At 39.5% G+C, this 144,179-nt stretch overlaps 4 protein-coding genes and 1 pseudogene across 4 annotated transcripts in view; all 5 read left to right on the top strand.

Annotated features, from left to right (window-relative positions):
* PLA2G4F (phospholipase A2 group IVF) overlaps nt 1-8,770 on the top strand; it is a 23,560-nt gene extending 14,790 nt beyond the window's left edge. The window contains exons 12-20 of the mRNA XM_066321248.1: nt 487-623; nt 1,710-1,932; nt 2,476-2,590; nt 3,786-3,923; nt 4,421-4,528; nt 5,401-5,595; nt 5,930-6,096; nt 7,007-7,193; nt 7,838-8,770. Of these exons, the coding sequence (XP_066177345.1) occupies nt 487-623; nt 1,710-1,932; nt 2,476-2,590; nt 3,786-3,923; nt 4,421-4,528; nt 5,401-5,595; nt 5,930-6,096; nt 7,007-7,193; nt 7,838-8,067 (1,500 nt within the window). The 3' untranslated portion in view covers nt 8,068-8,770. The remainder of the gene's footprint in view (nt 1-486; nt 624-1,709; nt 1,933-2,475; nt 2,591-3,785; nt 3,924-4,420; nt 4,529-5,400; nt 5,596-5,929; nt 6,097-7,006; nt 7,194-7,837) is intronic.
* Nucleotides 8,771-19,458: 10,688 nt separating this feature from the next.
* LOC136362585 (cytosolic phospholipase A2 epsilon-like) lies at nt 19,459-40,942 on the top strand. Its single transcript, XM_066321256.1, has 21 exons — nt 19,459-19,485; nt 19,778-19,861; nt 21,767-21,839; nt 22,631-22,767; nt 23,575-23,706; nt 26,628-26,668; nt 27,098-27,140; nt 27,479-27,542; nt 28,789-28,955; nt 29,098-29,190; nt 29,551-29,588; nt 30,754-30,889; nt 32,303-32,439; nt 33,432-33,654; nt 34,298-34,412; nt 35,394-35,531; nt 35,995-36,102; nt 36,542-36,733; nt 37,270-37,436; nt 38,239-38,419; nt 39,547-40,942. Exons 1-21 carry the CDS (start codon nt 19,459-19,461, stop codon nt 39,783-39,785), a joined length of 2,535 nt encoding a protein of 844 aa, XP_066177353.1. The 3' UTR covers nt 39,786-40,942.
* A 5,264-nt stretch (nt 40,943-46,206) lies between these two features.
* LOC136363092 (cytosolic phospholipase A2 epsilon-like) lies at nt 46,207-78,972 on the top strand. The gene is made up of 21 exons (XM_066322181.1): nt 46,207-46,233; nt 46,670-46,705; nt 52,744-52,816; nt 56,461-56,597; nt 57,260-57,391; nt 57,991-58,031; nt 64,266-64,308; nt 64,764-64,827; nt 66,200-66,342; nt 66,505-66,594; nt 67,343-67,380; nt 68,956-69,091; nt 70,974-71,110; nt 72,273-72,495; nt 73,415-73,529; nt 74,319-74,456; nt 74,717-74,824; nt 75,645-75,836; nt 76,301-76,470; nt 77,496-77,682; nt 78,545-78,972. The coding sequence occupies exons 1-21, from the start codon at nt 46,207-46,209 to the stop codon at nt 78,751-78,753; spliced, it is 2,439 nt and encodes an 812-aa protein (XP_066178278.1). The 3' UTR covers nt 78,754-78,972.
* Nucleotides 78,973-82,004: 3,032 nt separating this feature from the next.
* LOC136362586 (cytosolic phospholipase A2 epsilon-like) lies at nt 82,005-106,251 on the top strand. Its single transcript, XM_066321257.1, has 20 exons — nt 82,005-82,031; nt 83,919-83,991; nt 91,482-91,618; nt 91,919-92,050; nt 92,399-92,439; nt 93,198-93,240; nt 93,823-93,886; nt 95,146-95,306; nt 95,516-95,608; nt 96,232-96,269; nt 96,937-97,093; nt 97,546-97,682; nt 98,128-98,350; nt 99,515-99,629; nt 100,333-100,470; nt 101,259-101,366; nt 102,484-102,675; nt 103,151-103,317; nt 104,732-104,915; nt 105,741-106,251. Exons 1-20 carry the CDS (start codon nt 82,005-82,007, stop codon nt 105,977-105,979), a joined length of 2,469 nt encoding a protein of 822 aa, XP_066177354.1. The 3' UTR covers nt 105,980-106,251.
* Nucleotides 106,252-110,722: 4,471 nt separating this feature from the next.
* Nucleotides 110,723-143,930, top strand: LOC136362588 (cytosolic phospholipase A2 epsilon-like; annotated as a pseudogene).
* Nucleotides 143,931-144,179: the final 249 nt, after the last annotated feature.

Genomic DNA, 144,179 nt, shown 5'->3' with positions numbered 1-144,179 from the left:
CAATGTTCTTTACTGGAACACTTGTATCTTAGGCTTTGGACTTGGAATTGCCATGAAAAATTTTGTTTCAGAATGTTTAAAATTAAACTCACACCGCAGGAGTAGGTTCTTAATTGCTTATTTGAGGAAACTTACATCTACATATCCTGATACCTTGCTCAGTAGTATTTGACTGCTGTTACAAGAATAATTACCTCTTATATGTGTATTGTATGAAAGTAAATGTGTGATAATATACGTAACAATTTCAGTAAGTGACTGTCCCTAAAATGACTGTGCTATGCTTTATTGCAAGCAATATATTTCAATTACAAAATAGAGAAAGATGTTCAGCTTGAAATCAAACCCAAAATTACTTGTAATGTAGATGGAAATAGAGGTTTATATTTGTATTTTTTATTCAAATGAGACTGAAATGGGATTAGTTCTGTAATTTATTGGCAATCAGAAGCCCATGGTTGTGACTCCTGAGTTTGCTGTCTGCAGGTTCCAGTCGTGGCAGTACTGGGCTCTGGAGGTGGGATGAGAGCTCTGACATCGTTCTATGGCAGCCTGGCTGGGCTGCAGCAGCTGGGCCTTCTGGATGCTGCCATATACCTCTGTGGGATTTCTGGCTCTACGTGGTAAGCTACATACAGTTTTGATTCAGAAACTCAGAGGTGAAATGGTAGTGTTGATGCAAAAAAAGGCTAAAATTACATATTTAGGCATCTGTAGGCAGACAGCATATCAAATATTTTACCAGTTTTCATCTGTGAGTTCTGTTGGGGATCCTGAACAGTCTAAGAGATCCAGTATCATGTCCAACCCATACAGCTACTGGCTAAGATGAATCTGCTGCTTGTGCAAGTCTGACCGATGCATATTAGAGTGTATTGTATGAACGAAACTGCTGTGTAGTACCTCAGAGCACTGACTTAAAAACCTTCCTCATTCCCCTACTCTTGCCAAGAAGATAACTGAGGTGATGCAAGTCACTGGAAACATGTCCATGCAGGCCACCACGTCATCACCTTCCAGAATGGCATAGAGGCTGAAGAGAGGCATAGCACTGTCTTGCCCTGTGGTGGACTGCAGCAGTGTGCTGAAATATTAGCCATGGTTAGAATGTTTCAGTCACTAGGTTCTTGGAGTTTCTGGTGAAGTCATCCATTGTTTTTGTGAAACAGTTTCATAGAGGAGTTGTGCAACCTGACAGTGTAATCCTTCTTCCAGGCTTTGTGTATTAAATTAACTCCTCTGTACCTACTTTTCCTGCCCCTTTTGATTCAGAGACACTTCCAAACAAATGTAGGCATCTGTTAGTACAGATGGTCCAAACCAGCTTCTCTATTCAGACCTGTCTTCTGGTGAAGGTCATGGCATCTATTGCTGGTTGCTGCATCCTTGCCATCAGCCAGCGTATCATGGTTGTTTTGTTCTGGAGTTAACTTGCGTTAGTGGACTGGTTCATGGGTGCTAGCATAGGATGCTTGGAACATCTTTGGAAGGCAGGCTAGCAATGAGGATGAAAACGTCCTATAGTGTCATAGTTTTCAGTGTGTCAGGGTTTTCAGCACAACTTAGAGTTCAGAGATCTTCTATTTGTGGATTCTTCACTCTTCTGTTAGCTAGGCTTCTCAACTGCTGCAGCACTAATTATAACCAGCTAAACCTATTGTTTACACAAGCGTCTTTATTACTGATTACATTAATAAAAGCATTTTCAGGTGTTTATCAACACTGTATCAAGACCCTGACTGGTCACAGAAGGACCTTCAAGATGCAATCAGAAGAGCTCAGGGTACTGTGTCCAGCAGCAAAGCAGGGGCATTTTCCCCAGAACGGCTGAAATACTACTTCCAGGAGCTGAATACAATGGAGATCACTGGACGGAAGGTTTCCTTTACAGATTTGTGGGGCCTTATTGTGGAATATTTCCTGCAACAGAAGGTAAAAGAATCCATGTTTGGATGTGTACTGCTGTTAATCTTTCAAGTGGGAACTCTACCAACCCGTGTGTTTAGAGTCAAGAAACCAATTGCTCTCCACCTTTGTATAGGTGGTGCTGTGAAATAAACATACTATCTTCTTCAGTGAAGAATTTTTAATTCACATGGATCAGTGTTACAGAAAAATGCAGTGTTTATTTGGAATGACTGATATTGAAAGAATAGCTTTTGTACTGGGCAGGTTAAACCTGACCAAATGATGTTGGTTTTGCATAATGGAGTTACTGTGCAGTATTTTCTGTGTAATTGAGATTGAAAATCATAGGGATAGCTAGTTTATTAATGACATTAGACATTATAAATATACAGCTGCAGAAATATTTTGGATAAATCTAACCATATACCTGGACAGTGAAGAGGAAAAGGGATTTTGAATTAGTAGTGTTGTTAATCAGAAATGCTAAGCAACAGCTACCAGTTATCAAACCATGGGTACAGAATTTACCTGACTTATGTGGGTTCCTCTTTCCTTATGTGTGACCAGGAAGATCCATCAAAGCTCTCTGATCAGCAAGAAGCAGTGAAATGGGCCCAGAACCCTTATCCTATCTATGCAGCTGTCAATGTGAGACCCAATATGAGCAGTGGTGACTTTGCAGGTATGAACATGGAAATTTATTTTTGTTTGCTGAAGTCCATAAATTTATTTCATCTGTCGAGTTTCTTGGGTAGTGAGCAGCTGCTAACAGGAAATATGGCACATGAAGCAGTTGGTAGTGCAAGAGACAATAGGAAATTGATTGACAAAGTATTATAATCCTAGTAGCAAATGTCTTCATTGTGGCTAAAATGAAGAAATGAGTTTCAGAACTGTTGGCCACTCCACACGTTTTGACAGAAGTTGCCTGAAATTTTCAGGAGCTGAGAAGATTCCTTTAATACATGTGTCTGTATCTGAATCAAAGAATTAGAGTCCCTGGTGATAAGGAAACCACTTTCTTCTACAGTCTCAGATTAAAAAAAATTATGTAGGATTCATGTAAAACGATGGATTTGGCACCTTGTAATATGCATCATCAAAATTGTATGTTTTAGTGGCCTCAGTTCTTACAGTAAAAACATAAAGATCAGTCCTTCATTGAAACTTTAAATATGATGCAACAAGTTGGGATAGATGAGTGAGACAGGAATGCAAACTCTTGTGTCCGTCTCTGTACCACTAGGGGACTTGTCTATTTTATTCTGGGGGAATGTGGGTGTATTGCAGTGAATTCAATTTGATCCAACCTGGCAGAGTTCAGGAAGCATTTGGATAATGCTTGCAGATGCATGCTGTGTTTTGTTGGGTTGATCTGTGCGGGCCTAGGAGTTTGACTGGGTGACCATTTTTTTTCAAGTCTTTGTGGAAGTCTTTCAAGCACTTTGAAAGTGCTTGAATGGGGCACTTTCATAAGCAGATAATGAAGTCTGATGCAGTGGGTCAATCGAGTTTTCAAGCCAGTACTGTAGTAGTTTCTGGGAGATGGTTTGTGGTGCAAAGAAAAGCTGAGAAAAATAATGTAGCTTCCATTTTGGATGGAAAAGGGAGCTGTCAAAATGGATTAAAGTAAAATAGGCAGGTTATTTGGGTAGTAACAAAATCAAGATGGAGCAAGATGGAACAAAGGCCTTCACAAGAGTTTTTGTTAATCATATGTACATAGAAGCTAGAGAAGAGGGGCAGAGAAATCCATAGTGATTGTGAGAAGTGGGAGGAGGGTCCCTTCTCTCTCCCTTGTGTGAACAGATATCAGATAAATATTTTCACTCATGTTTACTCTGAGATGAGTAAATATCCTGTTGGCTTGTTCTTAGAATGGTGTGAGTTCACTCCCTATGAAGTTGGATTTCGCAAATACGGAGCTTTTGTTAGAACAGAGGATTTTGACAGTGAATTCTTCATGGGACGGCTTGTCCAGAAACATCCAGAGCCCAGGATTTGTTTTCTGCAAGGTATGGTCTTCTGATAATGATTGAATTATCACATGAGGAGATGGACATGAACTTTGCTGCTTTGAGGATTTACAAAACTCAAGTCCATGCCTTTTTTCCCTTCCAAAAGAACTTGAAGAAGTGAAATATGTCAAATCTTTCTCCAGATCAAATCTTTCTCCAGAGCTTTAGGTCCATAGTTGGTTCATAGTGTTACAGTCTGATGTCCTGAGTCTCCAAGATGGCTCTATTACAGCTGCCTGTTGAAAATGCCTACTCTTGGTCTTCTTGTTCTCTTACTGTCTTTTCCATGCTTTTCTCTTGGAAAATTTTCTGCATTATATTGTAACATTGTAATTTGTCACATGATTAACCCCAGGTTTTTCACTCAAACTTTTAGAATAGTAGGGATCAAGTGACAGCCCTGTCCCATGAAAAATGTCAGGTGAATTAGAGGCCTTTTGGTTACGCTGTGAAAAACTTTGCGAGTGTTAAATTCTTCCACATCTCTCCTGCAGGAATGTGGGGCAGTGCCTTTGCTGCAAGCTTGGATGATGTCTGCCTGAAGGTGGTTGGTATAGGACTGAGCTTTCTAGATTCTTTCAAAGATGTTATCAAAGTCGTAGGTAAGAACATACATAAAAATAGTTGAATTTTTCAAAAGATGGCTGATTTTGTAGTGATCACAAATAATATGATGCAAAAATGTGCTGAATGTAGTTTTCAAGATTAGCACAAAGGGTGGATTGGGGCGGATCTCTTTTATTCTGTGTTACTCCCTTTGATCACTCCTACAGTGAAGAGAGAAATTGCTTCTTTAGTACACTTCCTCTTCTTTTTTTAAAAAAATCTCTATCTGACGTTGACTATGAATTTGGGCTTTTCCTGGGAGCTGTCTTAAACACATATTAAAGTGCAGCATCATAATCCTAAGGAGAGGAAGAATAGAAGCTGGATTGCTAAGCAGGAGATGGAAAAAGAGGCTTTTAGTTTCCCCCATGGTCTGCTTTTTGTAATATTTCATAAGCTGGTTGTATGCTTATTAATCTCCATTGTTGATTACAGTGAAGAGTAAGTGTTTCGGAGGCTGGGACTTGTACATGTGCATAGTTATGGCCTTATAGTTAATATTGGAAGAGGAGATTTTTTTCCTCTCCCTTTCCAGCTGTTTCCCCAGCACACCCCACCCCTTTTCTTTTGTGTAGTTATAAATGCTACTGTGTGCAGTTGACTGGTTGTCTTATGTGGCAAAAGTGGTTGTCACTTGGTAACAAGGGTTTCTTTGTGTGGGTTTGAAATTAATGTGGGCAATGTTTTATGAGTAATGCTTTTCCCATTAAACCATGCTAGTAAATCACCCAGTTATGTAGTATTAATGTCATTTAAATTTCATTACAATTCCCTTATTAGAGGACAAATTCAGCCTTCGGACAACTGGTTAAATATTGTAGAAAAAAGTATTTTGTGTATGCTCTGCATCCTTGTGTGACTTCTGCAGATGACTGCCGAAGATTCCATTTCCGAGACCCAGCACGACTGAAGACTCGCCTGGTTATCCCTGGGGGCCCCTTGTTACAAACTGTTCAGGATTTCTTCAAGTCCCGGGTCACATATGGGGAAACCTTCAACTTCATGAAAGGATTGTATCTTCACAAAGATTATGTTAACATCAAGAAATTTGTGACTTGGGGAGGTAAAGGAGTTTATGTGTATCTGACTATAACAAAGTATTAACACACAGTATAATATCCCAATGTCATGGAAGACAAGTGAGCTTGACTTTGTTCTGTTGAAGCCAGGGAATATATCCCTTCTTACGCCATGGCAAAAATTTTGATCCACTGTATTTGTTCTGTCATATAAGGCAAACTCATCATCAGACTGTATAGGTCTGTCTCAGATGAAGGTGCATGTTGGAATGTCCTTTTTCTTCTTATAACACTGATATGAGCTTTGTTTGTTTCTTCTGCCAAAATAATGTGTAATGAATCAATATAGTTACTTGTGTTGCTTGGAGTGTCTTACAGGTACTCATGTGGATGCCTTTCCCAACCAACTGACTCCCATGGAAGAGAGCTTGTATTTAGTGGATGGTGGCTTTTCCATCAACTCTCCCTTTCCTTTGGTACTTCAGCCAGAGAGGGATGTGGATGTTATCTTGTCATTCAATTTTTCCTGGGAAGCTCCATTTGAGGTGCGAGATGTAGCTGAGCATTATTATATGAACATAAAAGCACAGAATCATATTCAGTGGCAGCAGATCTATTGAAGCTGAATACAAACACTAATGCACAAATGAATGAAAATAAATGCTTATATCTTTCATATCACAGAATGGTTTGGGTTGGAAGGGACATTAAAGATGTCTCATTTCAACCATTCTGCCATGGGCAGGGACACCTTCTGCTAGAGCAGTTTGCTTAAAGCCCTGTCCACTAGCCTTGAACACTTCCAGGGATGGGAAGTCCACAACTTCTTTGGGCACTGAGCCAGTGTCTCACCACCTTCACAGTGAAGAATATCTCCCTAATACCTGATCTAAACCTACCCTCCTTCAGCTTAAGGCCATTTCCTCCTTGTGCTATCACTACATGCCCTTGTGAAAAGTCACTCTCCAGCTTCTGTAAGCCTCTAGTACAGGAAGGCATTGTAAGGTCTCCCTTGTGCCTTCTCTTCTCCAGGCTGAACAGCCCCACCTCTCTCAGCCTGTCTTCCTGTGAAAAGAGATTTCAAATATGTTTTTGCTATGCTTTTTCCTGTGAAGGTCGTGAGAAAATAGAGAGTTGACAATTCTAAGAAGATTCAAAAATTTTCAGAAGCCTAAACAGATTGTTATTTTCTGTACATACAAGTGTTCATTATTAAGTGCAGAAAAGTCAAGGTGAATAGATTTAGAATAGCAAAGCATAAAAAATTTCAGCTGCAATGTGTTGGTGTTTGTGCAGTTCTGCTCTTCTACCAGCCAGAGAAATTGTTTCTGCTGATTTGAAGCTGAGTTTGTCACTTTTTTAGTTCAAGTCTCTTTCCCTTTGGGAATTGTAGTTAGATGCTCTTAGAAATGTTGCTTGTGTTCTATTGCAATTATCTCTTTTCTCTGAAAACAGGTTTTAGAGCTGACTCAGAAATACTGTGAAGAGCGGGAAATTCCTTTTCCAAAAATCAAATTCAGTGAGGAAGATGAAAAGAAGCCAAAAGAGTGTTACATGTTTGTGGATGATAACAATCCAAAGGCTCCAATTGTAATCCATTTCCCACTGGTTAATGACACCTTCCAGAAATACAAAGCTCCAGGTAAGCAAGCTGCATCTTAGAGCACTCTTCTAACAATTCTTTGGGTGTGCTGATGGGGAAGATTCAGTGAGGTCAATGTTTCTGTTTTCATTCTTTTTAATATTACTCTGTAACTGTTAAATTGTTACTTACATTTAAGACAGAGTCAGTTTCTACTAGTTTTTTGAAGGGTACGATGAGAGAAGAGGCTCACAACCCAGCCAAAAGTGTTTGTAGTAAACTACTTGAATGTTCATCTTTTAAGACTGGTATTTAAATTTAAGGGGCAAGGTACTCTTGGGGCCAGTTGAGCTTGAGGTTTGTCTTTCATTTTAGTGTAGAGCAGCGCTTCCAGGGAGAATTGAGCTTTATATTCCTCATTTTGAGCATAATAATCAAAGATGAGCATAACAATTTATCACAATGAAAATGTATTTTGGTACTGTATTTTGGAGCCTAGTGAAAATAGAAAAAAGAAAATATTTTGCCCCTTCAGCTTCCAAACATTTTGGAAGGAGCTGATACCTCTGGGGAGGAGCTTTGGGAAAAGGTTAAGTTTCAACAGAATGGTCTCTGATATCCTCCTAGCAGAATTCAACTAAAATGATTCTACCACAGCAGAGGGGTATTTGTGATTTTTTTTTTTTTTTCCTTTCTTGGTGCAGGAGTTGAGCGTGAGTCAGAAGAGGAGAAATCCTTTGGTGACTTTATCATTGAGTCAAAGGATTCCCCTTATCGTACACTAAACTTCACCTTTGAGCCATATGATTTCAGCAGGTTAGTGGAAGTGAATCGCTACAATGTTCTGAACAACAAGGACACTCTCCTCAAAACCCTAAACTTGGCTCTGCAAAGGAGGAAGCTGAAGAAAATCATCACCAAGTCAAATACATGAGCAGTTTGCAAGGCTGAGGATACAGGGAGGCTGCAGTGTACACGGAGCCGTGAGGCTCAAGACAGAATACTGGAAGTGAATGGCTGGAAACTGTCTTCTTTGGGAGGGAGTAGCACACTTGACACTGGAAACTCATTCCAAGTTATGTGCTCAGATGAGCACTCAAGGGATGTGCAGCACAACATGGATTTTGCTTCCTCGTGTGAGGAGGAGTGAGGAATTACCTAGCTCAGTGTCTCAAATCACGGTGGCTGGTTCCAGATGATTCTGTACGGCTGTCTGAACCATTCAAGCATCTGGGGAATGATCTTCTGGACTACTGAGAGATGCACCTCTTTTTATCAGAAGTGTGTTTGTGTTTGAGGACACAGATTCCTTCTGTACTTTTATTGCTTGCTTTTGAACCTCCTTTCATGAACTTCTACAATTTACATCATGTTAAAAAGAGCTCCACAGATAAAAACTACACACTGAGAAAGAAAATGTCTCATTTTGCTTTCAACTTGTTACTGGCTGATGCCCATGTATTTCAAGACTAAACAGTCATTACCTGCTTCTCATTTTGCCATTCATGGTTTGAATTTCCTTTCTACCCTTCTCAAGGTTTTTGATGGCTTTTAGTCTCCTGGAAATTCTATACAGAGTATCTTATTTTGGTAAACAATTTTTTTTCAAGGAAATAAATATTTTTTATATTTAACAATAAAAAACACATTCAAATGGGATTTTGTTTCTACTTCCTATAGTTTGATCAGCATGAGATGATGCAACTATGATGAAAATGCCGTAAGTCTCATCTTCCTGTGTAAGAAGAAGGAAGGCTCCTCTGAAGGGTTTGAGTTAGATAATTTTTCCTTAGACTTCAGCTTGAATTCACTCAGACTTTGGTTCAAGTAACTTTTGTGTCTCTGTATTTTAGAAACATCAGTAGACAAGGTAGGCACACCTTATGAATGTGGATGAATAAAATCATGTCAGATGCTGCTGTGCTGTGGGATGGCATTCACCTCACTTTGTGTGAAGCCCAGAGAAAAGTACTGAAATATGCAGTTGGAAAATATGTGATGCAGAACAGTGGCAAGTGAGGCCTGTTACTTTTAAGGCTTTTGCATTGAGCTGAATGTACTGATTCTGTATTTAAAACTGAGAACAGGAGGTTTGTCTTATGAAATGATGCAAGGGCTTGTAGATGGGTATGATTCTTAATACGGGTTTTTTATATCTTTCTCTTTTAATAAATACTAGTTTTGCTCACATGCTTTATTCACAATTTTTCTTATGTAGACTTGTCAGAGACAACAAGGTTGATAGCTTGCTGGTAAAAATCAGGGGCTGAGCTAAGAAAGAAAACCTTGTATTTACTGTTTACTACAGACCACATAATTAAGGGGAGGATGAGCAAGATAATACCAGTTACTTCCTAAAGAATCTTAAAAATGTGGCAAACCCATTTCAACTGAGAAATTGAAAGTGACCAAGGTCAAGAACAGTGGTTTTTCCTATCATAGTAAGAGTTGAAAGTTATGCTGGTGTATTCAGCTGACTCAAGCTGGAATCACAATCACCTTGCTTTAACTGTCCCTAGAGCAGGATAATTTAAAAAAGAGTTGGTATAAACTTCTTGGTTTTAAGTTGGACTAAGTGAATTACCCAGGTACTTCAGCCTCTGATCTGACCAACTGTGATTACCTTGGAAAAAGAGCACACTGCCTGCATCTGCAAGACCATCTACTCACATCAACAGGTATTACAGGTAAATTAATCTTCCTTTTGTGGGGTTGCTAGATTGCCACAGACAAGGATGATTTTACATTCACAATAATACAGGTTTCTTTTCCTCTGCAGATGATGCCCATGTTCTATGTAGCTGATAAGCTCTAGCTCAATCTTCTTTTCAAAGCTAAGTGCTTAGCAACTAAGATTTTGTAAGTTCAGTTGTTGATGCTATTGTATAAAGAAACAATTCTTATATTTTTAGAAGAAAATACTTTGAAAGATTTTTATAACAATTCCTGTTGTGGATTTTTGAATCCTGAAGTAGTGAAGGAACAACATAAAATAGCTAATGGGATATCATACTCTAGTAAGAAAACAGTGACTTCCTATAAAAATATCTCATATTTTGTCTGCCCGTGGAGTTTCCAAGGCAAGCTGCTCTGTGGCAGCAGATGTTCTGACAGCATCTCCAGTCACTTCCCTAACACAGGTCTTATTGTTTCTGTGGTGATTCTTAGAGGAATCAAACTTAAAATGCAAGTGCCATAATGCTGTGAAGGTAAATGGTGTGCTTCTTTGTTAGGTTGCTCAGGGCAGCAGCAGGTAAATAGGAATCCAGGGCAAAGAGGGAGCAGAATCTTGTGATGGGGTAGCAGAAAGGGCAAACCACTGGTGGCCTGCTGCTGAGTGTGTTTAAGCCAGTTCTGTGGAGCCGAAGTCTTAAAGGTCTCAGTGTCCTAGAAAAAGCGCTGCCTGGGAAAACGAAGGAGCATAGAACAAAAGGTGGTGATGTTTTCATAGGGATGTTGTACCTTGGAATAAAATTGTTGAAGAATTTTTTCCATTTTTCCACTATCTCCAAATTTGTTCATAGCCAAGCAATGTTGTTACGTTGGACTTAACTTTTTTCTAGGTCAGTGCACAATCTTTAGAGTCTGTCAACTCCAGTAGATGAAAAATTTTTCTGGAGCCCCACCTGAATATATCAAACTGGGACAGAAGTATTGCCAGCTCTGTTGCTTTTGATGTGGCAAATATTGCACCAGGTTAGACTTTTAATCACACGTTTGTGTTCAGTCGCCAGCTGAGGCACTTTAAACATCTCTTAAGGAAGAAAAACAAATACAGGAAGCAGAGTTTAATCAGAACTTGATATTGATATGGCTTGGATTTAAAGTAATGAGATCTAGAGGTGTTTGGAGGTTGAAACATTTCCAGTGGGAAAACGGGAAAATACTGTTGAACAAAGTTCTGATAGGGTTTTATGCAGAACAGTTTTATGTTGGCATGTCACTCGTATTTGAGGAAAAATAACTCAGAGCAGATGCATGGATGAAGGAGTATGTATGGAAAAGGGAAAACCTGCCTTTGAGAGGACACTGGATGACTGTAGGTTAGTTTGTCTGTCACAGCAACCGTTCAAAATGGACCTGTCTGTTCTACATGAAAGCAAGCTAGAGAAGTGAGATAAAGCTAGAAGGCAAATGGTGGTGTGAGAACAAATATATTAAGGAATAAACTGAGGCTGAACATAGAAAGAATGTTTCAGAGTTTGTGAAATCTATGAAAACCTTGAGAATGGTTAGGCTAACTTAGTGGTGGACATGTAAAGTAGAAGTTGACAGAATAAAAATTATTTATACAAAGGTGTGCCAGTATTTTTAAGGAGTGTTCTCTTGTTCTGCATCTTTGTGATCAGGGCTCAATAACGGGGGGGGAAAAGAAATGCTGGTATCTCCCTAGGCTCCATATAAGCAATGGGAGCTTGTATTGTTTCCTCCTTAGAATAAAACCTACTGCAAGGAGCTGGAGTACAGTCTGTGGACTGACACACATACCTGAGTGCTTTTTCATACCTGTCACATTTTACTCCCTGTCAGGGAGTAGTGCCCTCTTACATGACACTGTAATGACTTTCCATCCACTCCTCAACAAGGCATCACCTGCTGCATTTATAATCTTCAAATATCCTAAGACAAAATCTTGAGCTAGAGTAGACTGCTGCATTTAGCAGGCTTGCTGTAAAATGGTGTTTAATGTAAGATTATTTCCTCTAAATGTATCTGATAGAGGGACTTTTCAATTTCAGGGCAAAATGTATCAGTTAGAATTGGAGTTAGTAATAAGGGAGACATATGGGAACATATTCTGTTACAAACTATAAGCTTTGTAAATTATTATCATTACTATATAATTATGTATAATATAAATTATATAGATAAACTATTAATAATTAGTTATTCTTAATGTACCCGATCTTTCCTTCTGTAGTTTTGTGACTTTGTAATCATGCTGCTGGTTTTTGACTTGCACTTTTTTATCCATGGTTGCAGTGAAGCTCAACAGCGCATCCAAGGGGTGGATTTTTTGGCTGTAGTTCTTTTTTTGTTTTCTGAACTCGTTATTGCGTTGCTGACCATCGCAGTTAAGTCAGCTGAGAGTTGTATAATGTCTCACAATCCAGAATTTATGTTGAAAATCCCACAGAGATTATGATTCATGCCTTAATGTGCTTTCAGCCCAAGGGTGTTGGTGTAAATATCAGGCTGAGTTTACCATAGGGGTAAACACAAAGAGCTGTAAAGCTTGACTATCTAGGTGTGGTAAAAAAATGCTGCTCAGTAAATTATGGACAAAAATTCAAATTATTTTTCTCTTTAAAAAAAAAATCCCACAATATCTTAAAGGTAATTAAATTTTACATGAGACCTTCAGCTATAAAGCAAACAAATCCTTCATAACCCCACTGGGGGAAAATATCTTTATAAAATTCTAATTATGGTTACTGTCTCTGCCCAATTTGACCATCACAAGCATTTCCTTCCGCTTTATAACAAGTAGAAATTAAAGAAGCTTTTGCAGTACATCTGTGAAGTTAAACAGGCTCTATACCTTTGCAAATATTTTTTTTGTCTTTGCTGCTAAAGATTCTTATTGGAAAGCTCTAAATCTAAACTGCAGTGTAACCACTGCACAACAGTAGCAGTGCCATGCCCTTGTCAGAATTAGAAGACTCATCGCAGGCACATCCATCATTTAAATGTAGGGTGTGGGGATATTTTTCCTTCAGCATTCCACCACAGTGCCAGTCACCAGTGTGGTAGAGCAATGGAAGTTCCATGCTGTTAAGATTATTTCCCAACTCACTTTGTTTTTTTTAATTAAGTGAGTGTGTTCCTTCTTTTTTTTTTTTTTTTTTTTTTTTTTTTTTTTTTTTTTTTTGTTTGTTTGTTTGTTTGGTGTGTGTTTGGCTTTTTCCTGTTAGAAAATTGTGGCAGTTGAAAAGCAGAGCTGGACCTGAGAAGCTTGACAGAGATCAGAGTGGATGGGGCTGTATTTTTCAAGTGCTTTGCTAGCAGTAGTTAGCCCCTGTTTCGTAATGAGGTGTGCTGGAAAATGGCATCTGGACAGCTATGTTCATTAGTCCATTGTGAAACATCGCAAGTTTAAGCAAGTTTTATCTGTGAATTTCGCCTTGGGCTTTACTGTGGAACCATTACTGGAATCTGCATAATGATGCATATGATATTTTAAGGGTAATATTACACCAGAGGTTAATTTATAATGTATCAACAGAGTTAAAGTGATATATCAGGAAAAAAAGAGCATGAAAAAAGTCAGAAAAACATGTATTCTGGTTCAACCCAGGCCATTCTATGTTTTTATGATACTTGGGGTTGCATGTGGAGGTCATTGTAGAGTTCACAGTATGCACCAGGAAATGAAAGTCAGCTCCATTCAATGTACACCTATGTAACTCTCTAAAGAGAGTTTTCTCTCTTTTTACTGTTTTCTATCTGAGTCTCATGGGGTATTTGTAATTTGGTCAGGCATTGAGGGCAAAATCCCCTACCTCTCTTAACTCTCAGAGAATCGGAGAATTGGCTGCTAATTGAAGTGTAACTGTTGTAGAGGTATAATTGTTGTAGAGGTATGATTGTGTCAGTATTCCAAAAACCTCATTTTGTGAACTCTGTTTTCTTTAGGAAAACTATTAGGATTATTTTGAAAAAATAAATTTCCAAGGAACTGTAATCTCTCGCGCTTTTTTTTTAGGCATCAAGATTTAGGAGGTCTTATTTCCCATGCATGTGTATCCTACTCTAATATTTTTTCAACCTGTGGCTAACCAAAACAGAATTTGACTTATTTATCAAAGAAATATCCTTAGCAGTCTGTAAAAACAGACAGCTGTATAGACAAGTGAGGTTTTTATTGGTGCCCCTCTTACTGATAGTGGCACAGATCCGAGGAGACCACCATGGTCTTTGCACCATTCTGAAATACTGGTAAATTCACTGAGTATCAATTTTTTTTCAGCCCAATGAAATTGCTTCATTAATTATTTAAGTAGTTCAGTAGGATCTCTGAGGCCCATGGAAATCCTTGTTTCTGTGTGGTCCTTCTCTTCCTACAGTCATCCCTCAGGGGGCAGTGGCACACTGTCATGGGGAGTTCTGCACCTGGGTACCTCCACCTGATCTTCACCCTCCACCCCACCCTGGAGATGCTGCTTTTTGTTTGGAGGTCTGAAATGCCTGCTTGCCCAGAGCATCTCATCCAGATGCTCCTCCTCTGACAAACACAGTCTGTAGTCTCCATCAGTTCTGTAAAGCTGAGGTGTTTGGGGATCAAAAAGGTAGAGGTTTGCACCTCTTAAGAATTATTTAAGAGAAAGGTAAAATTAATGAGATGTTACACTATGACTTCATTAAGCAAACTCTATTTGATTTGGGGCTGAAGTGTGGTAATCCTTTAGCAAATAAGGAAAACACACTTCTGTAATTGGATGAGCTCATTAGTTTAATGCATCCCTATAAATTACATCAAAAAGGTAAAATGTCATTATCCGTGATGATCCCATAGGAACTTAGGAATATATTAAAGTTATTGTTGAGCAGAATCATGGGAAAGACTCTGGTATTTTGAACATTCTCTCTTTTGGTTTATTGTAAGATGAACTGTAGAACTACAGTTTACCTGAATATCTGATTTTTTTCTTTAACTCTCACTTTTGTGGTACCTATTCCACTGTGGTAGAATTTCAATTGGTCAAAGCCTCTTTTTTACTCTAAGGAGTTATTCTAGGGTGGGGTAAAGGGATGGTGATGGAGATGGGTGTTCATGGCTCCCTGTATCTAGAGGGCTGAGATATCTCAATTTCCTTGCACAAGGATCAGAACAAACCAACCTTCTGAATACTCGGCTCATGAGTGCCTGCTTTCCTGACTGGCAACTGGACTTGCTCCCTGACCAAGTGATAACACTGCAAGACAACTCTGCCTTACTGATGCTATATATTTCATCAACAATCGTCACCCACTACTCTTGAAGGAGATAAGCATGAGAATCTTCTTGTTCTTTTGATGACTCCTTGAGCACAACTCGAGAGGTTATTGTTTTTAAAATATCTTTCCACTAAGCATTCATTTTATAAAGGACTGCCTGTAACAGTCACAAGCAGAGGTGCTGTCAAGACTGATGCCAGTTATGCAACCACTTTGACATCTGAAGGTTTGCTAACAGGAATGTTTCCTTCTCCCTTTTGTAGGAGCAGAGCACAGTTCTGAAGGTGTGGGCAGAAGGAGTGGTCCTTCTCACTGACAGCTGCTCTTTGTCTAGGGAAATGAATATGATGCATTGTAAAGATTATTTTGACAATCTACTTCTTATGAGTTTTGAGGCTTTTTGCATGGCTTTGGAATGGAAGAAATATGCCAATAACTGAAACCAGTACTGTAAAACGTGAATCTTCTTGAGTGAAGAGTTATCTTCATTCTGACCTAAAGCAGAAGGTCTAAATGTTCCAAGTCCTAGCTCCCTCTGCTCGAGACCATGACCAACCATATTGAAGTATTGGGCCTACCTGAGTATTACTGCAAGATTCAGTCTTGCTTGCAAGCTGTCTAAAGACCATGTAGAATCATAGAACAATTGAGGCTGGAAAAGACCTTTAAGATCATGTAGTCCAACTGTTAGCATAATGCATACAAGTCTATCACTAAACCATGTCCTTAAGTGTCACATCTACCTGTCGTAAATACCTCCCACCTGTTCCAGTGCTTGACAACTATTTCAGTGAAAGTTGTTCCTAATATCTAATCTAAAGCTGCCCTGGAACAAGTTGAGGCCATTTCCACTTGTTCTGTTGTCTGTTACTTGGGAGAAGAGTCCAACGCCCACTTGGCTACAACCTCCTCTTAGGCAGGCTACACTCTCCTCTTGTAGAGAGTGATAAGGTCTCCCCTGAGCCTCCTTTTCTCCAGGCTAAACAACCACAGCTCCCTCAGCTGCTCCCCATCTGACTTGTGCTCCAGACCCTTCACTACCTCTGTTGCCATTCTCTGGACCTGCTCCAGAAACCTAATGTCTTTTTTGTAGTGAGGGGGTCTTCCAAAGACAAGTCCACCTCTTGGACACTACCAGAGAATCTTTCAGCCTGTTTCTTTTCACTAACTAGTGACCGTGACTCAGCTGCAATTACAGACCCATGCACTATGCTTACCTCTATGTTCCCATATCTTTGTGGGAAAAGCCCACAGCTGTAATTAAAAAAGAGTAGTAACAGTGAGTGCCACTAAAGAAAAAACACTGGAGATTTCTTGAGATCTTGTCCTTTTTTTTTGTTTTAGGAGCATGGTAAATTGCATTGCCTGGAGGCTATTAACCCATGCACACAATCTCATGCTTGACTGGTGGTGTAGAGCCAACTTTAGAAGCTTTAATATGGGACCACCTTGTTTTCTATGAGTCAGTGATAGAGGTGATATCTTCTGGTCTGAGATAAAGATGAAAGTGTATTCTAGGAGCTGTGACTAGATATTCCTTCAGTGGTGATTGGGGTCACCCCAGTAGCATCATTTGAGGGGAAGGCTCTTGAGTAATTCAGTGCTTGGGAGTTGTCTCCTGAGCAGTAACATAAAGCAGCTTGGTCATTTGCTGTTGTCACTTGTGTCAACTGACCTCCGATTTGTGTTGATGTACTTACAGAAAAACCTGAGAAACTTGATGCAATTTTTGTTTTGTAAATAAGGCCTAAATTTGCAAGGTGAATGTGAGTATATTTTTATAGTCGTACTGAATGATGGATTAGAACAAAACTTTAACAGGATATGTACAATTGTGCAACTTCTGTGCAGCAGACAATATAAAGTCAAACAGCTTATTTGTTATCATCTTGCAAGAAAGCTTTTTCCTGTGGAATTTTCTGTATTATCAAAGCAGGAAATGCAGCTTAATGCCCTTGTTCTTCATTTTACCCAAATGCTTTATAATGAAAAGTGCATGAAGATTTAACTTCTTCAAGATTTCATTTGCTGTCACTTCTGATTTTGTCAGAATCTAAGTAAAAAAGAATTATTATGAAGTTTTGGGATGGCTCATTTGTGTCATGTAAATTACGTCTGATATCTAGAGAGGGTGCCCAACCGCTTTGCTTTAGGAGGTTATGAAGAATAAAGCACAAATATTATTAGAAATGTGGTTGGACCCTGTGGCTGCATTGGTGTATCAGAGCTCAGATCAAGAGGTCTCTGTATCTTTATCATGGCACCTTTCTCTCAGAAGCTACTGGTCTTGGGAGGATTGTGAGCCAGACTCTGAAGGCTATTTCCCCCTTTTCTTTATATTAGACATTAAATATTTGATGTTGAATATCTGTAGAAACCATGTGAGAATTTGGAGAAATGATTATTAGTCTCTATTTTCTGTGAGAGGAAAGTGAGACTGTGTCAAAACTGGTCTGAGATCATGGTGGCAAATGGGCATCTCCAGCTCTTGCAGCTGCCTCTCAAGAGGCTGCAACGCCTATTCTGGTTCTGCTGCAAGCTCTTTGCTCCTCTGCCACCCCAGGCAGCCTGCTGCAGGCTGTGTGACCCATTCCAAGGGCTTGTGTGACTCCAGACCTCATGTCACCTCAGCCAGTTCTGCTGCGGCTGCTGGAATTGTAATGGGATTGGTGAAATACCACTTTGTCTTCTGGCCTGTGGCTTCCTGACTGACTCACCTGCACCGTGGTTTGTGAGGCACAGTGTCAAGTTATCAGCTCATTTACTATTATTGCTGGGCTACATCTGCTTTTGGTTGGGTTATTTATTTGGGGTCTTTTTTCTCATTATGTGTAGAGTAAGCAGGGGCAGTGTAATGACACAGCAGCTTCAGCAGTTAATATTGCTAAATTTGCTGTATGAAATCCACAAAAGGCCCAAATGTGGACATTCTGGAAAGGGTGCAAGTTGAGTGGGGGGAGCATGACATGTTACCCAAGTGGACTGCTAACTTTTGTCCCTCAAGAGCGAGGAGAATCCACTGTCATAAAACTGAGACACAAAATGACTTCAGAGCCCAAGCTGAGTGATGGAATGGTCATTGGGTTCAGCCTCTTGTAACCCTGTGAGCTGAATCTTGTTTCAGTTTAGAGCATTACTGCAAAAATGTTATTATATAAACAAAGTGAAATAATTCTCTATTGTAATACCTGTTCCACAGTAAAACAAAACAACATAACGAAAAAACTTTAGGTGGGAAGACACCTGTTTTTTTTTGCAAAAGTGGCAGTACAGCCTAAAGCAGAAACATTCATGCATTGAATGCTTGAATCTATTGAAAGGCAAGACTAATTATAATAATTTGAAACTTTATCTAAGGTAGGTCTCATCTAAGGTAGTTCTTTATAGGACAGTTTGAATACTCAAATACTTTCATTAGAATGGTTGAAAAATCAGATTTTTATTTTTTCCTAAGAGGTCCTGTTGCTTTTAAAGAGGATTTTCATTCTGACTTAGAAATTTGAGAGTTCTAAGTAATAAAGAGTTTAAAAAAACTTATTTCAACAGAAATTTCTTACTATTGGGTAACACCTATTTTTAATGATTTTAATAAAGTTTAATGCAATAGATGGCTTCTGTGCTATTTTTTTAATAGTACTAGGTCCTTTTTTTGTGTGTGTTGAGTGCTGTTACAGAAAAATAATGGGAAATTATAATAAAATTATAAAGAAATAATACTTGACCATTTTTACAGGGATGTTAAAAAACTGCCAAAAAATTGGTGTGTAGTTAGTTCTGTTAAAGTTTATGAGGTTCTAACGCATTTAATTGAAAGCAGCACTTTAGCAAAAAATGCTTGAATAGCAAAGGCTCCTGCTGGCTCTGCTAACCTGTTAACATCCTCTATGCAACCAAATAAGAGAGAAGCAAAGCTGCAAGGTGTTTTCTTTAATTATTTGCCAAGGCCTGTGGAATCCAGCCTCCACTTCATGACTGTGATTTGTAGTGAACTTGGTGAAAATCCTTGCTGTTGTGCATCTGACTGGAGAAGCTGGTGGGGGCTGGAACTGCTCCAGAAGATCCCTTGGTGTCTAGTTATTCAGACCTTATGGTGGTGGACTCTGGGATTAGCCTGTGATAAAATGCTTGACCCATCTCCTTTTTTCTCTAAATCACTGTGGTGTTAAAGAAAAAAAAAAAAAGAAAAGGCAAGTCTTCATGTGGCACTGAACAAGTGCATCATTTGTGCTTTTGAAATCAGTGAGAGGTGGGGCCATGAGTCAATCTATACAACTCTTCTTCCTGGCCACAGCTGGTTGGAAGATACTGTGGTCCAGGAGCACCTACCAGCTGGGAGGCACACCAACTGGAGCCTTATAGTGGTGCCTTTTATGAAACAAAGATACAGATGGGATCATCAGCCTATTCACCTTTGGTAAGAGAAAATCAGTGGTGGGGCAGAAGAATCTGTTTGGCTATCTTGGTTGAGATTCATCAAAAGCAAATGTTTGGGGAATTTTGATCCTTAAATATCAAACGTGTCTACAGTGGGCAGATTTATTAGTAAAAGCAGTTGGTAGATGGTCCTGGTGAGATGCATATATCCCATCATGAAGAGAAATGGGAGAGATGCTAGGGTCTCCTGCCACAGTGAATCTGAGTAGATACTGAAAATTACTGACTGCTGGGTTTTAACACTGGCCTCTCTTTTGGCTCTTTGTTCCCAGGATCGGTTCATCCGGGCAAACCCGCACAGGAAGATTGGAATCAGGAGAAGGAATCCTGAAAGACCATATGGTGCTGAAAATGAGGTACTATAGAGAAGGCAGTTTCTGGATGGCAAAGAGAGAGCTGCAGGGCATAAAGGATGGCCTTGTTACCTGTAGTTTTCTCTCAGCCTTTCCAATCTCTCCCCAAGCTTAACTGTTTTTGTGAGAGGTGGCATTTAGTAACAGTTAGTTAAGGGAATATTTGCTTCTTTTGTGAGTGTGCTCTCTAGAGTGCTAAGCATTCACTGTGACTTAGGGTCTGGGAAGATGATGAACTTGTGGTTTAAATGCTAGGCAAGGAACTGGCAGAGCTGGATTTTAGTCTTGGTTTACTGTGGTATCATTATATGATGGTAGTCATATAACACCTCATAACACCCAAGACTTAGCCCTTAAATTGTTTTTACTTTACTTTATGGCGGCAGCTCAGCAAAAAAAAAAAATGGTTTACTCCCATGTCTGACACATTTTTGAAGACTGATTTTTATGAATATGAATTTGTTTTGGAAAAGTACGGAATATGGTACATACTAGATATGTTACAAATTATTCTGTTTTATGACTAATAGTTGGTTGAATAGATATTTAATAACTTGAAAAATGAAAAAAAAAAAGTTTTTCTGCCCCTGAGTTTTCTCAACTGGTTCCCTGGCTGTATTCAGTACAAAAGTATGAAGCTAATTCTTTCTTAGATCTGAGAGAGCAGTGAATTCACTAACAGCTAGAACTATGGAATAATAATTGGGTCTGTGTCAGTATATTTACTTAGCGCTTAAGCCATCTCATGAATAAGTTTTCTCCAAACTCATGGATATGGGTGGTAGTAAAGCTGAGGATGAAAAATTAATCCTCTGTATTTGGGATGAAATTTTGAGCTTTCAGTAATTTGGATCATGTACTTCTTTCATTCTCGATCTCCATAAACACTGCTGGCCAAAACTATGCTGGGCTTCTTTCAGACCTTCTGGTTTTGTTCAAACAACGCTTTCTGAGAGAAAAGTGTTGAGCTGAGAATCTTTCCAGTAGTAGGCTGTAAATAACATTTTTCTTGGTGGTTTATTGCTTTCTAGATGTTTCGTCTGCTTCTGTCAAGACACGGTGTATCAAAATAAGAGGTACACAAGGAGGTCCTAAGCAGGCACCTTCACAGAAATCATGATTCTTTGGAGATTTAAGTGCTGCTATTAGTCCAATTAATGGAGCTATTGCTTCTGCATGTAGTATTTTACTCTTGATGTTCTTCAACACTGCCTTGTTTTTCCTGTAACCAATTGTAGGGTTGTGTGTAGATGTGATAGGGAGTGGAGGGAGAACAGAAAAAATGGAGAGTTGTGGAGCCTTCAAGTTATTTCCCTATAGAACCCTACACTATGGGTTGTCAATATTGCTGTGCCTCATGGGCTTCTCCTTGGTAGATCAATCAAGTCAACCTAGGCTTGTCCTGATGAAGCCAAGACATTCTGAATCACCTCTTTGTGCTTTTGTGCCTTTTTTTTTGTGTGTGTGTGTGTGTATATGTGCATTTACATACAATTAGAGCTTTTCTTGCTTATTTGTGTTTAATTACATAATCGAACACACTGCCAATTTTACTTGGTGTTCTCAGCTTTCTATTTTCTTACATTGTTTCGAGCTTTAGTGATCCTTGCTTTCTTCAGTTCTGGTTCTTTATAAAACCCCTGGTTTATATACATGTATCTGTTCTGCTTGCTGTGCTAATGAAGTTTCATTTTGATTAATGTAGACCCTAACTATGAATGACAGGTTATCTTTACTCAATTTCAAATCACAAGAAACTATTTTTTCTCAGAAAATATCTCAAATACTTAAAATTAAGTTCACTGCATCGTGATGACAGAATGCCTTTGTGGTGTTATAGGATAACCTATCTTATTTATATCTGAGTTAATTGCTAGTAGCTAAGCTATCTTTCTCATTGTTCTGCAGCCAGAAGTGCCTCAGTTGTGCTGGCTTTCTGTAAAAATTGTAGGCATGAGAAATCTCCGCAAAGCAGATCTGTGTAAGTATCACTGATGGCATATTTATAGCTTAGCAAGAAAACTACTGTCACCTGATTTTAATGCTCTTGTACACTTGTTGCTTGGATTACAGTAATATTTGGGGGGGGGGGGGGGGGGGAGGTTGGGTGAAGAAGTTTTATGTATTTTCATTTTCATTTAAATTCAAAATAATTTAGAAAACACTTAAAACCAGAAAGGAAACAGACTAAAAAATTCTGTGTTGAAGAAGTTGTAGTCTTTCCCTTTATTAGCTGCTCTGTGGTATTTCCCTTTCTCCTAACTCTAAAAAGTGCCCCTTTTTCCAGGGTGCCCAATTCCCTTTCAAAGGGAAAAATTAGTAGTTGCTTTGGATTTTGCTGTGTTTGTGTCTTCACTGTTCTGTCGGTGTGGATGACTTGTGCATTACAAATAGATGAAAATCCCCCAGACTAAATTTTCCTTTAATTTTAAAAAGTTCCGTTTCAAGAAGTGAAGTTGTATATGAGTTTTTTTGGAAACTGGCAGATACTGGAAAATACGAGTTATAAATCGCAAGAGCCAGAGTTCTTAGCTCAGTTTTGTTGAAATAAAATACTTTGGCCCTGTTATCATATAGAATTAGTGGTTTGAAACTGACTGACTTTGATATAAATCTAAATAGAAAAGTAAACTGTAAACCCAGAATATTTTCCTTTGGGTCTAATAAAATATCTAGGGCTCCTCAGAGGTTGCTCTTTTCTTTCCCTGGCTGGGCAAATCAAATAATAACAAAGTACTGCTGTACTAATTATGCAATTTGTTGTTAACACAGGGAGCCAAACTGATTGCTATGTCAAGCTGTGGCTGCCAACAGCTTCATGTCGGGAAGCCCAGACAAGAACTGTACACAACTGCAGAAACCCTGTCTGGAATGAAACTTTCCACTTCATGATACAGAGTGAAGTAAAGGTGGGATCTGTGACAGTGAGCAGGTGCTTTCTAAAGGAGGAATCCTCACCTGCTGTGGGCAAACTGTTTTTGAAAGGCTTGAGGCTCACATGGATCTTGAACTCATTTAACCTGACTGAAAGAAGCAGTTTAAGCTCAAAAGGTTGTGGAATATCTGGAATAATCTTGAATGTTTTTTTGTGTCCCAGAACAGTTGTAAAGAAGTGTTAAAGTGTTTATAGAGTTAGCAGAAATAGTTGAGCAGTCAGAGTGAAAGTGATACAAAGTCCAAACTGGATCAGTTTCTCATAGTTTACTAGTGCTGCATCTTCTCATGCTTCTAAGGGTAAACTGAGCCCTGAGGAATTGCTATAATTCAAATCCTGATAAGAGCTTGGTAGTGTGCTTTAAGGTCCACTTTAAAGGACTAAAAATGTCATAAATCATTACTTTCTGATGAAATGCCAAAATTTCTCAAGGTAGTAATTTTGAGTCTACAAATGAGCTGAGGAATAGTGTGTGTAACCTCTGCTCTGTCTGCTGCATGTTACCATCATGTATATGTCTCTTATGTTTCCTTTTCTTTTGGAGCTCTTTTTGGTTGCCAAATCTGATGATTTAGCTGTTCTAGGGTTAGTCCCTGACTCTGCTGTCTGAGCCACATGGGCTGTGAGCAGAACTCCATGCTGTCACAGGAATCTGTCCATGTGGACACGGGGGCTGAATGCTGACCTTCTTTTTGGGCTCAGTTGTCTCAGAATGCATCATTTACATCCTTCAGTGGTCCCAGAATATGCCATTTGCATCCTTCTCTGCCTCTCTCCTCAGAACGTCCTGGAGCTGACAGTCTGTGATGAGGATACTTTTACACCAGATGACCATCTTATGACCGTTCGCTTTGATGTGGCTAAAATCCAACCTGGAGAAAAAGTTTGCCTGAATTTTGCATTGAATCCAGAGGTGAGTGGATAGAGAAAATCATACTCTTGATTAGAATTTTGTCTCAAGTTACTACCTCTATTGAACATTAAATTGGTTCTCACACACAAAGACACTGTTAAAAAGGATGTTACTGAAAAAAGTTGAGTGCTTGGGCTTTAGGAGAGGGGTCACAAACATCCCCTCTTGTGACTGGAATAAGATGCAAAATAGTTTTGTATTCCTAATTTTTTTTTTTTTTAATTAAAAAAAAATTATAAAAAATCAGCAAGAAAAAGAGTCAAAAACGAAGAAGCTAATGGTTAGGGGGGTCTTATTGCTATTGTAGGAGATTGACAGAACAGGGATGGGAACAAACCTGCCCCCCTTTCCAGGCACTTGTCCTTACCCTTTGGCCAGTAGCTCATTAAGGCTTTCTCCTCTCAGCTTCACTGGGGATTTTGGCCAGTTCTTTCAGATAATGTGCTTGCTAAATGAAGCATTCCATTCTTGTGACCATCTCTTAGGGTTTTTTCCCTCCTCTACTAAATACTTTACCAAAAAAATCTCAGCAAGTCTGCTTATACTCCTTTTTTACAGGGTTACAAATTTACTTTAGAGGGATCACCCAGCACATAAGGGGCAGGCCTTGATGAATGAGAATATTGTCAGTGTTTTATTTTTTCTTCTAAGTGAGTGTATGACCTAAGAGTTTTATTTGCTGCATGTGTCTCAAAAATATAGTGTTTGGTTATATTAAAGAGGAGATAAAGAGTATCTTATGAAACACTGAGTGGATGAAATTGCTGAGAGGAGAGGTGAAGAAATCACACTCATCTTCAAAGAGAACAGAATACGTACTCAGATTACTTTCTGCGCAATGTAACACCTCCTCTGTTTGGAGGGTGTAGTAACAACTTCAGGGCTTTTTCACACTTCTCCCAAGGGCTTCAGTTGACAGTTCCCAGGAATGGGTGCACTCCATTTTTTTGTAAACCACTGTATAAGTCAAGCTCATTGGAAAACACTCCTGCCTGTTTTTTATATTACTGTTGCTTTGGAGAGTGTTTATTCACTACTCTTTTAGAAGACCAGTCCTTACTGAAGACTGCTTACTAAACCTGTTCCAGCTGGCTACAGCCTTCCTCAGAAAAACCTCATGTGACTGAGATAATTCCAAGTGTGATTCAAGCCCTGAGTTTGCTCTGAGGCATGTGCAGAGCTGTCTTAACCCATTAGCAAAGGTGGAAGTGGTGGAGGTCAGACCAGGTGAGCTGTCTCAGGAACATCCTGGTCAAGCTGCCCTTCTTCAGCTTGTGAGGAATACAGCACATGAGGCATCACAGATTGTGGTCTGTACATGGATTTTTGGAAGACTTGGGGTTATTTTATTTTTTTGAAAGTGACTTAGTAATGTGATATAGGCTGGGCAACCTTAATAACAGGCTGTAGTGCCACCCCTGCCCATGATGGTTTCTTTCATCAACCAAGATATCCCAGGAGGGCTGAGGAGGTCAGATGGGTAATGTCAGAGCAGCAGGGTTCCTGTGCTGTGCCTCTTGCTCTCTGTGGCCTAACAAGTATTTCCATTGTATGTTCTTTTTCACCCACCAATATGTGAATGGGACTTAATAAAAATATAATTTGTTTGACTATAAAACAGCATAGGAAGGATGGGGACACAAGGGAACCACAACTGGCAGATGCCATGAGCCAGGTTCTTCTGAACCTTGTTTCTGCTGTTTTTTTGGACAAAGTTGTAACAGGCCATCAGTTAGTTTGGATACTACAGTCTGGGCACAATCAGATATTTGATACAGTCTGTCTTGTGTCTGTGTAAGGTGACTATTTTCTAAAATCTGTGCCTCAGCCTTCTATTACAAACTTGCATCCACTAATTCTCATGAAATAGAGACTTTGGGAGAAATTAGCAAGCAGAACCACCTGCTTCTGCATTACATGCCACATATGCAGCTGTCAGAAAATCCATCAGAGATGTCTCTTTACTGATATGAACTAGTAAATGCAAAATTGCTTTTCATTTTTACTGTAAAGATGATTTTGCCATGGCAGCTGCATTGTCAGATTTGGCATGTTTTTCAGTCATTTCACAACGTTCAAGTATGACGTGCAGCTGGACAGAAGTGATATTTGTCAATAAATGTTAGTTATTCTGAATATGAATTAAAAAGTGTTGCCATCACTTGTCAGAGAGATTTATTTCACTGTTAACTAGTGTTTTCCTCCCTGTGGGTGATGCAGAAGGTCTCGCTGATACACCTTTTTTTAGTGTGGTATTTCCTGGATTGGCTGTATCCCATAGAGCAGCATTTGCAGCCTACAGTAATTTAGTCTCTTTTATATTGTTGGTGTGCTACTCTCTTGCTGTTTCATTTTCATACTTTTCCTGTCTCTTTTCCTCTTGATTCACCTCTCCTGAGCTCTTTCCCTGATTCCCCTTCACAGCTTCAGTGTTCTCTCTTCTTCCCTTCACCTTGGCAGGTTTGTTTTTTTTTCGAAGTTGGTCCCTTCTCTCACCTTTTTAAAATATTTAATGACTTTACTCTGCAAATTCTTTTGTTTTAACCAAGGCATGCTCCCTATTTATTCACTATACTAGGTCCATTCATTCTGAAGTATGTTCTCCTACATCATTCACCTGGTATTCTTCCCTTCCTCAGCACTGATTGACCCATGTCTTATCCTACTAATAAACTAATAGTAGGACCTTTGCTCCCTATTCTATGATACTTAATCTTTTCTTTCTCTTGATGGGACAACTGGTTTATAAACAGTAGAGCAGTGGAGAGATGAAATCAAAATGTGGCCACCAGAAAGCTCTATCCATTCATATTATAATGTAGAGGGTGTGGGAATAGAGAGACAGTTATAAATAAATAGTCAGATATGTATCAGGAGAAAATATTTTTTCATTCATAAATTTAAAAAAGTCCTATTTTCAGAATCAGGAAGAACTAGAAGTGGAATTTCTACTGGAATACATGTAAGTAAAACCTAAATCTTGTAGAGTTTGTAATTAGAAAACTGTGTTTTAGAGACAGTGGTAATGCAGCATTTGGGAAGTGGCTCCATAAACTTGTGTTCAGATATCCATCTCAGCATCTTCCCCATTGTTGCTTTTCTCTCCTGAATTTGAGTGACAGTCTCACTTACTATTTATAGCTGAGAATGGTATTTATATTGTGATTCAGCCTAAGGAGAGATGATACTCATCAGGCGAGGGAAGAAAGAAGGAGCATCCTTGGGAAGGTATAGGGTGTGATCTGGTAAAGGCTGCAAGACAGAGGGGAAAGACAGAAGTGCTGATGGTCCTTGCCAGCTAGAAAAACTGAGCTCAGAGAGCTATTTGCTTTTGAACATTTATTGCTCAAATACCCACTTTTAAATAAACCTTTTTGGTTTTGCTTTTCAGACCAGGTGTATCTGAGAAGATCATTACTAATGGCGTACTAGTGGTAATCGTTTTGTTTTGTTTGTTAGTTTTTTGTTTTGTATGCCAATCTTACGGTAGGGCAGAACTGAAACTTGTGGTTGGAAGATGGGGAGAAAAATTTTTTGTGTTAACTGTTGTGGACTGAATTGTATTTAAATGTAATGAGAGATCCCCAGTTATTTTGGCTTCCTTAACCGCAGTACTGCTTGCAAGATTTAAACAAGATACTCAGTTTCTACAAATTCTTCATATTCACAGACCATCATGGCCAAGCATTGTGTTTCTACAGGACCCCTAGAGCTTCAGTGAGAGTCCTGAACTGTTTCTGTGACCAGTGGTTTTATTGCTTCTCTTTTCCAGTCTCGTGAAGTTTCCTGTTTGGAAGTACATGTGAATGAAACAAAAATGAAGAGCTCTTACAAAAGTGAGGTTGCTGATTTGTTTGTCACTGCTTTTTGTGCTATGGGAAATACAGCTGAATCTAGATAAATATTTGGTCTGTTTCAGTCTCTGTTTGCATCAGGGCTGCTTGGGTATTTCCTGAATTAGCTACCTGCTAATAGTGAGAATCCTCAGAAGAAGGTGTGACTGTGTAGCTTAAGGGAAACTGTGGAGGTGGCTGGGAGACTTGGAAACATCACTGCAGTGTGATGGAACTGAAATACCTTTATCTCTGTTTTCTGGTGAAAACAAAGTAAAAGAAGGGAGACACAATTCTGAGGAGGAGAAAGGCTTCAGTGAAAGGTCAGGGAATGTGAATGTTGCTAGAGGCATCCACAAATGTAACACATACTCTATGTCACTTGGTAGGGTGTCACAAATGGTTTAGGTCACTGAAATAATCACTGGCAAAGGTATCAGCAAATGTAGTTTAATATAAATTAGTGAAAGTGTGACAAAATTTGATGGCAAGGTTCACTCTATTACCACATGCATGAAGCATGCAGAGAAAATCAGATTGGAATCAATCTAGAATTATTTATGTGGAGACTGGGGATGCCAAAGGATTGACAGGGAAAAGGAAAGGGTGCCAGGAGGGAAGATCCTCACACTGAGATGTGAGTTTCAGAGTGGACCCTCTTGCCAAACTTAGCCTCAGACTTGATCATTTGTCTAAAGGGTTCAGCAGTATATAATCATCCCACAATTTAGCATTTACAAAGCAATTCAATGGGATTTACTATAAGCAAAACAATAAGTAACTTAATTATCAATGTTGGATGGTAACATTTATCCTACACCTGCTATAATGTATTCAAATCAATTCCCACATGCCTTCACACAAAGGATTATGTACAAAGGCGCCTGCTAAAAATTCCCCTCAAAGCTGGTGAAATACTCACAACAGATGGATCTGCATTTCTCAATGGATGAAGGATTGGGCCTTGAGGAGTCAGGGATGTCAACCCTGACTCTGCCATCAACTTTGGGATCAGTTCTCTGAGTATTGCAAACTTGAGAGCTGGTCAGTTCTGAGCCCCTGCAGTCCAGGGGAGCTCAAAGGGCCAGGTGCTCCACACTGGTCACAGGGGAAGGAAAACATTGTGGTCCAAATTAACCGTAGTTAAGCCTGCAGCACTAAGGCTGAATTGTCACTTGGGCACTTTTATTTGCTAATTTCAGGACTAGGCACAGTTAACATCTCCCTGTGGTTTGCTTCTTGTTCTTAGGGAGAGATTTCACGTTCACAATGAAGGGATCCTATGAAGAAACCCAGGATATTTCCATAGGTCCTCACTCCAGAGCAGGAAGCAGTGAAACCACCAGGTTCCACTACATCAAGCACAGTCAACCCAGACTGCTCATGACTCTGCCAAAGGAGCGTTTTTTCTGTTGTGTATGTTTTGCTTATGGGTGGTGATAACACCTAACCTAAATTTTGGGAGAAGAATCATACATTAACCCTTATCTGGTATTTCTGTTTCTAAGGTTTGTAAATAATATTCTCCTAATAACATTTTTCCCCCTCTTTAAATCAGTCTGGCTCAGATAGGAGGGAAATGGATGTAAGTAGTCCCCTGGCTGTGCCTCTCCATTCTCTGGACTTGAGAAAGAAAGTGACAGTGATGAGAGTGAGTATCCTTTGGCAGTATTTGGAATTCTTTCAACAAGGTAAAACTCTATATATGTCTGGTCACATATTGATTTTGTTACTGAAAATGCATTAGCAAGTTATTTGTATTCTTAGCTCTGCATACACTTAGAAATATAACTATGAACTGGGGGGGTGGAGGGCGGGGAATAGGATCTTCAGAATTTCTGGCTGCTTTAAAAGTAGTTTAAAAACAGGATGAAGATTGTGTGCTGAAGGCTTGAGACCAAAAATTTATTGTTAGACTATATATGTGAATAATTGCTAATGCCATAAAACCTGCTTTTACAAAATTTCAATTCTATTTAGAATTTATGGTGCTTTCATTCTTGATTTTCAGGGGGAATCTTATGAGGTGTCTGTGAATGAGGAAAATAGGTAAATCTTGTTCTGATTTTTAATGATTTTTTAGGCCATCTCCTCTCCTTTCATAGTATCACTGTTAGATGAAAGGAAGCTATATCTTAAAGTAACTAATTTCAAAACAGGAAATAAATGTGACTAAAATATGGGGAATGATTAATAAAATGCTTTAAAGTTTTTAAAGCTTTTAAATTGGTCAGTAAATATTTAGAAAAGCATAGGTGGTAGGTAGTTATGGGGTATAAACCATCACATTTTCCCTAATGTTGATGCTTTGTAATTTTGATACCTTAACATCCCTGTGTCTTATAACCTTTATCTACTATACATGCATATTTATGTGTACCAGATTTCTAATGTGTCTAACTCCTTTATGCATTTACAAGACCTCTACAGATCATTTTTCAATGAAAATGGACAGTAATTTATTTATTGACTGGCTTGTTGAGATTTTCTGAAGGGCAACATTACCCCCTGTTGATGAGTTAGCTCCATTGCAAGCCTTAGTTACAGGCGAATGATAAATGATAAAATCAGAGGGTTTTACTGAATAATATTCAGAGAAGAGACCGAGACGTTTTTGTGGTGTTTTTTTTTTTTTCTCCTGAAAAAAACCTCTGAAACAGGAATCCTGTGAAAATATAGGTTATAAAATAAATCATGTACATGATATTTATGTTAATGTACGGAAGGGATACATTTAAGAGACATATTCTGACTCAAATAGAACACAAATTCTTTGTAGAGATAAGCTTAACTTGGTGTTAGGGTTCTTTTAACTAAAGTATGTTAAGTTTAAATAACTACTAAGCCCCACTTTGTGCTTCAGGAAACACATGCATAGCAAGAGAATGTGAAGAGATGTCCAAATACCAGAGTTCAGTGTGAAACAGATTGAATTCTGTTTGTTTCCTTGTTTTAAATAAGCATAATATTTTATTTATTTAACTTCCTCATGATTGTGTGAAACTGTTCAGAACATAATTCTGGTCTGAAATCTCCAGAGGAAGGCACAAGTATAGGACACAGGATATACAAATACCTGCTCTCATTTGCATAGGGGGACTTTCACATGCATGGAAGTATAATCTCTTTAAACTGGTTTATTTTTGTTGGTTTTGCTGGATGTCTCCAACTGAAATGGCTGCAGGTAATGCCGTGTTCTGTGCTTTTATTCTAGTTGCAAGAATTTAGATTTGCGGTTGGGGTTTGATCTGTGCGCAGAGGAGCAGGATTTCATCTGTAAAAGGAAGAAGGTGGTTGCTGCTGCTCTGAAAAATGTTCTTCACCTAGATGAAGACCTGCAGGAGGATGAGGTATGTGGGACAGCATCTTGGGAACTTGAAGTGATATGAGCCACTTTGAGAGAAGTGGATGTGATGTACTTGCATGACTACCCATACAGCTCTTCCACATATTCTAAAATAAATAGTATAGACCTGATCGTCACTTGCACGTAAGACCATATCCGAGTTTCTGGCTGAGAGGATGAAAGAGGAACTGTCAGGAGGCCAGTCATAGCTCCTTTATTCTCTGCCAGCCTCTGTCCTTGCTCAGGGGTACCCAAAGGCTGTATTTGCTGATGTGCTGGTGTGTATAACCAAGTCTGGTGAGATTTGATTGCTTGGACTGAGACCACTTCCCCTTGGCACCTCTTCTCTGCTGCCACAAGGTTAACAGGGAAGGCTGCAACTCTCCTGCAGCCCTCCTGTACAGTGCCAGTACATTGCTACAGTAGCATCTGTGTCGTGGTTTTCGGTGTTACCTCTTGCTTGCTCTGCTCTTGGAGATCGCTGAACTCAGAGGTAGCTGGTGTGTTACTGGAGGACAATAATCTGTTGTGGGAATGTGGTGCCTGGAGCAAGAGTCTGGGAAAATGTGCCTGTGGGGTATTTCCTCCTCTGTTCAGCTCCCAGCACACCCAACCCTTTATGTTGTGTGCAGGACAGCATTTTTCAACCGAGTTAAAGTGCCCATCAACTTCAATAACAGATAGAATAGGACTTGTTATTATTAAATAAGAATAAAAGGGGTTTTGAGCCAAATTAATCAAAACCCCCTCAAACCCACATATAGATGGTAAAATACAGTGAAGGCAAGGTTAAAGGTGATAGCATCATATGTTCCTAAAACTGAGTATTTGTTGTATTGGTTTTTACTATACAGACAAGGGAGGATGGATAACAGGACTGATGCATCTCTGAAGAAAGTAAAACCAAATTACACATAGCACTGATATCAGGGAAGGTAGAGGTAATCTGGGTTGGAAATAGGATGTTAAAATAAATCTATAAAGCTGGGCACTATCTGCCTGCAGAATAGCAAATATTGTATATACACTTAGGAGAAGAAAAAAATTATGCAGGCAGATTTTGTGCTGCTCTTCTCACCTTAGTTATACTCAGAGCTTTAAAATGTATTTTGAGGGAAAGAGTTGAGGTAAAATTAATTACATTGAGAAAATCTGAAAATATATTTTCCCATACAAGAACTCTACTTAGAGCTCCTGACTTTCCAAAACATCACTGATCAGGAAAATGTTTTCAACATGCACTAAATTCCACCAAAGTTTACACAACCCAAACACACACCTAGGCACTGCCCTGAAGAGGGTGAATTAATCAAAACCTACCTGAATCAAATGCTGCTGTTTACTTTTTTCTGCACGGCCATCACTCCTGTATTTCATCTGGTGATGAGTGACTCTCCTCTCTTTGTGTGCTGAGCAGGTGCCAGTGGTGGCAGTCGTGACTGCAGCAGGGGGAGTGAGGTCCATGACAGCTATGTTGGGCAGTCTTCTGGCTCTCCAGGAGCTGGGTGTTCTGGACTGTGTGTCATATATCAGTGGTTTATCTGCCACGACATGGTAAGGAGAAGCTGGGCTTGTTTGTACTTGCTGTTTGTGTTAGCAAAGTGATAACCCGCTGAACAATTTTGCCTTGTTGATGAATTTACTCAGCTTGATGCTGGCACTTGGCTTCCTTTTGGATTTGTTTCATGGGATCACTCAGTGCTGTCCTCCTGAAAGAAACAAATCTAATGAGAATTACAGTATTTTTGTAACTACACTGAAGTGTTTACAGAAACAAAAAGAAAAGAGCACAAGCTGGGAGGGTTTGCCTGTAACTTGTCGTGTTGCACGCAACACTTCAAAAGGCTTTTGCAATATTTGTCTGGCTCAAATCTTACACCTCCAAAAACCAGACTAAAGAACAGCCCTGAGAAACACAGGGTGTCATTCATGCACTCAGTGGTGACTGCCTTACACAAACCAGGAGGGGTTGAGGGGTTAAAACATTTTGCCTCTGCACGGCTGCTCTAAAAGACAGAATTAGAACAGGTGGGATGGGGGATGAGAGGGGATGACTGGAATCTGCTTGAGCTCTGGGAGCTGGCAGCTCAGCCTGCCCTTATGTATGCAATAATGCTGACGTGACCCCCCTGTTGCATGCCCAAGGAGGGGGCTTTTGCACTTGCCAGGGCCACAGTCACTTCTGAACCCCAGCTTAACATTTCACACAGGGTCTGACCCACCTGAGGGTGGGTCTGGCCTCAGACAGAAGATGCAGCTTGGACAATCAAAGGATAAAGCAAAAGCTTGGCTTAAATTATCAGTGTTGCTTTATTACTCTTTGGATTCTGAAAAACAAACAAGCTAGGATGATTTAAAATGTATTTTTGCAGAGAAAAAAAATCATTATGCAGTGTAAATACTACCTCGGCTTTAAAATGCTCTTTGAAGTAAAAGTTGGAGGACAAGAACCTCATATAGCCTGAAACAAAACACTTATGTGTGTTATTAGCCCAATGAATTTTCATGTGCCCTGTGATGAACCACAGTACTTTTCTTTTATCCAGGACCATGTCAAAGTTATATGAAGATGCAAATTGGTCACAAAAGGATCTCAGTGGGCCAATTGATGGCATCAGGAAACACGTGACCAAGAGCAAGCTGCACTGTTTCTCTTTGGATCACATGAAATACTATGAAAATAAGCTTTGTGAGAGAAAGCAAGAGGGGCACAAGGTGGCCTTTACAGATTTATGGGGTCTCTTCATTGATTGTATGCTACATCATCAGGTATTTTATATTCTTTCTCTCCCTCTTATATCAGAGGATTTCTAACTTCCCATGTCTAAGGTTGTGCATTCAGTCAGAGAAAAGGCTCTCAAAATACCTGAAGGACATATTATTTGGCTTTTTAGAACAAAAGTAACAAAGTGACCCTAAAATGTGAGCATCTGGAGGAGATGTCTGAGCATGTAAAAATTCAAGATGTTAAGGAAACTGATTTTCCATCTTTAATTTTGGGTCAGGTGATTCAGGTGATCTTTCTAGTAACACACAGAGGGGAGAAGGCTCTGACAGAGGTAAGCTCAGGCATAGCAATGTATAGCTATAAGCTGTAGTGAAGCAAATGAGTCCAGGTTGACGAAATATCTTTCTTTCCTTAAAGCAAGTCATATCCCAGTGACTGTACAGACATGTTCCTTGCATTTTTGCCCTGTTCCCCTAGCCAAAATTCCCATAAGCACAATGCCTTGGTGAAAGCTCATGGCAGATAACATATGAACACACTTGTGCTGCCAAAAGTCTAAAGTACACAGAACAAAACCTGCTGAGGTTTAACAGATACTTCATTGATAGTTCATACTTAGATACTGCAGTAAGACCATGCATCATGTTCATCTTTTTTACAATGACTTTTGCTCTTTGTAAACAGGAAAGTACTCACAAGCTTTCAGATCAGCAACTAGCAGTAAATCAGGGGCAGAATCCACTCCCCGTATACCTGTCCCTCAACGTCAAGGATGATTTCAGCACTTTGGATTTCAAAGGTATAGTTTATCATATTACCCTCTTATAACTCTAAAGATGATTCGATGCCAAAACTTTTTACTGTAGGCTCAAGCCAGTAAATCTTTAAAATAATTTCTTTTCCCCTGTCTTCATATCTGGTTTCTGATTTGGATGAAAAACCTGCATCCTAATACTATGGAAGGGAGATGCCTCTGCTGTAGACACTGCTTGGTGGGGGCATGGAGATGCCTTTTGCTGAACCCTGGGAGCCACTACTGCTGCTCTTTGCTCTCTCATCCCCTCCTACCCCCCACAGCCCCTTCCCTGGCTCTTCTGCTGAGGCAGCACTAGTCCAGAGAGCTGCAAAGAGTGGGGAGGAGGGCAGGGAAGGGAGGAGAAAAGGAGAAGGTGGAGAGGGCTGAGAGCAGCAGTCAGCCCCCAGCAGCCAAAGAGGGTTGTGAGGAGGGGCAGTGCTCTGTGTCCTGATCAGTGATCCTGATCACTATTCCCATAGTGTTTCCAGCCCAAACTAAGCAGTAAGTCCTGCAACTGAACCTGGTCATCAGCTCCTAGGCACATTTGCAGTCCCAGTGCACCCAGCCAAGGTTTCTGTGTGGGGAGGGGGTTTGGTCAGAGTTTTTTATCCTCAAGGCAGTGATTATAAAGAGTGTTAAGAATGAATGGTAGCTGGTGTCATTGCTGACTCAGAGGAACTCAAAATGCCACATTGTGTGCAGGACCTCAGCAATGAGTGGACTTGCTGCCCCAGGTCTTGCTTCTTTGTGCAGAGATGGACCTGAATCCCAAACTGAATGGATTTTGGCAGAGGAGGTGAATTAAGCTTTAGCATTCATGTATACTGAAGGACACCTTTTAGTTTCAAAACATGGTGGTTTGAACTGTCTGTCACCACCATGGTGAAGCTGAAGGCCTTGTTCTTCCAGCTTCTGATTCTTTAAGCTGATTTTCACATGTGTTCAGGTGGCTTCAATAAACCCAGTTTGGTGTCATATTTGCAGAGTGGGTGGAGTTCACACCCTACGAGGTGGGTCTCCTGAAGTATGGGGCCTTTGTACGTTCAGAGGATTTTGGTAGTGAGTTCTTCATGGGTCGCCGGATGAAGAAGATCCCAGAATCCCACATCTGTTTCTTGGAAGGTAATTTACTATCTCAAGAAAGCATCACCTTAAGAGCTGGGTACACAGAGGTGGTCTGCAGTATTAGTACAGTATTTGTTGCGGTATTAGTACACCAGAGAATGTATCTGATGCAATTTCAATCTCAAATGAACCAGCCAAAAGTGATGAAAGAGGAAAATAATTTTTGAGACAAATGTGACTAATTTGCTGAATCTCTTGCTGAACACACACAAACTGATCATCTGAAGTATTTAAACTCACAGCCTGACTTTTATAGACGGCCAAGTTTCGAAAATGGCCTGGTTGTAAGTCAGACGTTGTGTGAAATGATGTGGCATTTGACATTTATAGGAAAATTCATAATATTTCATAACTAAAACAGAGAGTGGATACAAGTATGTTGCCATAGCTGTGCTCTAAAAATTCTAACTAGTATTAAGTATGGTGCCCCCCCCACTTTTTTTTTTTTTTTTTTTTAAAGGCGCATGGAGCAATATATTTTCCCATAGTTTTATGGATGCTGTCTACCTCTCAGGACAGTCAGAACACTTCTGGCACAGATGGACTCGGGACACTGAGCATGACATTGGTTAGTTCTTTAGATTACTTTTCTCTTGCATTTGCATTTTCTTCACACCTCTCTGAAATGTGAAACCTGACATTTAGTGAAGGGTTTGTTTTTGTGTCCTATTTCTGGCGTATGGGACACCAAGCCCTTGAGAATGAAGGAAAAGCAGGAGACCAACTGTTGTGCTGTAAATCAGGAAAAAACATTGTGTTGCTCACTGTGCAACATCCCTGGGGAGTTTTGTTAGTCACGAGAGGGTTACCAGAGCCCTGTGGGAAGGGAGAGGCCAGACAGGGAAGAAGAAGGTGATATGGTGTGACTCTGAAACCCACTGCCCAGGACACTCTGCATGGCCATGTGTGTACTCAGCCACAGATGGGAATGGGAGATATGGTGGTTTGGTTGTTATTATCAGAGAAACAGAGAAAAATGCAGACATACCCTCTTGTTCTTCCTACAGAGAACTATCCTGCTCTGGCCAAGAAGCCTCATGAACAGACAACCTACTTATCCATTCCCAAAGGTTACCTTTCCAAAACTCTTCGAGAAATGATGACCGGGCGGCCAGTGGTTTCAACTTACCATAATTTCCTCAAGGGTTTGCAGCTACATAAAAAATATTTGGAGAATGAGAGCTTTTGCATGTGGAAAGGTAATTGAAAATTATTTTAGTTATATCTTTGAAGGAAATTTGAATTAGAAGTCCTGATACTTGCTGAGAACAAATATTTGATAAATTTTATCATAAAGGTAAATTTTGATTCATATTGTTTAATTAACATTTTGGTGGAATGGGTTTTGCCAAGCCCTAGGTCGTTTACTCCTGGTCTCTTTCCTATCTTGGAGAAAGCACAGCAGGTTTGCTTGAATTCTTATCTTCCTGGGAAAAGCCATCAAAGAGTGACTTGAAGTTTCCAAGAAGTTAAATAGCCACAGATTTGCACATGTTGAAAAAGAAGAGTAATTTATCACTTTGCATGAAGCTGAGTTTCAGAACTGCTCCCTCTGACTGATCTCAGAGTTGAGCTTTAGATACTAAAATTGTGTCAAAGACAAATACTTAACTGTGGGCTTTCTGTCAGCGATGAATATGCATCAACTGTCTTTTCTTTCTCCTCTTCTAAGCTAATTTGGAAAAAAGGGGGCTTGACCCTGCAGTAAATAATAATAGAAGTTTTGGCTTTTCAGACACAGTGCTGGATTCTTCTCCCAACCAGCTGAATGAAATGAGTGACTACCTCAAACTGATAGATACAGCTTTCTTCATCAATACCAGCTGCCCACCCATTCTGAGGCCAGAGAGAAAAGTGGATGTCATTCTCCATTTAAATTACAGTGGAGGATCACAGACTCTGGTGATGAAAGCAGTGATTCTTTATCTCTATGACTCTAGCAGCTGAATTACCACCATGCCTTTCTCTCTCTCTCTTTTTTTTCCCCCTCCAGAAAAATGGTCTGGTTTTATTAAATTAAATTATCATATCAATGGTACTATTCACAACTGTGACCATAATGTCACTACCTTTATCAGGGTTGTTTTCAGTGTCTTTTTGGCATATGAACACGGACATACAGAAGATGTCCTATTCTATGTATCTGTCAATAGCTAAATAACTTCCACCATGTAATTAATATAATACATAGTTTTGAATTTTTTGGAATGAAATGTTTTGGTTTTACATTTGACTTGGTGTTGGTGTGAATTTTAGTCAGTTTTGTTTTCTTCTGCCTTTGAAGAAACCTTGAGGGGCTTATATGATTGAAATGAATGTAATTTATTTGTAAGAGGACATGAAGAACAGAGACAGATGCACTGAATGCAAATATTTAAGAACCTGTGATCTGAGAAGCCACACGAAATCCAAGTTTCCTTATCCAAATCCTCTACTGTGCTCACTAAATCACAAAAGTGACCTGAATGTCATATAAATTTCAGTAAATAGTAAATTGCTTTAAAAATATAAAATATTAGCAAATCAACCAATTTTCTGTTACCCAGGATATATCAAAATTAAGATGGCATGGTTTTTTCAGTGTGTTATTTATAAACATATGAATCAACCTCAGAGTGTCTACTGCAGCAAAATATTATTTTGGGGTTTGGTGGTCTTACTTCAAGCTCTCTTTGTGTTGCATCTCTCCTCTCTGTTGAGGCAGCCACTGGACTTATTCTCAGAGTACTGTTTGGAGCATGGCATCCCATTCCCCAGCACAGAGCTGAGCCAGGAAGACCGGGAGCACCTGAAGGAATGCTATGTGTTTGAGGGCAGCTTGGAGGCACCAATCTTGGCCTATTTTCCACTGGTGTGTGATACCTTCCAAAAATACAAAGCACCAAGTAAGTAGGCAGCAGTAATCATTTTTTGCAATTATCTTATCCAGCTGATCCATTGAATTTGTTCCTCTGCCAAAATAAGACACTGGCAAGCTTCTGAGTTTGCTAAGTAATTATATTTTCAGTCCAGGTGTGATGCATGTAATATTTGCCAGCTAATCAGGGATTGGAATGAAGAGGTTTAAAAATAAAAGCATGAGTAGCTGTACCTTGAGGGAAACCCCCTCTGGCACTTGAAACAGGTCACGTAACAGATAATAAAGAAGAAGACACAGCTACTAAGTTATATCCACTGGTAGCTTATGCTGTCACCTAACAGTCCCACGAAGAGATAAAATGTTTACTTGGTTAACAAAGCTAAAATTCTCCTATTACTTTTTTTACATGAAAAAAATTGATAATAGAAAGTGCTGAAAACATGTAATGAAGCAAAGGCTTTGCCAGGGTAACAAGCTGCTTTGATACCTGTTATTTTTGAAAAGTTGCCAGATTGTTTCCTTTAGTTCAGCGATAGAAGAAATGTTTGTTTCACTAGAAAAAAAAAGTACTTGGCAAATTCAGTTACAGTTTACAAATACTTTAACATCAACTCCAGGTTTTTTAATCGCTAATTTTAAATGGTCCAGGAAACTTTCCTCAAAAAATGAACAAAAATCCATGAATCATCTTATTGAAAAAGACCTCATACTGTTCATTATCTTATTTGTTTTTCTGCATTTGCTTATAATCTCAGCCACCTGAGAGGGAGGATTCCCAGTCCAGGGGCCCTCTGGTGTAATTTTCTACCAGCAGGTAGATAAGGAGCTATCATCTCAGAACTCAACTGAAAAGTTCAAAATAAAAAAAATCCAAATCTTAAAACCAATAAATATTCTGATGCAAAACCTTAATTTAGAGAGGAAAGCATTTTGCATGGAAATGTTTTTCTACAGGTCAAATCTGGACTGTAGCCAAGCAGCGAACTACTTGGGTTTTATTAGTGCAGCTGACACAGTTACTGTACAGCAATTAAACCTTGAATCATTTTCAAGAAACAATTCATTTTTTCTGTATCTGTTCCTGTGTGTTTTGCACTGCTTGGTAGGAGTTTTTCACCTCAATTTCTTTGCTGTGCTCTGCTCTGATTTCAGATGTGGAGCGCAGTCCCGCGGAGATGGAGCAGGGAAGAGTGGACGTGTCCAGCTGTGCTGCTCCCTATGGCACCGGCCTGCTGACATACACTGAAGAGAATTTCAACAAGCTGCTTAACCTGTGCAGCTACAACATCCTGAATAATAAACACTCAATTCTCCAGGCTTTGCGAACTGCAGTGGAACGAAAGAAGCGACTTAAAAACTATCCATCACCTAATTCAAGTAAACACTCTTAGAGTGTATTTTGAAACATCAGCAGGAGGTACACAAATGTTTTGGTATACTGGACTAATAAATATTCACCTGCTGCAAGCTCACAGATGTTTGTGATGGCAACAGAATTGTGATACCAACTCCTTTGACTTCTGCAACAGTGAGATGGTCGATGTGTAGCTGCAGCTACAGTTTTATTCCCACTGACATCCAAATAACAGACACAATTGTGTTTATTAGATTCTTATACTTGTCTTAGAAAAATGGCTTCTAAAGAAAATATATTTAACTGCTCATTCTTAGATCTTATTTTTTATTCTTGTATGCAAAAATATACATGCAGAGTAATAGGTATTGTTCAAATACTAAGTAGCCAAGAATAATCTTATTAGAACCAGGAATTTTATAGTTGGAGTCATTGAAGTATGGGGGTTTTATTAATTTCTATGGACTCAGCTCTGCTATTGAGTTGTTCTCGGAAAAAGTTACTCTTGCTTTTGATACCGAGAAATCAAATATCGAGTGAACAGTGAGCTTTGTTAATAACCTTTGATGAAAGATGAAAGAAAAGCTGTCACTTCAACTGTGGAAGATGAAAAATGGAAGGAAACTGTGCATTCAAGAGTGCAGATGACTGGAACGGTAACTCAGGAGATAACATATGTTGTTACCTCTAAGACAGTCCTTTTCTGTGCATCAGTTCGTTTAACAGGAGATAACACCAGCAGTGGCTGTCAAGGTTTGCTGCAATATGAATCAAACCAGTAAGTCTGGCTTCAAAAGAAGAAACTGCTGGCAGTAACCTTCTCATCTCCTTTTCATGGATCTAAAGTGGTCAAGTCCAACAGCTTTCCTTTTCCTCAGTTACTGATACATCTTTGTTTCACTAGCCCTCTTATGCAGAAGGCCAGTTTTTCACCGTCTTTCCTTGTCATTGGTTAGGATAATTTGATGTTATGTGTCACCATTAAGACTGCAATAGTTTTCTGTGAGTAAAGAAGAAAAGGAAGATGTCACTCTGATAGCTCAGTTATGCTCATGAGTTTATTTTTAAACAATAGTGAGATGGGGGGGTCAAAAATGTGATTATTTTCTTCTGCAAAGTATCTCTTAAGTATTTTGAAGATTTTCAAGTTTCATTAATAGAGCTCCAGGAAGAATAAATATAAGCAGTTCAGTATGTGTCTGGTGCATTCCACCCACTGGTTTTTGGTGGTTGCGACACTTGGCGCTGGGCCTTCAGCTTTACTCACCTAAGGTGTGGTGATGATGTGTGCTTTTGGAAGCTGATCTGGAAAATTAGGATGGCTTAGAATGAGCTGAGGAGGCTTAGAATGAGCTGAGGAAAGGGAGTCCATTTTCAGAAGTTTGGGCCTATTTAGCAAGCCACTGAAAAATCTTAGGTTATCTAAATGGTCCTAGCTTAGCAGCTCAATATTTTGACCTAAGTCAGACAGATGCTGGTGTTTGTGTTAGGATCTGGCTCCAGGTGTCCAACACTGCATGAGATGAATATTTTACCTGGAAGAGCCAAGCTTAATGGTCTTGCCTTGATGGCACATGAATTTTCTCCAAAATGGACTCATTTTGTTCTTGTTTGAGGAAGGAAAGGCTGCTTCTATTAAAGACCATTGAAGATATTCGCATTACAGTGATACTTCAGAATCTTGCTTGTGATGTGATGGAGAAAGGCAGAATCAAAGGACAGGGGAAGAGATATTTGAGTGGCTTGCCAGCCATTAATCAAAAATAACAGAGGAAACACATTCATTATTACTGGTGGTATTTTTTTAAGGACAGAGCTGAGGCTCAAGCTGCCTGACATATCAGCAATTCAGCACTAATGTAATTCTTCTATTTAAGATACAGGTAGGTCAGCAGCAATTTTTTTTTTTCCCCAAAAACACCTGTTTGTGACCTGTCACACAAGCTCTGCTGAATGTAATGGCATGATCCTGGAAACAATTAGTTGTGAATCTTTGCAGGCTCTGTTAGGGCTCAAACATCTCTCAGGCTGACTGCAGATGAAGTTACCCCCTTCATTAGCTGGTAATATGAGGTGACTTCCTGATATTCTGAAAATTGGTTCAGACTGAAATTTGCTCTAGATTTCCCTGTAAAGGTCCTGGGCTATGTGTCTTGCCTAATTATTGGGTAATTAGCTGACACAGGCTGGTGCTGGTATTCCTCACACCTGTGGTCTGTTGGGGCTAGGGCAGTCAAATAGCTGCTTGAAGAGTGCCTGAAGTGTTGAATGAACCTGGAAAGGTCAGGCAACCTCCGAGTGCTTCCACAAAGGTAAAGAGAGGTGCTGTTGGATGCTCAGATGTACAGAGCACAGGGAGGGGCAGAGATAAAGGATTTGAGCTACTGCTTTTTGAGATGAGGATTGCATTTGAAATTCTGTTGCAACAAATCTGAAGGTACGGTTGCATATATTAACAGATGGGCCAACACTTTAGTGATGATTTCTGAAAGGTAAAGCAGCCCAATTACTTCATGTGAGTGAGTAGGAGGAGCGAGATTTTATCTGTCCGAAACATATCAGGAGCATGTGGAGTTCTTTTAATGCAGTTTCTCAATAGTCTTTTGAAAGCAGAAGCCCTCCTTCGTATGTCATAATCAGAATAGTGTCTTAAGCAGAAATGTAATCCTCCACCCCTCAACCTAGTGTGGTCTCTCTCTCCTATGACTGAAAGAATATTTTAGAGTTTTGAAGAATATGTATTTTGAAGATGTGGTACATAGAAACATGAAAATAAAATGCCGATTAATATTAATCATATTAATGTGAATGTTCTATATATGTGGGGGGAGGGAATTTCTGTTTGGGTTTGGGTGGTTTTGTTTGATTTTTTTTTTTATACCGAAGAGTTCCTTGAAATTAGTGTTAGGCCAAAAATTACCACGCCAAAGTTAAATTTTTCTGAGTCTGAAATCCAACACCTTGGGATAGGAAAGTAACACTTGTCATCTGTGTTTACACCTTGTCTGTGGAGATTATTGAGTTCAACTCCTTTGTGTAACTAGAAGAGTTTGACTTGAGCTGCTTGCTCTTGTTTGACTGGCAGGATGAGGTCTTTGTAGATTTTGTAGCTTGTGGAAACATTATACAAAAGGAAGGAGAACATAGTGAAAGGCAATACTCAGGGAAAATCCCCTGCTACAGACCTGACACAACATTTGTTAAATGGCTTAATTTGTTAATACTGAGTAATTATTTTCTAATGTGACATCTGGCTATGATTTTTAACACCTCTAGCATGTGCGTTGAATATTTACCCCTCTTGCTATGTTCAGGCTGTGTAAATGATGACCACTCCCATTGTCACCCCAAGGGTGGTACAAGGATATTCTCTTGCAATAAGATGAAGTCCCCCATTAGTCATACATTTCTGTAGTTCTGGATTATCAGAAGGTGACAAAGTGGTGCATAAGGTAATTGTGGGGTATTGGAAGCAGCTGCTATTCCTCCCTGCAACCTCTTGCAGTTAGATATACAATTATCTTACTGTCATGCTGGGGAAACCAGTGTTTGCCAGTTTAGATCAGAATGATATATTTTCTCTACCTTGCCTTAATTAATATATAGATGCAAAATCGTGTGCATGTAAATGTGCACTTGAAAGTTCATGAAAAGCGGAAGAAAATTATATCTTCCTTTTTACGCTCCTTGTTAGGCTCAGAGCTTTAAAGAGACTTCTGTGTGTTCTGTCATTATTCACACAGTCTCTCTAATCTTCAAAAATCCAAGTAAAGAGAGTAAGTAGTATGTATATGATGATCTCTGGCAATTTAAAATTATTATTGTGGAAATGTGATTGCTAAAAAGAGGCAATATATGGCTCTTTAGACTTTGGGTAACTTCAGACATGAATTTGCTTAATGCGTGCTTTATGGTTGAAACTCTCCTAAAATTGTGGAAGAACTAATGAAAAATGCAAAAACCCCAACATGATACATGATTTTGGAAGTAGTAATCTTTTTGAAATTGTAATCCTAGGGACACATTTCTACTTCTAAAACTCCAGTGGGACAAACTGCAAATTCATTATTTTTTATTTTAAGCAGGTGGTGTAGCAGACAACAGTGAATAAGCCATCAATTTTTCTCACTGCTGACAAGTGTCACAGGTGTTGTGACCATTCAGTGCTTAGTTCTGTCATGTATTCACTGCATGAATGAGAAACTGCTGACATCCTTATTCTTGGCTGCCACAAAGATACCAGGTCTTTAAAACATAGTGTATTCCAAAGCCTTCTTGTGTGATGTGGACAGGTAGTGGTTAAGGGAGACAATGCCAACTAAAACTGGATGGTGATCATGAGCAGGAGGGGGAGAATTATTTAAGAACATGCTTTGGGTGGCAATGATGACATTATTTTGAGATGAGGAAAACAGTCTGAACATCAGGAAACCATTCAGTGGGTAAGATACACTGACTCTGGAATAATTTTATAGATTGTGAACTGCTGTCTCATGTATGGATCTTAAAAAGAGCAGGAGTAAAAGAATGTAGTGTCAGGGAGTGTTGTACTGGTTGTGAAACAGGTGGGATGGTATAAATGTGTATAGGTGTATATATCTACTGGGACAACTTGGGGAAGGTGAGCTGGATAGCCCACCCTCTTTCCTTTGAGAGAGAATATTTTGCAGATTTTTAAAAATGAAAACAGATTCCTAGTCTAAATTTTAATACTGAAACATTTCCAGGGAACATTCTTTCAGAAGCTGGAAAGAACTCGTTTTGTTAGAGTGCAAGTGATTCTCAGCTGTGACTGCTCCACCTGAATTTACTCCTAAGGATTTAACACAGATATAAAGTAATAAAGACAGAAGTTACAGGAGATATTTTTCCTTTGGGGTAGAGATGTACATGTTCATTGGAAGTATCTTTTGGTTGTTCCTTTAAGGAGCATTTCAGATGCTGTACATTCACGTTTGACATTTTCCTTTGGTTCTGAGAATGGTGTAAAGTGTGCCTATGGAGCAAGCAGCTATCCATTAAATACTTCAGATGGAAACCCCCAGAGACTACCACTGCATATTTTGAATAAGATCTTCTGAAGAGGCATCACGTGTGTTTATCACACAGACATCAACACGAAGGAAGCAATTTGTATATAACAAGAGGATTTAAATCTAGTGACGTTCCTTGGACAACACCTCCGCTCTTTCTCTGTGCAGAATTATTTTGATGCCAGCCTCCCTGGCACAGGGGAGTGCACTTAGGTGGCACCCACTGCAGATTACAAGGTTGCTTTCTTTGCCTGCATCTAGTGAGTTAAACACCAATACAAGTAAGATTGATTTAAAATAATCACTTCAATTTCATGATGCAAGACTGAGTACTTGCTGCCTCCTATCATCAGTCAGAGAAACCAGAAAGTGTTTGGCAGAGCCACAGTCTGCTCTTGTATGCTCCATAATCAACCAGCCTGCACATGTATGCTAGTTATGGGCTCCTCTAGTACACTTTACAAGGCAGTGAGTCACTGTACACCGGGAGAAGAGCAGTCAGGGAGGGTTTTGAGCCCTGTAGTTTCTCACAGTGTCTGCTGGGCTCGCTGTGAGAGCCAGCACACACAGATCCCTTTGAAGTAAGCTCTGAAGATGGGTGAACTGCTGTGGTCCCCTGGCCCACGCAGGAGAGCACAACCCTCTCTCCTGCCTCACCCTTCCACTCCCAAGTTTCACCTGCTGCTAAGAGCTCCTCCCTTCGCTCATTTGATTTAATATCAAACTGCAAAATTTCTGAACATGGATTCACTGTTTTCTATATATACAATAAATATCCAGGCAAGAATACTCAGCATGTGTTGAAGTTGCTAAATGTAGCACAGAGATGCCCAGAGTAGCTTCAGGGGGGAGCATGGGTGCTGCAGTCACTCAGTTGTGGCATTACAATTGAGTCACCTTGCTGAACTGCAGGACTTACCTACCTGAACTCTGCTGCTATGGAAAGACTGCTAGAGGTATTTGAGTGTATGGGTTGGAAAGAAGCTGCTGGCATCTCTGTCTACTACCCTGCAGCATGATGGTGGCAGTGTAGAGATACTTTGAGAGCTGTGATTTATTTAATCAGCAGCACTTTGCTTGAAGCTTAAGCTGTTGCTAAGTTTTGCAGAAATACAAAACTTTTCATTACCAGTAGTATTACAAGAGAGTAATACCTGGGCAGAAAGGGGCATCAGCATCCTCCCCAAACATCACAGTGGGTAGAAAAGGAATCGCTCTTCATTCTGCTGACTCAGTTGAGGTGCTCTAATAGGCTGCAGGAAGCAGTGAGGTGACTGCCTAATGACTGGGAATAATCAGGGGGTGGGGCAGGAGAGCCTCGTCATAAAATCCCTATTCCTCCACCCCTAACCTGCATGAGGAGTTCCTGCCAGCCGTACAACTTGGGAACTTTTCACACTGGACTTACATGCAACAGGGGCTGCAATGGGATCAAATTTAAGTACAAGTGAGGTAAGCAAAAGAAGGTGATAGCAAGTGTTGAGTGGGTAAAATCGTCTGGTATTCCAGTGAAGCTGATCACAGAGGAGAACGAGTGGTTTGTGTTGTATGGGCAATCCAGGGAAATTGAGTTTGCTGTTCCTCAGATCTTGTTGCAAGGATGACTTTCCTAGTCTAGGCTTTTGCAGAACCTCATGGCAACACCTGTGTTTTCAAGCTACATTTTAGGGCTAACAACGCTGCTTATTGTGCTTCCCTGCAGACAAAAAGGGAAATAAGAAGCTGGTAGAGAGTTGTGATGGTGGTCGGTAAAGCACCTAATGATGTGGTTAAAGAGCATAGCTCTAAATGTGTCCTTGAATGTGAGATGTTTTGACATGCCAGCCAAAAGTAAGCACTTAACATGTAGTTTAGTTTTCTTAACTTTGCCTTGTGTTGTTTTTCCTAGACTTTTACGAGCACCTCAGCACCAGCGGTGAGAACGGTAGGTAGCAATTAGCTGGCCCTTCATTAAATACTGTCCAGTGCTGACTGTAGATCACCAGAAAAAATTTTAGGAATTCAATGGCTCGGGGGAAAACTGTGTTGCGAAGTTTACTGAGTTTTGAAAAGCTGAGCTGCAGCTTCTGCTCTGTAGATGGAATATTGCCATGGCTTTCCATAAATTCTAAATAGTCTGGCCACTGTTGGTGTCTGATGCTTATGATGTTGGTGTTGCATTTTATCTGGTCTGGTTTGTACTTCAACTATATAATTTTTTAATTACTTTCTCCTTTTGTGTTTTGATTTCTTTGTCTGAAATATTCCAAATTTCTTATAGTTTATTCCTTTATAAGAAGAACTTTTATATGGGTCTTTCAGTCACTCCTAGTGCTCTGGTATTCCTTGTAGCCTTTCTTTGCTGTGTCATGATCTGTCCTAGAGCTTGCAATTCTCTGTGTAGCACAGCGATAACAGGTAAAACAGTGGAATAAATGGGGCATGTTCAGTCTCCTGATGATCTTATCAGCCGAGTAGGAGTAGTCCCCAAACTTCTCTGAAGGTGAAAAAAGAGCAAAAGGTGTTTTGTGAAGGCTGAATTGAGGGTGAATTCTTTGCACAGGCAAATTAAAAATGGCTGGGCAATTAGCAGACATTTATATTAAGAGGTATTAGCATAAAGGAAAATATATCAGATAAGCTCCTCTGAGCCAGTGAATGGGAACAATGGCATTAGCAGCAGGATGAGGCTGTCTTCTGACACTTGCAGTGGGTTTGGGGCTCTCAGTATCAGTTGCAGCTTTCTGGGGGTCTGTCTGCAAGATGGGCTTTTGCCCCTTGTTCAGTGATGTGGGAGTTTCCCAGCTTTGCATCCACATAGGGAAATCAGAGTGATACAGAGAATCTTTTGGTGGTAAATTCTGTTTGCCTTGTGAAGGTTTGCTGTTATTGGTAGTGTCTGATGCCTGTTTGTGCCTGAGAGTCACTTATTTTCCCTGTTCAAAGTGAAATACTGTGGTAAAGACTTTGTAGAATTTCTTCAGAAACTAGCTTCTAAAATGATGTTTAGGTCTCTGTGTACTGTCTTGCAACCCTAAGAGGTATACTAGAATCATGAAAATTCTTATTTTGAGTTCTAGCCTGTGTTTAGAGGATCGATCTGTTTTTTTAGCAGTAGTGCTTTTTACATTGTTAGTAGGTCCCTAGGTGTGAGACCTGTACAATTGCAGGGCTTTAGATTGTTACTTTTATCTTCAAGGTATTTAGGGTGGCAGAACTGACCTGAATACAGTACCTACAATTTAGAGCAGGACCCAGAGTCCCTTATTTCTGCCTGGAATCTCCCAGATTCACAGGAGTAAAATTTAGGAAAGACCTGAACTTTTTTCCTTCCCCTCCCCTCCTTTTTTTTTCCCCATGAAAATTGGTATTTATGATAAGTACATAAGCCTAGTGTATCTGAGTTGCTTTTTGTAACTCAGTGGATTAGTTAAGGAAATGAGTTTTCATTGTCAGAATGAGTTTCAGGGCAACAGATAGGATGTGTGGGATTTCAATTTGAGTGGCTATATAAATAATAAAGAACATGTAAAATAGCTGGTGAGAAAAATTTGGTAGTGCCCTCATGCTGACAGTGGAGTAACACTTTCTAGATCATATAAATTACTGATAAAGACTGGTGTAGTCTTGAGGAAAAAAAAAAAACATGTTTAACTGGGATACTTGACCTGGTTTCTCTTACAAGATTTAAGTTCATTCTAACACACATCCAGCTGTGGAACTGCAAACAGGAAGAGGTAAAGAAAAAACCCAAATGAAAAATGCAGTCTGAAGCCACAGCAGTTTTGCATAGTTCTTGACAAGAAGCAGCCATTGAGTCAGTGCTGCTCCATTTGTTTTTATTCTGAAAACAACTTGGGGACTTCCATTGACTTGTTAAGACCCAGCTATGGGCTATTTTAAAATGAGCGAAATCAATACAAAATAGCAGTACAAAGAGAAGTGTCTCTTATGCATTTGACTTTGCCTGAGGTGGTGGACATAGTACTGTGATGAAATCCTGCCTGCCTTTGAGGCTTCAAAATTCTTTGAAGTTAAAATGTACCACATACGTGACCCAGGTCAGGAGCAAGGCAGTGATCTAGGTTTTAAAGCCCTGCTACTCTTTCTGGCAGGGTGATTTCTTTCCCGTTTTTCAGTTTTTAAAGTAGTGAGGAGATTTCTATTTCTTTTTGATGAGAAAGTCAAGGGAAGAGTGCTCTCCCCCAAATATCTACACACTTCGATAACTGCCTTTTCTCTTGATGTAACTTGGGAATGAGTTTCATGTTTGTCTCCTCAAGAAAAAAATTCTGTGAAAGTCTTTTAAGAACTTTGTCTTGGAACTTTACTAAAATAGAGCAATTTTAGAGACCAGTTATATAATTCATTCATATGGATGAGCACTCATGTATGTGAACACCCCTACTGACATCCCTTGGACTAGATATGTGAGGATTGCACAAGTGTGCCACAGGACTTAATTGAATTTTTATCTGACGTAGGACAGCATGACCAAGTCTTGCATTTGCAGCCTCATATATTTAAGTCATTTCAAAAGTGATCATTAAAATGCCTGGCTTGTGTTTCCGGTTTATGAGGTAAGATTCATGTCTCAGATGAAATAAATATAGAAGCTGAAAGTTGAAATGTGTGTAATAACTGGCCTGGAAGGCTTCTGGCCTCAGAAATTACTCAGCCTGTGATATGGACATCATCACATTAAAGGCAAGGATGTGGAAGCCCTTGCCAATTGCTAGGAGATTATCCAGTTTAGGACAAGTTTTTCTGTGTGACTTTGAGTAAGCCACTGACAGCTAGACTTGGTAAAGCATTCAGGCACCTAAAAGTTAGGAGCTGTAAGGTTGGGCTTCCAAGACTCTAGTATTGGAATGGACTCCACAACCTGGAGTGAAGCACTGAGGTTTGATTCTGTAAGTTTGGAGAGTAAGATACACCAGAATGGAATTGTAAAAGCTGAGCAGGGAATTGCATAAATGGTACATCCGGGTAACACAGGCAGCTGGGAACAACTTTCATAGTTCCTGTCTCCATGTGGCACTTGGCTGCAGGAAGATATCACTATCCACTTGAGATTCACAGAGTAAAGGTCTCAATGCTTGTTTTCCAAGAGCTGAGCCAAGATTATTCCTTTAAAAGGGTGTTAAGCCCAGTAATTAATAGCATTTCCATGGAATGGGGAACTTCTGCCCAAGTCCAACTTCTGTAATCAAGGGATGCAAGCCTCCTTCTTTCTGGATAAGAGAGATACTCCACATCTGCTGAAATAACATTTCTGAGGTCAAAACCACAATTTCTTAGATGGGAAAATTTCTTGGACCAAACATAAACCTAAAAAACATGTCAGTAGATTTGTCAGCAGTAGACAGCCTTGGTTGCTGGTCCCTATGTCTAGGAGGGCTTATCTCTTTTACCCATTCTTATTTAATTTATATAGAAAAGTAATTGCAGCTCTTCACCTGTATAGTCTGGACCTGATATATTTTGGTTGCTTTTGACTGGAGATTGTAATCCTTGTTTGTTTGCTTGTTTTTCCCCCCCCCCAAAGAACTTTTTTCTTTCAAGGTGTATCTGTCCAAGTTATCCTTTGTGGATGTGTTTGGAACAATGGAGCAGACAGAGGTGTGATATAGTCTTTACAGCAACTGAAATGTCCCACACCTGATAATTTCAGGGCTTGCAAACTGTGCTCGCTAAAACTGCCCTGTGTGAGAGACAGGAGAAGTCAGATAATGTAGAGCAAATATGCCCATACCAGTGACTGCTCTGACCCTCCTGCTGCTCTCCCACTGCCCCTCAGCTCTGCACCTTCAGGCCCCTTGCCAACTCAAAGGGAAGTGTGAGACAATACTCTAGGGATTACTCAGGTTATTTCTTGGAGGAGGTTCATGTTCTTGGCTGACTTTTCAGAGGTGGTCAGGTTTCCATTGGGGAGGACAGGGACCTCCTTCATTACATTGGCTTATTGTCCAGTGTCATGTTATGGTTCCACTGGCTTGACACTGTGGCAGAGCATTGTGAAGCGCTTCAGGATAAGTCCTGTGATACTGTTGAAAAGACTTGATTTGGCAAAACGTATAGTGTGTATGAAAGAATGAATAGTAAGGTATATTTTATTAGTTAATATCAGTGTATAATTTTTGCATTTCCTACTTTATGATTAATACATTAATACCTGCATTAAACAATAAAGCCCATGTGTTTGTCTGAGGACTCTGTATTAACTTTGTGAGTTTATAGTATATCCATGAAAATAAGAGAGAGAAGGCTTATGAGTAGATGTAAAATCACAGAATATTCTGAATATGAAGGGACCCACAAGGACCATCGAGTCCAGCTCCTGCTCCTGCATCCATCCCCAAGAATCACACCATGTGCTTGAGAACACTGTCCAAGTGCTTCTTAAACTCTTCTAGGCTTGATGACGTGACCCCTTCCCTGGGATCCTATTCCGGTGCCAAACAACCTCTGGAGGAGGAACTTTTTCTTAATATTCAGCCTAAATCTCCCCTGACCCAACTTCATTCCATTCCCTTGGGTTCTGTCACTGGTTACCAGAGAGATCAGTGCTTCCTCCTCCTTCTCCTCTTGTGAGGAAGTTGCAGGCTGCAATGAAGTCTCCCCTCAGTCTCTTCCAGGCTGAGCAGATCAAGTGACCTCAGCCACTCCTCATACGGCTTCTCCTCAAGATCCTTCACCATCTTTTTTGCCCTCCTTTGGACTCTCTCCGATAGTTTCATGTCTTCCTTATTTTGTGGCTAAATTTGCCACAATATGTGCATAAAACTAAAACTGCCCCCAGCACTCGAGGTGAGGCTGCCCCCATGCAGAGCAGAGCAGGACAGTCCCCTCCCTCGCCCAGCTGGCCAAGCTGTCCCTGATGCATCTCTGGACATGGTTGGCCCTCCCACCTGACAGGGCACTGCTGGCTCATGTTCAACTTGCCACAGACCAGGGCCCCCAGGTCCCCTTCCATGGCACTGCTCTCCAGCATCCCTACATCCCAGTCTCTATTAGGATCTTGTTCTTACCAACTGGTAGAGACAGAAATATTAGGTGAATTTTTGGGCACAATAAAACCTGTTTCTGTTCTAAAAAAGAATCAGTAAATGGAAAGTTAAATATCAGTTTGGGCAAGTGTTGAGAGAAATGGTATCTGTATATACATTTGTTTTAAAATGAGAGATGATATATGTGAAAGAGGAGAGATAGTATGTGTGAGAGAGCAAGAAGTTAAGCAGTTATCTCAAAGATGAAATGGGGAGGGGGTTAATTTATAGCCTGAGGAATATGAAGATTCATTAGTATGAGCCATGGAGGTTATGAGTTATTATAGATTTAATATCTCCGAGCTCAAGGTTTCTGATATCTAGTGCAGTTGTGAATTAATTCCTATCATCAAGAAATGATTTTTGTAGCTTTCTCCTGGGGATGAGAGCTGAAGATCAGAGGTCCACCAGTCTTCAAGAGAAATATCTCATCACTGTCAGCGGGTTTGCTGTTTTTGGCTATGGGCAGAAGTTTGTGCTGGTGTGGGAGCTTGTGCTGGTGCATGGTGGGCAGCTCTACTTTCACAGCTGCTGTGACAGTATTTGGTGTCCCAAAGACAATCTGTTCTACTGCAGGCAGTGGTGTGTAAGAGGTGAGGACACCCACACGTGTGCTCTAGGGGTGTTTATTGTGATAATAAGGGAGCAATGATAGGAAGACGTGATCTTTATCAAATCAAACTCTTGGCACCTATAGTTAAATGATTTTGAAATATATTGCTTCTATTTCAGGCCTAAAGAGAGTGCTGTGCCAAAAATTTGTACAGACTTTTGACTGCTCTACTTGATTTGATGAATTTTAATGCTCAACCTTGAAAACCTTGTTCTACCTATGTCCTTAGAACTTCAGGGTTACAGTAGTCTGTGACTACAGACTAGAATAATAACATAATCTTTTTTTTTCCTTTTTTTCCTTTTCTGAACTTTTGTGCAGGCACCAGTATCTCCTTTCAACTTGCTCACTGTAAAAATACTAAGAGTAAGGAATGCCCGGAAGGCAGACTTGTGTGAGTACTTCTACTATTGTTGGATGGTTCTTATAACTTTTTAAGCAAAATATTTGGACAATATTCTTGTTATTGTTCTCAAATTGGGTAGGAATAAAAGAATGTATTGCTCTAAGTTTACAAGAATTATTTTTATTTTAATATTGAAGCACTGCTTTCTCCTTTTAAATTTAAAGGGACTGACTCAGGGAAGGTGATGCATTGTATGTCTTTTTTTCATCTCTTACTGTATGAAATATATTTCCTACCCTTCTGACTTACCTGCTGATATGAGATCTGCTCTGTAAACAATGAAAATCCTTGTATTTTTAAGTAAGAAACTTGAGTATTTCCAACAGAATTTCTGAATGGAAGAAAGGAGAGAACTGGAAATGCAGATGTAAAGTCAGCAGTAGAAGGAAAGCCTGTGAAAATAACAGATTTACAAGCAAAAACATTCTATTACTTCTGCAGAATTTTTCCATATGCAAGAAGCGATGATAAAATCCAGTGTGTTTTGGAATTTGTTTAAACTACAGAATGGAACCATTTAAAAGTCAGAAAAAAATTAACAGAGCAATAGTCTGAGCAGTTGACAGGAGTTTAGATGAGGAATAGTGAGGGAAAGTGAAAAAAGGATATCTAGAATAGAGACTTAAAAAAAAAAAGGTGAAATAAAGTGAAAGAGAATAAGAAAATTCACCACATGAATAAATCTAAAATATATAAAACAAACAGAAAAAGTCCGCACTGTTTCCCAAAATCTTGCTGAACATGGCTCAAAATCAATTTTCTTCTGGTATGCTCAGAATTTCATGCAACACATAATAGTTAGTAAGAAAATTTTAGTTAATGTAATCTATATTTTGAGATTTTAACTTGTGTGATGGGTCAGGAGTAGAGGGAAAACTTACCAGAAGTTGGTTTGGGTGGTTTCTGACAGGAGGGATGTGGTTAGATCACATGGAAGTTGTGCTGAACAACAGTGGTTTTGAATTACTGATTACTATCAGAGAAGAAATCTCTGCTGCACTTACATGTGGTATTCTGGGTTATTTAAGCATCTTCCAGGATGCAATACCTACTGTATTACATTACATGTATTACTGCCTATTTCTCTTTTTCCTTTGGTTCATTGGACAGTGAGAACACCTTATAAGGTGTAAAGTTAGGGGTTTCTTAAAGTTCTGTTTTTATGCAGAGAAGCACACATTCCATGAGCTTCCATGAGCTTATAGTTGTATGCACAGCTTTTTATTTATCAAAATCCAAAATTGAAAATGCCTACATGGTGTTTTGCACCAACAAAATATGTGATCTGACAAGGCCACCACTGCAATTTCATCTACAAACCCACATGCACAATTGAGTGTGCATTTCTGTATTCCTGTACGTCTGTACTGCCTGCTTGTGTTTAATTTCCTTGTACCTTCTCAGGGAAACTCGCTTCCAGTTACTCCTTTTCACAGGGAATCATGAGGTTCTTTTTTGGCTTAACCTGTTGGTATGTCTGCCACACCATATGGCTTTTTTACTTGGTGTTCTGGTCTCAAGAGAAGATGAATGTCATGTCTCAATCCCCTTGAGAAGCCCCAAATTCAAAATTGGACATCCCAATCACTTGTTTAAAGTGTATCTGAAAGAGAGATTTGTAAGCTTTTCACCAAGGGTATTTTCTTAACAGAAAATGTATTGTCTGAACAAATGGATACTATTGTGAAAACCATGTCCATTTCTTTGCAGTGGGAAGGCTATTTCAGGTAGTGTTGACTTTTTCTGAGGCATCAGTAAGGCAAATATTTCAGCTAGTTTTCCTTGAAACCTCATTATTTTCAACAATGAGAAAATGTTCCTTTTTACCTGTTTCTGATGGTAAAAGTATGATGCTTGTTACAATTCCAAGTTAGCATTTATTTCCTCCACTTTAGCTTTCCAATTTTACTGGTTAAATCATGGTGTTGCCTATGCCTACTTATTTCTTTTCCATGTGTTTTCTCATTATTGAAGTGTTTGTGCTTAATTTATGGAAGTGAACATTTCTTCTTGTTCATTGACTCTCATGTTCCTATTTGCTAGTGAAAAATTAAAATGCTTTAAAAGTATTTCTCCCTACTGATGTTTCAGAACAAGATAATTTTAATAGATTTGAGTAGAGGCCTGAAAATCTAGACTATATTTTGGACCCTGACACTGAGTGTATTATGGGATCTTGGGCAAAGCATAGAATCATAAAAATGGTTTGGGTTGGAAGAGGCCTTAAAACAACTCCCCTGCCATGAACAGGGACACCTCCACTAGATCAGGTTGATCAACCTGATGGTCTTGAACAGTTCCAAGAAATTCAAGTTTTCTCAGTGTATTTATTTGCGTAATACTTATATTGCTACTGTGAAGTAATCAGTGTCTCATCCTCTTTGAAAATGGAAACTGTAGCATTTAATCATCATTAACCATTTGCATTTTCATCTGCTTACATTTGTGCCTCTGATGAACATCTGTTCAGTCAGACTCTTGTGAGCAGGTGTGACTTAGGTCTCTTCCTGGAAATGCTTATCTTTCCACAGTCATAATCTCGATTTTGCTGATTGTGATAGCATGGTTAACTTCACAACAAAGACACAGCTTGGCCTGTAGGAAAACCTAAATCTGTTATTGTTACAGAAAGATAAAGAGGAAATACATGAAGTAATTGTTCTTAATACGATGTAATGACACTGTTACACGTTTCGAGCGTGAGGCAGGGATTGACTATGAGCTGAATTATTTGGCCTCCTCTGACTCATGAGGTTGCTGTAAGAACCAAGTGACTGGTTGAGCATTGCTAATGTGAAATAGAGAGATCACATTACAGGTGTGAGAGAAAGGCCGTCAGCGCCTGTAACATGCTTCTATTAAGTCTCACTCCCTGGAGTTCTCCTTCCAAACTTAAGGACTCAGAATATAGGAGAAGTTGATGTCTTCATTGGGACTCCTGGCTTCCTTCCCCAAACATGAGTGGCAGCAGCATCTCTCCAGTCTGCAAACAGAGTAGTAGGAAGGAATTGAACACACAGTAATTTAATTACGGTGATGAAACAGATTTTGTTTTCTGAAAGAACTGCTGAGAAGCACACAATTTCTAAAAACTTTGTCAAATCTATGAATAAGGAATAGGCAAGTTCTGATTTGTGATAAAGAAATCAAGTTTTTCAGTTTTGATGGGAGAACACCCTTCATCAAAAATTCTGTTCTTAGTTAAGCCAGCACTTTAATAAAGGCTTTCATTAAGCTAATGTACCAAATCTGGGGAAGAAATTACAGTAAACAAGTCTTTCTATAGCCCAGAAGGGTGTGAGGTGTGTTGCCTATCTCAACCATTTGGATAAATGAAGGTAAAGCTAAAGGCAACATGTACTGTATGTGGAGGACAGTGCAATTTCAAATATAAAATGACACTGAAAAACAGTATGTCTGACTTAGAGCGAAAAGGTGAAAATGGGCATCGCGAATGTGTGAGGATGTCTGGTTTCCTGTTAGAGCTTCATTGTATTATTTACTCCTAATCCTGTATATTTTAGGGAGAAAGCCCAACTGTGCTATCTTTGTCTTATCAGGGTTAAATGGTCACTGTGCAGTAATTCTTTCTCTGGATACATTTTAACTGTGCCCATTTTCTCCCTGTATAGTCACCCTTTCAGACTGCTATGTGACACTGTGGCTGCCTACTGCCTCAGCGGAGAAGGTTCGGACCAGGACCATCAGGAACTGCAAAAACCCCGTTTGGAATGAAGCTTTCTGCTACAAGATTGACCGCCGTGTCAAGGTAACTAACATCAATTCTTTTCACCATTTGATTACACAGAACTACAATAAACCAACATGTATATAGCTAGTTCCAAACATGGAAGATGTTAAAGATTCCTCAGGAAAAAAAAATCCTGTTGCTTACATCCTCCTTTGTGATGTTCTATTCCACTTATTTGTTACTTCAACGTTTATTATGCTGTAGTAAGAAGGAATTAAAGGCCCTTCAACCTTACTATCCTATCCCCAATCTAGACATAGACAAGCAAAACCCAAGAAAATGATCACATAAAAATAAGAGTAGTCACTCAGTTCTAGATATTGTGAAAATCCTTTAAACCATCTTTATGTACCTGTGACTGTTTTATACACTTAGAGCCAAAAGCCATAAAATAAATGTAAAAACATTTAATGCAGTTATTTATCACAAGTTCATTAATGTTCTACAGGACCTGTTTGTCTTGTCTGCCTGGGGAAATGAAAAAAAGCTTGCTTCGTTTTTGTATGAAGAGTTATCAATTATGTGATGTCTAATAAACCAAATTCTCTTTCCCTTTCTTTTTCCTCCTTCCCATAAAACTGGAGGAGCAAAAAAAGAAAACCTAGTGTTGAGATTTGCCTGCCTTATGGAGCTCTTAGATATAGTAGTAACTCCATCATATTCTTAACCTCTTTGTGCAGAACGTGCTGGAGCTGAAGGTCTGTGATGAAGACACGGTCACCAGGGATGATGAGCTCTGCACAGTTCTCTTTGACATAGACAAGCTCACTGTAGGACGTACTGTCCGTGTGAAGTTTCAGCTGAATCCACAGGTGAGCAATGGAATTCGTGAGAACAAAAGTAAATCCCTTCCATATCAGTAGATCCTTTTACACAGTGTTTCTTTATAGGAAACATCTATTTAAACTGTGTTTTGCTGCTATCCTAAGAAAGGCTTCAGTGAGTGCTTTTTGCTAGCTTTTGTTTAGAGCAAATATCTGTGCTAAAAATGTAGGATGGAACCAGCTGAAACTAGTTATCTTCATTCTGAATATTTCTGGGATGGTTGTTGGCTCTTGGTGTAAACTCTGAGTTTTCAACTCCTTTTAACTGTAATGATATTAAAGAGGCTAATTCTTTTTGTGTTGGGAATTAAAATCTGAACAAATAGCTGTTTTAGTAGAGTAGCAATTCTTAAGCATGCAGATGTGCTTATAAAGCATTTAGATTAAAAAAATTCATTTTAGCAACTGCTTTTCCAATATCTAAAAATTCAATATCTTCAGTCAAAACTATGATTTTCTTATATTCCGGGAATTATCCTAAGTTCTATTCTAAATGCATGTTTAAAAATTATGTGTAACTGGTGTGATGAAAATGTGAAGAAAAATAAGTAATCAGTCTTTCTCTTTTTTTAATCTCCTCTCTTCAGGCACGTGAGGAGCTGGAGGTGGAGTTCACATTGCAGAACACGTGAGTAGAGTCCTAAATTCTTAATAAAATGTTATGTTCAGTATAAAAATAGTTTGAAAAGCTGATTCATATGTCATGATGCTTCTTAAACCTGCAGTCTCTAAAAGCAGTAGCTAGATGTTTTCATTGAATTCTAGTAAAATGGAATTTTAGAATACATACTTTTAGATTTCAAATATATGAAATGTGATTTATTCCCTGTTTGAATTCTGCCTCTTGGGCAGCAACTTCTTCATGTTCCCTTTTTTTCTCATTGGGTCAATGAGATACACAAGGAAGTATGAGTACAATGACAATATCCAGGAAGTTTTGACCCTTAGGTGTGCCAAGTCTAAATGCCTTAATTACCCCCTTCTTGAGGAATCTGGTTTTTCAAATCCAGAAGATGATAAAATACACTTCCGTAGGTTGATCTGTTCAATTCATCACACATGGGGAGCTGTGGTGGAGAAAGGAAACAAATATTCTGCAAAAAGGAACCAAATACAAAGTAAGGTCCAAAGGCCAGTGTGGGAGTCTGAGGACTGAGGAACCAGGAAAGCTAGAGGGGTAGCAGTAGCTTCATTTGGTAGGCTTGAAAGCTGTTGGTGGAGTTTTGCTGTTTAGAAGATGTACTTAGAGGTACTGCTCTTAGATGGTGTTGTTGGAACCTTCTCAAGGCATTTGGGGCACCTCAGGAGGCCTAGCAGGATAATATGTGGGTGGACGCTTTGAATTCCTGACAGCAGGGGAAATAAGGACTTGCTGGTGAAAGGACAGTGGCTCGGTGTTAAGAATGCAGAAGGAAAGATCTGTGTTCACACACACAAAAAGCCATCAGAGCTGAAATAGTCTCAGAATCTTCGTACAACTCATGGAGACTCATCAGGGTGGATTGTTTGTTGTTTACTGTGCACCAGAACTGGCAAAAGGCCCAGCAGCATCAAGACAAACAGTGCCTGTCACATCTCAGGAGTGTCACAACATCAGTAATGGCAATGGGGGAGCTCCAGTAGGCATCACAGATATCCTGTCTAGGGTTCTCCTTCTTTTGCAAGTTACAGGATGACTTACGAAGTTGGTGCAGAGAATCATACTCTTGATAATCCTGTCTTTAGTTGGGGGGGCGGGGGGGGTCCAAGTAGGTTGCCTTGCTTGGATGTTGTGCACAAGTGGATTTCTGTATGGGAATGGAGGCTGGAACTTGTCTTGGAGCATGTGTGCTATCAGCTCTGTGCCAAACGCTTTTGTCTGACCTTGCAGCGAATTGCCTTTTCCTGGAGTTGTATTCAGTAAAATCATAAATGGGACAATTTTTGCAAGTGAGTAAGAATTTTTGCCTGAGTGAGAATTCTACTGGTTGGAAGATGATGGAACTGTACCAACAGGAAGGATCCTTTGCAGTCTTAAAGGGAGAGGTTTCAAAAAGCATGACAGTCATGGCTCAGTTGCTCCTGCAAGAAGGCATCTGATCTACTATTTTTCGTTCATAGTGTGGTTCCTGAGTGACCAATGTAATAGTTGTGGCATGAAGAACTCCACATGCAAAGGCAAGAAGGTGCTGCATTATAAGTAAGGGAATGTCCCTGTGAGCTCACAGTAGGACTGAGAAAATGGGCTTCCTGAAAGAAGGCAGATAGACTTTTCTCCTACTATACCTCATTCACATTTCTTGCATTTGTGTGGTGGTCATTGCTGTTCTGCCCATCATCTGAGTCTGGAATAAAGGTCTAAGCACATCTGGATTGATTAAATACTGTGGTCTTGGTAGGATATTGAGAGGGTGGTTTTTTCCCTCACTTTGGAATGTGTGGTGTCAGGAGTAATTAATGAAAGGATTTGTCCACTAAAATTGTAGACAATGGATTGCATAGATAAACTAGAGAGCCCTGGAAAGGTCTGAACAACTGAAGTGAAGTAGTTGAGATAGGTCACCAGAAAGGTGACCCAAACCAACCTCTTCTCTGTTGAACAAGCTCAGCAGGTTTTGCCAAGATTTTTTGTCAGTGCTGGATGGGAGAAGTGTTGACAGAGATTAGAGATAATTTTCAGAGGGAGAGAGCCCTCTGATAACAAGGAGTACAGCTAAGCATGTGGGATGGTTTCTAGAAATCCTGTATTGTGATGGGAACAATGGGAACATACTTTTGGGGGTAATATGGCAGTTTATTTCTGAAATTAATACTTATTCCCACCAGCAATTTTTCCTGATGCTCTTTATCCACAGCTTTTAATTTCTTCCCCATCTTCATTCTAGATTATCCTAACTCTAAGATTTATTATATTAGCTTGTTCTTTTTTTTCCAGCATTTCAGATGTATAATACCACACATGAAGTGTAACCCCAGGACAAGAATGTTTCCTGGGTTACACCTATGATAGTGGCTTTGCTACTCCTGTTTTTGTTTGCCTATAACCTCACTGCAAAGGTTGCATTTTGTGTTGCATTTACCAAAAAGAACATTATAAAAATTACCTCACATTACACTGGAGGGCTGTATGAAATCCGTTCCTGCATCCATTCCTCTTATATTTTATTTAAAATGGAAGAAAAGCTTCATTTTGGTAGTGGGTTTCCACAACAGCAAGATGAATACCCTCCCTAGTTTTGCCTCACCCTTATGCCACTGCTGCAGTACCAGCAAATGCTCACCTCTCTGCTGCAGAGTGGCAGGCACTGGGGGCCAGATGTTTGATCCTAACGACACAGAGAGGAAGGCATGCTCCTTCCTCCAAGTGCCTTTTCACCAGCAACCAAGCCAAGGGATTGCAAATGCCTGCCCAGTGTTTTCTGGGCCATAACACGAGCCCAGCTGGCGTGAGAGCTGCTGCACTTGGGCAGCAGGGACAGAAAAGGTAAGGCCGTTGTACACAGGTTGCTGGTCCATGTGCTTTAGTGCTTTGTCTGTTGTTGTCTGGTGATTATCAGCAGTAACCTGGGCTTTCTCCCGTGTCTCCACTGGCAGGGTCCAGCACCAGAACGAGCCCATCCGTGTGGCCACAGGGACGGGGTCCCGCTGGAGCAGGTGGCTGCGCTCGCTCAACATCCCCCTCCCCTCCGACTTCTACTGAAGCCCACACCTGACACTGAGGAGCCACAAAGAGGCTTCTGCTGATCTGCAAGGTGGTTTGAGTTTCCAAGGAAAGGCCTAAGAGCCCCAGGGTATTTGCTGTACCTGCTGATCTTCTTTTTGGCCTCTTTTATCTTTCAGATGTCTCAAGCTGAGGAAGTGCATCTCTAGCAACTCTTAGAAGAATGAAGGACCACTCTCACACTACCTTTCATCTCCGCCCCCTCTCCTTTTTCTTCCAAATGTGAAAGCCTATGTTTAAAACAAAGCCAAATTAACACAAATAAATGTAAATAGGTGTACAAAAAGCTGTATAAAAGTTAAATATTAATTATTGAAATATGGCAAAAGCAGTATTTTTAGAAAATAAAAGTCTGGTTTTTTCTTTCTGTAGTTCTACTGTGTTATTTTTAGAAGTCCTCGTCATGTGAAGGGGGAACCAGCAGATCTTGCCAGCTGTTCGGCTTGGTCACTGCTGAGAAACCCTCAGACTGAGTCTCCACCAACTAGGGGCCACATGTGCTGTTTGTATTGTATTATGTATTTGTGTGGAGGAGCACTGAAGGCAAAAGTTTTAAGTTAAGAAAGAACCTTTAAGGTGAATACAGCTTTCAGTATTCTGAAATAGAACCATCCCCCATGCTTCTCTTGGGTTGTTAGAAAGCTCAGGCAAGTAGCTTGCATTATTATGGAAACTGCTAAAGAAAGGGAAAGCTGGTCTGACATAAAAGAATTAAAATATTTTAGATAGGTACTAAAAAAATCCAGATTCCCTGGTGAACTGGAGCACAGTAACCTGTTCTAAATGAGAACTGCAATATAAGAATCTGTGTGACTGTAAATTCCTACTCAAAATTTCTCATTTCATTATAAGTCAGGCATAATCCAAAAGGAGAAGGCAGAAGTTTGATGTATACCAAGTGCTGGGAAATAATCCCTCGGCTCATAGAGTCCACTGCAGCCTTTGGCATTCCTTCAACAGACTTTTAGTGAGGAAGGATTCCCAGAATCTCTGTTTTGGTCTTTCCCTGCTACAGGCTATAATATGCTCCCAAGTCTCCTAGTGAAACTGAGGTCTGCAATAAAAAAAGCCCACAAATCACAAACTGTGATGGAGAAGAGAACAGGAGCATTACTCTCTGTGATGAGATCTAACACCAGGTTGCTTGTCAGAGAAATTACCAGCTAATCCCAACTAGTGGAAGTTATTCAGTGCTCCAAAGGTAGGCAAAATATTCAAAGATATCTGCCAACCTGTGCTCTTCTGCACCCAGCTCAGCTGTGTTTCTAGTCACAGCTGATTTCCTAAGATTCAGAGAAAGATGAGTACCCTTGCTCTTCTTAAAACAAAGATATGGACCACCAGGTTAAAAAGTAAAAAAATTAAAACATTTGTCTTATGCTGTGACTAGCAGAAGCCTTGAAATTTGGGATATTAAAGTTAAAACAGCAGCGTTGGGAGTAATTAACAAGTGAGAGGAGCTGGGCTTCCTTACAGTGGTGGCAGCAGAGGTGACAATCCAATAGACATCTCAGCCCTTGGTCCTCCATGACTGCGGTGTCCTGGTTCTTCCTAGGAGCCCTTCCAAGCTCTGCTCTGTTCTGTACAACAGTGCAGGTTCTCTCACTCTGTTTGAAGGTCATGCCTTGGATCTTCTAACTTTCAACCTAGCTTTATACTTTGCTGAAACCACCAACTCAAATCATACTACACTTTACTGAAGAGATATCTCCATGATCGATATCTGTTCCTGTGTTTGCACTTTCATTTTGCCAGGCCATGCAGACTGAGGTCTTCTAATACCTACCATGCTGTTTCTTGCTTTCCTTAATTGTTCAATGAAGTATTTGAGGATGGTGACACTGTATGTCATGTAATGTTACAACTATTTGACATCAAAATAGTAATTAAGTACAAAAATTTGTGTCTGAAACAAAACTGGAGTGGTGCTTGCACCCATTTGCCTGTTTGGAGATGGAAACACGGAGTATATTTTACCACTGACCAATGTTCTTCGAAGTATTTAGAAACACATTTAAAAAAATTTTTACAAGATGTTTAAATTTATAACTTGGGTTTTTTGACCAGAGGTGTTTGCTTGAGTGTTGCTGTTGATATTTTCTTAGAATGGAAAGTTTTTCCTGAATGTTCTGCAGTGTATTTAGCCAGTTCATATTTTTCTCTTAAAGGAAAACGTTGACTTGGAAATGGAGCTTTAAACTGTCTGAGCTTTGCGATTTTTGAGTGAATACTATCATGTGTGTTTATATTGAAATCTAATTGTTGTGGTAAATTTTCACTTTAGGTAGATAAAAACAAAGTAATTAATTTAATTTTAAAGGAATTGTGTTGTTTGGTTTCAGCTGAGATAAAATACATGTGTAATCTCTAGCTTGCAAGATCTGAATAAACAGCTCATACTCTCTGCAGCAGGTTGAGGAGTCAGTTCTCAATCCTTTTAAAGTTACATATGTGTGTATTCCCTTTAGAGTAATCTGAGTTCTTGAGACATTATGTGAGTTTACATCTGTAATTTAATGAAATGGTAAATTATAAGATATACCTAATGAGACACTGCCTGATTTTTCTGACGGAAAAATATTTTAGACTATAGAAATTGTTGGCCGCAGTTTATGAATTCACCCCTGTCCCTAGATGTGGAAACACATCTATATGTACAGTGATCTTTTACAATCTCATGTGTGATTTGCAGATCACTTCATAGAGGTAAGTACATTTTCTCCTGCAATTAGGGTAATTTTCTTAGAAGTTGTGGAAAGCTGGGTGGTTGTATTAGTTTTTGAAGTACAAAAACCTGGGTAAAACTGTAATGCTCAAAAGAGCCAAGATGGATTTAACAGCTGCAGCTGCTCTCAAAATCAGTATGTGTCTCACTCATTCAATGCATGGTTTACTGCAGAAAATGTATAAGACCACAGGAGTAGAAATCCAGATTCATATTCTATCATGAGTGGGTGCAAAAAATTGCAACTAAGCTCATCACCTAATCTTAAGTTTTAAAGTATTTTTGAATGAGAATGTTTAAGTCAGAAATGTCAAAAGTCACATAACTAATGTGTTAACCATAGACTTAAATATTTGTCATATTTGTCTGAGTTTTCTCACCCATTACATTATCTTCCCTTTTTTTTTTTTTTTTTTTTTTTTTTTTTTGTCTTTCAGTCTGGACTATCCTGATGGCATTATTACAAATGGAGTACTAGTGGTAAAATATATATTTGTTATGATCTTTCTTGTGTCTGAATAACAAGTGTTCTTATTTCTAACTCGGGAAACTTTGAGCTGTGTCCCAAACCCAGTACTGCCACCAACTTTCTTCTATAAATTATAGACTCAGAACTATCAGGAGCAGTTAATGAAAAAGTGTTACAATGCTCATAAAAATAGTCCAATATGTTAATACGCTCATTATTTTTAATAGGGCTGATCTTTGCTTAACTGTCTCTCCAAGTTCAAGCAGCTCATGAGTTTTTCCTCTTTATTTCAGTTTTGGAAAGAAATGCCGTATCACTATTGCCCTTGTGTTATCTGAAGACATAGCAATAGATAATAATTGCCTTGCTCATTGATCAGTCAGAGGGGGTTGGTTGGGAACAGTATGAATCATTTGCAATGACATTTACACTTCTCTCAATCATCATTCATCCTCTCTTGCTACAGGCACGTGAGGTTTCCTGTTTGGAGGTTAGAGTGGATACAGGGAAGCTGAAGCAGCAATCCACAAGTGAGGTTATTGCTTCATTAGTCTATTGTTCTTGTGTTGTGGTTCTGTCATTATAACAGATGTTGAAAAAAATTAATAATCTGTTGTGCACATTGCTTTATCTGTGTCACATAATACTCAGTTTTGCCATGCCCCACCTCGCAGAAAGATTGTATCTGTCAAAATTCAAGTTCATCAAGTATTTAGTTATGAGGCAAACCTTGAAGCTATTGCAAAAATAGAGCTACATATACTAGAATGAGAAACTTGGAAAAATTAGGTTATTTCTCTTTGTTTATTGCTTGTTCAAAACAAATTTTTCTAACTTTTAAAATTGTCTTATAACTAATATGTAGAAATCTTATCTCATACACTTGATTTGGGCTGGAATATGTACAAAGTTTGTGCACATTTAGGGTTCTGAAGATGATTTTTTTGGTTCGGTAATAAAAATAATAAACATAAGTTTAAATGTAAAGTTGTATCAAAGGGATCTTCACAAATTGTAGGAAAGCCTTCTGCTACCGTAGAATGACCAAAACAGTACTTTGTCTATAAAATATATCTCTAACAAGTACAGCAGGATTCTTCACTAGTTTTTAAGTTGATTTAAATGAGCAGTAGCTTGTGTTAACACTGCTACTGGGGCAAATCTTAAAAACTCTTTAAAAATTAACTGTTCTGAGTTAATTTGTGAATGGAAAATTGATTTCTGTGAAGAAAATGGTAGCAATGACTGAACTGCCTTATAGGACGTTTCAGACTGAGATGTAACAAGGAGTGGAAAGGTTAGTGACCTAAAATCATGTGTCTCTTGGCCCTGATCTTGCAGGAGAACAGCTTATGATCTCTCTGTAAACATAAAGACTTTTCTGTACAAGAAACACAGCCTTTAGGTTGTTTCAGTTTTGGTGACATGAAGGCAGATGCCAAGTAGTCTGATTGAGTTTTGGGTTTATAGAATTACTGGACTTTTAGTCTTAGTATTATAAAATGTATCCTATGAACCAGAGCAGACTGACATCAAATAAATTACTTTTATGCAACGTGAATAATCCAAAATGCCTTTAAACTAACTTTCCTTTAAATCCAAATCTTGGTTTAATTTATTCATGGAAAACATCTAACAAATAGCAAGCTATAGTATTTTAAAAATCTGTGAATTCTGTACACTGATTATTTATATAGATTCACCAAGATATTTAGATCAGTTCTCGGTCTGTTTTGACAACCCAAAGTGTACTTAGTCATTGTGGTATAAGAAAAATTCAACAAAAAGTGTGCGGAATAGGTGCTTTTTTTTTTTTTTTTTTTTTTTTTTTTTTTTTTTTATTAGTTATGTGTGTTTTATTGTAATAGTTAAATTATGCTTGTTCCTTGCTTCTCTGTTTAGACCCAGAGTTTACATTTACGGTGAAAGGATCACATGAAGGAAGCCAGAAGGTTTTGCTGGACTCCGGTCCCAGCCTTCATATAATAATATTTCACTGCATCATAAATGACCAGACAAGACTGGATATCATATTGCCAGAAGAGGTAAGTTGTTCTTCTGTCTGTTACTATTAATTAACCCAAATGAAATCAGAATAAGAAATTAATAGAACCAGTAAACTGAACTAGCCTTCTTAGTGGAGAAATTCTAGAGATTATAAACCTTGAATATGTGTTCATATTCAATTGCTTTTTACATTTTTTCAGCTGGCGGATGGAAATGAAACAGAGAAATCTGGGGTCCTGTCTTTCCCCCTGAATTCACTCCCTTTGCAGAAAGAAATAATACTAGAAGAGGTGAGTGTCGTGAACCTTTTGAAATATGTATTTTAAAATATGCTTAATATTGTCCTGCTCAAAATTAACAAGTTAATAAGTAAATTAAGAAATTAAAAGTTAACAAGTAAACAGAATCACTGTGTAAAATCATACAGGTATTCATTAGAAAGGTAAAAAAAGTTAATGTTGCCATATTCACTTTTAAGGAAGAATGTATTAGTGATTTTAATAATACAAAAGTCATTGCAAACCTGCATCCCACAATTAGAATGAAGTGGTTTCAAAGGACAAAAAATGACTGTTAAATGCACATCCTTTCAAAACCACCTTTTTTTTATATATATATTGGGATAAATCTGACTAAGAACTGAAAAAAGACACATCCAGATTATGAGCCTAATTCAGATTTTAGTTTGTCTAAATATTGATATTGGAGGTGCTATTGTGTGTATTTTTTTAAAAAATCATTTTAATAAGATAACTTTTCTCATTCTTGTTGCCCCTTCTAAGTGTGCAGACTGGGAAGTGGTGTAAACAGGCAGGCTGTGGCACACTACCTGCCCAAACACACAGGCTTGTTAGAGAAGAGAAAATTTGATTCCATGGCAGGGAGTGAGGTTTTCATTTATTGTATAAAAAGAATGTCCTTAGCCATTTGATTAATTATTTGAGAACCATCTATCTTAGTCTGAGCATTGCCAGACTTGAAGGAAAGAAATGTTTTAAAATTTCGTAGTAATTTAACTTTACCCTTCTCATTTTCCAGGATAATTCATTTCACTTGTGCTTGACAGCGAGAACATGGTAAGATAGGCCCTTTTTTTCCTGTCATACAGGACTACTGTAAACTAGTTATGCAGGCTCTTTCTGTGATAGGTGTAGAGATGAGCACAGACTGCGTGAGTGCTTTGTGTTGTGCTCACATAGTGCCTGAGGTGAGTGCAAGTGTGCTGAAGTCACAGGATTGTGCAGTTCTGTATCAGTCTGTGAGCCTTTAGTCAGATTAAATTAGTCTGCTTTATGCCTGTTCTCACACGTGAAAAAAACTGTACTCTTCACATGTAATTTTATTTCCCATTTAAGCAAATAGTCAGATCTGCGCAATGACTGAAATAAACTCTGTCAAACTTTAACTTTGCAAAATCCCCAAGGCAAACATAGGGTAGCCTGGGTTCTGCCTGTTCTGCTTCACCGAGCAGAATGGGAGCTGGGACCCCACCAGCTGCAGCACTGCCAGCCAACTTACAGGGACAGAATTGCGCCAATAATACATAAACTTGAAGACAATTACATTTTATGGTACAGCTGAATATCTCCTATGGTTCACAGCACCCCCACTGTTGAGTGATAAAGCAAGGTGGAGAGCTACCTGTACAACCTCAGCCCAGGATAAATCATATTGACCTGTAAATTTAAGAGAAACAGATATAGAAAGAAAGCAAGAGAAATGTTAATCTAATGCTAAAATCGTCGTTTGTTTCTGTAAGGTAAATAATTCGACCTTATTCTGTTTTCAAAATTACACTGTGTGATAAATCACATCTGCTCGAGAACAGAGGTTAGTAGCATTAATCCTTGAAACATTCATATTTGTGAAATATTGGTGAAAATTCTTTTCAGGACTGAGTTTGCAGCCACCAGAGGGTGATGTGACCCAGAAGATTGGGTCAATATTTTGTGTTCTTCTCAGTAATAAGCGTATTTATTTTGCAGAAGGCACTTAACATTAGCTGCCTTTTGATTGGGTTTTCACCTTTTTTCCTGAATTTTCTTTTGCTTGTGCTTCATGTTTCTCAAGAGACAAAATTCCATGGACATACGCGAAAAAAGAAAGTGATGGATATTCTTCTATATTTGCAGGATGTAGCTTATCTAAGAATATATTCAGGACACAGGTGAAAGGCTGGATTTCCCAAGACAAAGGCTGAGCAGGGGTGATGCTTGCTCTGCAGTTCAAGCTTCATCAACTAACTCATTAGAACTCTCATTTTAAAGGCTGTTAGTGGATTGTCAAAACCTGAGAACAAGTGATGATGTCGTCACTTGAATTTTCCAGGACATCATAGTGATAAACAGGAATAGATACAGAAAAAAAATACTTCTGAAATTACTCCTTTCCATGATCTTTCCCTGACTCGTGTGTCTTGTCTTTTTGTCCATGTTCACAAGAGATCTAAAGGACCTTGGAAACTGCTCTTCATCCTCACTGCTATTTCTTGCTGGCAGGACAAATGCTTGTTTTTCTTCTTTCCCTTATCTATATGCAGACTTGGAAATAACTTGTTTTACAGATGATTTACTTTTTTATTCCCTGTCCTGCAGATCTTGAAATCAGCTACAAATTGTCTATGCATTGATTTGTCCCGTTGTCTGTTCCAGCTCAGGAGACCTGGACGTGCGCCTGGGGTTTAGCCTGTGCGTGGAAGAGCAGGACTTCCTGCGGAAAAGGAAGAAATACGTTGCTGCTGCTCTGAAAAAGATTCTAAATTTGGAGGAGGATCTGAAAGAGCATGAGGCAAGCCAATACAGTCCCTGGTAGCAACTGCTCTCAGGGGATCAGGGCCTGGCTCACAAATTTAAACAACAAATAAAATCCCAGCTTAATTAGTGCTGCTGGTGTGGGCCAGGTTTGGTCACCGAGGGCAACGCAAGAGCAAGAGAAGCAGTGGCCTGTAAATGTAGCAGAGTGGAGGAGGCAGGATAATGTCTTCATAGACCCAAAAACTTTTTGACAGCTCCTCAAATGGTCCATTCCTGTTTATTCTGGGGATTGCTCATGTGTCTCAGGAGGAAAATTTCTAGTGGGCAGACATAGAACAGCTGGAGGATGCTGTCTGTGAAACTGAAGGCCTTAACAGAGAGACAGGGTGGTGGCCATGGCACATGTGTAAAGAGATTTGAGAGGAAGAAACAAACATTTTCATGCAGACGTCTGAATAAAAATTCTTGGAGTGGTTTCTCAGCAAAGTAGGTGTATTGTTGGGACAAATGAGAGAATAAACAATCAATCTGGCAAAGAAGAATGGATTGTACAGCATCACTGAGTTGTAGATTAAAGAGTTAATTGTAAGTTTAGCTCTATCTAGACCCTGTTCCTGCCTCTGAAATTGAGTCATAAGTTTTGCAACTGCTGATGCCTAACTGGGTTGCTGACAATCAGAAAAATACAAACATACCAACAGCAAGAACACTCTTTAGCTGACAGTTAAAAGAAGAGTGCTGTGGAAAATATGATTCAAAAGTATTAGTTTGGATTTCAGAGCAGAGAACAATACAGGAAACAAAATTTTCAACAAAGCTGGAAAGAACATTTTTAACCATTTTTACACAGCTGTCTGAGGATTTCCTCACACATAAGAAATTGTTTTCTGAAAAGTCTAATTACTCTGGCTCTCCTAATCATGTAATTTCAGAAATATGGGAACATATCTCCTCTGCCTTATTAACATTTAAACTGAAAAAAAAAATCATTAGAGTTTTAACTTATAATAAAATAGGTTAGAATATGTAATGAAATGTTAGAAATTTATAAGAATATAATTTTTGGAGTTTATTCTAATTTTTGTTAAGATTATGAGATTTGCCTCATTATTATTTTATTAAATTTCCTAGATTTAAGGTCTTAAAGGGTTTAGGGTATGAAGAACATCTGTTTTCTGGGGGTTTTGTGCCTTTTTTTTTCATAAAGCAGGAGAATTATCTTCCTCATGTTCTATTCATTGACTGTAGAACACAGATTCCTTTATGAAATTAGAAGCCACTACTTGAAAGCTATAAGTAGACATTTTCCATGGGGTGTGTAAGCATCCACACTCTGGATGCTAACGGAAGCAAAGGGTGTACTAGATCAGGAAAAGATAAGGAGAAGAATAGTCTGTCTCTTCAATTACACTTGGATCACGAAGGGGGAAACCCTATCAATTAATGTGCTTCAGGACACAAAGTAATTAATGACCTGGGGCCAGGAAGGCTTTGGCTATTGTGTGGTCTGGCTGATTACAGGGTTCTGTGTGTTCCTCTGTGACCCTGGTCATTGTTAGAGGCAGAATCACAGATTCCTAATCTGCTCTGGTGTGGTAAATCCTGTATTTTCTATGACAGCTTCTAATAATACACTTTGAGAAAAATTCCAAGGTGATGAGATTGATTTCCAGTTGTATGTTAAGTAAACAGCTTCCCACCCCATCTGAGCGGGTAAGACACGAGCCTTCCTCCTTGCAGCTGTCAGGTGGTGGCAAACAAGCCTTCTGCAACAATCACATCCTTTCCCAAGGATGCCAAGTAGCATCCCTGCTTGTATCAATGCCTGCAACCTGTTATCGGATTTCTGCAGTGAGGGCTGTTTATGTCTAATACATGCATGGCTTTTGCTCCTTCTGCCTTGCTGTGTCGAGCAGGTGCCAGTGGTGGCCATCACGACGACCGGGGGAGGAACGAGGTCACTCACGGCGATGTACGGCAGCCTGCTGGGCCTCCAGAAACTCAATCTGCTGGACTGCATTTCCTACATCGGGGGTTTATCGGGCACCACATGGTGAGAATGACCCAAACAAGGTTCATGTGTTCTGTGCTCAACACTGTTGACTCTGTACAGCACCATTAGCTTATATGGCACTTAGCAAAGCAAAAGCATTTCTGTTCTCCCCTCAATCTACTCTCTGTCCACCTGGAGCAAAGACAAAACATACTGAGTAAGAGATCAATCACCACACTCATCAGCTGCTTTTGTCACCACACTGACTCAGTCTGTGCCTGATATCTTCATCTAAATGCTGTATTCCCTTTTCATATTTTATCAATTATACCTTAGACTAAATGTAATGAATTTGTCTTTAGACTGGAAATTGAAGAAAGATGGGAAGAAGAATTTATGCCTGCCATTTGCTGGTTATTCTCACTTCCATTTTGGATTTACAGTGCATCTCCCTCTGGTAAAAGAGGTACTTGGGGCTAGAGGAATTAATACTGTCACAGAAAGTACAACAAATTATATCAAGTTGCTGAACTTGGAGAGACTGCAGATATGGTGGCTTGTTGTGAAATGCTCTCTTCTCCCAGTGGGCATAGAGCAGATGATGTCATACTTAAAATAACTGAAGTATTTAATCGAGTAAGTTCTAGGTACTCCCACTCCTCTACACCTGTTTGGAAGTGGAGGATTTTTTTTCCCTGAGTTGAGTGTCACTTTATGTAAGTCCAAACTTCAATGGTAGGTTTTTCTTTTAACTTCTCTGAATGTGTGTGGAGATCTGAATGTACCTGTCTGTGTAATGGCTTCCAGGAGATAAGGACATGCCCAAACCCACCCAGTTTTCTTGCTGGCACAAGCATTCAGCAGAAATATGGCAACAAATGCAGGACTAGAACAGAGAAGTAGTGACTGCTCCCTAGAATACTCCCCACCTTCCAAGAAAGGGATTTGATGAATACTTGTGGAACCTTTGAATTTAATAGCCTTGGGTCCTGGTTTCTTTTCTCCCTTGAATTTCAAGATAATTTTTGAATCCATTTTACCACATCCAAACCAGGAAAGCTTGGATGTTTTGTTTGCTCCTGAAATGAGAGTGTTTTAAGTGTGTTTAAAGTTGTGAACCCTGTGAGAATTAAGAAACAGGCAAACTGGTTGCACAAATATTTTCTGATAGAAAACCACAGACTTACTCCTCTTCCATTATTTTTAACTAACACTTCTTCAGGACCATGGCAAACTTATATGAAGATGCTAATTGGTCACAAAAATACCTGGAAGATGCAATTAAGGAAGCTCGCAAGCAAGTAACCAAATCCAAGATCTGCTGTTTTTCTTTGGATTGTCTGAAGTACTATTATAATGACCTGATGGAGAGGACTAAAGAAGGACATAACACTTCTTTCATAGACCTTTGGGGTCTTGTCATTGAATCTATGCTACACGATAAGGTATTACTCCTTTCTTCCACATCACTGCTGAGCTTCTATAGCTGCAGTGGAGAAGAAAATAAATCCTGGGATACTATTCAGTACTACTAATGCAAATAAATCATTTAGCAGTTGATTAAATATTATATATTCACATCCATTATTAAAACGCTGCTCTAGATTTAAAGAGGTTGACCTTGAATGGAAGGAGCCGTGTCATACCAGTCTAAGGTGCTCTTTCTCCTTAAAGAAAGAAGTACCTTGAGCAAAACCATTTTGAACTGTAAATTAATAATTTTGGACATAAAATACTCCGACTAGAAGAGGCACTTAAAAGTTGGAAATAATTTTCTTCTTTAGCATAAATGAAGATATACATTTATAATATGACCTAGGTATAGACTGCATATGGAGATTGTTCACACAGTGAGAAAGACCATTTTCTAGATATGATATCAAATTTTAAGAAATTTTGTTGACTTAAAAATAGTGTATCTTAAGCTGTTTCCTTCTGGTTTAAGTTTCTACAATGAAGTTTTAAATTGTCATGTGCAATGGAATATATTCTTGAATATGCATATATTTGCAAAATACCTTAAAATATGATAAATTCTTTGCTAAGACCCAGTCAAGGAAAGAACTTTACCTTTCACTTAGCTGCATGATTTTTCCTGGAACTTTTTTCTTTCCTTGCTGAAGCTACAATCAACTTGTCTGTATATCTCAGAATGTGAGAACCCATATAAGGTGTAGCTGCTTCTTATGGGATACTTGCCACGTTTGGAATATCCCATGTCAGATATTTTGGAACAATCCAGTTACCTAGGAATGGAAAGGAGAACTTGGATAAGGCTGAATAGGGCTGATAATTCAGATTATATTATTTGAAATGCAAGTTATTTTTTCCCTCATTCTGTTAATGCTTTTTCATCAAAACCAGAAAGATGAGCATAGACTCTCAGACCAGCGGCAGGCAGTGGATAATGGCCAGAACCCACTGCCCATCTATGTGGCTATCAACCTCAAGTCCAACTACAGTGCCCAGGCATTCAGAGGTAATGGTTATGATTTAGATTTTTTAACAAATTTATAATTTAAGTGGCCTAAACTAAGATGATATGGATATAATCAGCTTAATTAATACAATAGTATTTTCATTCTAATTGCAACAACCCCCCAAAAAAGTCGTTACATTTTCAGATAATAGTGACCAAAGGAAAAAACCTCCAGATGTGTTTAGAATTTGAGTTCTTTATTTTGCTTAAAGTAGAAACATAGTTATACCACAGAAGATGTCAAAGTGACAGTTTATCCTGTCACAAAAACCTTGTAATGAAACAAATTCATATAACTGTTCTACATGATCTTATTTTTAACAATTACAGAAAAAACTTTGAATTTTTGGGTCCAATGTCAGGAAAATCACTATTTTGACTCTACTATTAATTTTCACAGTATGTGTTTAACATGAGCAGCTAAGTACATGACACCAAGTGAATGCTAAGCTCTCTGTCTATAGAGCCCTAAAGGAAACAAGTTATGCATGAGCAACACATCCTTTGGAGTAAGATAAACTATTTAAGGGAATGCCTTCAGAATGGTTTCATTCGGACCAGGGCTTTTTTTGCTGGAGATTGCTGTATCACAGCCTGGGGCTGCCCTGCCATGGTGTGGAAGGATCTCACGGGATCAGTACTGCTGGCAATAGAGATACAGCCATGGCTGGTGAATGGCATGCTATGAGCTAGCCAGTGTCTTTCTCACTGTTTGCTTCCTGGAGCTCTTCTCTTTACTATTATTTAACATGTTATTGCTTTGTCATGGTCTGGCTGCTGTTGCCACAGAGTGGCTGGAGTTCACTCCTTATGAAGTTGGCCTGCTGAAATACGGAGCATCTATTCGTGCAGAACACTTTGGAAGTCAGTTCTTTATGGGGAGGATGGTAAAGAAGCTCTCAGAGACTCGGATCTGCTACATGCAAGGTGACTATTGCCTTGGGGAAAGGTGGTCTACTGGAGAGACAGCTGGTATGGGCGAGCGCAAGGTCTGTGGTGAACAGCACTGGGAAGACACTGGCAGACAGGTTGAGCAGGTGCAAGGACATACTTACAATGTATGACCACAAACTAATCCATATAGACAGAAAGGAAGTATCCAATGGGAAGAACTGAAGGTATGTATCAATTAAGATTCTTCTGAGGCCACTCCATCAATCAGCTTCTGTTCCTCTTTCACATTACAGGCATGTGGAGTAGTATATTTTCTATAGATGTGATGTATGTCTGGAATTTGGCTGTTGATTCAGAAGATTTCTGGTGCAGATGGACCAGAGACAGAATAAAAGATATTGGTGAGATTTTAAATTTTTTTGCAACACTGGTAAATATTGCTTATGTTCTGTGAACATGTGTAATACATAAAGAAATGCTGTCAAAGTCAGAGAGTAAATGGTGAGGAAAGAAAAGCAGAGATGTCAACTAAAAATGTTTTTTTGGCCTGATTTAAAACTAAATTTCATTTCTTTGTGAAAAAAAAGCTGTGAGAAGCTTTGTAAAAGCTGTACCTTTCATACAGACACAAAACCAGTCTCCATCAGGCATATTAAAGTCATGTTGTATCAAAAACACATCTTCTGATTGTTAAATTAGGGTATGGTCCTCCTTGGCCACTAATAACATGGGTAGAGAAAATGGCTCTTGCAGAGGGCTGTTTTCTCCACTGAACTGCCCATGGAGAAAGTTTGCTCTTGCTGTTAATTGCACAGGGAACCATAGTGACTGGTCTCCTAACTTAGTTGGTGTTGCCACTGGGTGACACTGACATGCATTCTGAAACTGTCCTATTGACAGATCTTCTGTATATTTTAGGACTGCTCTCTCCTCTCCACCACATGCTACAGTAGAGGTGGGCATCATTTGAGGAATCTTAGAGTGGAAGGTGGTGCTTACTGCCTGGCAGCCTGCTGCCTGCAGGTAGCTTGGTCATTTAATTCACTGTCAAATGTTGAATTTTATTTGGTGGCATAGACCTTAAGGGCTTATAACTATGTTTGCTTTACCTTTGGAGTGGGGGATGGTTATCCCTGTTGTTACTAGTCACTCCATTTTTAAAGGTATGCATTATTTCAGAAAATCATCCTAAACTTTAAATTTCTTCTTTCCATCTTGCAGCAGAAGAACCCTTTCTGTCTGAGAATCCCTATGAAGTAGACACGTGTCTATTCACTCCCTCGGGTGTCCTCTCCTCTACTCTGCGAGATGTCTTAACAGGACGTCCAACCATTGCACAATATCCCAATTTTATCAGAGGCTTCCAGCTGCATAACAAGTACCTGGAGAGTGAAGGATTTTCTACCTGGAAAGGCACAGTAAACCAGCATGTTTTTCAGGAATATTCTGGGAAGGTTTAGTTTGTGGAATTCACTTAGGATTTCTAACAAAGAGGAAGAGATGAGACCGACTGCTGAAACGCCACTCCTCCCTTTACAAATGGAAAACATGAAAGCTGGATTTGAATAGCATTTCGTTTTTGGGGGGAGGGGAGGGTTGTTCAAGGGTGAAGTTGTATGTGGTTGTTTGGAGATTATGTTCCTGTGGATAAAGTGAGCTCAGCTTAAGGCAGCAGGAGAGATCTCCCCTCTAGGGCTAAAGCAACCTGCAGTGCCCAGGAAGGGGGCAGGAGAAAGCAGAAGCATGTCACTTAGTCCTGTAAAATAAGTACAGCTAGAATGAGGGCAAAATTCTTGATTCTTTATTCTTTGCCTTCCTTCAGAGGAGAAATCAATTTTGTGTTTTGTTTGTTGTAATGAGAAATAATTATGTTTCAGACACAGTGATAGACTCCTTCCCAAATAAACTGATGGAAACAGCAGACAATGAGCTCTCCCTGGTTGATACTGGTTTTTTCATTAATACCAGCTATCCACCCCTTTTGAGATCGAAGAGGGAGGTCGATGTCATCCTGCATTTGAACTACAGTGGAGGGTCCCAAACACTGGTAAGAAAAGCCGTGGTATTTGAGGTCTTTTTCCTTCACGGTCTTTCGGTCGCTAGCACTCATCAGGTGAACCACCTAATTTTCAGTACTGGAATGAGAATTAGATTACTATTATCTAACTTATTATTTAGATTGTTAGGTAATTTATTTCTCAGTAACTAAGAAGGATATTAGAAGACAGTGAAGGATATAGGCATTTTAAAAACATCAAAGTCTTTGCTGCAGTGCATCCAAGAGTTTTGAAAAACTGATGGACTCTATTCTGGATTATATTATAAACTGATGGAGTGTCCCGAAACTCTGCTACTGATTTTGGTTATCCTTGTACTGAACAAATTACAAAGACAAGTCTTGACAATATTTTAACAGACTAAATGAGAAAACCTGTGTCTTGGCCTTTATATCTCATACCAATCTCAGGGAAACTAAGTGGCTAATGCCAGATTGATTAATAATTAAAAATAATATAATTAGTGTGGCATGTATAGCGATAATAATATAAAAATAAACATAGGTTTATAGTAAATATAGGTGGTGAAGTTTTTTTATGAGGTCATAAGATGTTGATAAGTCTATCTGTTAATAGGTGCATTATCAAGCAACACCAATTATGCAGAGGACAGAAAGACTGGGAAAGTGGTAAATAATGAAGAAGTTAAGATGATGCAGAGTAATCTGGACTGATGTGTTCCTTCTCCATTCTTGCAGTTTCTTTGCCTTCCCCTTCTGAATGGGGGTATTCTTTCAATGGAATTATAAAATTGGACTTGTGGCTTTTGGATTAATTTTCAAGTTCAGAGAAAGTGACTGTTTTCTTGTTTTGCCTAAAGCAATGTGGAAAATAAGATAAACTTCAATGTCTGGTGTGTTTATGATTGTTTCCACCTGAAATTTAATATCTTGCCAGAGGAAGATTCAAACCTTAGAATATTCTTGTTAGCTGCTGCAGTTTAAAATATACAGGTGTCTGGATCAGGTTTGATTGTTTGTAATAATTTTATATTTATCTTTTTTCATTCATCCAGCCTCTGGATCAGATTGCGAAGTACTTCTCAGAGCAAGAAATTCCATTTCCCAAAATTGAGATAAGTGAGGAGGACAGGGAAAACTTGAAGGAGTGCTATGTGTTTGAAGAGGCTGACAGTCCACAAGCTCCAACAGTGCTTTTTTTCCCCCTAGTAAATGACACCTTCAAGAAATATAAAGCTCCTGGTGAGTCATCTGTGATAGCAATTTTAATAAAAAGTTTTCCTTGTGAATTCTTTCCGTTTAACACCTAGTGTCTCACTGTAATCTCTGACCTTTCCAATGCCAGCATGAGTCTCATCACTGACAAAAATAACTGGTCTGTGTCAGTATGTCTGAATTATGTAAACTCCAGAATCTTTCTTAAAGCACTTGAGATGAATATAGACACTTATTTCACCAGAACTATGAGAGATAGTATGAAGGCAAAAATTCCAGTATAGTACCTCAGGAGGGGTAGGCTCTTAACACAAGATGCTTTACACTACAGACAGGGAGTTGTCGTGCACTGCTGCTTGCAAACAAAGATGAGGAAAAACACCTTATGCTGGTTTTGGAGTGAAGCCCATTTGTTTAAGATTTTTTTCACACATTTATAAGTAATCTCTCAGACTGAGGCCCAAGTAGACAGAGATCTTTGTTTTTAATTGACTTTGTCTGAGTGCAGTAATTTCTCCTGAACTTTCAGTGAGGTGGCTATTATTTTATCTGGTACAAGAGTATCTGTTTTCCTTTTTGCTTGTGCATTTTTAGTTTGGTTTTAAAAGACACTGTTTTCCTAGCAGTGGTCTAGCATTGCTGCTGCTAATGTTGCTCTAACTTAAACCTGTTAGAGTGATGTCCATGTCAAATGATGTAAAATCATATTTGGTCAGAGGCTTGGTCTAGATGCTGAAGAATACAATACTACTAGCACAGTACTTTTACTTGCCTCTGGCAAATTGTATCTTTCCTTCCAAGTATCCCTTTTCTACCTATAATTATGTAAATACTGATCATCCTACAATAAAACCTTATTGGTGCATCTCCCTGTGGTTTGTCCCCTTAGGTGTGGAAAGGAGTCCTGAAGAGATGGCTGAAGGCAAAGTTGATGTCTCCAGCATCCTCTCCCCATTTACTACAAGAGAGGTGTGTTTCAGTGAAGAGAATTTTGATAAACTGGTGAAACTGACTGATTACAATGTCCTGAACAATGAGAAGTTGATTATTCAGGCCTTGCGCTTGGCTGTGGCACGGAGGAAGCAGCGGAATTATTAGCCACCACACACTGTCTTCAGTCTTTCTTGTGGTATTTCTTGGGTTGTCTATGGTTTGGTGAGATCAAGATATTTGATTCTTCTCAGTGATACTTGCAGTGGAAATCACATCATCCTAAGGACATTCTGGACTCCACCTATTTACATGACTCTTCAGACAGATTGGAATTTACCAGTGGTTTAATCCAAAACAAACTTCAAAGCAGCAATTTTTTTTTTTTTGTTGCCAAGTTACTTTAGTAATTGTTGCATATATTCAATATAAATTATTATGATGTTGTGGAAGATAATATTGAATTATGTGGCACATTAAAATTTGTATCAAAATAGTATTTATATGGTGTGTTTTCTGTGTGGCAGAAAAACAATCTCTTGTACTGGAATTTCTTTGGTAAATAACTAATCCATTGTGCTGGTCTTACTTATTTAATTATTGAAGTTCGTTATCTCTGATTTGATTCATTATGCACTCTGAGATTTTTATTTAACTGTCTTCACAAGTCTTTGAAAATAAGTTTCTGAAGTTAGTATTAGTGTTGTTAAAATTTATACAGTTTTCACCATCAATAAAAAATTACCCCTGAATTAGATCTTCTTTGTTTCAGGAGATCAAACATGTCCTCTCTGAGCTGCTATTCCCAGAATCACTTATATTCAGCCTAAGTAATAGATGTGTTGCTCAACTTTCCTTCACTTTTCTCTTGGAGTTTTTGCTGACTGTCCTGTCTCACTCATCTTCACCTGCCTTTATTGTTCCTGAAGGATGATCTCGTGATTTCTCCCACTGTTTCATAAGATGGGAAGTGGTTGCTAGCTGTTTGCACACAACAGGGCAATGCAAGAGACCCTTTTGGGATCCTTTCCAGACATACCTATCACACCTGTTCTACACTTACAGGCTAAGGGTCTTAGCAGAGATTGTTCTGAGATACTGGTTTCTCATCATCAAAAATCCTAGAGATTTCCCCTAGAAATCTGGGGGACAGTAGTTGCCAAAGACTCCTCTCACAACCCTCCAACAGGCAGATTGTAAGCTCAGTCTTTCACAACATCAGCCTTGTACCGTGGAGCTGTGATTCATGAAGAAATTAGTCATAGGAGCTCAGAAAATGTTCTAGATTATGTTCCTTTTGTTAATAAAATACTCCCACTGTTGTGAGGAAATTCTGTCACCAGGGCAGAGCTAGTGCTGAGATCAGGATAATCAGGATAATCTGAATATCATCAGAAGTGGCAATTTTATTTAATGCAATAAAGTTCTAGGTAATGGATCGTAGAAAAGGATTCTTTGATTTTTTCCTAAAAAATAACCAGTTGATGGGGCATCTAAGAACAGTTTGGGTGGAGAAGGAGTGGGTAATGTTTTTCACTTATGAGCATGTTCATTATGTTCATATACCTGAAACTCTTGAAAAAGCATGGTGTAACCCTGTTTTCAGGTACAATATTGTATGTTTAAATCTCGATTATTGTCCCTCCATGTATGAGGCAACTGTAGTTGTGATTCTGCTTTAATACACTAGAATAGCTACTTCGTGGGATGCCTCTGGATCCTTTCCAGAGATACCTTTGGGTTTACTGTCATGGTTTCCTAGACCTTTTTTCTGGAAATGAAACAGAGTAGGATGGAGGATGTTTCAGTCTGTTTTACAGGGAAAACTTGCTCAACAATGGGATGGAAAAAAGCCAGGTAGGTGCAATATACAGCCTGAGCCTGATTAATGCTGCTTCTCTTTGTGTCCTGATGGCTGACATGAAACCTGCCTTTCCCTTTCTGAGAGCTCCTACTACTTCCAAGCTCTTCAGTTTCCCCAGTATTTCAGTAGTGTCCTTTTGAAACAGAATACCAATAGTGATTGTTTTATATATACATATATATATTTAATGGCAAGATATTCAAGGTGACTGATAAAATATGCAGGCTTGTAACTGAGCTTTTGCCATCTCTCTAGGAATATTTTCCTTTTGAGTTACCCTCCTTTGATCACTGCTTCATGTGATCTGTTAGTCAGCCATCCCTAATGTGTTCAGTTTGTCTGAGTGACATTTGTTGGATCTAGTTCTTAGGTTAGAATGTCTTAAAGTGCCAAATATTTTAGGAAATTAAAATTATGTCATTGAAGTTACCTAATTCAATGGGTTCTCAATTCGTTGTAAAGTGAAATGAGATTATTTTGAAATTGCTCTATTAATTTTATAATAGCAGGGATGATTTTAAAAAGACAAAACTGAAACCCAAACTCCCTTTTTTTTTTTTTACTTCTTGTGTACTAATTTTGTGTACTCCCTTAATGAGGCAGAGGCCACCTCAGATGCTGTGTAGTATTGTGTGCAGTGAAGTCTTGTAAATGTGAAGACATAGAGTATGTGAGTATGTGAGGAGTAATTAAGATTGATTTTAACATTAATTTCATCCTCCCAAATATGTCCTCTTAGAGGTTGCTCACTGAAGCATCTTAATTCAGATGGACAAAATAAGAAATGTTTTGAGAAAGTGAGTGAGCTTTTAAAGCATTTTCTTTACAAGAGAAACTCTCTCACAGGTTCAACAAGTGACTTGGGAATTGTTTCATGCAACATTTGTCACTGCAATATCTGTTTGGCTGAAAGACAATATACTGCCTGAATAGAACCAAATGGAAGGTGAGATGGGGATGGCAAAATTTCTTTCAGATATGTCTTTAAGCAAAGAACATGGACTTCCTAAAACAAATGAAAGCTATAGAAAGGCTTTTGTATGCACATTGGTCTTTTTGGATGCCTTTGTCAAAGAAGTCCTGGGCAGCCAGGTGGTCCCTGGATGCTGCCAGTCACCTCCCCACAAGGGACTGCAGTTTGACAGCTCACCTATGGGCAAGAGCATTGTCACCTCCTCAAAAAGTGATGAGGAGGCTTAAAAGTGTAAAGCATTTGTTCATTCAGTGCCTATAATCTTGAAGGGAAGATCACTTTTCAGTCTTCATTTCCCTGTAGCTGCAAGTGCAGAGACCATCTTTCTGCAGTGCCAGAGCCATGTGCTCTGGTGCAGGTGCGCAGCCTGCACTCGGCTCTCGGGCAGAGAGGAGGAGGAAGAGGAGGAGGAGCTGGGGATTGCCCAAGTGGTGGCGGGGTGAGGCTGCGCTGAGTCAGGCACTCATACACCTGCCTGCCGGCTCCTGGCCGCTTAAAGCACAAGGAGCTGCCTGCCTGAGACTCCTTCACACACATCCACCACCACTTTCCACACCTGGCTCAGACGGGGAGAAGACCACGATGGGGCTGTTCTACAGCAAGAGCCAGGTAAGAAGAGGAAAGAGGAGGCTCTGCAACGAGCAGAGCAGGCTGCCCTTGGGGGCAGAGGAGACCTGCTCTAGGAGGGGATGTTTCCCCTCTTGTATCTTCAGCTCTGAGAATTATTCTGAGCACCGAGGTTGAGAGCAAAGACGGATTTCTTTCTTACTGAGTTTTGTGGCTACTTTGTGTTTTGGCCTTCAGGAATGCAAAAAAGTTTAATGATGTAGTAATTTACTATTTTGAAAATTCCTAGTTAATTAAAAAAAAAGACACCTTTTTGCTTCCACCCAACTGGGCTAGGCAAAACAACACACTGAGGGAAAATAAGGAGTTATCACTAATGTCAATGAATGCATACAGAAAGAAAGGAAGTTAATATTATGTGAGATGTTGCATAAAGCTCCCAAAAATTGAGGAGATTTTGGGCATGAGGGAATGAATGGTAATGTATTGTTTTATACTGATCTGTGTATTTGCTGCAGTGTGATACTCCTTGCTCTGTAGGTAGTGCGCATGGACTGTCTCTTATATGTGTTCATTGCATCTCTACTCAGTTTTGCTCTTTCCTCTTTGTTTTTGGTGTGGTTTTTTGGGGTTGGTTTTTCTATTGTTGGCAGGATTTCTGGTGGGGTTTTGTTGTAGTTGTTGTTTGGTAGGGCTTTTTTTGTTGGTTGATTGGTTTGGATTTTTTTTCCAATTTAGAGCATTAAGTGTGTAATTTTTCCTCCTTTTATTTCTTTAAGAAGAATAATTATCTAGGGAAAAAAGTACCTCCACTTCAGTCCCTACATATTAATTACCATATTTGCATGATCCTTGCTTAAGATGAGAGGATAACAAAATCAAAGCTGTTTCCTCACAGGTTTGTTAAATGTTCTTTGGTAACCCCTTTTAGATTTAGGTAGTTTCCCAAAATCATAAAAAGGCTTTGGTTAGAGGGAACTTTTAAAATCATCTAGCTCCATCCCCAGGGGCAGGGATATTGCCCACTATTCCAGGTTGCTCAAGGCCACATCCAGCCTGGCTTTGAACACTTCTAGGATGGAGCATCCACAACTCCTCTGGGCAACGTGTTCCAGTGCCTCAGCACCCTCTGAGTGAAGACTTTCTCTTCTAAAATCTGATCTAAATCTCTTCTTTTTTAGTTTAAAAGCATTCCCTCTCATCCTATAACTAGCTGTGTAAAAAGTCACTCTCCCTCCTGTTTATAAGCCCTCTTTAAGTACTGGAAAGCTACAAATATTTCTTTTGATACATTTCTCAGAGTTTTGCTTAAAGAAAGATGGAGTGAGCTGAATTATTTACAGAGAAGTAATTACAGAGTTGTACCTTTCACTCATTCCTCCTGAGAAGTTTGTGATAGATCTCTGAAAGACCCTTTTCCAGGTCCTCATTTTTTAAAAGCCAGAACTGCTCTATATCAGAGATAAGAATGTAATTATATAGTTATAAATCAACTGATGAGCAGCATCATTACACCATGATATCGTTACTAATTCCTGCCCTGCTAGATTGTTTGCTGTTTGTTGTGAAATATAATGGATATATATGACATCCTGTGATTTTTCTCAGACAAAAATGTGTGTCAGCTGTATTAAATAACACGGCAAGGTTCTCTGTCAAACCTTTCTATGAGATTGGATTGTAAGAGTCAGATACCTCAAACTGAAGGTTACCACAAGTGTCCTCAGAATAGAAAACTGAGGACATCAGAGGTCTGGCACACCTGGCTACAAACCTTCTCGGTAAAAGTCAATGCACAAGGAGGAATCTCAATTTAGAAATGTTTTTGTTGGTTGGAACTGAAACACTTAATTCAATTCCGTCTCTGACTATGCTTCTGTTCTTCCTTTTTGCATTCTCATCCCATGTATTTTGTGTGCTGTTCAACAGACAGAACCGTCTCCATGCAACTTGCTCACTGTAAAAATCATACAGATGAAAAATGCCAGGAAAGCAGACTTGTGTGAGTATCTTTGCTATACCCCTTATGCTTGTAAAACTGCTCTGAATATATCAAGTGTCACAAACACTACAGACTGTATTTACAAGGAAAGAGATAGAAGATGTGTGATCCTGGTATGCTGAAATGAGGTGACATGGTCAGAAGACATTGTTTTTCCTTATATCTTTGTCAATATAAGATTGAAGTCCAGCCCCCGGTTGTAATGCAGAACATATATGCACAGATTGCATATAATATTTCACATCTGAATCTGCAAATGAATATTCTTTTATTCACTGGAAAGATTGCAACAAGAACTTAACTTGTTCCTTCTTACAGTAATGTCCACTCTGTGTAACCCTGGGCCCATCAAAGAATATTTGGTGTGAGCTCAGGGCTGCACACTTGGCACCTCTTATGGATTATCAAATTTCATTCAGCAATAGGCATGGCTTACAGTTAGCTTTTTCTATTCTTAAATACTTTTACAAACTGTCCAGGAATTATAGTCATGCAAATATTTATTAATGATCCATAAATATCTGAACTACAAAACATTAGAAATAACGGCTTAAATGACAACCACCTCCTTCTATATGAGAAGATGGCTGATTGTCTTGCATACGTGAATTTATACTCACAGAAAGGTCGGAATGCGGAAAGTTTCTACATGAGCAGGACCAAGCTAAAGTTGTTCACTTAGAAAGATGTATGACGAGATATTTTTGTGCCTTTCCAACGTTATTTGCTTCAAGTTGTGCAACAGTTTGTCTAGAGACCAAAGTATGTAAAGAAGAGTTTCTCACTCTGGTTTTTAGTGAAGAGCAGTAAGATGCTTTGTTGTCGATGAATGTATGGAGAAGAAGAATCCATATGATCTTTCTCGCTGGACTGCTTCTACAGCATGGAAAGCATATTTGAAGCTCAGTTATAGTCTGAAGACAAATCCCTTCCTACAGCTAAAGCCTATTTGAATGTACAAACATGCACACTGAACTGAAAAGAGAAGTGTGGAAAAATTGCAATCTTTAGATAGCTCCCTAGATAATGATGTTCTATTAAAACGTCTGCATGAAAATGAGCTTACCAAACTTCTTCTGGACCTTTTTCTCATCTAGATCAATGCTTTTCATTTTCATCTTTAAGTTGGCTTTTTCTGAATGGGGTTTACTATGTTTCAATGCTGTCCTATTCAATACTAGAAAGTTTCCACGGCATGGGACAGGTAATGAAGTGCTCAGCCTTTTCTGCTTCTTGGCCCAAGCCATGTCCCACCAGTGCATACAGCTTTCTAAAGGAGCAGTTTCTGTGACAGAGGGGAAAAAATTTTGCCCAAAATTCCCAGGACAAACACTTGCAAGAGATGAATGATTTACTTGTTGTGGAAGTCATCACGTAGGAAAAGAAAATCATGCAGTTCAGGGAGCACTGCCTTGCTTATGTTTAAATGTTAAATCTAGTTTTGACTGGTAGCTGCTTATTTCCAGTAACGTTTAATTGACTGAGTGTGAAATTCATCGGCTGTATTTATCAGAAAGATTTGTTTTTAAACTGTTTGAGCACATATTTTTCCATGCAGCAAGATTCATAGAAGTCACAGATTTCAATGACAGCTCTTTAGCATATAAAATAAGCCTAAAGTTTAAATGAATATCTAAAGTTTAAATGAATTAATTTAACCTCTGCTTAACTTTTCTGACAGTGTAAAAGCTAGTACAAATTGTATATTCATAATTTTATAGGACTTCCACTGAAAAGCAGCAAAATGGGAGCCTTGAGATAAAAAATGCAAACAAAATTTTGCTGGTTTGTGTAAAACCAGGGGAGAATTGAGCTGATTCAGTCATCTTTACAGTTTCCTAGAGGTTAACTTGACACAGGCTTACAAACTCAGAGGCACATGTCCTCCATCACCAGCAAAGTAGATTTCTGTGTAGGGCCATTTTCCTAACACTGAATTTTTTTCTCGTTCTTCCTTTTCTCAGTCCTGTTTTTATTACTTTCCCTTTTTTTGCAAACTTTTATAGATAGAAAAAGTGGTCAAGTGTCACCTCTTTTTCATTCACCTTACCAATTTCTGACATTTTGGCTTCTTCTATCTCTTGGTAATTGTGCCTAATCTTGCACTACTGTTTCTGTAATTTTCAGATGACTTTAATGCTCGTCTAGTGCTTAAAAGGTCTCCCAACCTGGTGAGGCAGGTTAACTTTATTATTGGTCTATCTGCTCCATTTTCCAGGTAATAGACATGGGAAAATTAATCCATAACAAGAGATTCTCAAAACCTCACTAACATCTCTTATGGAATAGGTAGTAAAATACCTTTGATAGGACTTCAGTGCATTAGAGAGTATTTTTAACCAAGACAATTGAAAGAGTTTCATTCTGCTTTTTAAACCCAAATCTTTTTAATGCACTTTCCCACTGATCCCTCAGTGTGTAGTTTATGACACTAATTTCCACTTGTGTATTAATGCATACCTGATATCATTGATAACACATTAATTTAGTGCCTTGTTTGTGTTCTTCACATTCCCTTTCTCACTGAACACACCCACATGCCCATCAGGCTCCTTGGGCTTCTTGATATCCCTGGACCTGTGATTGCTTGCCAGTTCCCAGATTTGGGTGTGTCCTCCACAAGCATCCTGATTCCCTAATGGGGTAAGACTTGGAAGTGCATCAATCCAACCCACCCTTAAAAACAGAGCTTTGTCTGGTGAGACTTTTCAAATTTCAAGATTAACTGTTCACCTTAGGCAACCACCATACCCTTGGAACAAGCAAAAGGACGTGGCTTTCTAGAGCATGTGGTTCAGCTTGGGAATTCTCCACGAGAGGAGATCATGAATGCCAAAGTTTATGCAGGTTGCAGGCAGAGTCTGGACAAGTTCATAGAAGAAAAAAAAAATCCAGTTAAAGTAGGCTCAGGAAGTCTCTGTATCTTAAATTGTGAGGGCTAAGAGAGTATAAAATGATGATTTCCCTCTTATGCACTCCCTAGACACTCAGCTGTAAATGTGATGCATAATGTCCATTCTTGATAAGACCAAAGGTCTTTCCCCCAAAAAATGGGCAAAGGGACTAAAAACCGAGATGCCGCAGAGAAATTGACTCTTTGAGTGGAATTAAAAAATGTAAAAGCAAGGAAACAGAGTGTTAACAATGGGAAAGTAGGCTACTGCATGGGGATACTAAGTTCAGCAATTTTAAACCATCATTCTCTGCTTTCTGAAAATGCTCAGGACTCTTAAGCGGACATTGAATGTGGGCCCTTGTCTCAATGGGCCCTGTATAGAGTTAAAAATATTCTTCATAATTTTCTTAGTAAGAAAATGATATTTTTTAAGCTTTTACAGACTTTTAGTTTTACTTTTGGAAACTTCAGGTTTTTTATATAAGACAAATTTGGGTACTATATTTTATAAAATGATTAAGTATGTTTTATATTTTTAACAAAACTTTTTTTTTACAGAATTTCAGTACCAATTCTTTTTTTTTTTTTTTTTTTACAGAATTGCAGTAGCAATTCTGCCACATATGAGATCAATTCATGTGAAAGCTCCTTGAGATCCAGGAAAAATATAGTTCGTTAAATACATTATTGTTTGAGGAACTGTGTTTCTCCACAATACTTACTGAAGGAACATGCAGACTTCCTTTGGTGTTCTGTTCTTGCACCATTGTTATTGTTTCATTGTTATTTATTACTTACTTCACCATTTAAGCAGTTGCAACTATACACCAGCAGCCTATTGTTCTAGGTGCTGCACTAAATATGTTTATAAAATCAGAGGATGTGGACTGATAAAGACAAACAAGGAAGGCTGTTTAGCAACATCTCAACAAAAGAGTGTTCTAAGGAACGATGTAAGTGAGATTACATAGATACAGTTTTAGGGATAGTTGTAGGATGCTCCACCCAGAGTGAAAAGCAGGGTGGGAGAAACTGTGAAAGCTTTTTCTTGAAGTTTACTATTAGAAGATGAATACTGAATACTCCCAGTGGACAGGAACTGATCTCCTTGGACAGAACAAATTCTGATAGTCTGCCTGTAGATTGCCTTCTGGAAAGCCACTGAAGTAGCCCACATTCTTATTTAAAAAATAATATTAAAGTTTCAATGACATAAATTATCTAATATTTTGCCCTCTAGAAGAGAGTGATGCTGACTTGTCCCCTTAGCAAGATACCTACTCAGCTATGAAGTGGGGGAAAAAGAAGAAAAATGCTCCTCTCAGCTGGTGTTGATAGCTTATATTTTGTGACTTGGCTGGAGTGCAGGGAGCCCAGGAAAAGGAGATGCTCTGGGCAAACAGTGTTTGAGACCACGTTCTTGGTTTAGTCCTTTCAGCACAAAAACCCCCCAAACTATACCATAAGAATCATTAAAAAATCTACCTCCCAGAAACAGGGAGAAGCTAAATGCACTCCATGAGGAGAAGAATGTTTGAGGCCTCTGCCCAGATTACGGGCAGGCTGAAGCTTGCAGCTGTTAACATCAAAAAAGGATATGGAATTAAAATGTCTGGTTGAGCCCTTGCTTGAATTTGAGCTTTCTATCAGGCACAAGAGATTTCAGCTTGAGCCAGATGAGTGGGCGTCCCACTGTTTGGGATGCAGCATGGGGCTGTGGCTATGGTGTTTTTTAGCATGGGTCATGTTGTTGTAATGCTTCCTAATGGTAAAGCGCAATTAAGATCCAGTCCTGCCTGCTATTATCCTGGAAGATAATTAGACACTTTGTGTAATAACTGGATGAGGAGACCATGGTTTCATAAATAGCTGCTGCCACACCTGCTTTTGGCCGGATATTGCCCCACAGGAATACTATGGCTGCCATCCTAAGCATGTTTGACAGCTGTCAATGTGTCATGCTGGAGGGGAGGGACCCAACAGGTCACTGGTGTCATGCTGTGCTGCGTGTATCCTGTGGGAGCCGAGTTGCTGTAGTTAGGCATTGGTTAGGCTTACCACACCAGGGTGATGGGGCTTTGCTCACACGTGGCTGGCAGAAAATGTGCATGTGCAAAGGCAGAGATACTGCAGTGAGACCCACCAGGCAGGGCACAGGGTAGGCTGTGGAGTGCCATTTCTCACACACCCACTTCTGCCTGGAGGTTGTTAGGCAGAACACTAGCCTGAGGTATCAGAGATGTGTGAAAAAGGTTCCTGGAGGTTGTAAATGCCTCCCTCTTAACACCTGGAAAATAATTTACAAACAAGAGGTAACTAGGTTTCAGAGGACACCTCTGAAGCACAAAGGGCATCACCAAACACCTTTTGCAGATGGGAAGAGGGAAGCACGCTTGTTTAGTGGCTGTCAGACCTCTCCCAGAGAAAGTCAGAGATCTCAATGAGAAGTCAGGGCTCTGCTGCCTGACAGGTAGTTATTTCTGGTGGATGATACAGTGCAGTAGCAGACAGTGACCACTTACAGACAAAAAATAATTGATGGAGTTTCAAAATAATGCTATGTTCTTTGCAACAGATGAAGTCAGAGCATGTATTGCTGATTGGGTAATGTCAATGAAATAAACTTTGGTTCACCCACAGACTTATCCACTTGGATCCTCTTGATCCTTCTCCTAGTGGTGACAAGAGCGAACAGCAATCTGTGCTAATATCTGTCTGGACTTCCCAAGAGGCAAAAAAGGTTTTTTGTAGGGACATTTCTTGCATGCACATAGAACTTTGGGAGCTATTAGAATTGTTAGAAGCTCAGATGATTTCTATGTGTTTTGATTTTTTTGAAATAATGTATCTTAATATATATGATTACTTTATCAGTCAAAGTTACTCTTCTTTCATTCAGAGTTGCTCAGAAAAGATGGCTTAAGCCTCAGAGAAGCTGTGGGCAGGTGAAAGGCTGATTTTATTAATTCTTGAGTTACACCTGGGGAGTCAATAATGGGCCAAGTCAATTATTTTGTGTTTCCCAAAGACAAGTCTGCCAGTAAAACTGTGTGACAAGACTTAGACGCATTCAGATGCTGTTCAGATAAAGGTGTGTCTGCTATGCAATGGCAGGAATGCTTGAGTACACGGCAATACAAAAAGAGGAAATACAATTCTACTAATGGGATTGGCATTTATGGCAATGCTCCCCATGCTATCTTTGGCAGTTGTGTACATTGTTATTCCTAACTAAGAGATCATGTTCTGTAGGGTGACCATCTCTGCCTTTTGAGTGTGGGTCCACATGATTGTTAATCTAATGATTCATACTTGCTTTTTTTATTTTCTAATAATGATGACAAATGTATTTGCCAGTAGATTATTCTGACCTCAGAATGAAAGTGCTTGTTGATGATGCAAGCCCTGCAGACTGCTGCTAACTGCTCCTTCCTACTAAAAGCTCCTACAATGGAGTTCAGGTGGGAAGCCACACTTTACAACTGGCCACTTCAGCTGAGAAAGGATAATCAAAACACTAAATCAGCCCTCTCTACATCTGGAAACATGAGAATTAATAGGTGAACTTTATGACCTGAACACACCTCAAATGGAAACAGCAGAGCATTGCAATTTTTTGCAAAGAAGCAACGTCAGCTTGCTCTGTGCTGGGAAACACAGACAAGCTTCCACCTGTACGTGAAGTGTTGCAAATACCTTTGCCACTCTGGTTAAGGCACAGAGATACAGTGAAAGTAGTGACATTAAGCAATACCTTTTTCCACACAGCTTTATTGCTGAAAACTCTGCCCCAGTACAGCTGCTTCTCAAAGCAAATGTTATCTATCAAACTGTCCAACATTTCAATGCTTTTTTTGTAATCTTCACAGAAGATTAAATTCAATAATTTCATCTCCACAGGTGAATAATCTTCTTTATTTTTTTCTTCATATTTTTTTAAGAACTCTGTTGTTGAGTGTTTCCCTTTTTAACTTACATAAGGGAAGAAAGTAGACTGAAATCAGGTGCCTAGGTAGATGTTCCTTCTGTGACAGGAATTTGGCTTCATGGGAGCCTTGAATGCAACAAGTTCTTGCCTCGTCTGCATTGGCAGCCAGAGGTCCTAGAGGAAAGAAAGGATGCTCAGAAGGTAGACAAGATAGAACTTACAGCCAGAGCTACTCAAGACATATTTCATGCATGTTCACGCTTACCTGTGGAAGGCCAGAGTGTAGGAGCTGGGCTCTGTCCATGTGCAGCCCCTGTCACAACTGCTAATGCTGCTAATATCTACACGGCCAGCCCTGTGAGGCCACTGTGTGTATGTGCCCCTGTGTTTATGGATGGCTCTTCAGCAACATAGCTGCCTATTTTGAATGTTGGTTTTTTTTCCCCAGGACTTAAAAACAAAGTAGTTCTCTAGAAGAGCACAATGATAGGCTTTCACAATAGTAAAGCTAGATGGTTGTCTAGCAGGAACTTGATGGTATCTTAGCTAGAGCCAGGCCTGAATTCTGTGTATTGCCTTGTGTACAGAGCTTAGAAATGCCCACCTTACAGGGGACTAGATTGTTTCATTGCTCCATTGCTTTTCTGCTTTCCCTGTCTCCAACAGTAAGTCAATCTGATTGCTATGTGAGCCTGAGCCTGCCAACAGCTTCAGTGCAGCATTTCCGCACCAAAACTGTCCAGAACAGCAAGAACCCAACATGGAATGAGACCTTCCACTTCACAATCCAGAGCCAGGTTAAGGTAAGAATGCAGACACCTCCAACAGCAATTCTCACCAGATAGCAAGCATTCCATACAGTCCTTCAACTCTGCAGGTCTTTCTGAGATCCCTTGTGAAGTACTCACACACTCCTACTGTACTTACTTACAGTCTTATCAAACCATCAGAATCTATCTGCCTGCATAGTTGATAGATCACACAGAGACCAACTGCAATATTTCTACTTTTTCGTTCTTTCCCAAGGTTCTTCAACTAAAATGAAATATCTGTAGCATGTTATATTTGTTAAAACTTTTATACTTGTTTATTTTTTTCCTCAGAACATTCTGGAGCTAAAAGTTTGTGATGAGGACAAAATAACTCAAGATGACCATCTCCTCACTGTTTTCTTTGATGTCTCCAAAATCCAGCTTGGAGAAAACATTCAGCTAAGTTTCCAGCTGAATCCACAGGTATGGATAAAATTCACGGACGAAGCAAAGCGGGTGTGATCAGGTTAGAATATGCTTGTGTGGAGAGCACACCAAGAGGGTGCAGGGGGGACCAGCCACCAAGAGGCCCTGCAGTATGCATTCCACTTGTCCTGCAAGGCCTACAGCAGGAGTCTGCTAAATTAATGGATAAAATGCTAGAAGAATATGATACTAGAAGTATAACAGATACAATATAAAGGAAATTAGGTCTATGGCATGTGCAACAACAAAAGGTGGCCACTGGCTTATGGAGGACATAGATTCCTGTAGGATATCTCCCTTCACAGGAGACAAAGCTGTGATGATTGCCTTAATTTTCTTTTGCAGGGAAAAGAGGAGTTGGAGGTTGAATTCACAATGGAGAGCAGGTGTGTAAGATGAAATAGCTGGAGGCCTAAGATAGAAACACAAGGTTACTGCTACAAATCAGTTCACACTTGCAGCCCCCTATCACTGCCAACATCTGAATAAAACAGAAGGTAACTTTAGGTAGAGTGTTTAATGTAAAAGGAGTGCATGATGGTGCATGGTATGCATGCATTTGCACTGGGCATCCAGACACATGGACAAGCAAGCACAGGTGCTGGTGGGAGCATGGAGATATCCCTGATGGCAGCTGCCCTCCAAGCTGAAAGGCACATTCTGCATAGGAGGAAGATTTGAGTTTCCTCTCTTGTTCCTTACCGTGGGATTCTAGATGTCTGCTCTGTCATAAGAAATTCCTGGTAATTTTTTCCCCTTTTCTTATGGCATGTTGGACAAATTCATCAGCTTTTTAGCTCTGGTTCCACAAGTTTGAACAGAACTATTTTGGGCAATAATGTGATTATGCCATCCCTGTGCAAATTGTCTTCAGTGTGTCAGAAAATGATCCTGTCTGATACAGTGAGGGACTCCTCTGTTTGGTGGATTTCCACAAATGTTGTCAGGTTCACACTAACCTGTGAGAGGCAAACTGGACTAAATATGCATGTGGAATTTCTGGTTTTATTTATCTGTGCTGCCTGTTCAAAGATGGACTTTTAAAGTTAAGGATAATGAAATAATGTTTAAAAAAGAGTCAATAAAAAGAGAAAATTAGGAATATGCTGGCTTTGAATTGATTGTTTTTCATTTTGTCTTTCAGTCCAGATCCTCCTGAAAACATTGTTACTAATGGAGTTCTAGTGGTAATTTTTATTTCATAATTCTTTCCCCTTCTGTATAGAAATGCTTGTTGCAAAACTGGTGTTAAATGGCTGTTACCAGGCCATTGTGGTGGCATTGATCAAGGCCAATAGACACAGCCTAAAGCTGGTGCTGGCATTGACTTCCCCGTCTGGTCCCAGCTTGTAACTTGTGCAGGGAGAGGTTGAAGTGGTGAAGACTGTGAGCTGCTGTCAGCACTTGCCTCTGCCTAAACTGAGCTGGGCTCAGGGGTATGACATCTCTCCCTCTGCCCAGGATGAGCTGGGCACCCTGTTTGGAGAGCCTTCTCCTGTGACTGATCCTCCCCCAGGCCTTTGCAGGGCCAATCCTGCAGGCTGAGCAAGCAGATCCCTTCTCTTCCCTCATCTCTATGCATTCTGTTATTTTCTATGAGGAAGTCCAATCCCATCCCCCTAGACCTGGTTGTGGGGTTACAGGCTGGCACCACTTCTCCTCTAAGGTGTATGCCCAGGACCCTATGGACATGTGTCCAGTGGACTGGATGAGGTTGAGCTCTGCTGACAGTGAATGCTTTCGTCTCTTGCTTCTGTTGTCTCTTACAGTCCCGTGAGGTTTCCTGTTTGGATGTGCAGGTGAACGACGGGAGGCTGAGGAAGGACACTATGGGTGAGCCTTTCACCGACTTATGCAGCAAATCAGGTTGCCACTTAGTGGCAGAAGCACTCAGTGTTTTACTGAGCATGCTGGTTTTAAAATTATTTAGGATGCAAGACAAAATCCTACTGATACCAGTAGCCTGTGGAGGTGGTTGTAGCTGATCAAAACCACAGATTTTTCCTGAATGTGGTGAGATCCTAAACTGAAGCTAACTCCTGCTGTTTCTGGATTCTATGACAAAGTAATGGGCAGAATGTGAATTGGCCTCTTTTACCATCTGAATTCATATAATTTCTTTAGGTATAACAATATAAGATATGCCACTGGGTGAAACACAAGACACAGTATAGCAACAACGACATTTGTTGCACACCTAAAGCAGTGTATCACTGCCATGTCAAGCCCATACATGTGGAAGGGAACTGTGTGCCACCCATGCAATTTTTAAAGTTGGGACATGTTCTGACATCTCATGATGACCCAAATCCAGCACACAGCTTAAGCACCTAGATGATCCAGCTGAGTTCAGAGAAAAAGTTTGCTAGATGTGACTGAAAATGCTTAAGCAATTCTTTTGAAGGGTGACTATATACCTAGGAGTGTGTAGTTTTACAGAATATATTTCACCTTGAACTTTGTAAGTTGATATCTTTCTACATAAAGACCATTTTAAATTACTTCATCGTACCATATCTGACTCCTTCTGCATTAAAGGAAAAAACCCACCAGACACTATTTTGTAAGTGCTAGAAATATTTCAAAAGAAATATTATAGGTTGAAGGAAAGAGAAACATGATAAAAGGACTGAGATTTAACTGATACCAAAGAGAACTGTAGTCTGATAGAAAAACCTGTATTTCTCCCAAAAGTCCAAAATTTTCAAAGTATCTCAGCAATAAGACAGTATGTAATACTCAAACGTTATTCTGGTGTAATAACAAAGTATTTTGCACATTTCAGACTTTCAGAAGAGAGTGTCCCCCCAAATACTTATTGTCTGTGAATCATTACCTAAGGAACAGAGCCATAGTCTCTGCTATCACCTGTATATCTGAGCGCAGTTGTGTTATAGCAACTGTCACTATATGGCACGTTCTGTACACCATCCCTAAAAATGAAACCCTCAGATAAATCAGTCTATTTATTCTTCCTATAATCTGGGTATCAAAGTGATGGCCTTGCTTCAGGAAAACACATATTACATAACTCTGCAAACAAATTATGCACATTTTTTTGAAGAGCTTAAGTTTGAACACCTTTACTTCAGAGAGAAAGTTTGCACTAAGTGTGGACGGGTCGTATGAAGGAACCCAGACGCACACGCTGAGCTCCTGCCTGTGTCCGACGTCCCCGGCCAGGTTCCACTACATCAAGTACAACCAGTCAGCACTCACTGTGGCTCTGCCGCGGCGCAGACGGCTCAGCAGGGTACGTGAGCACCACTAACCTGCAGCTCTTTCACTGGGAACCTCTGAGACCTGAGTGTGTGAGCTGGGAATTGGTTAGTGCATGGATGTGAGACAGGGGAGGTTGCTTTAACCTTTTTCTCTCTCTCTCTCTCTCTCTTTTTTTTTTTTTTTTTTTTTTTTTTTTAGAATAGCTAACTTGTTTATTTTTTGTCTTGCCCTTTTTTCCAGTCTATATCAAGTCAAAATGAAAGCAATATGAATGAATCTGTGACTCTGCCTCTGAACTCGCTTCCTATACAGGAGAAAATTGCAATAGGAGAGGTGAGAACAAGTCTTTCTTAGCAGAAAACAGCCCAACACACATTCAGTTTGGTGGATAATTAGTCTTGGAGCTCAGTGATTCAGTTCCTGTCAGACACGAAGCATGCTATGGTGTAAGGTGTGAATGACAGACCCCCTGCAACTATGCAGTAGTTACTTTTTCTTTTGGATCCAGTCATGTCCTGTGGAATCCTGTTTAAACTAACTTCCTCAGGGCATGTCTAATATGTTAATCAACACAGCAGACATGCTAACAGTAATGGATATGACAATTGGGACTTATATTTGCAAAGGGAATGCCTGAAGTAGAAGATAAAATGGAGATCCCCCGTATGTGTATGGTTCACATGTCCAGCTTTCAACAACCTTCCCAAATAATGAATGTTAGACTATGAGAAGCTGAGGGGCCCTAAGCCCACCTAACTTGGGTGAAGGGCAAACTTTTATTCAACCCAGATTGTGCGGGAACTTGTAAAGGTCTCTCACAGTCCAGACCATTGCTGGTCAGATTCTCCAGCCACATTGCTGAATTCAAAGATGATGAAACTTAGGCCCTAGATGGAGTCGGGGAGGAAGGAGTAACGACCTGAGCATGCTTACACTGTTTGTATTGCGATTTTCAGGACAGGACAATTGACTTGTACACAAAGGCAAATGAATGGTAAGTGAGTCTCCAGCAAGACCTGATTCTGTAACTGAGAGACATCTGCTCCTACACAAGGCTCATTTGAAATCATCAGGGGTCAATGCAAACTCAGATGGGAGCAGATGTGTGAGTTCATTATTGGGTTAGGCTTTTATTTGTGAGGTTTTCCTTTTTAATTGATGGCAAATTAAATCATGGGTCCCCTGTCCTCCAGATTTCCAAGCACTAGTGCATCTCAGCAATAGGTCTTGATTTGTGTGCACTATTATGCCCACAGACGGAGAGAGCAGCTCCACAAAGAAATCATATTTCTGAATTATACAAAGTAACTTCAAACATGGTAGTTGTTTCTCTAATCTCACAGCTTCAGTGCCTGTTGACAGTGGTTATCTAGTTACAGGATGCATGGCAGCATGAATGAAACTTGAAAAAATTAATTATGTGAGCAAATACAATCAAAAGTCTGCAGTAGATGCCTTAGTGGACAGTGTGTCATGATTTGCTCTGCCTTCCTATTTGCATTCGCATTTTCAGCTACAGCAATTAGCAGAGGCCTGTCTGTGGTGTTGTTTCTCATTTATTAGATTAAACTGTCCACAAACTGGTCTGTAAATACACACAAGCACAGCTAAAGTTGTCCATGGTGACTAATAGTATAACAATACCTGTGCCCTGGTCTCAGGACTCAGGGTCTGTGTTTCAGACCAAGGAACCTTGATGCTCGCCTGGGGTTTGACCTCTGCACAGATGAACAGAATTTCCTGCAAAACCGAAGGAAGGTAGTTGCTGCCGCACTAAAGGAAGTTCTTCATCTGGAGGAAGATCTGCAAGAGCATGAGGTAACAGTTAAGGGCACTTTTTGGGAATTTTTCTCTCCCCTTTCCCTCAAGCCTGGAGATGAAGGATGACTTTTTTACATCGTTTATGTCATTCAATTGTTAACATCAGCTCATCCTCCAGGGCACTTTGCCACCAGCGGGATCTCAGCTGGAGAGTTCAACTGTCTGTTTAGATAAGCAAAATATCTCTGCATACCAGAGAATTATTCAAAGGCATTTCAGACCAATAATTTGGTCTGTGTTTCATAAAAATCCTCCATAAAGTGCCAAGACCTAGTATATTCCACAGGGGATGTACAGTACAGAGAAATGTTGCTTTATCTCTTAATTTATGTGTTTTATTTCACTAGGGTCTGGATGCTGCTTTTGCATTTCTGTAATCTTCTGACACAATTTGTGCCTTAATGCCACTCTTTCATCTATGCTTTCTGCTCTTTTTCTGTGTCCAACAGGTGCCTATAGTGGCTGTGACCACAGCAGGGTGCGGCATAAGAGCACTCACTGGCATGTATGGCAGCATTTTGGGTCTCCAAAAGCTGCGTGTTCTGGATTGTGTTTCATACATCAGTGGTTCGTCTGGCACAACATGGTGAGGAGTCATTTTGATACTGTTGTCTGGATCTTGCTTTGTTCTGTCTTGGTTTCAGAAAGGGTAAATCCATCTTTGGGCTATGAGTGCCAAGGTCACCTATGAAATAATTATTGTGCATCATGACCTATCCCTAACCAAAAGAAGAGATTTTTACTGGAAGTATTAGCATCCTAAATCCTATGAAAAAATGATCTTTTATTGTTATTTACTGTTTGACAGAAACAGCATTGACAGCTGATGTAGCTGCTTGTGTTGCATCTCAGATTAAGTGATTTTTGACTGATTGCCTTTAGACTTGCATTTCTGCTCAAGTAAGCTCAAAAAGAAGAGTAACTAGAAGATAAAATGATACACACTCAAAACTCTACCAAGTTTATTCTCTGAGTTTCAAAAGCATCTTTTTTCATTTCTCCCTGCATTCCATCATGTTTCCTGTCTGCAGGACAATGACAAAGCTATATGAAGATGCTGATTGGTCACGTAAGGATCTTGGAGAAGTAATTGTTGAAGCCCGGAAGCAAGCAGCCAAGTGCAAGATGGGGGCTTTTTGCTTGAAAAGTCTAAGAAATTATTACAGAGAGCTGAGCCAAAGGACCCAAGCAGGACACAAAACATCTTTTATTGATCTGTGGGGGCTCATGATTGAAGCCATGTTAAATGATGGGGTAATGTCTATATGTCTTTCTTCTCATAAAATTGTTGACTTAATATTTACAACCATTGCAAGAAACTAGAGCCCTAGGAAGAGACACTTGGTCAGTAACACTGTATTTGGTGCATACGCAGAGCACTTATTTGCATTTAATAACTTTGAGACACAGTATATGTCTACACTGCAGCCTGGAGTGGGATTGAGTGTAGCAGAAATACTCAGACTAAATAAGCAGAATGCTGATTAACACTACAGCTGTGCAACAAATTTTTAAGGTTCTTAGGTGTTTTTTACAGCCCTATGCTTTTATCTCTCCACTGCTATAATATTTGCACAGCTGCACTCTGAACTTGAATGTACTGCAGATGTACTGGTTATGTCCAGCAGTTTGTGACTCAGTGATAAGACAGTATATCAATCCAGAGCTGGTGAGATTCATTAGCTACAGTGGGTGCCTTTCAGCTGCTTTGAATTTGACCTCTCATGGTCTTCAATTTCTAATCTATTGTAATGACACAAGCAAAAACTTTCCAAACTTCCTCCAGTCTCATGATAGCTGGAAAAAAAAAAAGCTATTTTATTTCAAAATTCTTTAAACACGGTTTACTTTTTGTCTAGATGAAACAGATAAAATTAAATTTAATTTCATTTCATATTTCACACAGTGTTTCCAGCCTCAGTGCTACATAGCAAAATTTGCTAGCATGTAATTTGGATGAAGTATACTCAAAATCTCCATTTCCTGTAAAAGTTGCTAGTATTGGACAGCTCAAGGACTTTTCCTCTGTGGATGTTAGCTTTCAATATAGTACTTAAAAAAAGAAATCTTCATGAGAAGGGTCATCAACATGCTGCCTTAAATAACTCCTGCCATTAACAGATGAAGTATATGATAACAGTTGAAGTACCTGGCTATGCCATATGTTCTGTCTTACATTTAGCCATACAAAGCTAGAACAGAATGTGAAATGAATAACTGCTGTCATTATATACTGAAAGCTGAACATGGCTGGTTATCTTAACAAAACTTGTTCCTGCTTTCTTGTCCTCAGTTATTCAATGCATGGAAGTAAATTTAGGAGCAAATTCAGGAAAATTATGTCTTAGTCTTTATAAGCTGATGTTTTTAAGGAACTGATTATAAGCTAACACTTTGGTTGGTTTTTTTTAAATCCAGAAAAGCCACCACAGACTTTCTGATCAACGTCAGGCAGTGAACCAAGGTCAGAACCCACTGCCCATCTACCTTGCCCTTAATGTCAAGGACAAAGTCGCCACCAAAGATTTCAGAGGTAATATTTCAGTTGTGAAAAAGAGCTATGTTTTTACCAAAGGCGATACTCTGTGGGGGTACAGTAAATAATGGTTTATTTACTTAAATTATTTATTTATTTAAATTCTCACTCTAATCTCAGAGAAGCAGTGTTCAGAAATGTAAAGAGTAACTAGGCAGACACATGATATACATCAAGAGTTCAGTATATTTTAAGATCTCTTGGCATGTGATTGTGTATTTTCAGGTATTAATTTCAGAGTAATAACGCAATATAATTCTGTGACAAAGTCTCAGAAATTTTATTAATTCTTCAAGAAAGTGATTTGCTAGAGCTTTAAGTTTGCTTTATTTATGTTCTAGTCTGTGACAGGAGTTGGAACTATATGATATTTAAAATCTTTTCCAATCCAAATAATTCTACTACTCTGTTTTTCATAGCTGGCTAAAGGTGCTAGAAGTCAATGTGAGTTCTAGTCTACCTTCCATGAGAAAACTTCGTAGTCATTATATAAAAAGAAGAATTTAAATTTTCCCCAGCCCTGCCACAGTTCTTTCACAAACCAGTGACAGTGTGATAGAAGGTTCAGCAGTGGCTGCTGGCAGGGTTTGTCAGGACATATGCTAAACCAGTTTTCTTGTGAGACCCAGTGTCTGAGAGGCTTATTCCAAGCCCGGACTGTTTTCTACAATGGAGCTAACCTTGGTGCATGTGTTGGCAGAGTGGGTGGAGTTCACGCCATACGAGGTGGGCTTCCTGAAATATGGAGCCTTCATTCGTGCAGAGGATTTTGGCAGCGAGTTCTTCATGGGTCGCTTGATGAAGAAACTCCCTGAGTCACGAATCTGCTTCATGCAAGGTAACTCACCAACCTGGGGGAGTGACAAGATTTTAATAGAAACATTAATGATTCAGGAATTCATCCTCAGAAACCTCTTGTTGGCATGAGGCAAGAGAGGTACTGGGTCAGTCAGCTGACAGGCTCCCCAGGGAAGTGGTCGTAGCACCAAGCCTGCCTCAGCTCAAAAAGGGTTTGGACACTGTTCTCAGGCACAGGGTGTGAATCTTGGGGTTGTCCTGGGCTGGGCCAGGAGTTGGGCTTCATGATCGTTGTAGATCCCTTCCAACTCAGGATGTTCTATGTTTCCTGAGACTCATTCAACTGCCCTTGCCAGCAAAAGTGGTTTTATCATTTGGTCTAAGATAAAAATAAACTAAAATGACAAAGAAGTTGTCATGTACCTTTGTAAGTGCTTTTGAGGCATCATCATTTCCTGTAGCTTGCAAAAACTTTTCAAAGTTGGAAATCTATGATACTTTCTGGAAGCAAAATAAAAAGTTGAAAAGAAATCAGTGGGGTGAGAGAAAGGAGAATCAGAGGAGCTGGCTGAAAATATTTCTTCATCAAAGGAAAAATCAAATGAAAATAGGAACATAAAAACTGAATATAAAATTTAAAAATATCCAGGTAAAACATGGTGAGAGGGAAAAGACTTGGAAATTTTTTCTGAAGTAATTTTGCCTAAATATGCCTTTGGAATTTACCACTGAAACAGATATCTGAACTTATGCAAAAATTGGATAGAAATATGAAAAAGAACTTTTATTTATGTCTGCATTGCTTTTTATACCTCTCCCACTTTCTAGGAATGTGGAGTAGTATCTTCTCCAAAAATCTCTTGGATGCCTGGCATGCAGCTGACAATTCAGAAGACTTCTGGCACAGGTGGACCCAAGACAAAGTGACTGAAATAGGTAAACCAAAACACCTTCCTTCAGACCCCTCTGATAGGGTAACTGCACTCACATTTCCCTTTTTTGAGCTTTTCTGTCATCTTGTTTTTCTCAGTCCTTGGGGACGGGACATACCAGAAAAATGGAGTTATTTGATTTTACTGAATAGCCAGTGCTTTACTTAAATAGTGAGATTGTGACAGGATGAGAGGCACCATCAGACAGGCCTTGATATATAGGAGATAGGGATGGACGCATAAGATGATCCCTAAAGTGTTCTTTTAAAAAGGCTGGGAAAGAAATACTTCTGTCAAGGCCTCATGCCATGGATTTGTTAGCCAGAAAGGGGCTTGATTGTTTCTGTTTCAATATCTCCTTGCCCTGCACAGCACACCCCTCCCTCAAAATCTGGCTAAACTGAAAGACTTTAGTAGATGTCAAAAAAGATCAATGTGGTGGGGCTCTTACACCAGCTGAGAGAAGTAGCTCCATACTGAAAGACCATTCCTTGGAAATACTCATGAGCATCTTCATGACAAAATTCAAGCAAAGCCAGTCATCAGACTTGGGTCACATTTCTGTGGGCTATGTTTTCATAAAAAAGCCCACTCCAGAGTCTTATGTTTGTTTGAGTTTATATAAATAATTTGCAACTTTTTTGAATTCAGGTGTCCACAACTGAACCAAATAGAACAAGTGTTTAAAAAAGTAAAAAATATTTAGTCGGATAGTAAAATGCTAAAAGTTTTCTATGCTTTTCAAAATAAGCTCTAAATTTAGTATTTAAACTACATGGAATCTGAAAGCAATAATCCCTTAAAATGTAATAATAAAATTATTTCCTGTTTGTTTGTTTGTAAAAGTGAATTACCTCAGTGTGTACGAAAATCATACTGTTTTATGAGAAAAACATTTTAGTCATGTGTAACTAACCAGAGTTTAGAAAACACAAGTAAGTTAATACTTTTGTCATGAAATTAACTGGAACTCACAGCACATCATAGGGAAAATAATGCAATGCTGAGGTGTGAACACACGATTACAGAAGACCTATTGACCCTTTCTCCTCTTTGTGTCTTGCCTCTTCTTAATTATGGTTGTAATTCAATTTCATGCCATTTACGCTGTGTATCTCTAGAGGAACAACCAGACCTGCCTGAGAAGCCGTATGAGATGGCTACGTGTGTTTTCACTCCTACGAGCGGCCTCTCCACGACGCTCCGGGACATCCTGACGGATCGCCCTGCCGTCTCCAAGTACCACAACTTCCTAAGGGGCTTCCAGATGCACAATGAGTACATTCAGCATGAGCATTTCACAAAATGGAAAGGTCTGGATGGCGCTCCTGCCTACATGTCTCACTGGGGCAGGCACAGGGGCTGGGAATTAGCAAGGGACGTTTGCATGTCCTGAAGAGAACTGAATGGGTTTTGTGGTTACCTGTTAGTGCTCGCTGAGAGGAGGGAGAATGAAGGAACTCCTCACACCTTTCACTTTCACTAACACAAATGTTCAATTATTTACTTGTTCAGTTCTCAAAGTCCTCGCAGGAATAAAAACTGCTAGGATGGGGCTCTGCATATAAGGCAACATCTTTGTAGGTTTTGGTGCAGTTAATGAGTTTAGAAACACAGCAAAATGTGAGTGGAGAGGCTGAAGGAGCTTTAGGATTGCTGCATGCTACCTACCCTAATGCAAAGGGAAAAAAATCCTGGATGGGAGGGGAGCACACCTTCTTTTTGCCTTCTAACTTGACAGATGTGTTTCTGCAGTTTGCTAATAGCTCCTAATCTTCCACTCTTTAGACACTTTGCTAGACAGCTCTCCCAATGACCTGAGGGGCAACTCGGAACACCTGGAGCTGGTGGATGCAGCTTTCTTCTTTGAAACCAGTTACCCACCCCTTATGAGACCAGAGAGGAAAGTGGATGTCATCATACACTTAAACTACACAGGTGGATCACAAACATTGGTGAGAAGTCTCAAAACTGATTTTCTTTCACAACAGCTTTTGCTTTGCTTTCCACTACTTTCAAACAGGTGTCTGTAAAACATGGAACTTGGTGGAATTTAGTAACATGCTGTTTTCAAACCTTAGAGAAGAATGTAAATTTCTAGAGAGGAAAACAGGTGTATTTTTCTCAAACTACTTTTGAAATATCCTTAAGTTCTTCACCAGTGAAATACAGACAGGCGAAGTGAAGTTAAGGAAATCTAGCTGAAATGTCTATTATAGTCTTACATATAATATTTAATAGCACAAATATAATTGGGAAACTTTTGTGATTCAAGTGCTGAATTCATTTTACATTTTGCTTAGAAATGTATGGGGTTATTTGTTTATTTATTTATGTTGATTTTCTAGCAAGAACAGCCTAGTGGGTAATGGGTTTCTTCATCTTTATCTCTTCTAATAAATACATTTTTTTTTCCTCTCTAAATAGTCAACTTGAAGCAAGATATGAAATGTATTTACTGATCTTGTAGAAATCTAATTTGGTTAAAATGGTCACATACATTTTGAAAGCAGTATTTACCACATAAATAGACAGGTTTAGACTTCAAGTTATAGAACAGACTTTTAACTGTAAACCTGTCCCTGAGGGACACCCCCAAACCCACATAGTTCAGTGGTTAAGGTTCTGTCAGTTTTTCAAGGGGAAGGCACTTCAGTGGTGGAGCTACCCATGAAAAATACTTATCTTTGTACTGCAGTAGAAATGATAATATCTTCAACTGTATTTCTTTCTTGTATTCTGAAATCTTTTGGAAATATTTAATTCAAAATGAGGTGGTACTTTTTTATTAGATAATTTAACAAAGCTGGTCATCACAAATGGACTTTCTGATGAATGTTTCTAGTGCTATATTTTGAGGTCTAAAATATGTTATTTGAAAATCTCATGTTATTTCTAAAATTAAAAATTATAGATATGGGTAGGTTGGTCTTAAAACCTCGCTAAAGTTTACTGAGATCAACTCACAAGTTATCCTGCTCTATAAACAGATAATGGGGCTAGGAATCCTACTGTCTTAGACTGCAAATTTAGGGTTTTTAGAACCACATCTTTTTCTGACTTAGGTCTCCTTTAATTAACATGATTTGAATTTATCTGTTCTGTTTCTACATCATATTCTCATTTTAGAAGCATGCCTTAGTACATGTTTAAACTCTCTTTGCCATCTTGATATTAGGTGTTTTCTGGGAAGACTCTTTCCAAATGACTCCTCAGGCAGCTGAGAAGCAGTCCTTGGGGCTGCAGGCGTCCACATTATTTCTGGATGTCTGGCTCTCTGTTTCATGCAACTTTGCATGAACTACTGGGCTTTGGCAGCAGTCTGATCTTTGCTTTTTTTCTGTTTCTTGTGCTGCTGCTGTTCACCAGCCCCTGGAGCAGGCTTGCAAATACTTTGCAGAGCAGGAAATTCCATTTCCCTGCATTGGACTGACGGATGATGAGAAGAACCTCAAAGAGTGCTACATGTTTGATGGTGCAGACACTCCAGGAGCTCCTCTGTTGCTTTATTTTCCATTAGTGAATGACACTTTTCAAAGATATGTAGCACCTGGTAAGTTAACAGTACCCAGGTAACTTTACTGATTCAAGGAACATTCTCACTCCCTGGGTGTTTTTTCCTCAACCCAATAAAACCACACTTGTTTGCTTGTTCATACGAGTAAATAGACTGCAAAATGGGATGATTCAAACTGTTTGCAACATCTGGTGAAGTCTTGTGCATGATTTTGTCTTGGTGCAATTAAGGGAATAGAAAAAATGTGTTCGCCAATTAAAGGAATGGAAACTAATCTCTTCTTGTAATTTCTAAGAGTTTAGTTTAGTATGTAGAACGAAGTATATTTTTCAAATTATGTGTGCTTTTATGGGACTCAGATCTAGATGAGAATCACAGTATAGAATGGTTCTGTGGAGAGCCTCTGTGCCTTCTATCTAGGCCCTTTAATATCCTGGTTGAATATGCTGGAATATCAAAGCAATAGTACATAAAGTGTCCTTCTGGATTAGTATTTGAGATGGAGACTATGTTTTTAGGATGATTTCCTAGCCAAATAATATCCTGCTTCCTCCTGTCCTGTATATCTCCATTCCTTTTAGTTTGTGTGGTACCAAAGAACCCGCCTGGTAAGCCTTGAGCAGCGGTGACCACACAAAATGATGTGCCGTGAGCTGGCCAGTAGATGGTGCTGACTGCAACGGAAATGACATTCAATGACTTATATTCCAATAGGCTTTGGTCAGAAAGAGATTTCTCAGAAATCGTAGCACTTCTCTTCATAATAATTGCATCTATTATCTCTCCAAGTTATTATTGACCTATTAAAGTATGGTATTTGCATGCGACTATACAAACACATTCCTTTTTGTCCCTTGACAGGCATGTCACGTACTGCTGCTGAAATGGAACAGGGCAAGGTTGACATCTCCAGTTTCTCCTCTCCATACTCAACCAGGGAGGTCTCACTGAAAGCAGAAGATTTCAACAAACTTCTGAAGCTGACTAATTACAACATAATGAACAACGAGAACATGATTCTGCAGGCCTTGCGCATGGCTGTGGCACGGAAGAAACAAGCCCTGAGCCAGCCAGTATCACAGGCACAGCCCTCTGCTTGAACAGCATTTTCCTGTCCCTTACTAAGCATTTACCAAGACAGCATATATGTGATAAATACTTCACCATTCTTTACAGAGGCTATGTCTTTCTAAGTACCCTTCTCAGTCTTATCCAGAACTGTGGCATTAAGCTCAGCAGTTTCTGTTGTTAATACAATCTCACCGTGATGTTCAAAAGATGAAGATTCAGTTGTATGTGATAGGGAAATAGCATTAGCTCTCCTTGTCTGAAATCTCTGATGCTCTTGGTGGCTAGTTGCTAATACTTTTTAATATGCAAAATATTTTGGCATTCACTGGGATTATTGGTAGCAAAACCAAAGCCCTCTTCAGAGACAGAAGGTGGTGGTCATGCAGTGTTAATTTAAAATACTTATTAGTTTTAATAACATGAATTAAATGGCCTTCTACCTCTAAAGCGTTTTGTTTCCCAGGTGTTTCTTTTTGGTCACGAATTGCCATGATATAAATATTTTATGAAGGATGTTTAATTTTTCAAACCTGTGTTGGACAACAGAAATATGGATCAGTGGCCATTTAGGTATTTGATGACATCTATTCTTATCAATTAAATCAAACTTAAAACTTTGTTTTGAAGGACTATTGCTATTTTCTTTCACAACCAACTGTGTCCTGTCCCAGACCACATATATGTTCTGCAGTTATCTCCCTGAAAGGCATTTTTTGCTTTAGCATCATCGGGAACTTGTTCAGTATAGGGTATTGAACTACTATGAAAACAGAGAGCATGTGAAGGAGATTGCAGGATATATGGCACTGGAGACATGCAGTAAGATATCAATTTTCTCTTCACTGCATCACAGTGTATACCTTACCAAACACACTTAAGGCCAAGAAAGGTCCAGCAGAGAGAGATTTCCAGCTTCTGTTTCTGCTGTGAATTCTTCCTTAGAGGTGAGTAACTGGAGAAAGAAAGGCATTCTTTTCTAGAGCTGGAGCTATTTAAGAAGTTAGTTTTTGCTGGTTTTAGGTGAAAGTCCCACAGAAGCATTGGGAAAGAAAGGCAGATGCTGATATCTAGGAGTTTGTCAAGGGTCAGCCAAGATAAACCATACAAAAGTCCTCAGAGCCTGGCCTAAAACAAGTAGGCAAGAGCTATAGAAGAGTATCTTGTTTCCACAAATTTTCCAACATGGTACATAGACAATTTCTGCCTTATATTCTAAAATCCCACTCATTGTTTTATCTGAGCAGCCACTCATGAGCTCAAACTAAGGTACCTAAACTGTCAAAATGGGTATCATGACTGACTCCTTAATGCCTTCCAGGGAGGATATCATTATATTTGTGAAAGTCCTCCCATGACTGCAAACTTCTTGGGCATTCCACCAGCTTTGTAAATTCTGCAGACTCTGAGAAGCTCAGGTGCAGTTTCAATTCTCAAGTGTCGCTCCTGGTTGGGAACATTTTTGTCAGGATTAAATGCTCTGTTTGATTTTGCCTGTGAGCTTTTTGATAGTAATGGTGAGCATCTGCTCCATCCTGGTTTTACCAGCCTCAGACTGGTTGGAAAACACATATTCCTGAGACAATGGAAACAGTTCTCTGCAGATGTCTAGTACAGCCTGCTTCGCCTTTTGTATGTCCCATCTCAGAATTTGTGATGCACCCTAAAATCTCAGATGATCTGAAGCAAACCAGAAATGGTATCTTCTCAGCCACTGGCGTAGAGTTTCATATGTTCACACTAGACGTTTTGTCCCAAGCACCAGTCCTGGTACTACTACTAGATTCTCTCCTAGCAGAGGCACTTGACAGCTGATGTCTGGGATGGGCTCTCTCCAGCTCCACGCCCTGTAGCGTTTACTGTGGAGGGAATTCCTCGGGCAGGAGAGGTGACAGAGGCCAGAGAGACTGGCCCATCATTTTTCTTCCTTCTACTAAGTTGAGGTACCGAACACATTCTTTGTGGGTAAAACACCTCTTTTTGTATACTTTTGTTATTAATATATCTGTTGTTACTGTGCATTTCTTATCCCATTGTTTTTTGCTTTCAATAAATTGTTATCTCAACCCCAAAATCTCTCTTTTTGTCCCTCCCTTGCCGGATGGGAGGGGTGAGAGGCGGTGGCTTATTTGGAGTTTAATTTCTGGCTGGTGTTACACCACCACAGGGTGGTCCCATCCTTCCCTACCTCAGCTGAAAACCCCTGTGTTAGGTCTGCATGGCCAGGTTTTGGTAGCAGAGGCCTACAAGGGTGGCCTATGTGAGGAGCTGCCAGAAGCTTCCCCCATCTCCCACAGAGTCAATGCCTGATGGCTCCAGGACTCACCCACCTCTGGCCAAGGCCAAGCCCATCAGACTGTTGTACTGCCTCCAGGATAATGTCTTTGAAAACAGGACAAAAACCCCTGGGCAACATCAATTGCAGTGGGAGAGAGGAGTGAGAATATGAGAGAAACAGGCCTGCAGATAAGAAAGTCAGTGAAGGAAGAGGTGTTCTAGACTTTGGAGCTGAGATTTCCCTGATGCCTGTGCTAAACAATTGTTAAATAACTATTTAACTGGCTGTTAAATGACCATGGTGAGGCAAGCTGTCCCTCTCAACCCTTGTTTGCCCATGGTGGAGCAGATTCACCTGCAGTCCCTGCAGAACCCCACATGGAGCAAGTGGATGCCTGAAGGAGGATGTGCCACTGTGGGAAGCCTGTGAAGGAGCAGGTCCTGGCAGGACCCGTGGGCTCATGGAAAAAGGAGTCCACAAATGGAGCAAGTTTGCTGGCAGGGACCCATGCTGGAGGGGTGTGTTTCTCCAGGACTGCACCCCATGGAAAGGAGTCACGCTGGAGTAGTTTGTGATGAACTTCAGAGGCAGCAGCAGAGGGGAGGGACTCAGGCTGGAGAAGTTCACAGAGGACTGTTTTCTGTGGGACAGACCCCACTCTGGAGAAAGTGAAGCCGCTGGGGTGGAGGAGGTACTGGAAATCAGGAGTAAAATTAAACCCAAGAAGAAGGGAGGGGTGGGGAAAAGGTGTCATGTGATGTAAGTTTTATTTCTCATTATCCTACTCTGATTTGACTTGTAATAAATTAGGCTGATTTCCCCGAGCTGAGTCTGTTTTGCCATGATGATAATTGTTGAGTCATGTCTTTCCAACCTTATCTCAATCCACTTGCCTTTAATTAAGTCTTTCCTCCTTTGTCCAGCTGAAAAGTGTGGGGTGTGTATGATAAAGTGACTTTAGTGGGCACCTGCTATGCAATCAAGATCAAACCACCACAGCTTCTCAGTGTTGCTTGGTTGTTTTTTGTTGTGGATTTGGGTTTTTTCGGTCGTGACATTTTGTGGGGGAGCGTGTGCACTTTTTTGGGTTTTGTGTTGGGTTTTTTTTTTTTTTGCGTGTGTGCGTGTTTGTGGACTTTTTTTTTTTTTTTTTTTTTTTTTTTTTTTTTTTTTTTTTTTTTTTGGCAGGATAGGGTGAGGGGTTTACATACAGGGAAACCTATAGGTAACATATATGTAACCTATAGGTTTCCCTATGTTTACATATAGGGAAAACATATTTTTCCATACTGTGGGTATTAACAGGTGCTTCTGCCCTCTCATCATCTTTGTGTCCCACTTCTGGACTCACTTCAACAGGTCCATATATTTCCAGTGTTGGGGGCTCCAAAACTGGACACAGCACTGCAGCTGGGAGTCTCACAAGAGCAGAGTAGAAGGGCAGAATCCCCTCCTTCAACCTGTTTGCAACACTTCTTTTTATGCTTTCACATCTCTTTAATTGAAAGGTTGTTGAGTGTAGATTCCTAATCCTAAAATGGTTGCTTATTTAAGTAATTTTCCTTCAGAGAACAGTTTTAAGGCCAGAAATTACTCTCTTTATTGTGTATTTTCCTTCAGAGAACAGTTTTAAGGCCAGAAATTACTCTCTTTATTGTGTATTTTCCTGATGTGTGAGGGCAGAAGGGGAAGATAGGTTGTGGCTGCTCCAATCGTATAGTATCACATCCTGCAGTTCTGAAGAGGTGGTTTCATATAAGATGTCTGGGGATGTTCGTAGCTGGACCCAAACAATGGCCATTAATCTGCTGCTGCACAATTTTCTGCCAGAAATTTGAAGACTTTGGTGTCATTTTTATGTTATAATTGGCTCATACTGCATTGTGTTTAAAATATCAGGATGTTAACATTTAAGATGAATCAATGTATGCCTTAATTTGCAGAATTTGATGGGGTTTTGCCTTGGTTTACTCAGAAGTTTTGTGTTCATAGAAGGCTTCTGAAAGCAGGAAAATTTATATCCCACTAACAAATATGTTAATTAAATTGGGGAAACATCTACCAGTAAGCAACTTCAGCCCGTCTATCTCCAAGAAAAGGAAAATAAATATAATTTGGTTGAAGAAAAGGCCTTCTAAAGTTATTTCATTTACAATACTTTTGTTTGCTGATTTTGGTGCTATGTGCCTACATGTAGCTGCTATTATCTTCTCTGGATTGTTCATTGCTGAGGCTGCCAGAACATAGATATCTATGCGTAAGTGTTATCACCACCTTATCTTGAATTGCTGATAACTCTTGGCACCTTGGTGTGTACAGCCTTCTCCAAGCACACATCCCAGGTATTTAGCTATCAAATGAACCCAGCAAACTCCCTGCCCTTTTCTCTTCATACTTTCCCTTTCATGCAATGAGGGAGGTGGGGCTTAGATAAACACTTGCTCCTCAGCAGGTGCATTGTTAAATTTTGCATAGGTAGTTTGTGAATCACAGCCGTTGCCTGTAACTGTGAAGTGACAATCCATCTCTGACTTGTATGCAGCTGGGAGCAGGATGGGCTCATACTGGAGTGCTCGTGAGGTAAGAATGTGAAAGTTCTAGGAGCTGAAGATGGCCTGGGGTGGGTTTATGGCTGAGATTCTGGTTGGGAGAGGAGGACTTGTGAGTTTTTTTTTTCCTAATTGTATGTATATATTTACTTATTTATGTAAGGATGACTTACACCTTTGCTGGTATTAGTTGCTGTTCTGAAGTGCCTCAGACAGTTTTCTGTGAATTTGAGATGAATCTGAGGTTCGACTCAAGCATTACATAAGCTGTGCTCTTTCACAGTGAAGCATCTGCCAGCTGTGACTATAAACATATATGGTGCCCAGGTAGCTGTGCTAGTGGCCACCCGGTAGTGATGCACACAGAAAGGTCACTGCCTAAAAGCAGTGATTAACAGTCATAACAGTTTTATATCTGTGCATGACTGAGGCACAAAAAAATCTATCTCAGAAGTTGTGGGGGATCTTTTTTGTTTTTGTTGTTTGGCTGGTTTTTAGAAAGTGTTTTGTTTGTTTGTTTCATGGAACATAAGTGAGAGGGAAAGCCCTAAAACCGTTGGGTTGCAGGGAATGAACATACTCTGTCTCAGTTCCGAAATTAACCTTCAGTTTGCTATGAACAAATTATTTGATTATTTTGTGTCCTGCTTCTCTGGCTGTATAATGGAGATTATAGGGTTTCTCTGCATATATACATGGATATGTGTTAACATAAATGTGCATTGATACTTGCAGAACTCAAATGGGGCATCTTCATGGCTTAAGAAATAACACATGTGAATGTCTAGCCAATATGGTCAAAGAAACACTAAGGGTCTAAAAATTCATCTTTTTGAACAGAACCTGGCAATGGTCTTTGTGTAGAAAGTATGCATAGAAAGCAAGGAAAGAGACTGTTCTCTCTGCTCTTCCCCTTGCCCTTAACCACTGTAACAGCATCAAGAGTAAAAGTGGAAGGTTTTTAGAGATGGGGGTGGGGGGTGACAGGAGACACCCAGAACCTAAAACCAGACAGATGACATTAAAGCATGCCCTTCTCTTTTGGAGTTAGACAAAAAAACCAGACCAAGGTCAGCTTATTGTAATTCAAGAGTGGCAGGAGAATTTGTAACTTCTCATCTGGATCAATTCCTAACTAGAAAAAGAAGAGGAGTAACATAACTATCTTAAGCAATTTGGTGGAGTCATTTTGCTAGCAGAGAATGGGAGAGGTACTAGGTAATGCTTTCAGTGAAGCAAGAGCTAAAGTTTCAGGTACTAAAACCTGCAAGAATTAATAATTGTTTTGAGTCAGGTCTGTTATTTGCCTTTCCTACACTTGACATTTCAGCTAATGATCCTTCTGCAAATAGAAATCTGGTTTGAGTGGGGAAGTTTTGTTAATGTCTCTTCCAAAGCTGTTTTCTGGCATCTGCTTTTTTTTCATGTTGTGCTGCATTGTGCTGATGGTGCCTCACTCACCAAACAGTCCCACAAAAAATTATTTATTCTGTCAATGACAGATACACATAGTGGAATAGTCCCTCAATTTTTTTCCATTTTTTAAACTCTATGTAGATATGATTTTAATTTCCAGAGTAATGCAAGCAGTTCATCTTCCAATTTTGCTGCATGGCTTTGAAAATTGCAACAAGACTTCATGGGAGAGATGTTTTATGAAGCATAAACAATTTAACATTAATGCAGGTAATAAACTTTGTCATTTTTCTGCAGAGTGATGAATGCCCCTGCTGTTCATTCTTTGTGAAAATCATAAGAATGAAAAATCTGAGAAAGGCAGATCTGTGTAAGTATCACAGTCTTTCTTTGCACTTTTTATTACTTCAGTTTTGAAAGCTGAGAACATGTTACATGCTACTGGCACTGTAACTGGTATCTGTGTCCGAAGTGACATCATGGTTTCAAATACTGATCTATATTTCAGTTTGGACTATGCTTTGAATACAGTTTGATATAAACAATACCTTTTGGTTTATAACACGTTACTATTATTACTGTTATTATATTATTATTATTATATGGAAATAGCAAATGTCCACTGTGGTGTACTGTAAGTATTTTAAATGCTAACATGTTCAGAGCCAGTTTTGATGAAAAAATTAATTAAGGCGTTAATTCTCAGTTGCAGTTTTTTAATTTCTTTTTGCTTTAAAGAAAAAGGAGGAGCATTATATATTTTGTCAAACATTCTTTTTCTGTCAAGATTTCACTGAAATGTATTCAAAGTAGACTTTTCAGGATAAACAAGTACCATTAAAATATTTCTGAGGACTTGGAACGGGTGAAAGTGGAAGTGAAGAGAGAAAAATCTCAGAAGCTACTCAGATAGGAAAAAGCTCAATAGCTCAAATGTCTGACTCAGAAAGAAAGAACAAAAGGAGCAAAATGGAAGTGATTATGAACCTTTATATATCTAATAAGACCAAGTGAACACAGCAAGTATATTTACCTCCATGGAGATTCCTATAAAAGTCTTGCTTTTCTGCCATTGTGTCTAGCACAGGGATATTGCCTTCTCTTGAAAACAGCACACATCTTCAGAGAAAGGTGAAAAGATGTTTCAATTCCCTCTCTGTTATTTCTATCTCAGCTAAACTGTTTTCTGGCATGTTACCAGCCCAAAGTAATTTCTAAGTTGCCCTGACAGGCAATAGCATGAAGACAACCACCTGCAGAGCCGATAACCAAATGTGTGCCTCTGGCCTTAAAATCATGGATGTTTCTCTCTTTCTCAGCATTTTATTATGGTTAGAAATTATGATCTTTACGTTCTCAAGGAAAATAAAACTTCCAGAATTCTGTAGCTATTTATCTTAGCTGTTTATCTTTCATTAGTCTCTATCCTGCATCTTCATTTTGAGCAGCTGATGGATTACCTGACTTCAGGGTTGAAGCTGTAACACCAGAGATATGCTTCCAAAGCCAGATGTGGAAGAAGGTCTTTGCTAGAAAGAGACAGAATAAGCAGTGCTTTGTGACAGGGTCTTAGAGGAGCTGGTTCATCCATTCCCCATTCCAGTTGCCTTTCTTTATTGTGTGCAAGAGAGCACCGCATTTTATTTTCCCTTTGAGAATCAGGATCAAGTTACCAGTGTCAAGCAGAGAGTCAGTGAGTTCTTATCTCCCCTGTGCATGTACACTCTCTCAGGGTAAATAATTTTTGTAGTGGAGCCATGCCACCTGGTGTGATACACGGCACAAGAAATAAGGCTGTGTTAAAAATCATTACATTGAATGAGAAAACCAGCGAGAGTGTAGTACAATTCTTTATGTGGCTCACATTAATTTGTTTTGATAACTATTTCTGTACAATTTAAAGTTGTTAAGAGAGACAGAGATGAGGACAGAGTGTTGAAAGATGGCACAGAAAAAATTCTAGCTGCAAAGAGCCATTGGTGCTCTGCTGGAGTCAGAATCTGGTTCCAGAAGATGGCCTGTCAAGCATGAGTACACTTGGCTTTCCTTCAGCTGTGGCATTGCACACCTAATGGCCTCTCTTTGTGCAGAGGGACTGTTTTCCACAGTGCCCATGTCCTCACATGGACACATAATATAGGACTTGCACATGTCATATAACATAGAACATATTTTTTTTTTTTATTATGGGTTTTATTATGGTTTTTTTTATTGCCAGCTGTGGCAATCACCTATAATCAGGCTATTGACCTCTTCCCTGTGTATCAGACAAAAGGCTGTGTTTGTACATGGTGTAAGTGTAATAACAAGAATTAGGCTACTAATATGTGTTTAAGCCTGTTAGGAGTAAGGGTTACTCATGAACCAGAAGGAATTGCTCCCTAATTATGAAGGTTATCAGGTAACTATAAGTAGTACATATCATGAAGACATAGCTGTTGCAACTTCTAGGCATGTTTGAGTTTGGCTAAGTTTTCCTAGTGAAAAGTTAAAAGAATAGTGATACCAGACCAGTCCAAAGTCTCATTTGGATTGAGAGAATGTCCCCGGAACTGGCTTATAATAAATACTTTGGAGTACAACAAACACTGAACCATGTTTTTCCCTGCCCCACTCTCCCAAGAGATGTGTGGCTTAGAGATCTGGCTTCTGAGTCAACAGTAGTGTTTGCATTTAATTGTCATACCCCAAATTATTGGCTTTTGGAGGCCATTAAGGGATCTTATTTTGATACCTGTCATCTCATTTTGCTCTGGACAGGAGCCCAGATAACTCTTTTTCATTGCCGCAAGAAAACACCATTCCCAGCTTCAGGATGTTATTCTTTAGGGAGGTCTATATGGTTATATTGCTACCTAAATAGTTACAGACATTTCTTTTTTTTCTCTTTGCCTTGCATGGGCAGCAGAAATGCCTGCATGAGAAAAGCTGGTTCTTTTCAGGCTGGTGTGAAAAGGCTGTTTTCACATACTAGATGTGTCAGCTCTTACACCAAGACAACTGCCCCCTTGTATTTTATTTCAAGAATTGCAGAATGCTACACATTATATGGCTGCCTCTATCTCTGGCTTAAAAACGGAGACAGCTTTGTGGCTGTCACAAATCTTCATAAATACACTCAATGTTTCTGCAAAATCTGCCTGGAGGATGCAATTTTTTGCAGCTGTCCAACAGGGCTTACTTGTGGCACCAGCAAAATGGGTAGTCACTGACAGCATCAGGAGCAAAAGTCACAAGCTAAGGTGCCTGGACCCTACATGTTCTTGTTTTCCAAGTTTCTCCACCTGACAAATCACTGGAAGAGGGCATAGTTTTTATGTTCATGTCTCAGAATTATTTCATAGAAGGCAACTTGATGACGGGCTCTACATTTCTACCAATTTTACCATGACAGTTACTTTCTGGAGAAACATGTCTGCTAGCCAAGTACCACTGCATTTCATCCCATGTGCTGCTTATAACAAGAGCTGGATGGGTGTTGTGTAGAGTCCCCAGGGCAGATCTTGTTTTCAGTGTGGCTGCCCATACCTGCCTTGTTGTGCGCAGTCCCATTGGAGCACACCCTGCACTCACTGATCCCAGAGGCTGCCACTGCAGTCACAGTAGGCCATGGGCTGGCACAGCTGGCAAATCTGGTTTTGCATGGCCCTTTTCTCAGTGGTTGGGTTCTCTGATCTTTCAGGAGATAAAGTATCTTCTGCACTGCAAATTGACATCCATGGAAGAGAAACCTGTTTGCTCCGTGGGCTACAAGCAAAATATAAAATGAACATTTTCTACATACATGTATTTAACAAAAATACTCCAATCAGAAGACAAAAAAATGTCTTTAGAATTGGTGACATGTCCTAATTGGAATTTAGAAAAGTCCAAGGCTACAAAAGGTTTTTTCTGGAATAGTCAACAGCTTCTTTTTTTCTGTCAGTTTTTTTTTAATAAGAAAAGATAATCTCAATCAGAATTCTCATTAGATAAAGCTTTAGGCTTCTCTTTAGCTGTAGTACTAAATCTGGGCCTCATTAAATCTGAGCATGTTGCTATGTAATTTCATAGCAAGCTCACAACACTACACTGCCTATTGATTGTAAAAGTTGGAAGGTAGTAGTATCAATGTTTTTCCTTATATCACCTAAACCCTGTGTAACACCGCCAAAATAACAAACCCCCTTTCAATGCCATGTTCTCCAAAGGAAACTATTGTGTATGGAAAGTACTGATTGAAGATATGCTCACAACATGCTGTGTATATTTCCTTTTATTTTACCTCTGACTGTAGCACAGGTGTGAGAGGGTAGCATCAATCTTTGTGCAAAGAAGGCAGTCAGGCAACATGGGCAGTACCAACAGGCAGCTGCCTGGACTGGCCAGCACTAATGGCACATTCACTGTAGGGTGAGATTGCTTCCTGTGGTCACTGCTGTTTGCAATGGTTTAAGAGTAATCTTGAGACATGGTCCTTCTAAAAAGAGCATTAGTGTCTTTTCAGGCACCTCATTTAGGTTCCTGAATCACTGCCTCCTCAGACAGGCTGCTTCTGCATTAATGGAGAGAAAGCCTAAAAACCCAAGACAAATGCTTGGCAAGAAGAATCTGCACAAGGACAGAAAAGTTATGTGGATAACTGCCAGGTTGCAGCAAATCCTGTAAACAGAGATTTCCTAACTGGTTAAGAAACAAACAAGTATAAAAGCAGCCAGTAATCACAAGAAGATACTCCCACCAGTAATCACAAGAAGATCCTCCCTGTGATGTCATATCCTGGAGCAGGACTTTCTTACTGTACTTCTAAACTGATTAGATTAAGTTCAATAACTAATTGCATAACTTCTGAGGTACCTGTTGAAATGGAGGCCTGGTCTTGACTGATGTTTATAATAAAGTCATAACCACAGTTAATAATAGGAATAAAAAATGAACGGATAATCTCAGTGAATATTATGTGAATCAGTTTCATAGCTGCATTTCTTAACAACCTCTGTTCTTTCTAGTCACTCTTCTTTTTGGTTTCATCCACTCATGCAAACAAAGTCTGCTCATGCTCTTCCTCAGTTCATTCTTACTAAACACACCTAGTCAACCTAGTTTCCCTCAGGTTACCTGATTTGTATTCTCTAATCTAGAAGATTAATCCCTTTTTTTTCCTTTCTTCAAGTCTTTGATGGCCATGGTGGAGTATAGTGTATATTGTATTATATGCAATTTTACTGTATTGAAATAATAGTAAATAGTGTGGAGACAAAAAGCCTCCTCTGTGCCTTGATAGCAGCATAAGCTGCCGCTAAAAAGGACAATGCTGTTTATAATCAAGGAGATCCTTACTTGCTCTGCACATCTCCTTACAGCTGTGGAAGTAATTGCATCACTTCTGCTAGATATCAGTGGTTGTATGTAGGTGTACACGCATCTTCTTGCAGCCATGCTGGCTTCTGTGTGCAAGAACAGAAAGCTGTTCTGTTGGTCAAAGGTACTGTGTGTGATGCTCCTCCATGGCTTTCTTTAGATTCTTCGTGTAGCCTTAAAGAAGAATTTCTCAAAACCATAGTTCCTAATTTCCAAAACCAGGGCTTCAGTAAGGACACCAGGAGACTCACAGAGGCATTAGGAAGTAGAACTGATTACTGGCTGAGAGACTGGTGAAAGTAAAGGATCTTAGCTAAATGGTAGAGTCATCTCTGTCTCAAAAGGAAAGATGAGATCAGCCACTGTGCTGTGCTCTAATACTTTACCAGTGCAGGTGGCATTGCAGCTCTTGTCTTTCCTTGAACAGGTATAAATTTCAAGGACTGTTGTGATGGTATTTTGTGTTCCTAGTAGACTTCATTACTCTCTTGTTTAGTGGGGACTTCTAATTAAAAAGTGATTGAAACATCACATTGAAGCTTTCCAACTATTTTATAATATTTAAAACATCAAAACCTGTTTTAAAACAGGTTTGAAAAGGGTGGAGGCAATGGAAATGAAAAGGGAGAAGTTTGGGTGGAGAAGAGAGGGTGGAATGAGTAGGTGATGATGACAATGGCAGCAATGTAGAAACACATAGTGCTTTGGGAGGAGATATGTCCATGTGGTCATCCACGACCCTTCAGTCTTCCTCTGCCATTTGGCTTGCAGAGTTAAAAGACAGACTCTGCTTAGGAAGTACCTTTCTACTTTGTACTCAGAAAACAGATAATTATGAAGAAGCATCTTTGATTTCCAAATAGGATTTCTGTTTACACATTTCCTTGGGCTGAGCTGAGTATTGCCTTCTCACCATTTAAGAAAATGAGCTGAGCATTGCCTTTTCCCATGCTTATAGTTTCCCACATCTTCTTTGAAACTATTGTCCTTGGAATTTTTGATTATCCTTGATAAAGACCATATTTTACTCTATATCCTGCTTACTGTTGCACAGTTGTGTCAGGTTTAGGACCGAAGTATACTTAGCTTGATAATAAACATTAACCAGAAATTGAATATCAATAGAACTGTGTTGACAGTACTGTTAATTGCTATTTGAACATTCAAAGAATTATCAAATAAACAGATATTGGTAATTTAATTGTTCAATTATTGATAATTCATAAAGAATGGAAGATTGATTTAAAAGGTTTACTCATTTCAGGAATTGCTTCAAGATTTTTTGAGGTATCTGTTTGATGGGCTGTCATGGTTTAGGAATGGTACTTCCCAATTTAATGCTCCCAATAAGACTGTCCCCACAAAGTGCAACTTGCCTCTCCAACTGGGCAGGCTGGAGAGGAGAACTGGAATCAAAAAAAGGTAAAGATTATGGGTTGAGATAAGAACAATTTACTGGAAACAGCAATGAGATAAGAAAGAAAGCAGCAACAGCAACAATATTGATGAAGAGACTCCTTTCGCCTCTCTCCCAGCAATAACCTCTGGGTCCTGGTCATGCCCCACCTTGGCTATGGCAAAAATTACCCCTGGTTTGGCTGGAACCAGGACACAGGGAAAGGTACAACTTCTCATGTTTGATATTTTGTTATGAAAAATATATTTAAATACGTATTTGTTTATTGAATCCAAATAGATTTTACCCACCTTAGTACCTGTCCTGGTTGTTCTGGTTCCATCAAGAGCAGCAGTATCTGCAGTTCATCCAGGTATGCATTACACAGTGTGACTGATACCTGTCATTAGTGATTCATTCTTTATCTGCCCTCTGGGCAGAGGCACGTTTGGTTTTATGCATCTGTCTCTCTTAGTGTCCTTACCAATGGATGCAGATGAACGCTGCTGAGGTCATTGGTGCAACAAAGACACAATGTAATGAGGCGTGTGGTAAGTCTTGGTCACTGTGGAGGTTTTGAACACCTGATGCAGTGCCAGGGAAAGCCTTGCCCACAGGCAAGATTCTCAGAGCTTGAGGTCCTTTATCAGTGATGGTCTCTGGAGCTTTGGGCAACCTTTTTGCTCAATGGAGGACACTCATTACCTTGTAGATGAGGACTGAGAACCCAGATGTGATTTGCTATTATGTGGGAGGCCAATGCAAAGTAGAGAGGCTAGATTTGACATGGCTGTGATAGTTTGCACTGCTGAGAAGATACGTGAGAATGTCCCCATGGGACTATGGCTTCTCTCTTGGGCACTTTCTGTGACTGTACCCCCAGCAGGAGACTATAAAGTTGTGCTGCCAGTGAAGGTTAAAAGTAAGATTTACTCCCAAATTTTGGTGGTATTGTTTGCATTGTATTATGCTGTTAAATTGACAATAGTTCTGAATATTTTCCTGACAAAGATGCTCATCTTTTCTTACTTGTTCAAGATCAATCTTGACCAAGAATGCCTTGTCAGAGGCATTTTGGAGTCAAAATAATTATGCTTAAGGAACAAAAAGTTTTAGCTAAACTTCTAAAACAATTTTGTTTCTATTCCCTTACTGAGTGAACAACATTCCTGTGAACACTTCCTGAAGAAAGAAAATTTTTAATTTTGATTTGGTGGTTCAACTCTTACTGGTATTGATATTGTTCCCACTCCTGTTTTCATTGAAATCCAAGGTATCTATGTGTACTGCTTGCAGACTGTTTCCAAACCTGCTTTTATGATGTTTTCGTCTGATAATGGTTTCTTTAGATGTTCTAACTACCCTCTGTGTCTGCATCAGTAGTGTTGATGTCTAACCAAGACTTAGTTTTGACAAGTTTATTTTTAAAAGGAAATGAAAGAACCTTCTTAAAAATCTTAGTTAGTGATAGAGCTGCGGTTGCACCACATTATCACCCCAAGATGGTCTAAGGTGGAACAAAGAAAATCTGACTGCTTGATAATACCTCTTTTTCAAAAATATACAGCATTTTGGGTCTTACTGGCTGATTATCTGAGGGTGGGAACAGAGAAATAGTAACAATGCTTTTAAAAAGTCAAAAAAGGGTATGCCTATGGAAATGTCTGATTTGTAGTTTAACTGTGCACAGGTTTCTCTGCATTACATTGTGTTGCTTTTTGTGTTGTTTCATTTTGATAATTGTATTGTGATAGCACATGGAGGCTCTATTTATGGATTTAGGCCTTGTTCCTTAGACACTGTACTTGTTTAGGATGAAAAGGTGGCAACTCTTCCAAGGAATTTACAGTCTTATTTCATGTGTGTCAAAGAAGGAGGTTTGGAGTTGTTTCGGAGACAGCACCCAGCTATCTGGCAATTGATCTCTTGGGCTGGTGTACTATATAAAGCTGTCCTATCAGTTCTTTCCCTGAGATTCAACCCTGGTAGGGAAATGGCTTAGTTGTTTCCCATGGGTCATAACTGAGGTGATATAAATATCCTGTTTTCTGCCTTCCAGCATAAACACAGACATTATTTGTGGCAGCATTTCCATGACACATTATAGGTTCACCTGGGCTGGTTGTCATCTCTTGAAGCAGGATGAAATTTAGCTTGTCTGTCACTGTTTCATACATGTCTGGGTACTAGTACAGTCTGAAATGAGTGACCTGAAAAATTTATAAAATCTGTCTTGCTAAAGCTAATCCTCTAAGAGCTGGAGCAGTCTTCTAATTTTTGCCTCTGTTCACACAGAGACACAAATCAATATCCTCTTTGTATCAATCATTTGGACATAACAGAACTGATTATTTGACAATCTTTTAGTTATTGTTTTATTAGCAAACTCAAGTCTTTCAGCTCTCTCTCATATGCCAGACTGCCTAAGTGAATCCTCTTCAATTTGGGTATGTTTAACAGCTGGTAAGTGTTAAAGCATTTTATGGTGGAGAGAGGAAAAGAATGGAAGAGAATGCAACATGGAAGACACTGAGTGAGCATCCACATGTTCCTCTCCAGGGCTAGAAGTGTATGAAAAAGGATCTCAGTGCTAAATCTCATCACCTGCACTTACGTTTAATATTGTGTATTTGGGATCTGGTCCAAAATGTAATTACATTTGTGTTGTATTTGTCAGTTGTCAGACACATCCTGCAACATTTCAGTTCTGGGGTATAATTTGTTATTCTTCATGCAGTGTCCTGCCTTTAATTGCTTGTTTCCAGAGTCAAATATCTTTGTCTCTATCTACATTCTTGTCTTAGGCTATGTTGAGACTAAGACCTCACTGGGTGCTAACCTAGTTAAGTGTTAAATATGGATCATCAGATTGTGGGACTCTGATTTTGCTCTTTTTAAGGGTGAGCCACCTTGCTAAAGACTAGACTAACCTCTCAGGCAGGTTGTGTTCAGTGAGGATGAAGAACTGAACAGCTCTATCTAGATACAAGAGTGTAAGTTTAGTGCTTCTTTGATACTCTAAAAATAATGAATGCCTTTCTTCTAAACCAGGAGCCATAGCTCATATAAAGAGATATTCCAGAGCATAAATTAACAAATTCTCTAAAACACACATACATCATTAGAGCATAACTTGCAGATACAGTTGCTGAAGAAACAGCCTGCTCCTCTGGCACCATCTGAGGAAGTAACTATGCAAAGTTAGTATGATCTTTTTCAAATGTTAAAAATCAATGAAAGTGGTTTTGAAAACAGTGTGGGGGAGACAGCTAAAGAAATAATTTCATTAGTGATAAATTGTTATCAACAGGTATATTGCACATATTCTGCATTCTGAAATTGCAAATGCAGATGTGTCTAATTTTTGTATGTAATATTAGGATATTTTTAAACATTATTGCAATGTTAAAGTAATTTCTTATGTAATATGGGCAGTAAGGGAGGAACAATCAAGAGCGTGCTGAAAAACTGGAAGATGTTTCATGTTCAGACAGTATCAGAAGACTTGAAAGACAAATCATATCCCTGATTGCACAAACTGCTTTAAGCAACACCTATTCATTGCAGCATGGTTTGCCCCACAAGTTTAAAAAAAATGTGGAAGGAGAACCAAGAGACTGGTGGAGAAAGAATGATATAATTACCGATCAAACTTCCTTTGAGAGAGCTTCCTTTTATAATCCAAGCAGATTACAAAGGTGTTGAGGACAATTATCACTGTGTTATTGGTAGAAAAATGCAGATGGAGAAGCAAGATAAATCTAAATGAAACCAACTGCCCACAGTGACTTAGCAGTCTGTGACAAAGCTGAGACTGGAACTAATGTGTCATGGGACGTTTTCCATCAGGTTACCCAATTGGTCACGCTTCCTCTCAGGATGTATCCCACAGTACCAAACTGCCTGTTATTATGCCCAAATCTGAGCTATACTGTGAACACACAACAAGTTCTTAGAGCTGGAGACATTAGAGACAGCTGTAGTTGCCCAGCAGATGAAAGAAATGTCAGTTCCTTAGTAAGGACAGCAGATTTGCTTAAAATGGGAGGGCTGGAAAGGGTGGATGACAGTGTAGAGAGACTGAGCCTCATCACTCTTCACACTATTGTCAGTTTGCTACCACAGGTTCACGAAGCATCAACTCTTATGCTCTTAGGAGCAAATGCCCTGCATTGCTCCCTGCTAAAAATCAATTATCTCCTTAGTAGCATCAGAGAGATTCGTAACCACCACCAAATACTCCACATATATCAGACTGACACACAAAGGGAAAGTTAGTTGCACAGATATATATACATGTACCCAGTTCGCCTGTCACCTGAAAACTGGCAACTTACAGGAGACAATTCATCCACACCATGTGGCAGTGCCCAGCACACAGAGCAACCTGGTCCAGTGGGAGGTCCCCCTGCCCACAGCAGAGGGGTTGGAACTAGATGATCTTTAAAATTCCTTCCAACACAGGCTATTGTATGATTCTGTGATAGCTGTGCCAACCCAGACAGGTCTGGAGGCAAAACAAACGCAAAACAACTGCTGTATATTAAGATTTAATACATTAAGATTTAATTAAGATTTTCAACTCACTGTGCAACCTTCAAAGCTGACATTACCAGCTTTTTCAGAAATTAGAATTTTCTTCTGTATAAGGGCCCAGAGTTTAAATCACAGTAAGATAAAAGTGCACTGCTATTTTTGCGTAATGTTTTTAATGGTGAAGGGATGTGATCACATGTTGGGTGAGACAATCACCTCATTACATAGACTAGATTACAGATTTGTGAGGGCAACACACCGGATGGGGAAGGTGGTTTAAAAAGTATTTTACTCTTTAAAAAAGTCCTCTTAAAATGCATAGGAATTTTTCTTCTCCATCACAGAAATCGCTTGATTTGCAACCAACAGGGGAGTACCAATAATGGTCTTGTTAAGTCAAACTAGCTCCATGTGCTCTATTCTTACAAATTGTCTCTATTGCAGTAGTTTCTTTGCATCTCCATTCATGACCTGAGCACCCACTTTCAGGAGGTAACAAATAGTAGGGAATGGTTTTGAATAAAGAGCTGTTGGAAAACTTATCGAAACACCTCCTATTTGCAATTTGCTGTATACATTCAGTGCTATAGGCTAAAGCTTTAAGATATTTGTAGTAATCTGTTGGTTACAACATATCTTTTCAAATGCAGTTAGCCAAACCGATTGCTACATAAGCCTGTCCTTGCCCACTGCTTCTCCAGAGACTGTTCGGACCAAAACCATTAAGAACTGCAAAGATCCAGTGTGGAATGAAACATTTTGCTTCAGGATCCAGAGCCAAGTAAAGGTAAGGTGCAGAGTGCATTTGTTTTTGTTTTGGGGCACAGATGTCATTGTGTGATCAATATGTAGGGCAAAATAAAAATAGAAATAAATATGTGTGAAGGACTACAAGGATAGGAGTAAGGGGATTTGGAATAGAATGTAGCAGCAAAATTAAAGTTAATTTTCTGATATATATAAAAATAACCAAGATATTTCATAACCATTCCTATAATGTTCTATCACTTTTCACTTCTTCTTTTCCTTTTTAAATCACTGCTTTTCATGAATAAATGTGAAAATTTCTGAGTAAATTGAATAGTGTCAAAGATATGTATGAGCTAAGTAGGGAAAGTATCAAAGCGCTGTATTTTCACTGTTCCTTTGTAATGACCATAAATAAATAAATAGAAAGTCACAAAGCAACAGTTTTAGTTTGCAAAAGAGAACTTGATGAACTTTTATCATGATGATAAATGTTAAAGCTTAAGAAGATTTGCAAGTCCCACTCTCTTCTCCCTTCAAAAGACAGCATCAACATCAGGGTCTAGGACTCCACAAAGATCAGTGGTAAGCTAAGTAAACCACCTTACTTCACACTAGGGACAATCAATCTCTGCTTTACAGCTTGCACTGTTCATTTCCTAGTGCTGGTGCCAGATCAGGACTCTCTAAAGTGGCAAATCAGCAGGCAAGTTCCCTGGCTCTTTCAAGAATTGGTAAACTCCTCAAGAAGAGAATGTGGAACACCTCAATGTGTTCCTGCACCACAAGGTCTCCAGTGAAGAATCCCTCTTGACCTTCACTGCAGAAGTTGCCCACGATATATGTTTTCAGGCTTTCTTCCACAGTTAGGTGGTGCTGGTCCTGTTTGGTACAGCTTTCAACTTTCACATGTCTGCCCATCTGTGGCCTACAGCCAGTTTGCTTTTCCTGCAAACCTAAAAAAAAATTCGACTTCTTTCAAAATTCCAGTGAGGCACAATTCCATGAAACCTGCAGGCTTATCAGAGAGGTGAAAGGCAAGGGACAAACATTGCAGCATGGGAACAAACACCCACTGATCTGCAACTCCTGCACATGAGCACCTGCTCTTCCTGAAAGGTTTTTCAAAACTGCAATACCAGACAGAACAGCTAAAAAAAATATCTTGGCCACAGAAGCTGCTTGAACTAATTCTTTGGGAGTACTGTTTGGGAAGACCTTACATTTACTTTCAGTAAGTTTGCAGCAGGAGACAAGACATGTGGCATTAGCTGGGGTAATTTTCAGTGTGTGGCAACAGCAGGATGGTGGTGATGGCTGTATCCTGGGGATTTGGGACAACCAAAGATCAGCAGTTAAGGCTCTTGCAGGTTTCTCTGTATATACTGCAATTCCTGTGCTCCCTTTATTTTCTCCTTTCCTGCCTTGTGTTTTGCTGAGGTATTCATCTTCCCAAATTATGGTAGCCAGAGCTCAGTCAAACCATATAATACACTGTCACTGTGGAAGAAAAGACCTTTTTTGGGCATGTTTGTGATGGTTCTTACCAGGAACAGCAGTGTTGACTGACAGGTATCTGTTTGGATGGATGTCTGACAAACAGTTGGTTAGAAAAGGCTTCCCAGGCTTGTTCTGTGGGCACAACTCCCACAGCTCCAGGAGGGTGACCCATCCAAGGGCTGGTTGCACACAGCTCTGCCAAGGGCTGTTTGCTTATTGCCTGGCTCCCAGTGCCCTCATATTCTCTGTCAGGAGAGACAGAAACAGTGAGCTGCCTGGACAACCCTGGCTGCTTCCCACACAGCATCCTAGGGGTGCAGCCAGAGATCTCCCTTGGACAGCCAGCACCCTGTGCATGCCTCTCCTGGCTAGCTGGGAATATCTGGGACTGCAATTCAGCTGGTCACTCAGAAAATAAATCAGTCATTTAAGCCAGATAAGGAAATTTTATTGTAGTATCACAGCTAGGAAAACAGATCTGCTTTTTAGTTCAAGCCTGCCTTCTGCTTACTGCAGACTACCTTTTAAGCATATGACTTCCATCACCTTCTATAATCCTTCACAGGCTATTTGTGGCTGGCCTGTAAATCAAGGTGCTGTGGCTGCTTGTCTCTGCCTCTTGATAAGTTTCAATTAGCAAGTGTCATGGACAGGGCTGACCACAGTGTGCTACTTTCACATAGGTGGTCTTAAAGGTCAGCAGCATTTCTCTCTTCTGACAATAAATTGCAAACTTAAGGTTATTTGCCATCTCTCCCTTGCTGGTTTCTTGCAGAATGATAGATGTCAAAATTGAATACTTGGGTTCTGGAGTGGCTTCCTTTCAGTGTATTTGTCTAGTCAATCACGTATCACATTAGGTATTTTTCTGAGATACATTATGAACTTCTAAGACAACAAAGTTCACGTGCTCACCATCTTTTATCCATGTGCTTTTGTGTGAGACCATGAGCCTACCTGTGTGTCTTTAATAAACATTAAGCCTCTTAGCAAGTTTCAATTAATCTGATGCATAAGTAAGAATCTGAGATAAGCGCTCCCTGTGATTTGCATGAAAATGAGCTGTTGAATATATTGAGGGAGGCCTGAATAATTGCCCCACTGAGAAAACAGCAGGTAAGGTTCACTTGCTCAGCACTCTGGGAGGCATCTCTGAGCCAGCCCATGTCCAGCTACCAATCAGACACAGGAGGGGTTGTTACCCTCTCCTCTCCATCCAAACAGGTGACAGAGGAGGGAGAGGAAGAGATTTATACAGTAGGATTTGTGCAATTTAACAAAAACATATCACTTTCTTTAGATTCCATTGTAATTATCTGCATGTGATCTGTTTAATAATTTACAGAATAAAATTATGCAGCCATAAAGTAATTATATGGTACATCCCTGATGTATTTTAATTGCTGCTTATATCCAAGGATTTTTATTCTACCTATGGCAACAAAATCCTGACCACTTCCTACAATTCAGGGAAAAGTGGTGACCTCAAACCAAATTGAAGGCCAAATATCTTTTTCAATATTCAGTGATTCTACTAGCTTTTGTCATCTAAATTACTCTGCAGGACAAACTGCAACAAATTAAAAAACAAATTACTCAGCAACAAACCCAACCCCATGTTAGGTTCAGAATATTTTCCTTCATCTCTGTGTGGATGTAAATGTTGTGCATGCTCTCTCACTTCTCCCCATTCTTTCTCTATTTTCCTTAATATGCTGAGCACATCATCTTCTGTAAGGTCTCAAAACAGGATCTTAATTCTGTACCTCTGTCCACAGAACATTCTTGAGATGAAAGTCTATGATGAAAATGCAGTCACTAAAGATGACCTCCTCTTCACTGTTCTCTTTGATGTTGCTAAAGTCCAGCTTGGAGAAACTGTTCACTTGACATTTCACCTAAATAGAAAGGTGAGTCATAAAACTGCCTTGGTCACAGGAAGAAAATATGCATTTTTGATACTACCTCCTAAGTAAGTTCTTTTAAAGCAATCATAGGTAGGAGAGTTTGTTTCCTCTTGGTATGCGCTTCATATATCTTGGGAAGAACCTTCCAAAACTTAATCAACAAAGTAGACAAGGGCATGATCCTGAAGGCTTTTGCTAGCTCATCAAACCTCATAGTAGGTGGTTTTTTCTGACACCAGTTTCCTTTTTTCCCTCTTTCTCGGCTCTGTTTGTCAAATAGGTTTTGTGGGAAATAGAAAATTTCATCACCATTGCACAAAGTTTCTTTGTTAAAATTTCTTTTCCTGGCACAAGCACTTGATAGTTTGGGCATAATCTGGGGCAGATGTTGCAGTATTCACTTAAAAACTGATTCCTTGCCTCATAATTCTTTTGAATATATCAAAAAACAATCTAAAGAGTCATACTGAGGCACTAAAACCAGTTGATGGCAAATTGCTCAAACTATTTCATTGTTTTAGTGTGCCTGAACACTTACATGAATACTTCAACACGGGATGTGGGTATTCAATTTAGGTACTCTATAGATTTGCCATTTCAGTGACTTTTCTTATAGAGTACATATGGGTATTCAGCTCCACAGTGATTTCAGCAGCAGTCTGCCTTAATTTGTCTGGGCACTGGTCAATGTGTTGTCTATTTCATAGGAGTCCTTTTGACCAGAAGAATTGAGAATGCTCTCTTCTACACAGCAGTATCCCTCTTCAGATAACATTACACAGTAAAACCCCAATCTTTTACACAGTTTTAAGCCAACAGTTGCTGCTGCAGATCTGCTTGCCATTTTACTCTGCCTCACCACCAAACGACAGAGCAGTTTGGCCTGATGGTTAACAAAGGAGGGAGAACACTTTCAAAATCACTCTAACTCAAATGCTTTCACTCCTTGCATTATACTTTGGAGTAGGAAGGAAATTTGATTTGATTGAAGGACTCTTTCAGGAACCAGAATAATAATTGATAACAATAGCTTATAAGAAAGAAAATCAATTTAGATGCTTATAATAAATTAATTTTTTACAGACGCAGGAGATGCTAGAGGTTGAGTTTACATCGGAGAGCATGTGAGTAACACCCACATGGAACCATAGACATGCCCCTTTGCAAGCAGTCACACACATGCTAGCATTTAGTATAATATAGTTTGAAATGCCCAGCATGACTGCAATGGCTGGTATCAATGTAGTTAATTGCATATTGGCTAAAATTCTGTCTCCCTTATCTACCAAGAATCATCCTGATTATTAGTTTATCCTGTTACTTGCTGGAAGAGGGAGGATAATGACAACTACGTTCATCATACTTATTAAAATTTTGTTTACCACTATCATTAAAAAAAAATCTAAACATATTTCAGATATCTCCTAAAATTAAAAATCAGTGACATGTCTATGCTGGACAAGACAAACTTCAAGGAAAGTATTATTCCTTGGTGTTCATTTAAGGATATTTTTAGGTGATGCTACTTTTGACAGCATTTTTTTTCCTCTTTCAGTCCAGTCCCTCCTGAGAAGCTTGTGACCAATGGTGTATTAGTGGTAATTTTAAACTCTTGCTCTTCTATCTTTGCTTTATGATAGTGATGAGAGTGGTGAATCTGGCAGGCGCCCCAACACCTCACTGCAGGCAAGGCTGAAGGCAAGGGAGATGGGGGTCAGACACAAGTTGCCATCCTGTTGTGCTGCTTCCTGTGGGTGGATATATTAGGAAAGAATGTGCACAATTTTTTGGGGTATCCAGAGGCCTGTTCACCACCACAGGTTGATATCAAGCCTATTGACAAAGCCCGAAAGCTGTCTTTCACTGACTGTTCCTTTGGGGAACTTCTTTTGCGACTCCCTCATGGCCATCCTGTTTTCCCTGCTTCCACAGGGTGATATGGACGTTGCTTTCTCAGCTGGCCTTAATTCATTACTGAAAGGAGGTAGCACTTGACTGTCCAGCTTCACCAAAGCAGGCCAGCAAGGAAATCCCTGTGATTTGGCCAACCCAACTGCTTACCCTCAGGAGGACCCAGCACACTATCATTCCCCCCTGTTATTTCCCTTCTCTTCCCAGTCTTGTCCAAAACCACCACAACTATTTTTCTTTCAATTGAAACCTGTCACATTTTCAAAGTGCCAAAGTCTTTCTCTTATCAGCCTAACAAACACAGGGTGGACTATTTTCCAGACCCCAGGGACTCAGGTGACCAAAGACAGGTAGCAGTGAAGTGACTCAGATATGGCATGTTTTATATACTTTAATCTTTCATTGTTCATCCCTGCTACAGTCTCGTGAAATTTCCTGCTTGGAAGTCCTCGTGGACAACAGATGGACAAAGAAAGAACTTTCAGGTAAGACTTCAAACTAGAAACAAAACCCCCTTATATTATGGTTAATTGACTTTTCTTGGTTGTTTTTTGTTGTTGTTGTTGTTGTTTTTTTAAACTTTGTTTTGGTTTTGTTGGTTTGGATTTCTGTCTCTGTGTTGTTTGTTTTGTTATTTTCTTACCTGGTAATTTTCCTACTTTGTTCTTACAATTAGAGCACAAGAACTGGATGGTTAGGAGTGTATATTCAGGTTCACAGTTATAGTGTGTCTGTGCTAATTAACTATAAAAACAGGACTTTGGAATTAAAGGAATGAATCTTATAAATGCTGTAAAGTGTAAGAAAACATGTTTCTATCTCAACTTACATTCTGTCCAATTTGCCTGTATTTGCCTGAGTTTTTAAAACATCTACTGCAGCTTTATAAGCTTTTTGATGTTTTGTGGTTTGTTTTTGATTTGCTTGTAATGTTCCCTTGCTGGATAAATAGAGTGTGGAAGCATTTAAGCATTGTTGCAGGGTTTATATATAAGCTTCTGAAAGACCATTTAATGTTCCATTTCTGGGATAATAGTCATTAAATTCTCTGTGTATTTTTCATGTTTGGATTTTTTTTAGAAAAAGACTTCTTGTTTTCAGTGAAGGGATCATACGAGAAGAGCCAGACTCTGTCACTGGGCCCTTTCTGGCAACCTGTGAAGCCCTTGAACTTTCATTACATCAAGTACAGCCTGTCAGAGCTCTGCATGGCTCTGGCAGACAAGAAATCTCATTTCTGCTCGGTATGTGGTCATTAGCTTGAGTAAGTACAGTGACCTCATAGTTTTCTACACTTGACTGAGGGAAATTGACAGATTTTGTATTTCTAATAAAGGGCTATCTTTCATGAATTTGACCTCTGAAACAGCATTGTAACCCTTAAGACATGGAAATATTAGATGCCAACTTGAAAACTGCTAGATAGGGACCCATTTGAAAAAAATGAAGTTGTAAGGCTTTTGTATGGTGTATACATGAAATATTTCTCTACATTATAATTTACTTTTCAGTGTACTTCAGGTGAAGATAAAAGTCTTGCATCCCTCACTATTCCTCTGGATTCACTTCCATTCAGTGAGAAAGTGGCAGTAGCAAAGGTAATTGATTCCAACTTCTTAGAATAAATGCTAAACTATAGATCAAAGATCAATGGCCATGAGTTAATCAGATCACTGTGAAGTACAGGTTTAGATATGGAACAGTTAGTGCCCTTAACTTCCTAAAAATTCCTAATATTATGGACCCGTACATTTTCATATGAACCAAACAGAACAAAAAAATCACGGCCACACACATGACAAAGGGATTTCTGTGACCACATCAGGGACTAACATGGATCAGAGCAGATGCAGATGATGAGGCAGGATGGCGCACACTGGCAGAGCCAGTGTTGCTTTTTGCTGTATATTGCTGTCTCTAGTATAAAACAATATAAGGAAAATAATGTGGAGAAGTTTTAAGATTTAGATGGATTTTTTTATTATTATGGCTTTGTGGCTTAATGTGGCTTTTAGAAAAAGAGAAGGGCTTCACAGCTGATGGTAAAGAAAGAACGTAAAATGATCTCCAGTATTTATATTGTGAGGTTTTTTTCCCTAGGATGAGACAATCAATTTACATATGAAGTCAAATGACTGGTAAGAAATTCTGTCTTTGGGTTTTGTGGTTGTTAAAAAAAAAAAAATGCTTTTTTGCCTTACCTATTTCTGTAACTAAGGGAGAAACTGTTTAGTCAATGATTATATTTACCTAATCACCTATGTTCATTGCCTATGTCCAGAAGGTGTTTAATTGCACTAGGTGAAATTTTCTGTTATGCTGCTGTATAGAAATTCAGTTTAGATGGAAAGAATTATGTTTTCTGGTTGCAACATCTTTAGAGCTATATATTTAGAAAAAGATGTGTTTCCTTTCCTTACTTGTAAAAAATACAGAGTATTTGTATTTATAAAATCTGCCAGTCCTAAGGCAAGAAATCCTAAAGATTCCACTGTTTATAGTGTCCATGTATGACTGCAGTATTATGTAAGACAGTTCCTGAAAATTAGTGTAGTAATAAAGAATATGTCCTTCTGTATGATTTTCTACTTTTTCAGTAGTTCATCAGCCTTTTCTCTACTTTACCTATACCACTGTGATGTGCTTTTGTGGGGCCACAGTAGCAGCTCTTCCAAGCCTCATAATAGAGTTGCAACTTGTAAGAAAGCATCCAGATATTAATTTTAAGTGATTGTGCATACTTTGTTTAACCCTGGACTTTGTTTGAGGTCCAGAAACTTAGATGCTCGCTTGGAGTTTGATCTATGTACGAAGGAGAAAAATTTCCTACAGAAAAGGAAGAAGTTTGTGGCTTCTGCTCTGAAAAAAGCACTACGTTTAGAACAAGACCTACAAGATCATGAGGTATGGGGCGGACCACTGGGGCTGTAACATGCTGTGTAACAGGAATATGTTATGCTCATAGCCTTTTGCATATTGTTCCTTTCCTAGTCCTGATACATTCACTGCACCAGGTAAAGCATTGGGGAATTCTTTTCTGCATTTTTTAGATGAAGCAATGAGCCAAGATAGTATCAAACCCTCTTGATACACATTTCTCCAGAAAACATAATCCCATAAATCAGAATTTTTTTTCTATTTCTTTTTATCTGTGCATTATAGACCTGGACAGCTCAACTATTTTAGCTGATCATCAGATGAAAAAAAAAATACTCATAAGGTATTTTATCAGATTTTTGGAGGGAGAAAATTCAAGAGTTAAGGTGATGCATAATACTGGCTTATGAGAAGTCTCCCTCCTCTGGTGCTCATCATCTCAGCTGTAGCTTCTCAAATAGAAGAGACATTCAACATTTTTTTCTCTAATCTGCTTGTCTGAGCTAGGGTTCATATTTGTTAATGTTCATGCTAGCATGGAGATGGTTGGGGCTTTAGGGCAGGAGCATGGTCTGCGATCGGGAACTTGAGAAATGAAGAACAAATTTGAGAGCTGGGTAATTTTTTTTTACCTGTTTTCTCCTTTGTGGATAGGTGGACTAAAGGCATATTAGGTAATATATGACAGCATGGTTTTAGATATTATAAATTATGCCCCTGTTCACAAACTGGTAATATTACTACATTGTTTCTCATTGGCACAATAGTTTCAATGAAAAAAACCCAGCAGTTTCTTAAGTATAAGAATTTTTAGGGGAAGCACTTCTAACTATTATTTTCAGATTTTCCAGCAAGAAAATATTCCCTTGTAGTCAGGTAAATCCCAATTGGAATACTTTGCTTTGACTTGAAATGTTCGATTTGAATTAGGAAACTGTTGAGTATTTCTTTGATGCAATTGCCTGGAAATGTGTGTGTGTGGAAAATGTCAATTGGGTTCATCTTCTCTCAGTGGGTTTCTTAGAGAAATTTGTCTTCCTGCAACACAATTTAGATTTCCATACAATTATGCTTCATCACTGCAATTGCATACTCTAGGTACTTTGTAGGAAATGTAATCTAGCTATTATGCTTGACTTACAGAGAGGATGAGCTCTGCTCATTATCAAAATAGAACTCTCAAGAGGAGAAGGTTTTTTGCTAAGGAAAATGCAGTCTGATATTGAAATGCCTTGAAACAATAAGTTTTGATAAGCCAGCATGTAAAAATGTACAGTCAAAAATGATTTTTATCAGAATCGATCAGTTTTTTTTTTTTTTTTTTTTTTTCCTGTGCAAAATACACAATTTAATTTTTTTTTTCTTTCCTGCTTGGGGAAATGGTGAAATGTTGGAATTTTTTGTGGGACTGACATGCTACATTTCACTCAGCTCAGATCACTTGCACTGCAAACAAAGTGTTGCTTACCACTGCTGTGTTGATGAATAAACAGGTACCAGTTGTAGCAGTGATGACAACAGGAGGTGGAACCCGGGCACTGACATCTCTGTTAGGCAATCTATTGGGTCTTCAAAAGCTGGGTCTCTTGGATGCCATTTCATATATCACTGGGTCATCTGGTTCAACATGGTAAGGAGATCCTGAACAAAGACATCGCTCATCACCTCTTTAGTCTGTTGTGTGAGATACTTAGTCTCTTCATTTTTGTAAGGAAAGGTGTACTGCTTCAGTCTTGAGCTTTTTTTATTGCTGCTTTAGAAGCACATTGCCCAAGTCAGTGAATAGCCTAGGTGCTGCTTACAGTTTTCCTTGATTCTTTGCTTCAGCTCTAGGATCCTTCCTACTGAGTCACGGGGGTACAAATCACAGCTTTGTGCATAAAGTGTAGTATAAACCTTGTGCATAAACTGCAGCAGCAAGAAGGGGCTTTTTTAAAGTCCTCAAGTTTCATTAGTGATTTGGGAAATTCCTCTAAATCAAAAAATCTTTTAATTAATAAACTAAGCCCAAAAGATGCTTTTAAAGAAACTCAGCTAATTCATTTCATGTGGACCTTAAATCTAAGCCTAAAAAGTGAAAGTTTCTCTGCATATGACAATGCACTTCCTTTCTTTCCCCCAGGACTTTGTCACATTTGTATCAGAGTGCTGACTGGTCACACAAGGATCTGTCAAGACCAATTGGTGAAGTCCGCAGACACATGACCAAGTGCAAGCTAAGCTGCTTTTCCCTGGAGAACTTGAAATACTATGCAAAGGAGCTAAAGCTGCGGAAGCAAGAGGGATACCAGATCTCTAGTGTTGATTTTTGGGGGCTTCTGCTGGAAAAAGCATTAGATGACGGGGTAGCATTTTTCCTATGTTTTCTCTAACAGCTACTGAATATTATTGTATGGAAAGTGAAGCTCCAGGGACAGATGCCTGAGAGCATCCAGTGTCATCCAGCAGATGATTTCTGCTGACTAACAAAAGGAATTTAGAACTGTAAAGATTGGAAAGGCCTCTGTGTCCAGCCATCCTATCACTATCCTCTCACTATCATGTTCACCACAAACCCATGTCCCCAGGTGCCACATCTACACAAGCTTCAAACACGCTCACAGATGGTGATTCCACCACTTCCCTGGGGCACTTGTTGCAATGCTGACCAGTCTTTCAGTGAAGAATTTTTCCCTAATATCCAATTTAAACCTCTTTGGCCACAATTTAAGTCTATTTCCTCTTGTTACTTGGAAGAAGAGACCAATCCCCGCTTATCTACTACTTCCTTTCAGGAAGTTGCAGAGAATGATAAGTTCTCCCCTGAGTGTCCTTTTCTCCAGACTACACAACGCCAGCTCCTTCAGCTGCTCCTTGTAAGACTTTTTCTCTAGACCCTTTCCCGGCTCCATTGCCTTTGGTCCATGTCCTCTGCTGGACATGCTCCAGCACCTCAATGTCCTTCTTATAGAGAAGGGCCCAAAACTGGACCGATCATGTGAGGTGTGACCTCATGAGTGCTGATTGCAGGGGGACAATCACTGCCCTGGTCCTACTACTGCTGCTGATACAGGCCAGGATGCCTTTGGTCTTCTTGACTACCTGGACACACACTGGATCCCGTTCAGCTGCTGTCAGCCAGCACCCTCAGGTCCTTTTCTGCTGGGCAGCTTTACAGCCACTCCTCCCTCAGCCTGCAGTGCTGCATGGGAGCGTTGTGACCCAAGTGCAGGATCTGGCACTTGGCCTTGTTGAACCTCATACGATTGGCCTTGGCCCATTGATCCAGCCTGTCCAGATTCCCCTGCAGAGTCTTCCTGCCCTCCAGTAGATTAACAACTCCCACCCAGCTTAGTGTTTTCTGCAAACTTTTTGAGAGTTTCTTCGCCCTGTATCTCTTAATGCATAACTAGCAGCCCAAGAGCATTCTGTAGAGCAGAAAACCTATGTCTCCTTCTACAAGTATGAGTATCTGAGTACCCAGCTAAAGAGTTGTGTTCTTGGTTTATTTTCCCCTGCTAGTCCCTGTGAGAACAAATTTCCATGTAAAGTGGATGTATTTGTGAGAAAGAACAGGAGACCATTTTTTAAAAGAGCATCTTACAACTCTACGGGTAATTAAATAAGCCTGTGTGGATGTGTAAATGTTTAGATCACTCCTTGCTTAAAAAAATGTTTGGACACAAAATGAGTTGAGAGAATAACAAAATTAGGAGAGAAAGAGCTATGTATTCTGCTGTACTTTTGGAAGGCCATATACTATGCCAAGAATGTCCCTTGATTTTGCTCTTTGTCTTTCATCAATTCACAGAAAAATAACCACAAACTCTCAGATGAGCAAGAGGCATTGAGTCAGGGTCAAAATCCCCTACCTATATATATGATACTCAACATCAAAGAAGATTACAGCCTTTCAGAGTTCAAAGGTGATGGCAAAAATGGGCTCATTTGGTGTTTAAATTATCTGCATTATCAGTACTTCAACCTCTTCTACAGCTGACTCATAGCATTTATAAACAGTTTTTCCTCCTTAACTTCCTTTTCCATTTCCAAACTTTATGCCTAGGCTATGGGAGGAACTTATCTTCTATGAAGCAGGAGAAATCTTGGGGAGATGTATAAGGACAGCCAAGGTACTCAAACCTGTAGCTCCACATGCAGGGTAATTCAGGCTGACCCCTATTGGTATAAACTTCACTTACATTCTCTCTGGAGAGGGTCATTGGAAAGTTCTGAACGAACAACACTGTGAAACATTACTGAGTGAGTGGCTGACACCAGTTACCCTGAGGGAGGTCAGTCTGTGGTCACCCTGCAGATAGGGTTTATCCTGCAGCTGCCTTTTTGCCTTTTCATAGCCCTTCAAGCAGGGAAGTAGGGATAAGATTAAGATCTAAAAGTTTGTTTTATGTCTCTGCAGAATGGGTGGAGTTCACCCCTTATGAGGTTGGATTCTTAAAATATGGTGCCTTCATTCGTGCAGAGGATTTTGGCAGTGAGTTCTTCATGGGTCGCCTGATGAAGAAGCTTCCAGAGTCCCGAATCTGCTTCATGAAAGGTGATGTGCTCTATTGCAAAAATTTGATTGCATAAATATGTACTTTATTTTAATATAATGCAATCCCTGCATATTACAAACAGTGCCCTGCATCATGCAGGACTGAAACCAATTGTACACCATGTTGTTCTCACCTCTGACTGGATTTCTTAGACACTGAAAGATGGTGTAAAAGAACTGAGAAGAAATTTCAAATCACACTATTCACAGTTGCTTTTGTCTTGAATATTGATGCTCATGCCTGAAGTTTCAGGGCTGCTTGAAACAGGTTAGATTCATTTTGAACTGATCAGCAGCAGAGTTCCACACACACACACACAAAAAAATATTTTGAAACCGAAATCTTAAAATCAAATTTGTCTATGAATGGCATGATCTTAGATGCCAAAGCAATGTTGTTACTGAGTTTATTATAAAATACAGCAATTTAGAGTAGTTTTATGAACTGCTACTGATACTTTTTCAAGTTTAATAGTATTCTAAATACTTTGTAGTTTTGACACAATGGTAAATAATTGAAATTTATTCTTCTTAATCCAGTAAATTGGGTAGCACCCCGTAATATATGAGAAAGAGCTTTGCTGGTTTTGTGCAATTCTTGTTTTAATTTTGCTTAATACTGGAACTCTCTACTACACCCCTTTGTGCATTGGTTCCCTGGGGTAAAATTGTCTACAGACAAGTCCATCTGCTCCTAAACAGATATTTTACATGTAAATAGGCACAAGACTCAACAGGACAACAAGGATACAGGTAAAAAGTTGTTAACTTACAAAGTGAAAAATCCATACCACTATCAATACCACCTGGTATTCAGAGAAGTTGTGAATATCTGTATTATGCAGGAGGAGTCCAGAATAATTTTGTTCAAAACATGAGACAACAGTTGGCATAAGAAAGAAAATATTGTGCTCAGTCACACAAGTACTAAATCTCACAGCTTCATTAGCTATGCTGAGAGTGTTTAGTGATGTCATGAGTTAAGAAAGGAGTTGTCTGAGGGACAAGACTCAGATATGAGAGGACAGGATATGAGAGTATGAACAGATCTGAAAAGGGCAGGAGAAATCCATGCAAAGTAGATCCCACTGGTGGCTCTGAAACCCAGTAGTTCAGATGCAGCCACCAGTACTAGAAATCCTAAATCCAGGAGCTTGACGTGCTGGAGAGTACACTGGAGGAGAGATATCTTAATTCTTCCCTTTTTCTTTTGCTCTTCCACTAAGCACTCTGTGCTGACTGTTAGAGGTAGGAGGTAGGTCACAGAGCTAGGTGGGATTACAGAGCCTTCTTCTCAGCATGTTGTGCCTCTGTTACCAACCTCAATAGCAGTGAGGTAGTGTGTTCATACCCGAGGTGGCCAGATAGCAAGCACACCCAGCTCATCCAGCCTGGGCTGACCTCTGTTCTCAGCCTTAGTACCTGAGCTTGGTGATGCCACAGCCATGGGTGTAACTTTATAAAGGATAAAGATGTGGAGAGTTAAAGCAATGTTGCCATCTAGTGATACCACATGCAATACCCTCTTGGGATACTACTAAAATGTGCTATTAGTTACAGCTGGGTAGTTAGTTTAAAGATAAAAGCAAGGTGTCATTAGCAGGGAGAGGGAAGGCCTTTTGCAAGAGCAGTGGCTAGAGCTGGAAAGATTGGATGAGCTTATAGGGATAAAAGACCCTACTGTTTCCAGCAAAAAGGCTGAGGTGCATAAGAGCTTTTTTACTCTCTTCAACTCTGTTGGCTAAATAAAAGATACCATCCCTCTTCACAGATACCACCCCTTACTTCGGCCAATATAGGTACAAAGAAAATTCAGTGCAAGAGGTTAGGGCAACTTTGCTATGTAATTATAAACAAGTTCTGAGGAGAAAGCAATGTTTGAAAGTCATTAAAATGCAGGAACAATGTGTAATCTAGGGCTGAGGGAACTGGAAGGGTTACAGAGCGAGAAGACAGGAGAAACCAGAGGAGTTGTCTTCTCATAGCAGAGAGGCTTCTCAAGCTGCTGGGAGATGAGGTTGTCTTGACAGAAACTGGCCAGTAATTATGTGCAAATGCACTCTGCTTTACAGCTAAATGTAGATCCAGAGAGCCCCAATCTGATTTCTTGATTATGCATTTCTAATACTTCTTAAGTGAGTCTATTCTTACAAAGACTTCCTGTAAAACAAAACACTCTTGGATTTCTGTCCCACTCTAGAAACAAGCCATGTTTTAAAGGGAATTGTATGTTAGTTAATAATTTATGGGATAAATTATTATTATATTGTGCAACTCAAGTTACTGCATCCTGTACAATGTATGGCTTTTGAAAAGCTTTCACTGGTAGAGATTTTCAAGGCAAAGCACAGCACTACCTTCTCTGGTAGAGCTCCTCTTGGAGCCTGTGACAGAGCTGTGGAGGAAGAGATGCTTTTCAAAATCCAAGAGACTTTTGGAGATTTCTGCACTGTGGAGTCATTTTTAGATGTTCTTTTATGTGGGATGGCAAAAATGGAAGAAGCACTGTGGGAATGAGAATAACAGAAGGAGAAAGTCTCCTTCAAGAGACCCTGTGCAGAGAGAAATTTTAGAGGGACAGCAAAGATGTCTTCTATTTAGAAGACTTTTCTGCATACTATTCCATACTGTGCTCTAATCATTTGACTCTCAACTGTCCAGGAGCAGCTTCCAAACCTTTAACTGAATATCCACTTGTATATGACATATTTTGTAGACCAGACTCTTATTTTATAGGAAATGGCATGGTTTTGCTCAGTTAGAATGGTTGCTTTTAGGATGGAAAACGTTGGTTTGTATGTGGCAATGAATTACAGTGGCTGAAGACCTCACACAATGTTTTAAACTATTTAGGCTCATCCTTGAGGACAGAATGCTACTTACTGAAAAATCTTCATATAATTTTTAGTGTTAATCTGTTAATCTTGAGGCTTTCCAATACCCCTTGCAAAGCTAGAGATTTTTTTTTTTTAAGGGATATTTTCCATTACAATGTTTCTGAAGAAGTTTCTCTGTTCTCTACCATTGCACAGGCCTATGGAGCAATGTCTTTTCGTACAACCTCTTGGATGCCTGGCATTCATCAGATCCTACACAAAGGCGCTCACTGAGGTGTACCCAACACAGTGCTGTTGATATTGGTTAGTTATGGTTTTTTTTTACCTGTTGCCTCATAAATCCAGAGGCTTCATGCTGTCAGCTGCATCTAAATAAGTTTCCTCTCTGAATTTACTCATAGCGATATCATTTCCAGTAATCTCTCTTACATTGATTTTATGCAAATATAAAGCTACTGAAGGTTTTAAACAGATTATCTTTGCCAGGGGCCCTTTGGTGAACGTCCATGTTGCCACAAACACCTCAGTGCTGTGTTCTCTGTCTGCCTCAGCAGCTGGTGCTTTTCTTACATTGTTGTTGAAGACTTCAATTACATGCAACGCCTTTTTAATTTTCTTTGATCTTGTTGTAAGCTTGTGTTTTTCTAAGAGGCCTTGGTTGTCCTTCCTTTGTTCAAGGGCAGTTAGTGAGTTGGTTTATGGGTTTCTATCACTTTCTCCATGGAAATGTTGCAAAGCCCTAAGCTCAATAAATCAATAAATGCATGTGATAGAAAGTCCCTGGCTCTCTGCCCAGTTTCATGAGGTACTGTTTAGCACAACCCTTTTACTCTGTTCTTTTTTGCATGTCTCCTGACAACCCTTTTTAATTCTTTTTTGTAAAGCTGATTTTTATTACTTTTGAAAGGAACACGTCCAGATACCGAACCTACCCTAACCTTCACACAGGGAATTGATCTGTGAGTTCTGTCAAAGAATGGATCACTTTTTCCAGTTTTGGCAAGTTTGTTGCACTCTGTTTCTCATGGAATAGGCTTTACCAAAGATTGATTTTCTTCTTATTCCGATTTTGACATTTATTTATTTATGTGTTGCAATGTCTTACTGGCTCTTCTTTTCCTTAGCTGATATGAGATGCCTTCTGTTATTTTAAGTATTGAAAAGAACTGCATCAAAGCAACAGTTCATTCACCTCTATCTTTCAGAAGAGCCTTCTCTATCTGACAGGAGACATGAGCTGGAGACTTACTTGGTCACCCCTGAATGTAGCATCATGGGCATAATCCGACAGATCCTGACAGAGCGGGTGATGGTTTCAAAGTTCTACAACTTCCTGAAGGGGTTCCAGCTGCACAATGAATACCTTCAGAGCAAAAACTTCTGTATATGGAAAGGTAAACATCCTTGAATATAACTTTTTACCTTCTTAGGCGGTTGGTGTTTTCATCAGTGAAGAGAAGGCAGATGATGAACATTTGGAAATGAATATTCCAGATAACTATTTAAATTTCATGTAGTCAAATCATCCCCAGGAATTTCCCTGACTCTAGGGAAAGAAAATTACTGTTCATTTGGGGTGGGAGAACAGCAATGTGAGAAGTGAAAGAACTCTCTTTTTACCATGAACAGGTCTTTCTTTTATGTGTGAAGGTTGAACATCTGTACTGTGTAAGGGTCTTTTGGAAAAAGTAAATGTAATGGAAAGCCAAGAGGTATTTTACCCAATTTTTCCTTTTTAGTCAAACAACAGATATTCTGTTTCTTCAGTGAATCACTCATCATAACAAATATTTCCTTTTAGATACCATTCTAGAGCATTTCCCCAACCAGCTGACAGAAACAGCAGAGTTCATGTGCCTGGCAGACACGGCGGGATACATTGATATTAGCTATCCACCACTCATGAGGCCAGAGAGGAAAGTGGATGTTGTCCTGCACTTAAACTATTCTTCTGGATCACAGACCTTGGTGTGAAAAATGCTCGATTTTCTTTCATAAACAACTGCTGAGTTTTAGCCTTCCTTAACTCCTAAAAATTTAGAATAATTTATGTAGAATAAACTGATTCTAGGAGAGAAGGATCCTTGGTTTGTAGCTCCCTGTGCAGATGCTTAGGTCTTGCAAATGATGCTGGTAAATCCCCTGAGAACAGAAGCAATATCAGATTTCTAAATATTTTATTTGAATTAACCCTCTAATAGCTAAATGCTATCCCCTAGACCTGTGTGCTTCTGTGATCTCCATTTGGCTATCTAGATTACACTCAATGGAGTGTTTATCTGGTACTAGTTGCCACCACTAATGGACTCATTATGGTTGTGTTGTGATGTTCATATGAAGTTAACCACGTCCACTATAACTAGAAATATTTTGTCCAGTTACTGGTCTTTCAAACAGTAACTGAATTTTTTTGTTGTTGTTTGAAATTGTGGAAAAGAATTGTCCTTTGACAATGTTAGCTCTTTCAAATACCATCTAATAACCTGGTCTATAATTCCTGTTACTAGATATGGATAAGACAGAAATTCTTGAGGACTAAAATTTTCATACATGCCAACCAGACTCAGGAAGCAAAATCTTACTTTCCAAAATTGCTAACACACCTGCAAAGTTAACATTTTAGTTAAGATGGTATTTGCTTCCAGATCACTATTTGCTTATATCACTTCACAGAACCATCCTAAAGCATCTAAGACAAGGGCTTTTAAATACTTCATGCAGAGTAAAAAAAAAAAATATTGTAATTTTGCATTAAGAACTGTACTATTTCAGGTTCTTGTCCATTCTACTTATTTCGGGATTTTCTCCAAGAGAGCCATCCTTCTGTATCCTAAGGCTGCTAGGTCACCCTTCCCATTGGATATTTTACCCATCTTGTAGAGATAATGGCTAATGAGGAGAAGGAGAAGGCAGAACACCAGTCAGGAGTGCAAGTTGGAGGCTGAGTCTTGAATTGTTCTATTAATAGCACTTAATATCTCATGTAATAGACAAAGACAGAAGAAATATTGGCAGTGAACCCTGCTCCCAAATCTTTGTGGAGGTCATTTGATGGATACTTTAGGAAAAGTGGTGGAGTGTGGCAGAATTTCTGACTTTTTCCTCTTTTCTGTCTGAATTCAGCCTTTGGAAGAAGCCTCCAAATACTTTCAAAAGCAGGGAATCCCATTTCCCACAATCCACATGAGTGAAGAAGAGAAGAAAAATCTAAAGGAGTGCTACATCTTTGAAGACACAGAGATTCCAGAGGCACCGATTGTGGTGTTTTTCCCGCTGGTGAATGACTCCTTCAGAAAATACAAAGAGCCTGGTAAGCCATGGGATGGTTCTCCCACCACCTGGCAGCCCTTTGGCTGTGGGATGGGAGACATTGTGTAGCGTGGTCTCCTCCCTCCCCTGCTGTGCCTCCCATGGGAGAGAAATGCTAATGCCAAGGGAGTGAGGAGTAATGTTGTGCCCTACCTGGAAAGTCTGAGGTGGAACCATACCTATACCCCACTGATGATTTTTCTTTATTTCTCAGGTGTGGAGCGCAGCCCTGCTGAGCTGGCGCAGGGCAATGTGGATGTTTCCACCATTTTTTCCCCCTACTGCCTAAACAGCTTTACCTACACAGGGGAGGAGTTTGACAAGCTGATAGAACTGACCAGCTACAACATTCAGAACAACCAACATCTGATCCTTCAGGCTTTGAATTCAGCCATAGAGAAGAAACGACAGCGCAAAAAATAAACACTCACCTGAGTTTCAGAGAGATATCTGCATGATTTTTTGTTGTTTTTTTAAAAAATTCTTCTCTGGAGAAGAATCAAAAGCTGTCTTCAAATGAGCATAGTAGACTTTGGAAAGTAAAGACTTGACTCAGGCTGTGGTTTCTCTCTACTACATGGTAATCCTAGATCAACCAAGCAAACAAAATAATGATTAGACTTGTGCTTTAGTTATGTTGGATTTCACTGCCAGTGAACTTTTTTTTCCCATGCATATACATGTATATACAGTAAATTGAAGGTCAGAAAACATTTGGTTTATTGACAAGTTTTTTAAATGCATGGATCTGGGACAGCAGTACAAATTCTTTCAAAATTTACTATACTACTGGAAATTGTATGTGAAGTGAGGACAAATGAGCTACAGATATTTAATTTGCTCCAAATCTAGGGTAACAGAAAAATACATGATAAATGTGGACAATTTCAAAGAACATGAAAACTGTATTTTCCTATAATGTCAGCAAGGAATTTTGCAAGAAATAACATGCCAAGCTAAACATAAAAGATGATCTGAGATTTTACATGAAAAATAGGCATTTCCTATACTTCTGAATTTTGAAGTTTTATTACACCAGCAATACTTAGTTTCTGAAAATATCTTGGAAATGACTGTTTCAAGCCACATTGT

The sequence above is a fragment of the Sylvia atricapilla genome, chromosome 6, assembly GCF_009819655.1.
Source record: "Sylvia atricapilla isolate bSylAtr1 chromosome 6, bSylAtr1.pri, whole genome shotgun sequence".
In the NCBI taxonomy this organism is placed as follows: domain Eukaryota; kingdom Metazoa; phylum Chordata; class Aves; order Passeriformes; family Sylviidae; genus Sylvia; species Sylvia atricapilla.
This window is presented reverse-complemented; position numbering and strand designations above follow the sequence as displayed.

Bases quoted from the DNA above. Each gene is read 5' to 3' on its own strand.
- LOC136362585 (XM_066321256.1), top strand. From the start codon at position 19,459: ATGGGATCATCAGCCTATTCACCTTTG. The intron at 29,191-29,550 runs GTGAGTATCCTT...CTTGATTTTCAG, and splicing joins AGAAAGTGACAGTGATGAGA to GGGGAATCTTATGAGGTGTC. The intron at 29,589-30,753 runs GTAAATCTTGTT...CTTTTATTCTAG, and splicing joins TCTGTGAATGAGGAAAATAG to TTGCAAGAATTTAGATTTGC.
- LOC136362586 (XM_066321257.1), top strand. From the start codon at position 82,005: ATGGGGCTGTTCTACAGCAAGAGCCAG. The intron at 82,032-83,918 runs GTAAGAAGAGGA...GCTGTTCAACAG, and splicing joins TGTTCTACAGCAAGAGCCAG to ACAGAACCGTCTCCATGCAA. The intron at 83,992-91,481 runs GTGAGTATCTTT...TGTCTCCAACAG, and splicing joins TGCCAGGAAAGCAGACTTGT to TAAGTCAATCTGATTGCTAT.
- LOC136363092 (XM_066322181.1), top strand. From the start codon at position 46,207: ATGGGATCAAATTTAAGTACAAGTGAG. The intron at 46,706-52,743 runs GTAGGTAGCAAT...ACTTTTGTGCAG, and splicing joins CAGCACCAGCGGTGAGAACG to GCACCAGTATCTCCTTTCAA. The intron at 52,817-56,460 runs GTGAGTACTTCT...CTCCCTGTATAG, and splicing joins TGCCCGGAAGGCAGACTTGT to TCACCCTTTCAGACTGCTAT.